This window comes from Apodemus sylvaticus, chromosome 5 (assembly GCF_947179515.1).
Source record: "Apodemus sylvaticus chromosome 5, mApoSyl1.1, whole genome shotgun sequence".
In the NCBI taxonomy this organism is placed as follows: Eukaryota; Metazoa; Chordata; class Mammalia; order Rodentia; family Muridae; genus Apodemus; species Apodemus sylvaticus.
In genome coordinates, this window is record NC_067476.1 from 54,140,845 (window position 1) to 54,285,023 (window position 144,179).

Sequence of the window (144,179 nt, forward strand, 5' to 3'; positions counted from 1 at the left end):
AAGATTTGAATGCATGAGGAGGTAGGGAGGCGAGTCTTGGAGGGGTTAAGGGAGGCCATTAGAATGTATTTTATGAAAAAATATTTTCAATAAAAAATTAAAAAAATGGTGACTGTATTTGCTTAAATGAATTTGTTACAACCTTCCACTGGAAAACACAGTACCTTTAAATTGCAATAAAATCAGGTATGGATGTACATGCCTGTTACCACAAGGCATGTAGTATTATCATACTGAGAGAGTGGGTATATTTGAACTAGTTCAAGAATGCACTGCATTTCCTGTCTGGTTCAGTTGTACTGCTATTATTAAAATGCCACCCCACATGCAGTCTAGAAAACTGGCCCAAGGTTTCCCTCGGTACTTACCTCATAATTTACTGTTTCCTAATAATTTCCTGCACCCTCTTTAAAATGCAAGTTCCAGAAAGGGAGAGATTTGGTTTGTGATAGTGGACAATTTTAAGAATGCTTACAACACTGATACCTAGAAGCACTTACCGAGAACCTTTTAGTAAAGAAAGAGGTCAGTAGAGGTAATAGGACATAACTGGGCAATAGTCTAGGGCCTGAAGGAAGTTTCTGAGTGAAAAGGAGATCCAATCTAGGAAAAGGAGGTCTGTGACAAGTTTTGAGAGTAGCACCCTGGCTGCTACTAGAGATGCTATGGTAAGATAGCAGGGATGGAAGGCAAGAGACAGGAGGCAACAGCAAACTGGGAGAGCGGTGAGAGCATGGGTCAGGGCTCCAACTGTAATGCCTTGAAGAGACTGCACTTTGGATTGGTTACGGAAAGCAATGCGCATTTGATAGGCTCAGTGCATGCAGGCTGTGAGAATGAAGGATCAGGGGTGACATATTGTTCGGCTTAAGCAGCTAGAAGAACTGCCACCAACTGATCAAAGACTGCAAGAAGGGCAAGTGGGGGAAGGTTAATTCAGTGGTGGACGTGGGTTAAGATCTTTTCTAGGGCAATGGTGGATCATGGTTAAAGTTTGGGTGGTGTCCCACATGGGACACATAAAATGAAGGTCACTTACTGAATGTCAATGGAACTTAAACAGAAAACAGAAGCAATGCCTATTGGTGGTTAAGGGGCCTTCCAAGGCAGTGGAGTGGACAGAAATGGAAAGAATCTCACGTTCTTCTCAGAAATTAAATGCCCTTAAGTGAAAAACAAAATGATCAGGTATTACTTTGTAAAAGACAGATTAAAAACAAGCAAATTATAAATATAATTTAAAGATAGAATTTATTCTCTGATGGTTTAGTCATGCAAACTGTACATAAAAGAAAATAGTACAGTTTGTGTAACATTGCAAATATAAGGACTCAAAATGCTAGGTACAGAAGTAGTGTGACATCCTGAAATTCAAAATGTAATTTTTTGTGTGTTTATACAACTAATAATGATTTTTATTTGCTGAGTACAGACTGATTTACAACGAGAGCTTTGTCAACCATGGTAAGTTCATTAACCGTTACATGACTTCTCACATCTATGTACTTCTACTTTACAGTTGCAAGAATCTGTTACCAAAGAACCGAAGCTTGCACAAATCGGAAGATGAAAGAAAAATGTTGAGAGGGTGCAGAAAGTGAGACACGGAGGCTTTGACCAACCTTATCATCTACAACAAAAAGCTTGCATGGGGAATTCACGTTTTGTGCCTTTGAGATCAACTCCTTAGCATAACTATGACAAAATTGTGATTAAAACTGATTAAATATGAGATCAGGTGAAAGTAATAGATACAAAGTAGAATCAGCAACCAAAATGCTCTCATTTTTAATAAGCCAAGTAATAAAATTCCTATTATCTTCATACTTAAAAGTCCTGAAATGTCATTTATATAATTTGCATGTTTCCCAGTCTGGAACTTAGGCAGGTGGGATGGGTGTTCCCCTGAACTCTCAAGGGCATTCCATACAGGCATTGGAAATGTCAGTCTCTTTAAGAGATGACACCGAGACCATAGCAATAATGTAGTATGGATGCAGAACAGACTACACAACTCATTATAAACACGTTACAGGTATTTACAGAATGGAATCCTGCTTGAACGCCAGAAGTTGCTACTGGGTAGGACTCGTAACTATTTTACAGTGTTTTCTTACACACATCTACTACTTTTTTTATTTTTATGTTTAACAATTTAGTCTATTTAAAATATTGTACTGTATTTTTAACATAACTGCAGAATAAAAATAGATAATGGCACATTAGAAAACTCAGTATTCCACAGATGACTGGATAATGAGCAAAGTGTAACTACAATCATCTCATCAGAACAAGCTACATCATGGAATGTTAAGTTATCCAAGCCTGAACAGTAATGGCATCTGAAACTGCAGTCATCTATTGCCAGCATCACACTGAAGGCATCGTTAAACATTCAAGCAATATTGCTGGCATAAACTAGTGGAAGATGCGCGCGCACACACACACACACATACACACATACTCATTCTCTCACTCACATTCCCACATTATAGTTACATTGTTCTAAAGATAGATACTGATTTTTTTCCACGAGAAACATTATCAAAATTGGCTACTAAAAGATGACAGTGCTTTCACAAGAATAAGTACAAGTTAGCTCGCAAGTACAAGTATGACAATGGGGGAAACAGTCTTAACATTTCTAAGTTATAATTTTAGGCTTTTCTGGCAACCACATCACACTTCATTATGCATAAGCTTCTTGCTTTGTTACCTGAAATCTGCAAAAAACCCAAAACAAAACAAAACAAAAAAATCACACACAACAAAATCCCAAACAAAACAAGTCCCAAATGACAAGAGCAAATTTAAAAAATTACTAGTCTGATAACCCTGTATCATACATTATATAATTTCATAGTTTTCAGCCTCAAGAACACAGGTTTAAAATACTGAATTTAAGACTTAAAAAATCAAGTCATTTTTGAAATGCTCAAGATTCCAAAATTTTTGTTTACTTAATCTTAAAAACATTGCAGGGCGATGAATGACCTTGATTAGTCTAAGAATGTGCACAAAGCACTGAATGTCTTACCATACTTTCACTCACTTAAAAAAAAGTGTTTCTAATATTCTTCCTTTTGCATAATGTGCAAAATAAAAGGCAAAAAGATTAAAAGGAACTGTCTTTCTCTTCCCTAGTGCCTTACAACTTTGTTCATATTATAAAGACAATAGGGATTCTGTAGAACTTTGGTATAAATGATAACAAGACTACCATCACAGCTCAGGGTGAAGGGGTGAGCAAAGAAATGGAAGTGGGAAGAGTAATTCAGTAACACCCCCATTTATTAAAATACCACTAAATCAAAGTGAAATAAACCACAATGAATTATGATACAATTTACACATTGAGCACAGGAAAATTAATAAATCTTAACAATATGTATAAAAAAAGCAAATTCAGTCTTCCAGAGACTAAAAACATATTCAGTCTGATCATCAACTGCTGCTATACCAACTCTAGAGACAAATTTAACTTCAAGTAAAAAAAAAAAAAATTTACAACCACAGATTTCGCATAAATGCAAACTGGTCTTTCCTTGATTTCCCTTTGAAGTCACTAATCAGTATCTAAAACTGTTGCACTGCAGGTCTTTAATCAACTTCCTGAGGGCTGTGCCTGGGAGGAAGGAGCCATGACAATCTGTGAAAGTGCAGGCTCGGTGCTCTGGTCTGCCATCTGGGTGAGGACTGAAGTGGCTACAGCCTCTGCTTTTGATGTCGAACTGACTCCATTGGATGTGCTGACGGAGCTGTGCTGGATCGCTTCTGTATGGGGACTGCTTGGCACGGAAAGGTCTTCTGAACTGTCATCTTTATCAGCAGCTAAGTGGTAAAAAGAAAAATACAAGTATTGACAAAAAAGCATTATTGAGGTTAATTCAAACACAAAGCTGAAAGGTGTTTTAAAGCACTGGTTACTCAGGTCAAGCTGTACAAATGAAATAAACTGAACAGTGGCTCCAGTCAGGAAGTAGCCAACTGTGTCTGAGACAAGCTAAATGAAGTCACAGCTGCGTATCATGGGATCATCAGGGTGTGCATACTTGTTAAAAATAGGGTCAAAGAAAATGAGGCAGAGCCAGATGTGGTGGTGTAAGCTTTTAATCCCAGCACTCAAGAGGTAGAAGCAGGCAGATCTCCAAGTTCAAGGTCAATCTGGGCTATATAATGAGACCCTGCTAAAAAAGAAATACACAAACAAACCAACAAAAAGGAGGCAGGATGAGATGGGAGTACACATCCACAATCGCAGGACTCTCCAGAGGCAAAGACAGAAAGACTGCAAATTTGAGGACAACCTGGGCTACACAGAGTTCTAGGCCAGTGTGAACTACAGAGCAAGGCCTGGTCTTGATACAAGGAAGTGAGGTAGGCCTTTGACTATAGCTGCTCACAGAGAGCTGCTCAACAATGTACTGAGCAACACACTTACCAAAGCTAGTCTATTTGCCTACCTGTCACTCTGATTAAAATATAAAAAACAATTTACAACTGCATGCATAAACAAAATGAATCTTATATACAAATTATATTTTCAATTATTCCCTCTGCATTTACCAGAACTGTATTTTTTTTCTGCCTGAATCTCCATGTACTGCAGTCATGGATGATTAAGACCCCAGAGTCTAATGATGCATACACATGAGAATAAGTAATATTCAAAGAGTAACAGTCACCAGCTGTCAGAGCTATTCAAATAAATACCCATACAAAGCTTTAGATACTGAAACTTGAAGAGACCTTCAGGAAAGAACATTCTAAATATTTATGGGAACAAATTTACAATATTTAGATCTGGACAACAAAATCTCTTATATCTTTTATTTCAGTAGCCTAGAATTTTATTTGGTAAAAAAATTTAATACTCAACAGAGATAAGTATTTGCTAAATCTGCAAGTTCTAGGTACCATGATAACATACACAATGTGGTCATTGAGAGAACACTGTCAATGATACTGGTTTTTTTCTTTTTTCTTTTTCACATGTAGTTACTCTTTGGGTATTTCTTTAATCTTATCCGTATGTTTTTAGATTTATCCACGTGGTATATAATCCCTAAGTGATATAGCTTAGTTTTGTTTGCTGCTACACAACATGAAATACCATTATACTAGATATTCTTATTTTTCTTCCTTCTTTTAGATTTTGAAACAGGGTCTTAATGTGTAGCACAGGATGGCCTTAAACTTATGGCCAATCATCTTGGCCATTATAGCCTCCTAGGTGTTGGGATTACAGGTGTGTAATGACATGTCCAACTTGAATGTTTTCTTTTCCATGTGACTTGTTTCACTTGGCATTAAAAATAAGTTTTACCTTAATGTTTAGAGAGGATGCAGGCTTTCTAATAATGTGAGGATGCAGACCAGTATATTTACTGATGGGCAGATACCTATTGATTACTCCATGATTTATTATGCAGAGGGTAGACAGTGTGTATCTTGTAGAGGGAAAAAACTTGGCAACTATCATGAATATAAATTAAATTCCTCATTTTGAGATTTTCTGAAATACAGTAGTTCTTACAGAATTTATACATCAGCTACAAATCCATGTATTTTTGAAAACCAGATTTTAAAATACATTAGTGAAACAAAATTCTATTTTTTTCCATAATGTGCGGTAAGTGTAAAAATGTTTCCCTGAATAAAATCTGACCTCAAACTACAATTTAAATAAAATCTCAGAAATTTAAAAAGAATGTAAGAATAAGAAAAAATATTTTAAGCAACAATGAATACTGTAACATCCTTATAATTCTATTCTTCTGCCAATATAACAATCATATTTGAAGAAAACACTGTCAGTGACATTTAAATGGAAAGAATACTGTTCTTTATTTTGCTACTATTCTTCAGCAAAACAACCAGCTAACCTTTGTCTGAATGTTAGGTTCTAGCTGGGCAGTGGTGGCGCACGCCTTTAATCCCAGCACTTGGGAGGCAGAGGCAGGCGGATTTTTGAGTTTGAGGCCAGCCTGGTCTACAGAGTGAGTTCCAGGACAATCAGGGCTACACAGAGAAACCCTGTCTGGTGGGGGAACAGAGGGGGAGAGGAAGGGGAAGAATGTTAAGTTCTCTAAAAACATCAGATAGGAAGGCTGATTGGTAGTATAAGACAAGATACAAATACACAGGAGAGAATGACTCAGAATGAATGAAGGAGTGCTTATCTAGACTCACAGAAGGCAGTACAAAGAATTATCAGTTATAAATTAGGTAATTATAATTCATGTACATAAAACTTTGTAATAAGTTATATCTGAACAAATGTCTAGTTCTTGTAGCTGAGGGGAGAAAATGACCAGAATAGTCAAAACACTAGAAAACACATGTTGCGCTCAAAAGAAGCACTTTTAGCTTAAAGCAGCTCTGATGTTTGAGAACTCAACCCCTCTCCCTCTCTGATATGTGAGTACACATAACAAGAAAAGATACCCTGTTTTCAGAAGGTGGAAGGAGAAAACCAAATGCATTTTCATAAGAGAAGTTTACTAAGAATTTATGAATGTAGGTTTTCAACCTATTCAACAACAGATGCATTAACATTCTGTATGCTTAAAATTATATAAAACAATCATTAATCATTGGTTTGCATATATTGCCTGTATAATATTCAAATAGTTGGGATTATCCAATCAGTAATAAAAAGATTTTAAAATTGTAGATTATTTTCAATTAGATACATTGTAAGAGTTAGTTTTTTTTCTAATTTTAACAAAATCATCATGTATTTCCTTTTAAGCCATCAGAATCCAATGAGGCTTTCTTGTTGAAGAAAATCATGTATGCATAATGTTGAACTCAGCAGCATCTACAGGAAATTAAGCTAAGTCAGATGGGAACCACAGTGGCCTACAGCAATCACTGTTAATACAAATCCCAAACATATTTCTATATGGGTCCAATTTTACTATACAGTGCGTTTCACTGTCCTGTCAAAATGACTAGATATCAAATATAAACTCAAAGCAGAAAAAAAATCAGTATTCTAAATATATATGGCAACTGAGAATAACTATGTCTACAGAATTTTTTAAATTAAAAAATACTGCTCATTTTGATGAAACTGCTTACAATAGACTACAAGTAAAGATGGTGGCCATTAAGTTTTATAGTAAGTACCTGAGGAATTGTTTGCATCCAACACAAAATGTTTCCTTCTTTTGAATTACTGACACTGGCAAATTAAAATGAAGTGGATACATATGGTTGAAACAATCCTCAGTTACAAATATCCCGAAATATCACTAAATCATAAAAACAAAAGAAAGGCCGTGGGTTATGTATTATGAATGTTGCCTAATGCATCCCCAGCTCTGTTATTTGTTATGAATTTGTGTGTGACGGACAAAATTGGCCATTTACTCAGGAGTAACAGCTGGTTTCAAAACTGTGCATCTTGTCAAGAAGGACATCAGAGAAATGCAAAAGCACAATTAACCTCTACAAAGCAGGAAATAGAAGACTCTCGTTTTAGGAGAGGAAAACATTTAGGAGGGAATTTATAAGCAAATCATTTCAATACAGTTCTGTTTTAGCATTTTTATGACTGTGACAATACTACATAAAAGCTTACAACCACACAAATACTCTCCAATGCCACACAAATACTGTTCAATGCTTACATTATCTATATATAAAAAAAGGATATACTATAAATGAATAGTATGGACAGTATATGGCTGGATGAAGATATTGATTAAAGAATTCTCAGCAGTACTAAATGGGGGCAGGAAAGGAAAAACTGGCTCTGTTAATCCAAAAAAGTGTTATCCTGTGAAGATAAATGATCACTGACAGTAAACAGTGTACTTAAAAATGTTTAGCTAACCAAGTTGTGAACCATAGTAATTCCCAGAAAAAAAAATGCTAGAAATAGGAAAACTTTTCTTCCTATCCCAGACTATACTAATCTTGCAGAAATTCTACTATTTGATCTTAAGTACTAGAACTGCAGCTTGCACGCTTTCTTACTGGTAGCTCTGCTCACTCTGGCAGTCTGTCACTGATGTAGCCTACAGCTGTAGGTAATGGAACATTACTCACTATGATAGCCAGACTTCTTCTGCATGGCAGTTACAGGGCAATCTTTATGAGCCAGAAGAAGCTGTTTCAGCTGTGCCACTTCATTTCTCAGCAGGGTGACTTCGCTCTGGAGAAGAAACAACTCATATGCTTTACCAGCATTAGATAGAAACATATTTTACTATTTAAAGAAAGCATGGCTTAAGGTATGAACACTGTTATCTCTGGCAGAACAATAAGGGACAGATGCTGTTCAAATAAATTTAATCAGCATACAGTGGTTTGTTTTAGCATTTATAGACTTTTTTAGTTAAGAAAACTGAAATCATATGCATGCCATACATCACTGGGTAGCCTAGGTCACTATTTGCCACGGAGAGCGTATGCCCTATGGCTTACTCACTGAAGGGCTTTATTGTACATGTGTTATATACTCATCAATGAATTTTCATTGATTCCATTCACTTTTGTTGTTTGTTTCTTTTTTTTTTTTTTTTTTGGTTTTTTTGGTTTTTGTGAGACAGGGTTTACTTTGTGTAGCCCTGGCTGTCCTGGAACTCATTCAGCTTCCATTCACCTTTTAAAAATGAAAAATTCACCTGGCAGTGGTGGCGCACGCCTTTAATCCTAGCACTTCGGAGGCATAGGCAGGCAGATTTCTAAGTTCAAGGCCAGCCTGGTCTACAGAGTGAGTTCCAGGACAGCCAGGGCTACACAGAGAAACCCTGTCTCAAAAAACAAGACAAACAAACAAACAAACAAACAAACAAAAAAAAAAAAAAGAAAAGAAAAATTCATCCTGGAAATGTAATTATGCAAGTTTATACTTTAGAAAAAAGAAATTACACTTACTCAAGAATCATGGATCCTTATACTTATTGTTGAGCACTATGCTAGGCACCAGAACCAATAAAAGTACATGTATTGTTAAGAGGATTTGTTGCCAATGATATACGTATCTAAATTTAAATGTAATATCAGTGGTACTCTGTTTTATTCCTTACAATAGAGTGTCTATTTTAGCCTTTGTTTAGGATGCATTAATTTACTAAATTCCACACAAAGTTTCAAACTGAATAAATCCATCATTACTTTGGTTTAGCCCCATATATAAAAGTAGAAATTAGTGATTACCAACACTCATGAGTTAAGAAATATATGGACTTAATAAATTAGTAACATTAAAAAAGTCACTATGAATATTTCTTTTCATTTAGATTTACATTAATTATAACTACCTAGGTTTCACCCATGAACCCCAAAGTATTAATAAATGAAAATATTTCATAAACTGGCATACATAAAATTGCAGGCACATAATCCACTAACATCTTGCTTTTGAGACAGGGTATCAGTGTGCCCTAAGGTTGCCTCTAAAGTATAGCACTGCTCCTGCTCTAGGCCCAAGTGCTGGGATTATAATTCAGTGTGCATCACCAAACCCAACCTCTACCCCACCTCTTAACCTGAAAGCTGAATGTGAAAGTCATTAGGCCTTCCTAAAAAACCAGAGAAACAAAGTCAAGCAATCTAAAAATCAAGTGTGTGCAAATAGTTTTTTACAGCCCAACTAGCAACACTGCATTAAAGCACAGAACAATTAAAGCACAATTTATGCTGCATATCCCTAAACAGTAAAAGGTTAAAGTATCCTTAGACTACTGTATTTCAAAATAGATGGTAGGGGCTGGAGAGATGGCTTTAATAGTTGAGAGCACTGGTCACTCTTTCAGAGGATGAGGATTCAATTCCCAGTACCCACACAGCAGCTCACAGCTGTCTGTAACTCCAAGCCCAAGGTGATCTAACATGCTCACATAGACAACAGATGCAGGCAAAGCGCCAACACACATAAAAAAATATAGATGGTTGTAGATTCCTCTCCAATAACCATGAATTCACTAGTACCAAGCTGAGTTTCCAGTACCTCTTGGTCTCCCTCTTGTTGAGTGGGCTCAACAAGAGTTCAATTAGAGAGCTGTTGGTTACTACCAAAGAATGCATGCCACTATTGCACGATCTGGGCTATTGTGTCATGTTGTGGTTCACAGGTATCACAGCTGGGTAAGATTGCTGGCTGACTCCCTCTTTTGGAAGCATGCATGGAAACTTCTTATGAAAGCTAGTCTTCAGGGAAGGGGCATAGGCAGTCCAAGCGGAGGAATCTCTGAGCACCCCCCCCATCTTTTTTGTTCTTAAGAATTATTATATAGAGAGTTAATATATATTAATATATATAATTAAGAATTATATATATACACACACACACAGTGTGTAGCTATCTTCAGACACATCAGAAAAGGGCATCAGATCCCATTACAGATGGCTGTGAGCCACTCTGTGGTTGATAGAAAGTGAACTCAGGACATCTGGAAGAGCAGTCAGTGCTCTTAACCACTCAGCCATCTCTCTAGCCCTACTTCTAAAGTACATGGTGTCTTAGCAATACAAACTTACCTTCTACCTCTGGGGGGTTTATCAAGAAAAACAACAAAAGAATGTATGTTTTTTGAGTCTCTTAGACAACAACTAAAAAGAGTATCTCATGTCTGGTACTGGAGGGTTTTTTTGTTAGGTGGTCTTTGGCTCTTGGAAGAAGCTTCGTCTGCCCAGATGAGAAAGGTTCATTAAAAGTGTATGTATATTCATACATATAATAAATATTATAATTTTTTAAATTATACTTTGAAAATAGTGGTATGATTCCTTGTGGCTTTTTCCATCCAGATGAGTTCACTAAAAGTATATATATATTCGTACATGGAATATTACAGTATTTTAAGTTAAATTTTTGAAATAGATAATAGTATGATTCTTTGTGGCTTTTTCAGGTATCTTTTTTATTTTACCCACCTCTCTTCTTGTATTGACCCGCCTCCCCTTTCCCACTTCCCCTACCAGACCACTTGCACACTGCTATTTTCCTTTCCCCTCTCCTCTCCACCCTTTCTTCTGTATCAACCTCTCTGCCTCTCCTTAAGGAGCCCTCCCTTTTCCATTTCCGTGATCAGATAGATCACCTGTACCCTACTAATCCCTTCTCTAATCCATAAAGTCTCACCAGCATGATTTTCTCCAAATGTGAGCTGAATAAGAATGACACCAATGAACATGCTAACCTGGACGGAGGAATCCCCAAGGCTGCAACCCTACACTAAGAACTACAGGCGACTGAGGCTAAGCTGGGAATGGGGGAGATGGTATTCCCCAGGGAAGAACATACCAGTTGGTTGTCTAGTGTCAAAGGGTCAGTCTTGAAACATACATACAATTAGTATTATACAGACTCAACAGGTTATATTTAGGAACATCTATGTACATACATATATACATGAAGTAGTAATTTTTTGAAACAAAAAAAGAGGTCATGAATTTAAAGGAGAGTGGAAAGGGTATATTCTGGATTTGGGGGGAGGAAAAGGGAGAGAGAAGTATAAATTATAATTTCAAAGAAAGTTTTAAAAGTTTTATTAATTAAGAATAATAAATATACATTTAAAAGCCTTTGTTGAAGTTGGGGCTTCAATACTCTTCCAGTAACATCACTTTGTTAGTAGGAATATCTGATATGTAAATAATAGTAATTGATATTCTATTATGTTTGGCAAAGAATAGTTTTCATGGTCCACATATAAATCAGTATATGCATAATGTTTCATTTCACTTAAAAGAGAAATAAATTTTACTCTAAGAAACTAAGTTTTTCAGTAAATTCATTTGTCAGGATAACTATAATATTTCTTACTAAATTGTAGTATGTATTTGAAATTTATGTTATTTAGTAAATCATAATTAATCTTTTTTTCCTATTACAAGTTAGATGACTAAAAGTAGGTTTGTAAGAGGCAGTTTGTAAAAGTTAGTAAAAGTAAGTTTGTAAAATCAATATGCAAAATGCAACAAAGGCTTTTAAGGATGTCTGTCTCACGTACTGAAACTTGTTATAAAATTTAGTTTGAGTAAGTGCTATACAGGATGGTAAAAAGAGTTTTCTAAGTATTTAAATACTTTTATTTACTCATATGTTCACAATACTAGCTACTTGGAAAGCTGAGACCAGAGGATCTTGAGTTTGAAGCAAGTTTGGGCAATTTAGCTCCCTATGCTAAAAGTCCAAAATATAAAAGGAGGCACTAGTGGTAGAGTACTAACGCCTCAACTCCAACTTCTAGTCCTGTTGTTAAACAAAAACTTGACCTATATTAATAAACTACAATTTATTGACATTAATTTCTAGTTAGCTGTTAGTTCAAAAGATATACCACTGCAGAATATTCTCAGTGTATCAAAAGCAAAATGATGAAAACAGGAAACAAAGAAAGAATGAAAGAGATAAAGGAAAGAAGAAAGAAAAAAAGGAGAAAAGGAAGGAAACAAACACATTTGGTGCCACCTGATCTTTGTATTGGAAATCTTACTAAAGACTTGAATGGAGAGCCTTAAAATCTTTATAATACATGAGGTCCCAAGAAACGCACTTGATGCACATCGGCAGGGCAGTATGAAATAATCTGTTATGCCACTGGCCGAACAGTACCTGTTCTGTGGATAATTAGAATCCTTCAGTTTCCAAAGCTGTCAATCTGGCACCTTTCATGAGTGCTAGTCACTTAAGATAAGAGAGAGAGGGGGGGGGGAGGAAAGAGACACAATAAAATTGTAATTCAAAGAAAGAAAGTAAAAATTGCCACTGGAACAACTTTGTGGTTAATATAAACCTAAAATGGCAAACACACACAACAAAGAAACAAAACATAGTGATTTTTAAAAAAAATTTGAACTTTATAAAGTTCAAGCAAGGTAATTATGGTATTTGTGTACCACACAACTATACAGTTACACATAAAATTTCTTCATTGTGCCAGGGTTGAAAGTTTGGTATTACTTCAGGTCAGAATTCACAAGGTTTAAGAAACCATGGCTTATTACAGAGTCCACATATGTGCCACATACATCATGTCCTAACGTATTTGCAGAATCATCTAGAGAGAAATGGAAAAACTATGTTGCTAGCCAGAGAGCAGTGGTGCACACCTTTAATTCCAGCATTCAGGAGGCAGAGGCAGGAGTTCCAGGACAGTCAGGGCTACACAGAGAAATCCTGACTTGAAAAATCTGCACACACAAAACCAAAACAAATAAAAACCTATGCTCCTAACTAATAAACAGACGTGAACTGCATTTATGCCCCATACCTGCAGCTGGCCATTTAGTGAACTCAAGTCTTCTGCTTTCTTCTCTAAGGACTGAACCCATACTTTCCTTTTTTGTCGGCATCTTGAAGCTGCTGCTCTATTTCGTTCTAGAAACTTCCTCCTTTTCTCATCAGGATCTTCATTAGCTGCCCTTCTTCGACGGCCACTTGTATTTTGGGTCTGTGGAGTTGTGTGAGCTGGAGAAGCCTATGACAATATGGAGAGAGTTTGTCCTGTGAGTGTGTAGTGAATAAATTAACAGGGGCAAGACACAGTATAAAAGGGAGGGTTGCTAACTTCATGCTATATGCCTTGATGACATCAGCACTCTGGAACAGAATTTACCCTATGGCTGAATCCCTTTTAAATAACTATGCGATAGTGAAATGCTCAATGCAATATACAGTGAATGTCTTCCTTAAATTAAGTGTACTTTTTAGTGTCTTGCTAAAGAAATTCTACTATACTCATAGATACATGCCTTTTTCAGCCATCATCAGACAAGCTTCCTTTTGTTGCAGATGCGGAAAAAAAAATACAGAAACCCACAGCTAGACAATAAAAGGAAAACAAATTGTGTATTTTGATAAACTAGTTTTACAAATGTTATTTTAACTGATTTTATATCATTAATTCTTTGAAAACTAGTCATTATAAGTTTATAACTTTTTTCAATTCTATTTTGAAGTAAAATTTATTAAATATGCCAATTGTATTTCTACAATATTTACTTTTCAGGTAAGGAGAGCCCCTGTAGGGGCCTTGGTTTTCATTAATGGACCAGTTTGGTTATCTTTATTCAGCCCAGGACATTAATCTTTAGTCACTAATCAGACTATCTAATAGAGCTGTCCAATGTTAGGTACCCTCTTAGTCTTACAAATCCCAAACTGTGCCATAGAATATGGCAGTGTGGGAGACAAAACAAAATAAAACCAAACAAAGCTCTTGAAAATGATACTGAGGAACGAGAACTTCTGATTACTAGCATGTGGTCTAAAGGATAAACTTGAAAATTATTCCTTATCAACACAAAGTATCAAATTAAGATGGCTAAATTTATACTCTATTAATAAGCTTATAGAATATAATGATATAAAGAAGTCACATAAGTTATACTGTGTTTTCTTTTTAAGGATGACCAAAGTATGGAATGATGAAAGCAACACACATACCGGAGTTTCTGTAGTGGAGGTGGCTGGCTGCTGCAAGGACTGTGGCCGAGACTCTTCTGACTGAGTCCTAACCAGTCCACTGCCATGGCCTTTTACAGCATCACCATTGGTAACTGGAGGGTGTTGCTGGGTCAAAGCAGCTTTTAACCTCTGAAATGTAAATGCCATTTTAAGAAATGGTTCCTATGTTATATGCAATTCTAACTCTCAAAATAGTCTTTGTTTAACCCAAAGACAATGTTTGTCAGAGAAGACATAAATACACTGGCTTTTACACTACTTTTATTTACTTTACTTCACTAGATTACAATAAATATCAACACGACAACCTGGAATTTTGGAAAGCTTCTTTGACACGCTATTTGGTAGAACTGTAGGACTTTATACTTTATTGTACTTATTTCTAAGAAGACCTAAAAAAAAGTGAAAATACAGTATCTGAACATAGCCAGCCTTGTTAAACTAGAAGATGTAATGTTAACTATTATGTATGTTTTGACCTGCCCTCTCCTACCCTAAGCCCCAACCCCTTATCCGGCTTTGCCCAGATTCTAAGATCCAAACTTGGGTCTTATTTAATCTCTACTTTCAGGTCTTAATGTTTACTTGGATGATAACTTCATGTTCCATCTTGAAACGTATTATTTATTTGTGTGAGAGTGTACACATCATGCACTCAGAGGACAACTTTTAGGAGCAGGTTCTCTCTTTCCACCATGGATTCCAGAGTTGAAAGCATTTATCAGATGAGCCATCATAGCAATTTGATGTTGCATTTTTTAGGCCACTATTAGAATCTGACATACTGAAAAACTTAAATTTAAATCTATGGCCTTCTTCTTTCCTACTAGAAAGACCACTCCCTTTATCCTTTAAGATTTACTTATTTTATGTGTGTGTGTTAGTTCCTGTATGTAGGTATGTATGATGTTGTGTGCCTAGTACTCACGAAGGACAGAAGAGGGCACTAGATCCCCTGGAATGGAGTCACAGGTGGCTGGCTGTGAGCTGCCATGTAACTGATGGAAACTAATCTAGGTCCTCTACAAGAGAAGCAAGGGTTCTTAACCACTAAGCCATCTCTCTAAACCTGGAAGATCTATCTGTTCTACTTTATTTTGCCAATAACTGAATTAGAGCTCATGAACTTTGATAGTATGACAAATCCAGTGTTAGAAAGATGTCTTAGATATTACTGACACATTCTTTATAAAGTTACAACTTGACCTGGGCTTGGTAGTACATGCCTTTGATCCTATCACTAGGGAGAGGCAGAGATAGTTAAATTTTTGAGTTCAAGGCTAGCCTATTCTATTTTTTACAAGGAATTCCAGGTCAGCCAGAGCTACACAATGAAACTCTTTTTCTCTCACTTTCTCCCTTCCTCCTTCCCTCCCCCTCTCTATCTCACACACAATACACACCATCACCATCAACAACAACAACAACAACAACAACAAATGAATGAAACTTGAATAAAGTTTATTCTAGAAGTAGTTGCATGCCATCATTTTATGGTATTTTATTACCAATCAGATAATAAATAAGCACTCTGAAGCAGGGGTTGTCATGTATATTTCTCTGTATTTTTTTTCAAAGCAACTAGTTCAATGATTAATAGAAACATGGTTAATGATGGGACTGCAGTGACCTCAGGAATTTGGAGCCATTTTTGCTGACACTGTTCTGAGTAAATGAAATCTAGATAAGCCCTAATTATCTGAATCAGAAATATTATCCATCCATCTGCCCATCCATCCAATCCAATCCATCAAAAATGAGTCCACATTACACATCCATTCTACCACTGAGCTCCACCTTAGCTTCTATACTTTTCTTAAGAAACTTAATGTATGTATCTGGAGAAAGAGTTATTTATACAAATGTAAATCTGTTTGTATGTAAGAGTCATGTAGTTGATCTAGTGCTTTACAAACCTGACAGATGTAGCAAACATAACTGTATGGGATGTTAAATGTTAGACATATCATTGACAACTATTATTCATGCTTTCTCTAAGGATCCAGGCATTGTTGCTCAAGAAAAGCTTTTCAAAGAGGTTCCTAAATAATTCACGAATTTCTTCCATTTATTCCAACTAACACAACTTATAAAATTCTACAAATATCCAAAATCTAGCAATTTCTGCATTATATATGGTGCATAATCCATAAAAAGTTACATAAAAAATGTCACCAGAATTCACCTGAGATCATTATATATGTATTTTAGTAGGCATTTCCTCTTTAATTGGATACCAGTTTAATTGGAACCAATCTTTTACAGATCAGATAACTAACCATCATTTGACTCAAGGTCATATAGCCTTGTTAATAAGTTAGCTTAATTATTAGGTCTTAACAGACTTAGGATACCATGTTATAATGGTATCCTACTTTATACCATATAACGGGGAGAGGGCCAGTGATGACATCTAGATTCACGGTTTGGACATCATTTATGTATAACAAACAGTTTAGGCCATGCCAGTGCTTCCAATGAGCTCCAAACACATTTGGAAAACAAAAATTTGTATAAACTAAACTCTCCCAATTCTTTGCCCCTATGCTAACTAAGTACATATATATTGTACTTATTCTCACTATAAAATACAGAGAACAGAAAAGATCACCTGAGACTATATAGTTTAATTATTCAAATAAAAACATTGGGGACTGAGAACGACAAGAATTAACACTGCCAACTGCTAAACCACATCACCCAGATCAAGTGTGTTTCTTTCTCTTTTCTGGCTGATTTTATGAATGACATAAAGCACAATGTTTACAAGGTTCTAGCATCTTCATTGGTCATGATTCATTGGTCATTATACAACAAAAACACAAATTGATATTTAACTCCCTCAAACTACAACCTTAATAAACAAATCAATCTTTTAATATCTTCATTTAGGAAATTAGTGATAATTTCCTTGTAGGAATTAAGCAAAAATTAAATATGCAAAACTAGCTGACCTACAAAGGTACTTCTTAAATGATTGTTTCCTTATTTCTTTTTTATTAAAAAATGTATGTTTATTTATTTTATGTGTATGCACGTGCATACCGTCGGAGCACAGGGGAAGATCACAACCACTTGTAGGAGTTGGTTCTCTCCTTTTAGTAAGTGGGTCCTTGGCATCAACCTCAAGTGGTCAGATTTGGTAGCAGGTGCCTTTATCCACTGAGCTACCTCATTAGCAGGTTTCCTTATTTCTTAAGAAAAAAGTCTGCAGGTTCTCAGCATAGGGGCAAAGAATTGGGAGAGTTTAGTTTATACAAATTTTTATTTTCCAAATGTGTTTGGAGCTCATCGGAAGCACTGGTATGAACTAACAGTCTGTTATACATAAATGATGTCCAAACCGTGAATCTAGATGTCATCTCTGGTCCCCCCTCCCCATTTTAAGCAAATTGAAATAACATTAATAACAAATACACAAAAATAAAACTAATAACAGACAGGATAATGCTAAATGGATAGATTAAAACAAATCAGATACCTAACCAAATTAGTAACTGACAGAATCAGGAACACTTAGGAAAATATTCAAGAACAGGAGGCAGAAAGATAAAAGCTGGGAAACAGCAGTGTAGGTAACATTACATAAACAGAACAGAGAAGACTCTGGGGAGATGGTCAATTTTCAGATTTATGCCTTACAACATCAGAATGAATATTAGACACCAAAACATAAGCAATAATACCTAATCTATGCTGGAGCTTAATTTCTGAGTATAAAATGTATAATGTATTCAGAGGTTGAGCTTAGTAGATTTTGTGTTGGCAAAACATTTTTAAGTCCTTAGGTACAAAACATCATAGAATTTAAGAGCATTTAAAGTTTTATAGTGAAGAGCTTAACTCAGAATTAATGAAATACAGTAACTACACAAAGGGGAGTCTGAAGTACATAAACATCACTCTCTTGAATAATCTTTAGTAGGGCAAGTTACTACCATCTAGAGCACTTACAGCAGCATCAGTATTCATTCATTATCCTCTCTTGACTGCCCTAGGGTATACAGCACTCATGCAGTGAGGAAGCACTAATGTTTGCTCCATGCTGTTACACTGATTACAACGGGTCTGACTTATAAAGTGTGCCATTGGGTATAGACTATAAGAAAGAGATTTAAGGGTTAATTAACATTGCTCTCAATTGCCAATTTTAAAAATTACACAAAAGTGCATGTAAGCTTTAAAAAAATAGATTAAGCAAGGTGATGAAAGTAGTCAGTAAACTTTCACATCAACTGATATAGGGATATCTAAAATTCACTCATATTCAATTATTTTGATATTTTTAAGGCCAAATACCTTTGCTAAAAGAATTAATGCAAATCTAAATATACCAAATTTGAATTGCTATACTTAAACGTATTTTCTTATAGACAGATTAAACCAATTAAAGAACGAATAGCTTATTGCACTGACCCACCTATCTTACACACTCATTAAGATGTGTTTCCTTTAAAAAAAGTTATTTATTATCTATGTTTATGGACATTTGATTTACAAATAGGGTTAGGCAGAGATACAGAAATCAATCACCATGTTAAAAGTGAAAAAACTTCCCGAAGATTGAAGTTTCTTCTCAAAAATCACTGAATGAGTTAGGATAGAGATAAAAGGAGAAATTCTGTTGACTGGCAATTCAGTATTTTAAACAAGAGCTTTGCAAAAATAAAGAGTTCTAGCCTAGTATTAAGTATTCTAAGTACATCTGTAATCAATTAAATTTCATATATTGCTTAGTCCATATTAAGATCAACGTTTCTCTCAAAAGAGAAGCTTAATATAAGTAAATAAAAAGTGAGTATCTAGAGAAATAACGGTTGAACACTTAAATAAGATTTAAAATGTCTATAATATCCAACATGTGCAATAAAACCAGGGAACAGTTTTAATTTTACGGTAAAGATATTCACTGTTTCAAAAAATAAAACATATTTCTAAGAAGCAAACAAATGTGTGTTTACAGTTAATTTTTCATGATATAAATTTGAATTGCTATACTTAAAGGTATTTTCTTAGAGACAGATTAAACCAATTAAAGAACGAATAGCTTATTGCACTGACCCACCCATCTTACACACTCATTCAGATGTGTTTCCTTAACAAAAAAAAGTTATTTATTATCTATGTTTATGCAGCACCTGAAAATAAATGTTATCACATCTGTCAGAACTCAGTAGGAACAAACTACTCCATCATAGTTCAAAGAAAAAGATAATGTGCTCTAGGCGCAATTTATGAACAAGTCGGATCCATATTTCATAAGTGCCACAGAAGCTCATCAGAGTGATAACCCTCCTTCTCCTGGGTGTTATCCTACCATCTGCTGCTGTATTACTTATCTTTATTTTGCAACTAATTAACAGCATAATCTTCTAAATTCAGCAAGTTAATTATCATTATTGTAGTCTTTGCAGTATCATCAGTCCTCATGAAGTCTTGTCTTCCTACCCCTAGAGAACACATGAAAATGAAGTCGGTAGGGAGAGGGTCTGTTTCTTTAGTGTGGGCTCATTAGGTGTTTGCTGATTAGCTTGGCATGCAGAGACAGGTCAGAAGAATTCTGCTGAACATGAGGTTCCATGCAGGGCCCAGCTAAGTTTATGTAGGTTTCTGAACATTTGCCAAGATGCCCTGTGTCAGCTTTTAGTAGAAACCCCCTGCAGGAAAACCACTGGCTACCCACTGTGTGCAAAGATATTTCTTGGTTTGTCACACAGTCTTAAAGAAGTCAGACTGGAGGAACTCACTTTACAAAACCTGGACAGAACTCCAAGGTGATCTTACTTTAAGGAGTGTTTCTTTTTTTCTTTTTTCTTTTCTTTTTAAATTATAAACATTCAGGAAAGTTACACTTATTAAAAGAGTAATATAAAAAAATAAGTATCTATGGTTTATGGAGTTAGTGACAAATCTCTTAAGCCTAAATTTCATGAAACCTAGTGTAATTTTGTAGAAATACACAGATTCTGAGAATTCTTCTACGATGTTAAAAAGTATTAGATAAACTTAGATATTTCTGAGTCTGTACTTATTTCTGGATCACATTTTTAGTTTTCTAGAAGACCAGAATTCAGTTTCCAGCACCTATACAATTGGCTTACAATCACAATGGTCTATTACTCCAGTTCCAGAGATTCTCATATCCTCTTCTGGACTCTGGGTACTGCACATTTGTGGCATATACACACGCAGGCAAAACACCTACATACATAACATATAAATCTTAAAAAAATATATTTAAATAGTTGAATGCCAGTATTTTTACCAAAACAACATAGCAAAATTCAACTATAGCAGTGAAAGGGAAAAAGAATTTATATGGGAGCTACAGATAGGTACAGAGTCAGAATTGTTTAAAACATTACATAGATCTAGGCATGTGAGCTAGCACTCATATATTTGAAAAGAACAGATGTGATGTTCTGCCTCTGAATGTAGGAGATTATTATTATTTTTTTTGACAATTAAGATGTTTCTGTATACTGGGTAAGGAACACAATGGCAAACTTCAGATGGAATGGCAGAACTGTGTATTTATTAAGTCTTTTCAACTCCCAGAATTTAATAAACTAGACACTGACATTTATGCTTCAAGAAAAATTTTTACGTTTATTTATTTACTTATTTATTGTGTTTATGTGTACATATGCATGTGTGGAGGTCAGAGCTGGCTCTATCTTTCTACTATGTAGGTAAGTCTCAGGAATCAAACTCGGGTTATCAGTTTTGATGGCAATCACTTCCGTATTGAGTTAACTCACTGGCCTCTCTGGTCCTTGAAAAGTTAAGTTTCAGAAGGGCTTGTTGGCACACATCTTTAATCCCAGCACTCTTGAGGCAGAGACAGGAGGATCTCTGAGTTCTAGGCCACCCTAGACAGCCAAGGCTAAATTCCAGGACAGCCAAGGCTAAACAGAGAACCCCTATCTTGAAAACACACACACACACACACACACACACACACACACACACCCCAAGCAAATTATACTTATTTGGTAACATTGAGAACCAGGCTATCCTTGGATTTCTTTTTTCTTTTCTTTTCTTTTCCTTCCTTCCTTCCCTTCCTTCCTTCCTTCCTTCCTTCCTTCCTTCCTTCCTTCCTTCCTTCCTTCCTTCCTTCCTTCCTTCCTTCCTTCCATCCATCCTCCCTCCCTCCCTCCCTCCCTCCCTCCCTCCCTCCCTCCCTCCCTCCCTCCCTCCCTCCCTCCCTTCCTTCCTTCCATGTTTGGCTACTGTGGGATTTCAGGTTAAAATGTTTAGACTTAAGATTAATTTAGTTGTATTATTTTATTAAGACATTAAGACTTTTTTTTTGTTGTTGTTGTTTTTGTTTTTTTCCGAGACAGGGTTTTCTCTGTGTAGCCCTGGCTGTCCTGGAACTCACTCTGTAGACCAGGCTGGCCTCGAACTCAGAAATCCTCCTGCCTCTGCCTCCCAAGTGCTGGGATTAAAGGTGTGCACCACCACCGTTTGGCAAGAAATATTCTTCTGTGTGCAAATTTGTATTACCATAGTGCTTAAAAAGAATTGGAGCAAATAACAATCTAACAATGGTTATCCATTATTTACTAAGATGTATTAATTGATACTAAGAAAAATTATCATTGAATCATTAGTAGACCACAGAGAGTCTATCACATACTGATTTAGATAAATGAGAAATTTTTTTCATGCTCCTTCCTCAAGAATGTTAAGACAGTTTATGGGATCTGAATTAAGAAAAAAAATCTAGGAATTAAAGCTGATTCTTTTACTTTACAGATAAGAAAACTGAATCTCAGAAAAATGCAAGTCATATTGGGCCTAGTAATACAAACCTAAGTTGAGGCAAGAGGATACCAAGTTCAAAGCCTATCTAGGCAACAGAGTGAGATCAAAGCCACCCAGGGCAACTTAATGAGACCCTTTCTCAAAACAAAACAAAACAAAACAAAACAAAACATAGAGGGGTTAAGATGCAGCTCAGGAGCCGGGCTGTGGTAACGCAGGCCTTTAATCCCAGCACTTGGGAGGCAGAGGCAGGCAGGTTTCTGAGTTCAAGGCCAGCCTGGCTTATAGAGTGAGTTCCAGGACAGCCAGGGCTATACAGAGAAAGCCTGTATCAAAAAACAAAACAAAAAACAAAAACAAACCAAGATGCAGGTTAGTAGCAGAGTACTTGCTACATGAGTACTATATGAGGGAAAAGACCCAAAGGATGGCAAATACAAAATGAGGATTAAAGTCTTATCTCCTGATTGATCATCTATAGCTCTTTTCTAAAAATACTTTATGATTTAATTATTTTTATTTTATGTATTCTGATGTTTTCTCTAAATTCATGTCTGTATAAAGGTGTCAGATCCTTTGGAGCTGGAATTATAAGACAGTTGTGAACTACCATGTGCGTGCTGGAACTCAATCTGGGTTATCTGTAAGCACAGCCAGTGCTCTTAACTAGTTAGCCATCTTTCCAGCTCCTTTAGCCTATCTTTTTAAACAATATAAATACTATAATGCTGAAAGCACAAAAGAAAAATAGGTTTTCCGTTTAATCACATGCAATGTTTTCTAACAGGCATGCTACTAGATAAGTTATGTGTAACTGCTCAACACTACTTTCAGAGCTCCTGCTTAATTTCAGCTATAGTATTTATTCAGAACCTCTACCAGGAGTTTAAGGCATAGTCCAAACCAGACAGATCATAAGCAACAGAAACTAGAATTTATTTCCAGCTTATACTTTATATTTAAAGTATCATTAGCCAGTCACTACACTAATGGAAGCTTTTTTTTTTCCAAAAATTTTGGTTCTTCTATAGTGCAATACAGCCCACAACTTTAAAAAATGGTGGCCTTAATAAAAGAGAGAGAGACTCAATAATGTTCAATAAAAAAAAATTTGCTTACCATTTTTGCTTCTGACTGGACTGGTTGAGGAGAGGAAGGGCCTGGAATTCCTGGAACACTAGGCACCATGGTGACTGGCCGAACAAGCTGTGAAAAGATATTTAAAATAACTTTTATTCAGTATTTACAAAATAAAAAGTACCTTTTTTATTCCACATGACTATAATTTGTACCTTTGGATTTAGAAAATTATAAATTTTAACCGTAGCTGATTATATGTTTGCACTGAATTCTGATTAACTATATAACCTGATTTATCTTTCGAAAGTTGTCAATTTCTTCACCTCCCATGTTTTAATCTTTCTCAAAGGATTATATTCTCCTTCCCAATCTACCTGCAAGGATCAAACCCAAAGTCTTGTACATATGAGTCAAGTTCTCTATTATAAAGCTCTATCACTACCCACTTTTGTTTTTTTGAGGCAGGATTTCATAAAGTTATTTTGGATGGCTTTGAACCCACTCTAAAAGTCCAGGTTAGCTTTTAGTCTCAGCCTTTTAAGTAGTTGGTCTAACAGGCATGTTCCAGTTGGCCTGGTTTTAACTGTTCCTTCTTATAAACCCATAATATTCAAAGTGACTGATACAAAAATGTGTACATTATCTTTTACATTCCAATTTTGCATTTAAAAGGGCTATCAAATCTGTGACAATAAAAATTAAAATAATTTCAACATAAACTGTAATTTATTAAAATAAGTACATGAATTTTCTAAAATATATATGTGCATTGATGTATTAAAGTACTGTGTAATAACACAGAAAGTGGTGTCCCCTGACAATATCTCAGATAATATTTAACAGGGTTTGCCACTTTCACTTTTCACTTTAGCAGTTGTTATGTGAACAGTGGTTAGTCTCTTTTTTCATTGCAAGATTCTTTTAATATAGGCACATTTAAAAGGATAACCATTTAATCTCAAATACAAAGCAAGAATATTTCCTGCTTTAAAAATATCTTCAAAAAAGAGAAAGTAAACCTTTACCTGTGTCTTCACTAAGACTTTAAGTAATGCAATCTGAGTAACAAGGTTCTCTTTAAAGTAGACAAAATATTTTGGAAATACCTCCATCAATGATAGTTTGGATATTTAAATTACTTAAAAATTCCAGCACTAATGTGGCAGAGGCAGATGGATCTCTGTGAGTTCAAGGCCAGCCTAATCCACAAAGTTCCAGACCAGCCAGTGATACATTAATGGGACCCTGTTTCAAAACTGGAAGGAAGAAAGGAAGGTAGCTGGAAGGCTTTAAATAAACCTAATACTTAATATGCTACTAATATTGCTGAGGAGCATATCCAAACCACAAATTTTAGAATGTCGTTATAAGTAGGCTTAAAAAAAATTCTCAAAAAGCAATACACTAAAGGATTATACCACATGAATCAACACTATTCATGTAATAACAGTAAAATTTTTACACTTGTTTACTTTGTATATATGTTCCCACATACATGTCATGGCACACATATGGAGGTCAGAGGACAAGTGTTGGCATTGGTTCTCTCCTTCCACCATGTGGGACATGGAGATTGGAACAAAGGTTGTCAAACTTGGTAGCTAGTGTCTTTATCCACTGAGACATCTCACCAGTCCCAGAAAAAATAAAAACCAAACTATACTCATTACATGAATGACTAAGACATAAATTATTTTTTATGGTAAATTATTAAGAAAGCTTTAAATTATATATGCACTATAAATAATTTAGGAAAAATGAAAATTGTATGCTTTGGACAACTTTGCTAGATATCTAAAGTTCTTTTCAGGATGAAAATGTGAAATGTTGACGACTTATTTGAAAGTATAGTCTCCTTTCTAGAATAAAACTATTTTGTGAAATATGATATAAAAAAAAAAAAGAAAATTTTCATCATTTTAAATACCATGCTATTAAATAATTTAATTTTTTCAAGTATGCGTACATGTGTTTATCTATGGGTGGGCATGTATACTGTGTGCAGGTGCCCATGGAGGCCCAAGTTGTCAGATCTTCTACAGCAGGAGCAATAGTCAGTTGTGAGCCATCCAAAATGGGTGCTGGGAACTGAACTCATGTCCTTTGCAAGAACAGTACAAGCCCTTAACCACACATTTCCAACAATATGTTTTTAAATGTTCAATCGATAACTCAATATAGACAGTTACCTTTTCTGTATTTTCCAAAATTTGTTTATTTAATGAGTTTCTCATAAACTTCCTTTGGATTTTCTTACAACAGTAGCCCAGGCTAGCCTCAAGTTTATTATTTAGCTGAGGCTAACTATGAACTTCAGATCTTATCTCTGCCTGTTGATTATTGGGATTACTGGCATGTGTCATCATGAATATTTAGACCTTAACAGGCTTGGGCCATCAAAGAAATTTATGTAACCATAAAGGACAAGTGTGTTTTTCTGAAGAGTTTTTATAACTATAAACACCATAGTTATTTAATAGCATTCCAATACAAGTATCTTAAGAAATTGGAAATATTTGAATTTCACAAATCTAGTCAAACTGAAGTGAGTTAAACCAAGAAATAGTACAAAAAGGATACAGAAAACAAGTGTGGGCAGGGAGGGTAGAGAAATGTTTTCTGTCCAATTATGTTTGCCTAAAATATTATAGTTGATTACAGGTATTGATGAATAAATATTACTCCCCATTAATAAGCATTTTGATAAATTCCATTTAGTAAGCCAATCAATCAGTTCAAGTATATTTTCTGGTTATTTTACCAAGACCAGTTTTGACACAAAGACTAACTTTCCAACTTACTGGGACTGCAGCTGGAACATGCACATTAGAACTTGTAATTGATGCAGGAATAGCAACGGGCATGGTTTGTCCATTAGGAAGATGTAATAGAAGAGGAAATGGGCCTGGTACAGGACTAAGAAAAACAAAACAAGGGAAAAATGTAAAGATCTATATCAACCACCTCTGCAAAATTACAGTCTTTTTCCTCCTATTACTTAAAAATAAGTTTTCTAACCTTCAAAAGGCAAATTCCAAAACTTAGATACTTTTAATTGCATCTTAAATGCATGATCTATGTATGAGTATTTAAAAAAAAGAGCCTGGGGAAAAATCATGAATTTCTAATTTGTGAAATGAGAAAATTTCTCATCAGAAAGGTCTTGGGAGTTACTTTTAAGAACTGAGACAAATGTCATCTTGAAATGGAGTAACTTGTTTTGTGTCAAAAACCATAAAAATAAGACCATCTTAAACTTATAGTCTATGCTCACTGTTTGTTTTAGCCAAGATTTAGATATTTATTGTCCAATGTGTCAGATATTATTTTAAAAATATTAAAAGTTTCCAAAACCCAAGATAGGTAGATCTCTCTCTCTCTCTCTCTCTCTCTCTCTCTCTCTCTCTCACTCACACACACACACTCACTCACTCACTCACTCACTCATACTCACACACATAATTTAATTCAAGTAATTAAATATCCTAGGGAAAACCATAGTAAAAATTACCCTAACAACTCACGTACAGTCAGTGACTGACTGGAATCACTTACACAATTGGCCTGTTAGAGGATGGTGCCTGGGTGATTACAGTACTTGAGGTTGGTGAAGGTACTGCTTGTTGAATAATGACACTTGAGTCAGAACTTGTGAGCAGCACATTGGGAACCTGTAATGATGCTGGACGAACGATAGCTGATGTGGGCTGTGCAGTTTGTGCCAATGGTACTTCCTATTTAATTTTAAGATAAAGGGTAGTATTTAAAAACGCAAGTTAATTCATGTACCTCAGTGAACAGAATGTAACACATTTATGAAAGTAACCACTAGATAATACTTAATGCCTCTACAAGTAAATTAATGTCTAAAGTTAACTGAAAATATCTAGGCAGTTGTAAAGTTCAAATACAATTCTTAAAATTAAAAAAAAAATCTGTGTTTTTGGTTCAATGTGTTTCTTTATTACTCTAACATAAACTAGGCTGGGCTACTTAGCAATGTTTCTGTGAGAATTTCAGTAAGAAATACAAATACAATTTACTTTCAGTAGTCAAAAAACAAAACCTGGAGGGGACTGTCATATCCTACTTGCTTATTGTATTGCAAAATTAAGAAACGGATCCAACAAGGTAGTGCTATGACTTAAACAATTTGGTGTTTAGAAATGTTTTAAGATGTGGTGGTGATGCACGCCTTTGATCCCAGGGAGGCAGAGGCAGGTGTATCTCTGAGTTTGAGGCCAGCCTGGTCTACAGAGCAAGTTCCAGGACAGCTAAAGCTAAACAGAGAAACCCTGTCTCAAAAAACAAAACAAACAAACAAAGGGAAATTTTTTAAGACGTTATAAAATAAGAACAACAACAACCAAAAAAAAACCCAACAAACAAACAAACAAATAAAAAACCCAAAAAAACCAGTCTGCTAATCTCAGGTAGTTTTTCAATTGGTAACATTAATTTTTTAGTATTAAAAGACCAAGTAATACTGATGCTGTAAGTTATACAAAATTAGTAGGTATAGCTGAGAGCTTTCCAAACTAAAGAGAAATATAATTTATGAATCAGCCAGGATGAGTCCTAAAATATTTCCTAGTTTTACAGATTATAAAAGAGATAAGGGCCTTACCCAGAACTCCTTGTGTTCTTTTGAACTGGTCTTTATATAGCTACTTACAGTTAGAGTTTTATTAAGATACTAGGAAGTAGAAATTGGTAACATTGTAACTACAGTCTTCAGCACATCTAAAAACTTCCAACTCAAGAACTAGTGAGCAGAGTGCATGAAACTGTCAGGGAAACTTCCTACCAAAGTGGACATTAAATGTTCAACAATAATATAGTAAGTCAGATGATTTAGCAGAGGGTAAGGTAGAGCTGGGCACTGTAATAGTGAAGGAAGAAAACCTTGCAAAAAGAAATCTGATCTGATATTGAAAGAATCAAGAGGAGAACAAGCTATGGAGAAAGAAGTAATGCTAGGCAGGAAAAACCCGAGAATATTTGATGACAAAGGAGAGCCTGAAATGAGGACGGACGGCTAGACAGTCAAAATCAATGAGGCTTTTCCTAAGAAATAAATAGAAATTGTCTACAAGAGCAAATTGCTAAGACTGTCAGCAGAGAGAAGAATGACTCCATAAATTTTTAAGTTCCACACTCAGAACTAAGGGAAGCAGATCAGAAATAGAAGCAGGTTAGAAAGAAATTTTAACCTGGTATGGTTGGCATGCAGTTACACAGTTTCAGCAACCCAGGGAAACTCACACAGTCAATTATTAATTATTAATATGAAACTAGCTTGGGAAATATACAGAAACTTTGTGTTTTACAAGAAAAATAAAAGAAAGAGAAACCCTCAGTAGTCTGGAGCACATGCTTGAGGCTCTTGATTCCATTCTCAGCACTGAAGTAGGAAAAGAGAGAAGCAGGGGTAGTAGTGGTACAGCTGAAAGATGATAGCTGAGACAATGACACAGAGGCTTGAGGACAAATGAGGACAGAATTAAGGGCTTAGTTTCAGGCATACTGAGATGTTCCCTAGACAAAGCAAAGGAGATGCCAACAGAGAAACTGTGTTTAGTAATCAGTATAGATAACGATGGCTGATAAAAATTTGGGAATTACCAATTTATAGTTTCTAAAATTACAAGTCTTGATGGAAATCTCTAAAAAGAAAATTAGAACAGAGGAGGTCTAGAATTGATTTTCTACAACTTAGTGAAACTATGTACTACCTAAAAGGAACTAATGGCTAAGGAATGTAGAAGCAGCACCCCTAGAAGATGATGAACTAGCCACATAGAAAGAAAACTGGAAAATATAAAGGGAAAGGAATGCTCTGCAGGGAAATAAGACTGTTCTCAGGATCCTTAAATACTATAATAAATGTGGAAATGACCATATGTTAAGAAGTAAGAGGATAATTAAATATATCAAGATAATAATGAAATATAACCATTAAAAATTGTGATTTTGGGAAATCTAAGGAAAGAGGATATGCGCTTAGCTTCCAAGAATTCTAAGGTTGGGGTTGAGACTATAGTTCAGTGGCAGGGTACCTGTTCAGAATTTCAATTCTCAGTATTAGGGGAAGGAGTAGTAAAGAATAAGGATATAAACAAAGTACTATTGTATGCCTATACTACCTACTTGTGATTCAAAATAAATGTTACTAGGAAAGAAGTTTTAAAAATGAGAAACTTTATAAAAGTTACAGTAAGACAGACTAATTTGTTATTGAAAGAATTAAAAAGATACATTTAGTGTAGTCTATATATAGTGTCTGTATAGCCAACAGGAGTATAAAGTCATGTCCCAAGCCTTCACATTCACTTGATACACATTCACTTTGTCCTGCAGTATAAATTCCACCCTATAAGCTTTACTCAGTGCCCTTTAAAGTATACCCTTTATAATTTTTTATACTGGTGGTTGGTTAATCAGTCAGTCAGTATGTCTGTCTGTCTGTCTCTCTCTGTGTGTATATGTGAGAGTATACATGTATGTGTACATGTGTGTGTGGGGATGCAGGCATGCACACATAGAGGCCAGAGGACAACCTTTGGGTGTGAGTTTTTGCCTTTCTATCTTGTTTGACACAAAGATTCCTTGCCACTGTGTAAGCTAGGTAGCAGGCTTATGAGTTTCTGGAGATTTCCCTACCTCCTGCTCCTCCTCCTCCTCTCATCTCCCTTAAGAGCATGAAGGGATTACAGGTACTAGTACTATAGATCTGGTTCTTATGTGGGTTCTGGGGAATCAAAACTCAAGTTGTCAGGCTTATGAAGCAACTGAACCACCCTCCCAGCCTGCATTTTTAATTGTGCCTTTTCTATGTTTAAATACCAGTATGCTGTAACTACCTACACGGTCAATATAGTACTATTAAGTAGTACAGGTTTAATCTGGGAAAAACATCTCATAACATACTAAGTATATAGTAGGTTATATTGTCTACACTTGTGTAGATACACTCTGCTTTGGAAAGAATGATGAGATTGCTTACTGAGACTTTTTAAAAAGTTGTATCCCTATCAGCGATAAATGACTATATTCTCATGGTAGAAATCTATTCATGTTATGTTTTTATAATATCATTTAAAAAGGAACACTGTCACTGTCTCTTTATGTGAAGACAGTGCTCCTATATAAATTTGTTCATTTTATGTGATTTTCAAGTGAAAAAATGATGATGTACACATCATAATGTAACTCAACAACAATAGCCTAGGAAACCTTAAAGTATTCATAGAGGTTTTTGTATATAAAACCTGTAATCTTCTATTGAATTATATAAAATTTAATACTTTAATGTTTCATACAGATTAAAAATAATCAAGTTTGGGAACAGTGAAATAGCACAGTAGATAAGGTGCTTACCACCAAGCCTGAAAACCTGAGCTCGATACCTTAGACCTACAGAGCGTAAGAAGAGAATCGGCACCTACAAGTTGTCCTCTGACCATCACAGGCCATGCACACCCACAAATATAAACAATAAATAAGGCATTAAATTAAGAAAAATTTCCTGAAAGGTTATCTTTCTTATAGTTCTAACCTTTTCATCACTGGTAGTAGACTCGGGGTGAGGTAAAGGGCTATCCTGGTGAGTTGTTTCTACGACAGAAGGTTCCTCAATTTTGCTTCTTATGATGGGTGTTGCAAGAGGAGACAAATCTAGAGGCATCTAATACAAACAATAAAGAAAACTTTGTAATTAAGTTTTAAAAAACAGCTAAGCAAAATTATTAAACTGAGAAACATCAAATTGTGAAAATCATTATTGTGTTCCTAATAGAAGTATTTTTTGTATAATTTCATGGTTAACAACATACTTTTTTAATGTCATCTTCGGAAGCCTTCTTGAATTCATTCTCAAATGGGCTTGCCAACTCATTAAACAAACCCACTTCTTCACAGTTTTTTAGGAATCTTGTTGGCGTTGGAGTCTGATCTGAAATAAATGTCAAGAAGTAAGCATACAAATATAAATGATCATGTTAAGATTCTAAAATGCTCCTAGCAAATTAACAAATCAGTGGCACTGGCTCAGTCAAATGTTATTTCTCTCTTTAAAGAAATGCTTTTCTTTAAAACAAAATTTGATCAAGCTGTATTTTACATCAAGATATTTTGCCAACTTCACCAATGTTCTTGTATGCTCTGTGTACAACTGAGTGAAATAAGCATATTTTGGACAAATAATTATTGTTATATAACAAAGTGATATGAATTTTTCAAAGTTCATCATTCAAATTCTGATTGTTAGATGTATATAATTTAGGGAAAACTAAAGAGAGCAAATACATATTTTAACTTTGCACATTCATTATCTGTTCATAAAGTATTACAAAGTCAAACTTAATATACATTTTTACATCAAAATGCTGAAAGGGGGAAAAGTGAAAGCAAAAGTTTCCCACCCCCTAAAAGAAGTGGTTTAGCCTAATTTAATAATGATGCAAACTCAACTTTCTTATAGCCTAAACTATTTCAATGATATCTGAATATATACTCAGTGACATGTACATTAGCATTATACTGAGTATTCATGTACTGGATGTAGAACAAATGAAGGACTGACACTAAACTTACAAGTCTTTCCAATTTAGTCTTCTTATTTTGAGGGATATTTGTTTACATTAGGGTTGGTAGCACATTAAATATTTATTCACATTTTATGCATTTTAGGGCAGCAATTTTAGAGGTTATATACAGAATCTAGTCTACTTAGTACAGCACTGGTTTAAGATAAAATCTGTTCAGCTGAGAGTCAGATATTTGTTAATTACTGAGTTTTTACAGTGGGTATTATAATTTAATCTTTGCCCCTCACATGTACTGCCTATAAGTATTTCACTCATCATACATGCTAGATATAAGGTAGGCTTGTCTTAGACAGTGAAAACAATATTAGAATTACTGCAGGGTCCACTTATGTTATAATCTTACCCATTATTTAATCTTTAACCTATACCCTAAGTTTTAGCCCTAAAAACTTCTAAAATAATATATTAATAAGGGTTTTGAGTATACATATCAGCTTAAGTCTATTTTAATTCAAATTAGTCAAATATTAAGTGTGAATACTGAATACTGTTCACAGCCAAAAGATTTGTTGAAGTTGATAAGGAATGAACACAACTTACATTAGAGAGAAAAACATCCAGAAAATGCACAAGTCCACATCACTTTTATTGATGATTATTACTAGTACCATCAGGTTTGAGAAAAGTCATCACAGGCATAACTGGTTAACATGCAGATTGCTTAAGGCTACTGATCATCATGCATTCATTCTATTTACAGTTATATTAAACTAATTCAATGTTAGTAAAAATGCTGTGACTGAACATGTTCTATTTTTATACTGAACTAAAAGTAATATCTAGGAACCAAATTAAAAAATTCTTGAGATCAAAGTTTACAGAGAATGTCTAAGACAGTAAGCATCAAGGAAACAAAGATCTTCAGACCCAGGAAAATACCTTCTAGGTAGTTTTTAATTTTCCTTAATTAGTGTTCTTTACTTTTTTATTGTGGTCCTCCTTATTATTTACACCTTTCAAGCAGTGCATACCTCACTTTGTTCCACGTCCCTTACTGACAGTACTGAAGACTGTCCAAAGTTCCCTATGTTAGGTTGCTTGTAATAAATCACCAACTTTTTGCTCCCTCTCGTTTATTAATTACAGAAATTACAATACTAAAAGCACAGGAGGAACCATCTGATACTGCCTTAGCACCTCTCCAAAGCACTGGACATGGTGTTTAGACTAAGTTATAATTTAAAAGTACTACTATTGTTCAGTATTCTATTTAAATTCTAGAACTATAGATAGGATAACATAATCTTCACTTTACAAAGGACTCTAGATTCTATATTTATGACATGCATTTTAGTTCTGACAGAGCTAAAATGTGTAAAATCTGACATAGAACCTATCACAATGTTTATTTAGGAAAGAAACAAATACACTAAAGTTATAGATAGTATATATTATTCAAGTACACAGATTATGTGTTCTATACAACATAAAAGAAAACAGCTAATATAGGACAGAGTGACGGTAAGCTAACACATGAATTGGGTTCCTCTTTTTACATATGAAAAACAATGATCTGCTCAGGGTGATACCATATGGTTATAGGGTATGTACATACGCACACATGCACACACAAATACACACACACTAGCTGAACTTAGGTTTTCTTTATGAAGAACATTTTGTTTTATTTTGCAGTGCTGGGGATTAAAACCTGAGCCTTGTGAACGCCAGGCAAGTATTAGACTACTGATCTACATCCCAGCTTTAGAGTATTTTATTCATAAAACATTTCACTTGAAACATTTTTAAACAAAATTACAATGACCAAGTTTAGGGAGTGCTTGATCATTTACTATCTTCAAAAAGTTTTGAAAACCAGGTATATGACAACTGAAAGAAAGTTTCTTATCAGTTAAAACATACTTTGTAGAAGGCATGAATGCTCCAAGGGATCTAACTAACTTCTATAAAACTGACTTCAAATGAGTATTTGAAAAGCACACAAAAAAGTGAAATGAATGATCAAAAGAACATATAGAAATGTAATTGGTAAATACATGTTGCCAACATTTACTGTAAGTGAAGCAATTGGACTATTACCAGACTATAGTATTTACAGAGAATACACAAAACTGTGCACATTCTGGGTGAAATATTATATAAGCCATTAATAAAAGCATATACTAACCAGCCACAATGACACTGTCATTACGTGCTGGACCAAATTTCAGTGTCATCTCATGTTTATGTTTATGGACAGCCAAATGATCCTCGTTGGTAAAACGCTGTGGCAAAAAGTTTTAAAATATAGTTAAGATTTTCAATTTGATCAAGGAAAACTGATAAAGGATATCAATTTCCACAACATGTAAAACCACCGTTAGCAGTGAAATATCAGTTTATACTATAAGATAATCAATCTACTGTTAGCACACAAAGACATAATAGTTTCCAAATAATCAGAGAAACCCACTATTAAAGAATAAGAAATGATAGTATATAACTCTTCTGAGAGACCTGAAAATAAAACCTACGGCAAAAAAATTAATAAAATAGACTACTCTTCTTTTATTATATCAATGAAATATGTACTTTGCAGTTCATGACTTTAAGAAAATACTGTATTTACTTAGATGTAAGGTTACTTACCACTTTTTAATTGATAATATTCTAAAAATGACTCCTGTACAAATTAAGAAATTAATATGAGGCCAGGCATGGTGGTGTACATACACCTTTAATCCCAGTACTAGGGAGGTAGATCTTTGTGAATTTGAAGCTAGCCTGATCTACATAGAGTGCTCCAGGTCTGCCAGGGCTATATAGTAAAACCCCGTCTCAATTATAAAGAAAGAGGAGGGGGGAATAAAAAATAACTCTGACTTTATATTACCGTAGTGAAGAATTTCTGTGTTATACTTCGGCAAAGAAACAGTGGTCACAATACAATAATTCAATTTATTTTAAATTGTTTTTTAAAAAGTGATTTTTAAAATCATTTAAAATCATAACTCATGTGAAAATGAATGTATATTCAAAGCTATTTATCATGCCTTTTTTCACCTTACACTGGTAAGTACCACATGTGACCAGTGACACTTATGATTGTGACAAACACATTCATGTTTAAATTCTTACTGAAAATCAACCTTAAGAAGAGCCCCTTATCAAGAACCACTGTTCCCAAAATAGGAAACCACTCATTTGTTTTGCCTATTTCCTGGTTTAAAAGTTAAATTAACCCTTACTCATTTCTACTACTTTACAAATAGGGGTGTGTTAACATTTTAGTATAACTGTTAAGAAGTCTGATACATAGTACCTACTAGCATTCTATGTCCAGCACAAGAATCCCAACTTCAATTTTGTTTTGTTTTGTTTTTCGAGACAGGGTTTCTCTGTGTAGCCCTGGCTGTCCTGGAACTCACTCTGTAGACCAGGCTGTCCTTGAACTCAGAAATCCGCCTGCCTCTGCCTCCCAAGTGCTGGGATTAAAGGTGTGCTCCACCACTGCCGGGCTCCCAACTTCAATTTTAAAAAAGATTTTATTTTTACTTATGTTCATGTGTGTGTCTGTGAATGCTTATAAAAAGAAGAAAACTGGAGCTCACAAAGTTGTGGGTCACCTGATGTGGGTGCTGGGAACCAAACTCCAGTCCTCTGGCAGAGCATAATCATTCTTCGCTACTGAACCCTCTCTTAATCTCTCCAGTTTCAAGTTAAAAGACCACCTATCAGTGTTCACTGTGCTCTAAATGTTCCTTATTGGGCCTCTATCACTATTATCTGATTAAGCCGAACACCTTCCAAGACCTCCAAATCTGTGGTAAGCATTACATAAAGATGAATGGAAGGGAAAAAAAATGAACTCCTTAAATTAACAATTGATTCTAAAATCTCTAAAAGGAAGAAGACAATCAAGCTTTACTTTACTTACAAACACCAAGACAAAGTTAATCCGTATTTTATGGGAATAACTAGCACTTCTCCAGAACCTGTCTGTATCTCCCCACTGAGGGAACTGTTCAGGGCTTCTGTCCCTTGGTTTACTCCTTCATTACCTAGTCACTCACCTGTAGACACTAAGAGTACAATCCAACTTTCCCACACTCAGGTTATCTTCCTATTACTTTATCCTTTCAAAAGTCCTCCCCAGATTTGGTGAAATTGGTGGTGGTTTGACAAGCACTCTTAGAAACAAAGCTCTCAAGTCAATGAATATACTGCAAAGCTTATTCACACTGCTGCTTTTTATCCTTGTATTAAAATTACATTCCACATTAAAGGGATCTTCATGTAAGATTCATTTTGGGTTCCAGAGAACCTCCCAATATAACTTTTCTATAGAAGGCAATCATTAAAGCATTTGATTATAAATTATCTTGCTATAAGTGACACTCTTAAAAATCTGTGAAGTTGTCAAAATTAAAAGGTAAAAGCTTGGGAAATTTCACCTAGAATTTTTATTCTACTAGTGCTCTCTTTTTGGATTAGTTTGGCTACAATGCTAAGGAGCAGTAAGAGCTGGAAGCATAGTCTACTGGTAAAGTGCTGTGTAGAAGGCCTTAGGTATGATGCTTAGCACCAGCAAAAATAACCAAAAACAACAAAAACCTAATCAACCAACCAAATATTTTATGATGTGAGAATGAAAATAAACTCTGTCTTCAGAGAAAAGGAGTGACTAGCTAAAAATATAAGGGTTATGTATTTATACAATATCCAAAGATCAAACTAACTATTAGTTACAAATATAGCAACTTTTTTTTTTTAATGTGAAGGACACAGGTGAATCTGACCTTGAGAAATTATCTGAGAAAATTTGAATTAACAAGAAACTTTGGCTTTTTACTCTGATACTCTTAAGTTTCTAAGTACAAAACCAGATTGATTTTTCACTCTCTATCTAGTTAAAATGAAAAATGTTATGATACATATATATACATGTATGCATATATGTACATATATGTACATATATGTATACATATATATGAATTATTTCCTAGATAAACTAAAAAATTTGTTTCAAGAATAAACTCTGTAGAATAATTATAATAATATCACTGGCAGTATGAACATATTTAATTAATACAATTCTTTTAGACAAAGTCCAATTTGAATGCACAATGCACAAAATTCATGCATTTCTGTAAACAAAAACAAGAGCCTGAGCATTTATCTCAATCAACAATGTTAAAAGAAAATGAAGAGAAGTTTTTTGGGCAGGACCTTAAGATAGAAAAGGGTAATGGGCAGATAAGAAGAAAAAAAACATGCAGAGTTCACGGTAAATTAGTGTAAATTTTAATAGGTAAGAAATCTGTTTCCAAGGTTTGGCCATATTTTGTCAGATTTTGTTAATACTGGGTTGGGGTAGAGTGTTACACACAGCACAGTACCTATGTGGGGGTCGGAGGACTACTCTGTGGTATTAGTTCTGTCTTTACACAGGGGCTCTGGGGATTGAACTCAGAATGCCAGCTTGTCTGACATATGCTTTTACATGCTAAGCCATCTCTTACAGAACTTCCTATGAACCAGCCACTTATGGTTTTACAGTTATTTTCAACATAAATTACTACTACTACTACTATTTAATTTGTTGAATGGGTAGAAGTAAGTTTTCATGTAATCAGGGTATCAGCTACTTTTGCTATTTTTTTCTTTAGTTGAAGAGGAACTCTGTTCAATAACAGAAACTATTAACTCACATATATCTCCAATAAGACTTGGGCTAAGTATATATTGTATTTAATTTCCCCTCTGAATCAGCTTATGATGCATGATAATTTACCACAAAGTCGTTTCAATTAAAGTGACACCAAAGGCAAAGATATAGCCAACAAGATGAACCTTTTACTATGTATCTAATTTTGTATCTTTTATTCAATTCAATACCACTACATTCTAAAAGCAAATGAAGTTAATAGGATCTGTGTAATATAAGTTACCTAGGCATTTACCAGAAGACCATAGTAAGAATCTTCAAGTAAACTCTTTGTGCTAATTTTTATAGGTCATTCTTAAGTGACACTATCAACAAAGTATATTTTAAAATGTGATAATCTACTGGAAATTTTAAATTTAAAAAGTAGAGCAAAATTTGGATCATTCCATAGAGATGAGAAAAAGTAATTTGCACTATCACCACCAAATTGGTGTTTCTAAAATCAATGATCAATTATTGCAGAGTATTGTGCATACCTTTAATCCCAGCACTCAAGAGGGCAAAGGCAGGAGATCTCTGAGTTTCAGACCAGCCTGATCTACATATTGAATTCCAGGACAGCCAGAGCTACATAGTGAGACCTATCTTAATATAAACAAACATACAAATAAACAAAAAATAAAAATAATTAGTACCTTTAACATCCTAAAAATACTATTTAATATAATGGGAGAATATGTCAATGCTATTTTCAGCAAGATTTAACTCATGAAGCTGACTTCACTGGGCTGTTTTGGGCAGTGATAGTATACAAATACTAAGTATCTCACAAAATCACTGGCTAAAAATGTAATACCCAAGACTGGAGTGTTTATAACAAAAATAGTCTATTATTAATGAGAGCTTAACTAGTAATGAAAGCAAAAACAGAGTTAGGTTTTATTTCATTTCTTTTTTTCTTTTAAGCATGTATTTGTGGAATTTAAAAAACACCCTACAGAGATCAGTTCTTTCCTTCTACTATGTGGGTTCTAGGGACTAAACTCAGGTCATCAGCCTTAGAGCAAGTTCCTTTATCAAAAAGCCATCTTTGTGGCCCAATGTATAACTATACATACATTTCATTCATTCATTCATTTGTTCATTCATTCATTCATTCATTTGAAATGATTATAACTATACATACACTTTATTTGACTATTAATTAATTAACTTAGAATGAGAATTCAACCCAGTGACACTTGTGACACTTTCAGCCCTTGTGTCTTAAAGACAAGGGTTTACAGTGGTCTTGAACTTGCAGTCTACATGCTTAGCCACTACAATCACTTATAGATATATATTGAGTTGGTAATAGTAGTTTGAGAAATGTAATCTAAGAAACTAATTAGAGATGCACATAAATAATTGTGTAAAATGATACTCATCATAATGCTTCTTATAATACTAAAATTAATTTCATATTAATAGAAAAAAGAGCAAATGACATGACAAGCTCTAGCAGAACACGCACAACTTAAAACCTTGCTTAGCCATGCACAGAGGCTCACATGTGAAACTAACAAATACTATAAATTTAATGCTAGGAAATTCTCTTAATGGTACACATTTCTTATGGTACACATACAAACATATATTCTAATTTTCAGTTATTGACTCTTTTTTTTCTACTTAAACTTAAATATAATGCTTTTTACTTAAAACAAAGCAGGACAAAAAATAGCATGTGTTTAACTGGGGTGATGGTCAGCCATGAAGAGCACTTACTGCTCTCTCGGGAGTTAGACTAGGTTCTCAACATCCACATGGTGGCTAAAAATCACCAATAAATCTAGTTCCAGGATATTTGATGGTTTCTAAGACTGTAGCACACACTGTTATACAGTCTCAAGCAAGCACACATATAATACACATACATAAATTAATAATCTTTTAAAAAAAACTTTTAAAAAATACCATCTGTTAGTACTGCAGGTATGGTGGTACACAACCTTTAATCCAAGCACTTGAGAGACAGAGGTAAGTGGATCTCTGTTGAAGCCAGACCAGTCTATAGAGTGAGTCCCAGGATATACATATAAAGATCCTGTCTAAAAACTGGGGCTGGGGGGTAGAGATAGCTTATAGGTTAAAAGTATTAATGATGGGGCTGAAGAGATGGTTCAGTTGTAAAGAAAACTTGGTATACTTGCAGAAAACCCAAGTTTGATTCTCATCACTCATGTGGCAGCTCACAACCATCTATAACTACAGTTCCTTCTTCTGACCGCCTTGGAGACCAGGCACACAAGTGGTTCACAGACATACATACAGACCAATAATACATATAAAATTGTAAAAAGTTAAAAACAATTTAAAAGTGCTTAATGCTCTTAGGGAAGACTGAGTTTGGTTCCTAGCATGTTGGATGGATTGGACTGGTTCTGACACCAGCTCCAGGAAACCCAGTGCAGGTTTTGGCTTCCATGGGCACTGCACTAACAACCCAACCCAATCTCCTGACACACATACATGTAATTAAAAGTAATACCTTAAATTAAAAAAAAAATGTATATTAAGAAGGGGTCACACACAAAATAGCAGCAACTATTCTATTTTAAGCAGAAAAAAAGCTAGGGCTTATTTGAGGCCAAGTTTCTAAGAATGACTTAGAGAATAATATGGCAAAGTTGGTTACTTTGCAAAGACTGCTTCTAGAAGCAATGCACTATCTGTACTTTGGTTTAGCGCTCTAATATCCCTAAAAAGTCCAAAGGATTCTTCCCAGGGTGTTAGCATTGGGAATGGAAGAGACGGAGTCATATGTGGGCCTGAAGAGGTCCTTCAGCCATTTGGGGTACGACCTTGAAGGGGACTGGGTGTCTCTTCATTCCCTGGATTGTCATGTGAGTAGTTAGTTTTGCCTTCTCTTAATATACTGTCTTGTTTTATACTTCCTTTGATATACAAGCTCTAAGAAACAGGGTTAACTGAACATGAAGTAAAAACGTCTAACATTATGAGTCACCAGTGAAAAGTATTTGCTGCCAAGCCTGACAACCATTCTATACTGGGGAAGAATAGTCCATATGCTAGAAGAAACTGACTCCTATAAACTATCTTCTGACCTCCACATGTGCACCATGACATGCAGGTACCCAACCACAGACATGCACATGAAATCAATAACTACCCAGATCTCTTCTTTATTTAACTTTGTACCAAATTAAAAAAAAAAAAGTAGATTTGGTTTATCAAAGAGTAAATCTAGTCAGTGGAAATTAAAATCATACTCTAAATTTTAGTTTCAAGGAATTTAAAATTCTACTGTTTACTCTCAACTTTCGAAAAATGTATGTAAACTATAGCTCTATATCAGATATAAAAGTCTATTTCTGTTGCATCCATCTTTCATTTTGACAATTATTATCTTCTAATTTTCTTGCTTCATACTGCTCTGTGAATAAACCAACATACCTACCTAATCATGTCCACAAAACTCTACAGTTAAGATTTTTTCCTATCTCTCTGAGCACCTCATTGATCATTTTACACTTCAGCCATAACAGAAATATGTAGTTTCTTTCCTATTTTTTTCATTTGTCCAGTTGTCAAATTTGATCTAATTGCCATGTTACCAGAAACACATTTCCTCACCAAGCTACTTTAAATGGTATCTGGGCAGGGGAAATAAAGATAGCTCAATAGATATAAAGGAATTTGCTATGAAATGAATTTCATCACCAGAAAGCACATATAGGTAGAAAGAGACACCAAGTTCTTATGTCCTAACTTCTACACATGTACATGACACATGTACCTCCTACAATAATGATAAATAAAAAGTAAAACAAGGGGCTAAAAAAAAAATCTCTCAGTGATTAACACTTGATACTTTCTTCCAGAGAATCCAGGTTCTGCTCCCAGCACCCTCATGGTGACTAGCCATCTGTCACTCCAGGTCCTGGGTCCCTTTGACACCCTCATCCTGTCTCTGCAAGCACTAGGTATGAACATGGCACAGACTTACATTCAGACAAAACATCCATACACATAACACAAAAATTAGATAAAAATAAAATCCAGTTTCACAGCACCCTTTGTTATGAATTTCACGCTAGGTAAGCCGTTCACCTCTGAGCTACATTCCCAACCCTCTGACAACTCAATTTTTAAAAACAGACAAAAGGGTTGATAAAAGACTTCACCTTCACAGAATAATTGAGGTATACAAACAAATGGCCGATAAACACATCTCAGAAAAGTAGTTATTTTTTCACTAGTCATCAAAGAAATGAGATAGTAAAATAAGACACCAGCCTATGAACAAAAAGATGAGTCAAAATTTTTTTATTTTTATTTTTATTTTTTTGGTTTTTCGAGACAGGGTTTCTCTGTGTAGCCCTGGCTGTCCTGGCACTCACTCTGTAGACCAGGCTGGCCTCAAACTCAGAAATCCGCCTGCCTCTGCCTCCCAAGTGCTGGAATTATAGGCATGCGCCACCACACCCGGCAAGATGAGTCAAATTTAAAAGGACAGAAACTCCGAAAGTTAACAAGAATATGGCATAAACATTTCATAAATTACTGAAGGAAACAAAAAGTGGCCCATCTATTTTACAAAGCAATCTGTAATTTCCTCAAATGATACAGAGGGATCCATCACCTGATTTCACCATTACATTCTGGGTAGTAATCCAACAGAAAACACAGTATTCATACACAAAGACTTATATGTAAATTTCACTCAATTATCTGTGATAACTAAGTTTGAACATAAACCATATGCTGGATCAACTGTGGAATAAATTTATCCAAATAAAAGAGACTTATTTAGCTCACTACTCTGGAGGTTGTGAGGTCTAAAGTTATGAGAGCCTAAACACTTCACAAAGGTTCTGGCTCCAAGTACATTAACATATTACTTTAGAGGTTAAGTTTTCAATACATAAATTTCTGGGGGGTCCAATCAAATCACAGCATCCCTGTTATATAGTCAGCATTTTCTTTATAAATTTCCCAGTACCTATTTCTGTAGTATTAGTTAATACTCACAGAAAGTAGATAAAGACAATCAGGAAATATTATATTGCACTATGAAAGAATCCAGAAAAATTTATATATTCTATGAATCAACTTATATACAGTCTGGACAGTACAAACAAGTTTACAGCAATGGAAGGCAGATCAGTAGTTGACAAAGGTGAGAGAACTTACAAGAGGGTACAAGGAAACTTTTGGAGTGATAAGTAATGTTCATTATCATGATTGTTTTAACAGTTCTTTAAGTATATGTCTATATGATAAAATATAACACTGCGTAAGATGATATACCTCAGCAGGTAAAGGTACTTACTTCTATGCCTAATGACCTGAGCTTGCTCCCCATAAAACCCATGAGGTATGAAAAAAGGGAATCAACTCCTGTAAGTTGTCCTGACCTCTACACAGCTGAAGTGGCACATGCACAAACAAACATACACAAACACACACATAATGCACATACATATGAACAAAATCAACTGTAAAACAACAATGAAAACTCCAAACCACCTAACTGTGACTTATGGTGCAGTTTACTATATGTTGATTATATTTTAATTTACAATACCAACTAAAAATAAATAAAACCCAACAAAGTACTTTAATGGCTCTGACTAATACTCTGTATTTAAGTATCTGTAAGTTTACTATACATTAAAAATCAAATTTTCAGGCTGGAGAGATGGCTAGGTGGCTAAGAGGACTCACTGGCGGCAAGTCCAGAGGTCCTGAGTTCATCCCAGCAACCACATGGAGGCTCACAACCATCTGGGATCTGATGCCCTCTTCTGGAATGTCAGCAACAGCATACTTATGTACAAATAAATAAATAAAAATAAATTCTTTTTTAGTGCTTGTAGTTAAAAGATTAGGATAGTGGTAATAGTATTAGATTAATAATTTAATGACTATTAAAAATTAAAATTAAAATATCTCCTGAAGATGCTTCCACACATGCTTTAAAGATGTTAGCCTTTAGAACATTAATAGATTAGTGATATGTCTGAGGTATTAACTAGTTTTATAACAGTTTAAATAACTAAAATAATTTATAAATACAGTAATACATTTTTCATTTCCAATTAGGTAGTTTAACATTAATTTTCAATGAATATAGATCAAATAATAAACCTTTAAATCCCCAGTTTTTGTCTATGATTTTGACCTTTATTATAAACCACTTCCATAATACCACACTTCCATAATACCACACTGTCTTTTCTAGAACTAAAATAGATTATTAGAGAAAGAATTTCTAAATGTTTTTGTTTTGTTTTTATCTTAACTCTAATCTTAAAAAAAATCACTGTAGTAAACCCTTAATGACAATATATTCTAGCAATGATTTAATGAAAAGAAACGTACAAGATTATTCTAAGTAATGGATATGTTACCTGGCCACACCCAGGGGCAGTGCATAGAAAGGGTTTGTCATCACTCATATTCCACAGGTCCTTGTTTTATCTGTAACAAAGCACAAACCAAGAATGAGGTGTTTTATGGTGTGTTTCTGAATGAAGAACAATTTCAAATATAAATACCAAGATCTGATTTTCACCAAACATACTTCTGCTGACATTTTTAACCCTGTCTTCTGTGGGAGCCCATGTAAGAAAGCTGTGAACTTTCTGTGAAAAATGGATGGGGCAGAGTGCAGAATATTCTTTCTACAAGGTGTCTTTCTAGAAAGAATTGCAGAAACTATGATGATTCAATGCACATGAAAGCATGTACATGGAGGGAATACCCTGAAGGCAACATCCACATTATCTCTGGAAAAGGCAAAGCCCCAGGAAGAATATTCTTGGCTCCTTCATGTGACCAAAGATGGTAAAACCTAACACCAGGTGTATTCCCTTGCTGTAGTTGTTTCTGACTAAGCTAACAGTCACCCCATGCTTTCTTGGTGTTTTATTATTTGTTTGTTTGTTTGTTTTTCAAGACAGGGTTTCTCTGTATAGCCCTGGCTGTACACTGTAGACCAGGCTGGCCTAGAACTCAGAAATCCACCTGCCTCTGCATCCCAGAGTGCTAGGATTACAGGCGTGTGCCACCACCACCTGGTACTTTTCTTGGTTTAATAATAAAAATGAGATGCTTTGTTTGCACCACTCTGGAGCGCAAATGCCTGGGGTCCTCCTGGCTCCCCATACAGATTTTTGGAATATCCTTTGATCTGCAGACTTAGCTTCATGGGCTACGGGGTGAGTCAACAATTTTCCACTTTACTATGAGAGTAGATACTTGTAGAGTATTGTAGAGATACAAATAGATACTTGTAATATGCAAAAATTCACTATAGAAAAGGGTTAGGACACTCCATCAGGCTCTTTTTTGTGCGACAGTGTGACAGTCATTCAAAAAAAACAAACTCCACACACCAGGCAGCCTTCCAAGGGTCAGACTACAGAGTTGTGAAGTCATAAAGCAAAATCTATTCTAAAATTCTTGCCGAGTTTTAGTCTTTTGGCTAAATATGTCTTGTCTGAATATCCTTCTAAAACACCAATTAATTATAAACTCATTACTTTTTCATGTGAGCAAAGCACTGTAGAAAACTCTCAAAAGGAAAATATGGGGGCTGGAGAGATGGCTCAGTGGTTAAGAGCACTCACTGACTGCTCTTCTGAAGGTCCTGAGTTCAAATCCCAGCAACCACATGGTGGCTCACAACCATCCATAATGAGATCTGACATCATCTTCTGGTGTCTGAAGGCAGATACAGTGTACTCATATACATAAAATAAATAAAATCTTAAAAAAAAACAAGAAATGACTAATTAAAAAAAAAGAAAAAGAAACATTAAAAAAAAAGGAAAATATGATGTAAAACTATATTCTGGCCTCTGGGTACCTCTTCTCCCAGCAGAGAAGCTAAGGTGTAAGGGTCTTTTCCAGTATCTCTTGCAGATAGATAACTTGCAGATGTTCAAGTACTTCAAATAAAAGTTTAACATTTGCATAGAGTCTGAGCCTACCTTTAGCCAATTAACTAGAAGACAGAGAAGACATAAATTAATAAAATTAGAGACGAAAGGGGATATCACAACAGGCAGCAAGGAGACTCAGAAAATCGTAAGGACATGATTAAAAAATCTCAGTCCAGCAATCTGGGGAAAAAAAAAAACCAAACAGACCCATTACCCCTAGTGAAATAAAAACAGTAATTAAAGTTAACAAGAACAACAACAAAAAGTCCAAGGCCAGATGGATTCAGCATAGAATTCTATCAGAACATCAAAGAATTAACACCAACACTCCTCAAATTATTCCACAATATAGAAACTAAAGAACATTTCCTAATTCTTTTTATGAGTCCACTATTACCCTGATACCAAAGCCACACAAACATCTCACAAAAAAAGAAAACTATACACCCTTATCCCTTATGAATATAGATGCAAAAATTCTCAATAAAATACTTGCAAATCAAATACAAGAACACATCAAAAAGAGTATCCATATGATCAAGTTAGCTCAATCCCAGAGATGCAGGGAGATGCATAGTTCAACATATGTAAACTGATAAACATAATCCACCACATAAACAGAATGAAAGACAAAAACCACATAATCATCTCATTATATGCAGAAAAGGCCTTTGAAAACTACAACATCCTCTCATAATAAAAGTCCTGGAGAGACTAGGAATACAAAAGGATATACCTCAAGATAATAAAAGGACCATTTCAAACAGGCCTGCAGCTATATCAATCTAAATGGATTAAAAGATAAAGCATATCTACTAAAACAATGAACAAGACAAGGATGTCCATCTTTCTATACCTATTCAATATAGTACTTAAGTCTTAGCTAGAGCAAATAATTGAAGGAGATCAAGGGAGATACAAATAGGGGAAAGGTCAAATTATCTTTATTTGCAGAACGTGTGTGTGTGTGTGTGTGTGTGTGTGTGTGTGTGTGTATGAATGTGCAGGACACATATATTTGCAGAATACCCTAAAACCTTCCACCAGGAAAATTTACAGCTGATAAATACATTCAGCAAAGGCAGCAGGATATAAAATTAAAATGCAAAATCAGTAGACTTCCTATATACAAATGACAGACTGAGAAAGAAATCAGGGAAACAGTACCTTGAAAAATAGCCTCAAAAACTAAAATATCTTGGGATAACTCTAACCAAGCAAACAAAAGACCTACATAATAAAAACTTAAAAGAAACTAAAGATAATTAGATAATGGAAAGATCTCCCATGTCATACATGGATTGGCAAAATATTGTAATAACCCTGGTAATAACTATCCTATCAAAAGCAATCTACAATTTCAATGCAATCACTATAGAAATGCCAACAGAATTCTTCAAAGAAACTGAAAAAAAAAAAAAGGGAACACAAAAGATCAAGGAGCTAAAAGGATCCTGGATTAATATAAAAAAGTGCTGGAGCTATCACAACCTCAGATTTCAAATTATATTCTACACCTGCACCTAGCAGGCTGAGACAGCAGAACTGACCATATTTTCAAGACTAGCCTGGGCTACCTAGTAAATCTGGGCCTCCCTAGACTATGAGTAAAAACTTGCTTCCATTAAACAAACAAACAAACAAACAAACAAACAGAAGAATGTTTTATTTAATAACAGCTGAGTTTTATTTTATTTTTCAAATTAGCAAGATATAACATCAGAGAGTCTGGAAGTTCAAAGAAGCAGCAGCAAAATGAGTGGCAAAAATTAAGACCTCAGCATACCATGTTTAAAGTATAAGAAAATTAAGAAAATATATCTTGTTTCAGTCAGGTGTGTTGGTGCACACATTTAATCCCAGCACTTGGGAGGCAGAGGCAGGTGAATCTCTAAGCAAGTTAAAGGACAGCCAAGACTACACAGAGAATCTGTTGGGGGCTTGGTGGAGGAGTAATACAGTGAGGTTAGAAAAGAAATAAAAAAGTGATGTTTACAAATCTAATGTCTGGCTCAACAAAATAAAATGGTTGAATTTTCATATTTGCTTCTTATATTCAAGCTGCTGTGACTCAAATTCAGGCAGCTTATGGAGAAACTCTTACTTGTATGTTCTTAAAGAATGAAAGCAAAACCATGATTCACCTTTTGAGTCTGGGTTACCTCACTTAGTATGATATTCTCTAGCTCCATCCATTTGCCTAAGAATTTCATGAATTCATTGTTTCTAATGGCTGAATAGTACTCCATTGTGTAGATATACCACATTTTTTGCATCCACTCTTCTGTTGAGGGATACCTGGGTTCTTTCCAGCATCTGGCAATTACAAATAGGGCTGCTATGAACATAGTAGAACATGTATCCTTATTACATGGTGGGGAGTCTTCTGGGTATATGCCCAGGAGTGGTATAGCAGGATCTTCTGGAAGTAAGGTGCCCAGTTTTCGGAGGAACCGCCAGACTGATTTCCAGAGTGGTTGTACCAATTTGCAACCCCACCAGCAGTGGAGGAGTGTTCCTCTTTCTCCACACCCTCTCCAACACCTGCTGTCTCCTGAATTTTTAATCTTAGCCATTCTGACTGGTGTAAGATGAAATCTTAGGGTTGTTTTGATTTGCATTTCCCTAATGACTAATGAAGTTGAGCATTTTTTAAGATGCTTCTCCGCCATCCGAAGTTCTTCAGGTGAGAATTCTTTGTTTAACTCTGTACCCCATTTTTTAATAGGGTTGTTTGGTTTTCTGGAGTCTAACTTCTTGAGTTCTTTATATATATTGGATATTAGCCCTCTATCTGATGTAGGATTGGTGAAGATCTTTTCCCAATTTGTTGGCCAGACTCAAAAGGTGAATCATGGTATGCACTCACTAATAAGTGGATATTAACCTAGAAAACTGGAATACCCAAAACATAATCCACACATCAAATGAGGTACAAGAAGAAAGGAGGAGTGGCCCCTGGTTCTGGAAAGACTCAGTGAAACAGTATTCAGCAAAACCAGAACGGGGAAGTGGGAAGGGGTGGGTGGGAGGACAGGGGAAGAGAAGGGGGCTTGCGGGACTTTCGGGGAGTGGGGGGGCTAGAAAAGGGGAAATCATTTGAAATGTAAATAAATTATATCGAATAAAAAAAAAAAAAAAAAAAGAATGAAAGCAAAAAAGAGCAAATAACAAGTTAGTATTAGTACAGCACTCTCAGAAAAGCAGTAGATATGTCAGATTTTTTAGACACACACTGTTAAGTAAGACAGTTGCCCTTGCCATGCAACAAGCACAGTTGAGCAGAGGAAACCCACAAGCCCACCTGCCGCCAAGTCACACTCAAGCCATTACATATACAAGTACGTGGTAGACCGATGAAAGACAAGCAGAACAGTTTGAGCATTATGAAGAGAGGTAGAATTAGTGGGTGAAGAGGAACAGTCTAATAACCTGAGTAGACTGCCCTGCTGCTAAGGGCCATCTGGGTCTGTCGCCAGGCATCAGGTGTCTATGTTCATGTTTGTGGCTCATATTACCACTAAAGACTATGGAGACATCCCTGGTTTGGGCACTGGCTGTGGCACTCCAGAGAGCTAGCCCCACCACTTGCCAGCTGCAGTATTCAGGAGGGAGGGCACTGCACCTTGACTGAGTAGTACAGTTTAAGCGGTTCTGGTAGCATGGGAGTGAGTGAGCTGGCCAGGAGGGTATGGTCTTGCCACTTGCCACCTGCATTAAATGAGCTAGCTGGGACAGTGCTGGGGAGTTCCCCCTGGTGGTGTGCATGCATTGGTGGTAGGGTAGCAGGAGAGGTGGTAGGCTGACCATTCAGACCCAGATTCAGGGTTCATCTACTCCAGGCATCTACCCCATTTATGAACTGCTAGAGCATGTGAAAGGGCCAGTGCTGCAGATCCAAACCTATAGCATCTCCATGACACAGGCCAACAACAGAGTATCTGAGAGGAGTTCCAGTGAAAATCAGTATTGATAGTATAGCAGAAGCCAGAGGCCTCGAACCAGATTGAGGACTCATTGCAATGAACATTTACAAGTAAAAATGTGTGGATAAAAGGGTGTGACATTGTGACACACCGCAGCTTCTAGAACAAATTTTTTTTTTACCTTTCATTTTGTTTGTTTTTCTTTGAGGGGCTATTGTAAGGGCAGAGAATAGATAAAAAGGAAGAGAGGGATTGGGGTGGCATGATGTGAAACTTCACAAAAAAAAAAAATCAATAAAAAGTAAAAAAAAAAAAAATAGTTTCCCTCACTGGAGATGATGTGGAAGTCCATGATCCATGCTCCTACTGACTGTAAAGGGCAAGGAAGCTACTTTTGCTGTGGTATTGATAAATGCAGACTCACAGTTGAGAGAAACATAGAAGGTCTATACCTTACCCTACCACCCTGTCCCCAAAAGTAACAACCTATGCAGAAAGCCATGGAAGAGAACTCTTAAAAAAATGTGATAAGTATGCTGAAGAGTAGCTCTCCACAGCTAGGGAAGGACTCAGTTTTAAGGAGCTAATCATCATGAGTTTGACCACGCTCTAGTGAGTATAAGGTAACACAAATTGGAGGGTTTTTTCTTTTTCTTTGGGGGGAAAGGGATCCACAAAATTGGGGACTGGACCTCGGAAGACTAGGAAATAAGTGTGACCTGGGTTCATGATGTATATAAATCTCAAATAATCAATAAAAATATTATGGAAAGAAAAATAATGTCTGTCCTTCAATATCTACTGTTCTAGGAAGTTATTTTTTTTTTGACCCAAGGTCTCATACAGACCAGGCCAGCCAGCTTTGAGCGCCTGATGCTGACAGCTTCATTTATTTACTTATTTTCTTAAGTGTATATATCTTTTTCTTTTTTTTCCTTTTTTCTTTTTGAAACAGAGTATCACAATGTAGACCACACTGGCCTGGAACTCATGTAATCTTCCTGTCACCCAACTGTCAGGATTAACAGCACGCCTGATCCTTATGTTTAATTTGATTCTTTTGAGAACTGGAACATAAATACTGCATTTACATCACCCCTCCCTTAACTGCCCTCTAACTCCTCCTGTTCCCCTGCCACTTCAAATAAATTTATTTATTTATTTATTTATTTATTTATTTATTTATTCATCCCCCCCCTCCTTCTCCCTCTTGCTCTGGCCCTGCTCACTCCACCCCTGCTCGCTCTGGTCCCCACTCGCTCCGGTCCCAATTTATTTTTAATGTGGTTAATCACACTAAATTATTCTCACTGATAAACCACGTAGAATGTTTGGAACAATCCCATCTTGGAGATATAAATAGCCTGATTTTATTGCTAATTTTTGTTTGGAATTTTATTACATTCATGTTTATCAGAAATACTATGTGCTATTTTATGGCAATTTTATAGTTAAAGTTGGGACATGATAATTCTTTTTTATTTTCTAAAAGAATCTGTATAAAGGCTGGTATTAGGGCTAGAGAGCTGGCTCAGTGGTTAAGAGCACTTGTTGTTCTCCCAGAGGACCCAGGTTCAATTCCTAGCACCCACAAACTCACAAGCATCTATAATTCCAGTCCAAGGGAGTCTGGTGCCCTCTTCTGGCTTCTGCAGGCACACCAGGCATGCATGTGATATGTATATATGTATATATATGTATATATAGGTGTGTGTGTATATATATATACACACACACACATATACACACCTATATATATACATATACATATATACAGGCAGTACATAAATAAATCTTTACATGAAAAAAAGTGTATTAATTCTTCCTTAAATATTTGAAAAAAATCTCACCAGTGAAGCTCTATGAGCCTGGGGTTTTCTCTGAGGAAAGGTTTTAAGTCATAAATCCAGTATCTTTAGATAGATACAAATTAAAACATTTATATTAATTTTATTTTCCAGGAATTTTTCCATTATGTTTTCAAATATATTGGCCTAACTATTAGCAACATTCTCTCACTTTTTTCCATGTCCATTATATCCATAGAGATCTCCTCTTTAAATTAGTAATAGTCTTAGGTTTTTTTTTCCTTTGTCTTTAATCAGTTTTCCTAAGAGGTTAATTTACTTCCTTACTTTAAAATTTTGGCTTTCCCATTTACTCCATTTTATCCCTGTTGTCTAACTACCTAATGCCATTGTTATAATAAGTCAAATACTTAAAAATAAATTTAATGAAAATCATAAACTATACACCTGAAAACGAAAAATTCAAACCCCAGACCAAAAATATATTTCCACAAGTAACCAAAGAAGGTCTACATAAATGTAAGCTATACCATATTCACACAATGTAAGAGCCAGTGACATGGTAGTTCTGCTCCAAGTAGTATCTTTCAGATCAAGGTCAGTCACAACCAAAAATGGGAGGAAAGGGAGATTTGATTTTAAGATTTATAAAGGGCAAAGACCCAAGAATAAGCAAGCTAATCCTGAATGACAATAATAAAGCTGTAGAGTTTATAAAAATAAGATATTATATCAAGATCCACTATAAAAAAGCAATAATTAAGATAGGGTCAATATCAAATAGTAAACATATAAAACAATAGCAAAGAATTGAGTCTAGAAATAGATAAAAACACTTGACTTGTACGAAGGCTTCACTCTTAACTACATTTCAGTAGAAAAAATGATCTTTTCCAAATTTGATTTTATAATTTTATATCAAAAGTATCTGACTTCACTAGTAGTTGGCTAATCTTCTAGATAATGCTTCCAAAAACATTCTCTACAGGGATATTAGTAAATATCCCAGTAGATATTTACTAATCTAAAGAAAATAGATTATAGTCAAATAAATTTAGGACATGTTGTATATGGGCTTCATTTTTCTACATTCTTTGAAAGTTTTTAAAGCTATGTTGAACCAAGAAAAAATCCAAAACCCACAAATCCTACCTTTCGCAATCTCGCATAACACAATCAAATCAATTCAAAGAGATAGTTAGAACAATAATGGTAGCAAGCTTCATGGGTTTTCTTTCTTTTAAAAAGGCTTATTTTTACTTCATAATTATAAGTCTTTTTCCTGCATGTATGCGTACTGCTTGTGTGTGATGCCTACAGATAGCAGAAGAGAGCACCAAAGCCCCTCGAGTTATATACAGTTGCGAGTGGCCATCTAGATGCTGGAAACAAAACCTGGATGATCCTGTATAAGAACAGCAAATACTCAACTGCTGAGTCATCTCTCTAGCACCAAAAGTTTCTTTAAAAAATTTTTAAATCTGAGAAGTTTACATACCATCAAAGGACTATTTATTTAAAAATCACAAAATTTAGGGAGAGAATTCAAAGCAAGCAAGCTAGAACTACATAGTGAGACCCTGTATCAAAACACTACCACAAGACTGGGAGAAAGATAATGGGACATTTACAGTGTTTAGATCAAACTGACAAAAACACATTGGATGAACAACAAAGTTGAAATAGCATAGTATGAAGTTTACATTTAAACAAAATTCTTCACATACATCTAACATATGCTTATAAAGATTTTATGATAATTCTAGATGCAGGTCTAGACAATACTAAAAATTGATGGAGCTCATGATTCAAGACAGTAATTTGGACATGAGTTAACTTAACCTAAAAATTGTGTCCTCAACACAAAAGCTAATTTCCTGAGACCAGGGCTTATAAGGTCATTCAACCGTTGAATTGACCCAGTGGAATTTGCGCTGTTAACTGAACCTGCCACAAGCATTAAAGCTGGGGAAAACAAAACAGAACAACAACAACAATCACACACACACACACATACACACACACACATACACACACACACACAGGCTCCGAGAGTTTCCACCTGAAAAGTACCCATCCTCCTCTCTACCTCCCACAGTCCCTCCTGCAATACTTGAGCCAGTGGCTTGGATGGACAAACTGATAGAACTTTGTAATTGGAAAAAAGGGTTTTTTCCCTCCAATTTCAGGAATTAGCACCTCTAATGCAGAATAGTCTGCCTGTATATATTGAAAGAAGGACTTTTTAAGCTTAAATGACTTACTAACAAACAATTTTGATCCTAATTAAAATACAACTATAAAATAATATATCTGGATCAAGATTACTTTCCTGCTTCAGAAGTTCCACTTAAAGATCCAAGTGAATCCCTTTAACAACTTGTAACATCTTTTAAAGCAGGGCACTGGTATGACCTAATGATCCTAGTACCTGGGAAGCTGAACCAAGAGGACTTGAGTATATAGCATTTTTTTTTAAAAAAAAAAGATTTATTTATTTTATGTTTATGAGTACACTGTAGCTCACCTCCAGACCGTAGCTGTCTTCAGACACACCAGAAGATGGCATCAAATCCCATTACAGATGGTTGTAAGCTACCATGTGGTTTCTGGAAATTGAACTCATGACCTCTAAAAGAATAGTCAGTGCTTTTAACTGCTGAGCCATCTCTCCAGCCAGCGTATATGGTATTTTTTAAGGGTTGCTTTTTGAACACTTCCTCACATCTTCTATCATCAAGAATTCGTTTTAGAAGACATTAAAATCATAAAATATGTATTTGGATGACCTTTTGTTTTGTTTTGTTTTTGGAGACAGGGTATTGCTATGTAGCACAGTCCTTGATCTTGCAGTGGTTCTATCTATTTAATGGGATTATAGACCTGTACCATTACACCAGTTATTTTAATGTTCTTAACTTGATAATTTAAAAACAAGTACCAACTGAAAACTAATTAAGAGGCTTCAGATTTAGGGAAAAAGGATTTGAATAGGAATCTAGTAAATACAATCTATGAAAAATAAGTTTCTTAACTTGAAATAATATGAAACATGGTGTATATGCACTTACCTAGCAGAATTTACATGCAACTTGAATTTCATTAAGTTAAACAATTTATCATGTCCTCTGTTTCATGGCAAAGACACTGAAAAACAAAAATGGTTTCATACTGTTACAAACAGCCTTGAAACACTTCTTGAAATGCATTATTTTTTTGCAAATGAAAGCACTCAACCAAATGAAATCAACATGACTTAATACAAAAATCAAGAATCTTTATAATGATAAAGTACTTTTGAAATATAAAAATTCACATAAATGAATTAATTAGACATATTAATCCATCTAGCTCCATCAAAGAGTTAAGAAAGGAAAAAGTATTTAATTTAGCCCTTAGGGCATGGTTAGCCAGCAGTCATTAAAACAGAAATTTTTTTCATACCTTTGAAGTCTGAAAAGAAAAGCCTAAAGGGAGGCTGAGGCAGGAGGATTGTAACTATCCCTGGGCTACACAGAAATACCTTGTTACATACACACAAAAAAAGAAATTCTCACTCTTTCTGTACTTCCAAAGTTCTACTTAGAAATCTTTTAATTAAAAGAGAAAAAAAAAAAGGAAAAGAAAAGAAAGTTGACCTGACATCACATTCTCAGCAGATTTCATAAAATTTATTTATTCTTGAAATAAATATAAATTCTCTATAAATTTTTCTCTTCGCTAACGTTACCACTTACTTATTTAATGTTAGCTTAAATATAAGCAAATCATATTGAAACTAGCAATGTTAAAGCACCTTTTAATAAAATCTACCAACTCTTCAGCCAGGCCAAGGTGGCACACACCTTTAATTCCAGCACTTGGGGAAACAGAGGTAAGTGGATCTCTGAGTTCTAGAACAGCCTGGTCTACAAAGCAAGTTTCAGGACAGTCAGGGCTACAAAAACAAACCCTGTCTCGGGGTAGTATAAGGAAGGGAAACTGCAGTCAGGATACAAAATAAGAAAGAATTTTTAAAACGTTTTAAAAATCTGTCAATTCTTTACATGTATGTAACACGTGCATGCAGATGTATGTGAATGTACAGACACTTTGCGTGTCTTATTTTTTTTTGAAATAGGTCCTGTCACTGACCTTGAAACTGAGCTCAGAACCATTTACTGGCTAGGCTGGCTGGCCATGAACTTTAGGGATCAACTCTTCTCTGTGCCCACCCAATTGATCCCCAGTGCTAGGGTTAGAAGTATGCTCCTACTTTTACTAAAGGTACTTTACTGACTGAGCCATCTCCCCATCCCAACTCTTCCTTTCCTGTCTTCTGTTAAAGACAGTAAACAGTATTCTCATGTCAAATAAATTAGTGGTGTAAAAGAAAGCCTATATTTTTCATAATTATTGTATTCAATGTCTTGCTCAAAAAAAAAAAAAAAAAAAAAGATAATTCCATGCAGAACGTTGAGTCCTGGAGCAAAGACTATCCAGCTTAAGAGATGGGAAGAACAAACTGTCTTCCTTTACCCCAGGTAAAACTAATAAAGTTCTATTTCTCTACTCAAATCCAACTGTACAATGGTGTCTATGAAGAGAGGAAGAACACTAGAATAATCCAAAGAACATCTCACCATGCCTCTGTCATTACCAACAGAATGTAAGCTCAGGTGAGGGCAAGACAGTTATCTCTGGGTTAGCTACCTAAGGCAATGCCTCACTCAGTAAAATACAAGAAACATGCAAATATTAGTTATATTCAGACAAATTGATAGCTCTAAAGATACTTCTTAAGAAACTGACCCTTGGTACCTCCAGTGCCACTGTTTTCCTCCAAATAAGTTCCTTACCTACATAGCTACTTTCCTAGCCAACTGACATGAATACTCATTTTCTTTTATTACTATTATGTAACACCTAGTAGAGGTTTCTATAAATACTTTAGTTCAAGCATCTACATACAGAAATGCTAACATTTCCACTAAGAGATTCTAAGTGTTATCTCTTTGATAATCTAAGTGAATATCAAACTTCTAAATCGAGGTTCATCATGTTTTCACAGCAAGGTAGAAAATATCTTTATATAACAAGCTGCCAAGGGAGCTTATAAATGGCTTGTGAAGTGCATGACTTGAAGTTCAAAATTATGAAGAATCCAAAATATAGTATTCTCAGTCCTAAGAAAATTGTAAATAGTTTCATTCTGATGCTTCGGTACTGGTGAAGACACAAATACCTGGTACTTATGGTGTAGGTCAGTGATTAACCATACCAAGTAGCAAAGAACTATGTTTAAGGTTTTTTTATGTTAACCAAATGTTACGTGAGAAAGACAGTAATCCCAACAGATCTTAAATCTAAGAATGAACAGACTATTTTCAGAGTTTAAGCTTTAACTTAATCATAGTATGGTTTGATAAAAGGGGATAGCTATAATATACTTTTGAGAGTAAAGTAAAAAATAAGTTCAATGATTTGCTCACCATAAGCACTCAAATGGAAGTCACTGCCTTTTTTCTTTAGAACAAAAGCAAGATGTAGTAGAGATGGTTTCAGTGATAGAGTGGTATTATTTCAGATTCCAATCAATCATTTTTGTTACAGAGATTCTAATTTTCCAGACCAGCAATAACTTAAAGAATACTTTATACAAATTTATAGCTACTAAAATATATAAAGCAATATAGTATCAAAAGAAAAGATTTTATAAGCACTTAGTAACTCTATATTAAGAACTCATTAAAATTTCCCATTGATATATTTCTAAGATATTCTATATGTGAAAACATGAAGTCTCACTTTAGTCCCATCTGACTGATGGAGAAATTGGTATAAAGCTAGCTATTGTGTGGTATAAAGCTAGCTATTGTGGTTTATGCAGGAAGAACATCTTGAGTTTAAAGTCAGCTTGGGCTACACAGTGAGTTCTAGGTCAACCTGGACAACAGTTTAAGACTTGTTTCAAAACAACATCCAAACAAAACCAGTCAAAAACTGTGGTTTAGGTTGGAGTAAGGTCTATAATCTTACCCCTTGCTCAATGGTTCAGTATACCATAGATTGAGAGCTAAAGTATATTAACCAACCCTGTCACTGAACTGTTGAAATTTATTCATTCATCAACAGAAAATGGTGATTAAAGCTAAAATACTCACAAATATACGCTAAAATTAAAGCACCTTACCAGACCTAAATAACAAACTTCTTTGAGAATAAAAAATTTGAAATTATCCTATATACATCATTCAAAAAGAGCAAAACAAATACTTAAGGTTCACATCTTAATTGGTTTTTCTGAAGATCACATGTTCCTTCTGAAAATACATACTAAACTGCACCTGTTGAACTTAGTAAGAGAATTTAAATTTATTCCCACTAGAGCAAATATGTATGGAGGGGCATGCAAGAATCACCTAGAATATCAACATTTAACATTCAGAGATAACTGCTATCATGAGTCCACAGCAACATATATTTCAATCTTGTCAATTTATGAAAATATATAACTTAAAATCATATATTTTATAGCTTTAAAATATAATTACATAAATTTTGCCATAGTATTTAATAGTAATGATGGTAAATATTAAATGACATTTTCTTTTCTTTATTTTTTGAGATAGTATCTCACTATCTGCTTCTGGCTAGCCTGAAACTCGATCTGTAGACCATGGTCTTGAACTTTGAACAATTCTCTCACTCTGCCTTCCAAATCCTAGAATTACAGGCAGGAGCCACAATGCCTATCTTACATATCATTTTCAACAGCTATATTGTATCGAATAATATAGGTATATTTATTTAAGATGTGAGTTCAAAATTCTCTTGAATATAGATGATTATGGTGCGTATGTGCATGTGCAAGTGCCTGTGAGTTCATCAGGATTAACCCCAGGGATGTGTACATACTAAGCAAGTGCTCTACAACTGAGTTACACTCATAGCCATAGACTTTACTTATTATATGGATTTCAGACCATGTGTTCCAAGTTTAGTAGTCTTCTTAAATCTATTTTTAAACAATTTATCTGATGGTGTTTCTATCCCCAAAGTTCTGGAGATGGTCCGGGAAGACTACCAAAGGAAGTGATGTATGACTGAGCCTTCTCAAAGGAAAATACAAGCTAGTTGGTTATGGTATTTCATACAGAGGAAGTAACATACTTAGTCAAAATAAAACAGAAGCCTGAGTGGGCAAAGCCAGGCAAGACAGTAATACTCATCTGTAACCCTAATGATCCTATAGTGAGACAGGAGGCAGAAAGAAAGAACCATTAGAAGCTCATGGGCTGACTAGCCTTGCATTCCCAGTCTGTGTTGTGAGAGGGCATGGAGGGGGCATGGAGGGGGGTGAACCTTTATTTCAAACAAAGTAAAAGGCAAGGACCAACAACTGAAGTTGTCCTCTGATTTTCACATGAGGTGGTGGCATATGTGTATTCATCTTATGAACAAATGTGCCCATGTATGCACACATACATCACACACAGCACTACAACAACTACAACTACAACTACAACTACAACTACAACTACAACTACAACTACAACTACTACTACTACTACTACTACTACTACTACTACACTGAGATCTAAGATCTTCTGATGGCTGATGTATGGGGATTTCAGATTAAGTGAAACAATATAAACCAGAATAATCAAATGCTTAAGGTCTGTGCACCATTACCACAAAAAGAGGTAATAGAGAGATAGCTCAGTGGTTAAGAGCATTAACTGCTTTTCTAGTTCAATCCCAGGACTCACATAGCAGCTTACAACTGCCTGGAACTCCAGAATCCAACACCCTCACAGACATACATGCAGGCAAAACATCATTACACATAAAGTAAAAATTTATTTAAAAAACATTGAAAGAAAGCCCAGATTTTATTCTCACCCACCCATCTTACCTTTCTTTATGTTTACAAACTATGGACCTAGGACAAACTAAGAAAGTATTTCACAATTTCAAATGGCTGGGGATGGAGGAGTTGTCAAAGAATATGCAACAGATATCACATGTGGTCCTCAGAAAGACTAAAATACTGTAAGTGTACCTTTAAAGAAAACATTTATTCATCCTTGTAAAAAGTTGAATATATACAAACACACACATTGTTGTTGTTTTCTTTGCTATAGAGATCCATTTAAATAGTCCCGATGGCCTAGAACTTGCTACATAAAACAGGCAGGCTTTGAACTCAAGAGATCTACTTGCCTGTGCCTCCTGAGTGCTGAGATTAAAGGCATGCACCCCAAGGAATGACTCACTTTTTTTCTTTGACCTGTTGTAGAGAGAATCTCTTATAAGCATCACTTGTCAATAAAAAAGCCAGTGGTCAATGAACTGAGGCAGGAAATAAGAGATAGGACAGTGGTAGAAAGGATGATGTAACTAGCACTGGTAGATGAACTTGGAGAGATGCTGAGAGAGACAAGGAAAGATGAGAAGGAATAAGTGGAATGGGTCTGAAGGAGATGTAACCAAGTGATAGACATAGAAATAGTTTAAATGGTTACATAAGAGCTAGTCAGGGAATGAGCCAAAGCTTATGGCCTAGAATTTAATAATTAGTCTCGGACTTGTTGCTCTTAGGAATTAAGTGGCTGGGAGGAAAAAAATAGATTTATGTTTTTTACAAATGGTGCCCAACCTTGGAGGCATGTAATTCAAACTTTTTCACATTCAGTTGGTTTTGTTTTGTTTTTTTGTTTTTGTTTTTTGGATTTGGTTTTTTCAAGACAGGGTTTTTCTGTATAGCCCTGGCTGTACTGGAACTCACTCTGTAGACCAGGCTGGCCTCGAACTCAGAAATCCGCCTGCCTCTGCCTCCCAAGTGCTGGGATTACAGGTGTGCACCACCACTGCCTGGCTTTCATATTCAGGTTTTTTTTTTTTTTTTTTGGTTTTTTGGATTTGGTTTTTTCGAGACAGGGTTTCTCTATATAGTCCTGGCTGTCCTGGAACTCACTCTCTGTAGACCAGGCTGGCCTCGAACTCAGAAATCCACCTGCCTCTGCCTCCCAGAGTGCTGGGATTACAGGCATACGTCACCACCACCCGGCTCATATTCAGTTTGTAAGAGTCACTATTACAGGGAACTTATATGAATGGTAGAAAAGACTGAAGTTACAAAGGGTCTCCTGTAGCTTTCCTATGATGCCTGATCCTCCTGCCTCCCAAATGCTGGGATTATAGGAATGTACCACAACACCTAGCTTAAATTTAAAAAGGAAAAAAACCTTTCATTTTCAAGTAAGTGTATTATCTGTGTGTGGGCATAGTAGATGACCTCAGAGGTCAGAGGCAGTTTAACCTCTTAAAGCTGTAGTTACAAGCAGTTGTGAGCCAGCTGAGATATGGCCCAAGGGATCAAACTCCAACTCTAGAAGAACAGCTAAGCCATCTCCAGAATACAATGATTTAGACATAGACCCTTGTCCTCAGAGAATAAATTTTATGGAAAGTACTTCTAAAAAGATCATTAATCTACACATCAAAAAGCTTAAACTACAAGTAAGTGTATATAAAAGTTATCAAATGTTATCTCCTTTTATCATACTTGCTTTAAAATGTTATAAATTTTAAAACATTAAAATTTAATTGGGGGGGTGCTTACAAGACAGAGTTTCTCTGTGTAGCCCTGGCTGCCATGACTGTTCTGTAGACCAAGCTGGCCTCAAACTCAGAAATATACTTGCCTCCCCCTCCCAAGTGCTGGGACTAAAGATGTGCACCATCACTGCCCAACTGGTTTACTTTTAAAATGAATGTATATTCAGTTTCTCCTTAATTTGGCGAGTCAAAACTAGAGAAACTGTACATTTTTGCAATTTCTCTGATTTGAACCTCAACAAACACATAGATCAACGTATGCATCTTCATATATCAGACAATGCCTATCATTAATTCACCATGTCTAGAGAGATTCTGCATACCAGACTGCCTTCATTACACTGTTACTTTTCTTTCAATTTTTTTTAGGAACTACATAAACAGTAAATGGCCTGCATACAAAAATCACAATACTTCATTTCTCTAATACCTTTGGTGGTTGGCATGGACATGTTCAAAAATGTATGAGTGAGAAACTATGCAACTTCAACTTGATGTTTCTATATTGGCTGGCAACAATCATAAAAATAAGCTTTAGTAATTCCAAAGCAAATAGGTTTACACAGCTATAGAAAAATCAACTTTTTGTCCAAGGGATTCTGCAACCCACAAAACATTTCTAGATGAACTTGTTACTACAATTAAATTTTTTAGGTGAATTAGGACTTTTATTTTTGAACTCTTTGTTAAAAATCTAATCAAGTTTAAGGACTTTTGGATTAAGAAAAATTAAAGAATTTAAGTCTTCAGTGTGTTTTCACATCCTATCTCCAAAAGGCCATTTCTAAATTTACTAACCCTCCAGATCTGGCCCCCATCCCCACTGAACATTATCAATAGGTTACTAGTGTTTAAGAACTGATGCACAGAAACAGCTATTATTTTCATTAGAGACCAACTATTATGATATGGAAAGAACAATTTTACATTCAAAGCTTTACTCTGAGCGATGGCACAGTTGGTGAAGTGTTTTCTGCACAAACGTTAAGAGATCCTCCTAACTTATGTAAAAAAAAAAAAAAAAAAAAGGCTAATACTGAAGAAGTGGAGACAAGCAGGAGAGACCCTGGGACTTGGTGGTTAGTCAGTCTAGCTGAATCAGTAAATACCAGGTATAGGGACCCAGTGCTCTGAGTTGGATATAGAGTTCCTGGACAGCCAGAGCTACACAGGATACATAGAGACAATCAATCAATCAATCAATCAGTCAATCAATCAATCTCTCCCTCTCTCCCCCTTTCTCTTTCTCTCTTTCTCTTCTCTCTCTCTCTCTCTCTCTCTCTCTCTCTCTCTCTCTCTCTCTCTCTGTCTCTCTCACACACACACATACACACACAAGCATGCACACACGTGGGGGGGGGGGGGAAGAAGCTCAAATTCCCTTACCTTTGTAGTTGGTGGGCCATGAGTTTTACTGTTAACAGTAATCCCTAAGCTCTTGCTAAGCAAGCAATACTTCCCAAGTTGCCATCTAGTATCTCTAGAGAAAAGGAGAAAGCAGAAAATAAACTTATCCTGTTTAATATACATTTATATTTAAATCTTACCTATTTCTTTTATATAAAATTAAAATTTCTCCCAAAATATCAAATGTTTCAAAAAGATTTTCACCATATAGCCCCCAAATTGCCACACATTACCACCTCTAGATATAAAACAATTTTAAGGATTGAAGAAAGGCAATCGAACTATGATGAAAGGAAAGTAAGATTTTTAGCAGCATATACCTGAAGGACAGATAAAAAATGAAATGTCAGAGTTGAATCTAAAGCATCAAAACGTTTAGAGTGAAAAATTAATATTTTTAATGTTGTTGCCACACAATATGGGCCCTAGTTTAAGTGTACCTCTTACATGGAAATAGCTTGATGTTTCTCACATGCATCTTAGAATAGGATTCACTGAGAAAATTCAATCTTGTATTGTTTAGATATTTAATCATTTCATATCAACACAAGTATCCCAGAACCATGATCATAATGGCCTCAGGGCCCTCTGCTGCTGCTATTATCGTAATTCCCTTCCTTTAAAGGTATATAACAAATGCTAAAGTTCTAGTCATCACAGTTGTCAATCTGGCAGCAAGGGAAAGATAAATCAATAATGGCTTCTCTTTAGGGACTTTTCAGAAACTCCAAAGGAAAATTCTACTCAAATTCTATGGGACAGAACAGAAATTCTATAGTCACAACAGGCCAAAAATGGCAGGGAGGCTGTCCAGCTGAAAGTAAACTCTTTCAGGCAATCCACAAAACTTATAAATGATTGCACAGGGGCTGGAGAGATGGCTTAGCAGTTAAGAGCACTGACTGCTCTTCCAGAGGACCTGAGTTCAATTCCCAGCAACCACACAGTGGCTCATAGCCATCTCTAATGGGATATGATGCCCTCTACTGGTGTGTCTAAAGACAGGTACAGTGTACTTACATGCATAAAATAAATAAATCTTTAAAATAAATAAATAAATGATTGTACAGATCTGTTAAATAAGTACTAGATAAGGTGAGATAAGAACTTGGCTGAAGGTTCAGTTATCAACTATGTTAGGAAAAGTTAGTGATTTCCAAAGCATGATGTTCAAAAGGAAATACATGTTCCTGTACCTGGTGAATTAATCCTCATTATAAAACCACATAATCTGGGAGACTTTACTATTACAGACTATTGGAAAAAAAGAACACTTTCCTTTAGGATCAGTGAAGTTTTCTTAATGTTTAATAACTTAAAAGTGAAAGACCAGAAAATAGAAATTGTCTTATTTCAAAGCTGGAAGAAATTAGTTTTAAATGAAAAACTGTTCTTTATGGAAAAGGGGACTTGAAGGGAATATTTAGCTACACAAATGCAAAATATGGCTATGAAAGGAACAGCAATCCATTGGACAGTTTTGTGGATGGTCTATACGAACCTAGTCTTCAAAAGTACAATTAATTTATCTTTGCTCTTACATTGCCATATTTTAGTCAGAGTTTCTATTCCTGCACAAACATCATGACCAAGAAGCAAGTTGGGTAAGAAAGGGCTTATTCAGCTTACACTTCCACATTGCTATTCATCACCAAAGGAAGTCAGGACAACTCAAGCAGGTCAGGAAGCAGGAGCTGATGCAGAGGCCATGGAGGGATGCTTCTTACTGGCTTGCTTCCCCTGGCTTGCTCAGCCTGCTCTCTTATAGAACTCAAGAGCACCAGCCCAGGGATGGCACCACCCACAGTTGGCCTTCCTCCCTTGATCACTGATTGAGTGATCTTACAGCTGGATCTCATGGAGGCATTTCCTCACCTGAAGCTCCTTTCTCTGTTAACTCGAGCTTGTGTCAAATTGACACACAAAACCAGCCAGTACATCATAATTGTCCCTTCTTCCTCTATCACCTGCAGATTGGCCTTATAAATTGGCTTTGTGTGATGGTATTGAAAATATGCTCATGTATTTCAGGCAGAGATAGATTCTTGGAAACCATTTCGTTTTTCAAAGAAATGTTTATTTTTTTACAAGCATGGCTTTAGGTCTGCCTATCAGCACAGATGTTTATATTCTTATTTCAGGAGTTGGTCACAAAAAATCTAGAACTAGCATCTTGAAACACAGCAAGGCAATTGTCACTTAAAGCAACAAGGTTAATTAAGTTAAGCAGTCATACTTGTCCTTCACAGGTTGACTTATCCATAATCATCTAGACTTTGATAAACATTAAAAATAACACCTTTTATTAAAGTTTGGAAGGCACAGATGTAGGGAATTTCTCCTTCACCGATATTACCCACTTTCTGTATATTTCTTACACTTGGACATAAGTAACCTATGAGAAGAAGCAGTATCTCCAACAAACCTACCAGGACTGCCAACAGTAAGCACTCCATGGAAAGTCAAACACTACCAGAACACATACCCCATCTGACAGGCATCGTTGTTAAAGAGGAACCAATCTTAATCACAAACTCAAGAGCCTTATATATCCAAGAGAAGTCCTGAGTGGTATGTAGGTATGAAGATACTATGTAAGCAGGTTTGGGGCAACTTTACAAAGTCACAACCTTAAAAGGCTTTGTGTTAATAAGTGGTATATGAAAACTCTCCAAAGGATACTTAGTCTTCAACTTGCCTTTTTCCCTGAGTCCTCATTTTCATGCTTTTCAAAGATAAATGCCCCCTAGATTTCTCTCTTATCCCAAATCTGCCTGTATTCAATAATGTTTGGAATTCAGATAGCTCTGTCGTTGATAATAGAAACAATATTTTTTTATTTAATAACTACTTTGTCCACTTTTGGAATACTATCTGAAAACTCAGGATCCTGAGAGAATTCCATGAGAATGAAGAAATTTGAAAATTGATGTTAGGTGTGATGGTAGGAATGGTTCCCACAGACTCCTGTGTTTGAATGTGTAATTCACAGGGAGTGGCACTGTTGGAAGGTGTGGCCTTGTTGCAGGAAGTGTGTTACTATGGGGTGGGCTTTGAGGTCTTAGAAGTTCAATGTAGGCTTAGTAGCTCAGCTCATTTCTGCTGCCTTCAGATCACGATGTATTGTAAACAAATAAACAAGACCAGAAATTAAATCCTTAAAGTTTAAGGAGTTAATTTGTAGTAGATGAAATGGTCCCTAAAAAAATGTCCATAATCCAATTCCTGAAACCTGTGAATAGGTTCTATTAAAAGAAAGGGGAACTGTGCAGGTATATAGAAAACAGAATGTCTTCAGGCATCCATCCAGGTGAGCCAATCTAGAGTACACTGAGCCATTTGGAGTAAGACATTTATCCAAAAAGAGAAGTCAGCAGGATTAGAAAGAAATAGAAGACCGGCCAGGCGGTGGTGGCGCACGCCTGTAATTCCAGCACTCTGGGAAGCAGAGTTCGAGGCCAGCCAGGTCTACAGAGTGAGTTCCAGGACAGCCAGGGCTATACAGAGAGACCCTGTCTCCAAAAAACCAAAAGGGAAAGAAAGAAGGAAGGAAGGAAGGAAGGAAGGAAGGAAGGAAGGAAGGAAGGAAGGAAGGAAGGAGAGAGAGAGAGGGGGGAAAGGAAAGGAAAGGAAAGGAAAGGAAAGAGAAAAGAAAAGAAAAGAAAAGAAAAGAAAAGAAAAGAAAAGAAAAGAAAAGAAAAGAAAAGAAAAGAAAAGACCTGGATCTTCCACTGCCAGAGATGGCCACAAGAAAAGCACTTCAGCTTCCCCATATGAAGAGCAGCCCTGGGCAGGTGGGAAGCAACAGAAGAGGGAGGGCAAAGCCAACAAGGTGAGTGATCTTTCAAGTGGATTCTTCCCCAGAGACTTCAAATTGCACATAACACTGCCAACACATTGATTTTGGTCTTAGGATTCCAAACATACAATAAAATCTGGTCATCTGTGACAACATGATTGAACTAGAAATTACTTTAAAACACTTCATAATCTATATACACATTAAAATATCATACAGAATTTTATTATTAAATATTTTTAATTTTTATGATTTAAAGTGGAGGACTCCCAGAGGACCAGATGAGGCAATCTAAACTTCCTGACCTACAAAAATAACTTTGAACTATCTTAAGATGTTAAGTATATGATAATTTATAAATTGGTAATGGAAAATCTTTATAATGAACAAAAATGTTAAGGTACCAGGAGGATGGACTTGTGTTCTCTTACAATGTCATTCAGGGGAAGCAGAACCATACAAACAGGCAGAGAGTTTTCAGTGTTACAATTTCCTTATGACTTCACAGTTATCACAAAGTACAAGATAATCTTAGAACCACCCTGGGAACAACAAAATGTTGCTAACAAATCTAAATCTACAAGTCTAAAAACCTACAGCTATAACCTAAAAACAATGTATTACCCATTCAATATTAAAAGTATCTTTAAATTACCTTATTAGGAAAATTTAAATACTATGATTTTACAACAATTTGGCAATGAACTTTATGAGTATCAAAAATATTTAAAATAATGTGGCTGAGTGATTGTGATGCACTCCTTTAATCCTAGCACTCAGGAGGCAGCAGCAGGTGGATCCTTGAGTTCAAGGCCAACCTGCTTTACAGAGCAAGTTCCAGGACAGCCAGAGCTTCACAGAGAAACTCTGCCTTAAAAACAAACAGACAAACAAAAGCAAAAAAACCCACACCCTCCCCAAAATATTAATAATAGTAATAATAATGTATAAAATACAGACTAGGGAGGGCATGAACTCAAAGCACTATTAAATTTATGTAAGTTTGTAAGTTACACTGCATTTTACTTTGACTTTAAATACACATTTTCCTAAAGTACTAAGTCATACTTTATTTTTATGGCTAGAAACTGAACAGTACACATATAATGCCAAACTTTACTATGAGAGTTAAACTGGTCTTGGATTTGATATTATCCTTGCGTATAATAGATATGGAATGCTTAGTACATATATAGAAAGAAACTAAACTCCTCAAAAGTCAGAAATGTATTCCCAACCTCCATGAGGGAAGCAGTAGTTTTAAATTTTTTCTCTACTCACAACATATAACAGATGGTTTCCAGGCATATTGTCATCAACCTATACTGAAGCTTTGATATCAAAATTGATGAGAAGCAAAAAACAACACAAGAAATCAGTATTAAATAGTGAAATCCGCCCAGCATCATAATTTTTTTTAAAGTAATACTGGATACAATGTCTTTAATTCCAGCAGTAAGAAGACACAGAAAGGTAGACCTCTAGGAGGGGAAAGTCAGCCTGACTTACATAGTCAATTCCAGGCTAACCAGACATACATAGTGAGACCCTATCTCAAATAAAAACAACAACAACAAAAACAAAACAAAACAAATTAGGTTTTTTTTAAGTTAAATTTTAAATTATTCCCAGACCACTGATCCCTGGGTTAAGTAGGCAAGTTCAGGTTTCACAAAACTCACAGACTAATAGTGACAAATACGAAAACCATATTAAGGTTTACTAAAAACTTGGTTTTAGATTTGGTAGTAGAATAATTATATAATATCATGTTTACAATATTATTTTTGTTCAAAACATGTGAGTAAAATATACTTACTCTCTTCCCCTAACTAAAATTTTAGTTTTTTTTTTTAAATAGAATTTTTTGGGGTCAGGTGACCCTAAAAAGGGGTGATGGCATACCCCTTTAACCTCCACACTTGGGAGACAAAAGAAAAGAGAATCTCTCTAGTGAGTTCTAAGCCAGCCAAGGTTGTTTTTTGTTTCAGGAGGTAAAACCTTGAATGACCTAAAGTGGCCCAGAACTTGCTATGTCACCAAGAATAACAAACTTTAGCTCTGCCTGCCTCTACTTTCCCACTGCTGAGATTACATATCTATACTACAATGTCTGGTTTATACATACACACACCACCCACAAACAAACACTAAAAAAAATAGAGAGGAAGGAAGGAAGGAAGGAAGGAAGGAAGGAAGGAAGGAAGAAGGGAGGAAGGGAGAAGGAAAGAAAAGCAAGTTAGAATTACTCAGGAGCTAGAGAAATGGCTGTCAGCGTAGTTACTTGCATACAGACATGATGACCTGAGTTTGATCCCTGGTACCCACATAAAAGCCAGGCCAAGAATAGAAATGTCAATTTGTAACCACAGTACTTTAGGGAGAGGAATACGGGGAGGATCTCTAGAGCTCATTGGACAGCTAGCCTCACTGAATGAATGAGCTCCAGGTTTAGTAAGAGACCCCATTTCAAAAACTAATGTGAAGGATAGGCTAAGTGGGCAAAGGTGTTTGCTGTGTAAGCTTGACAACCTTAGTCTGAACCTTGTAACCCATGCAAAGGTGAAGCGTGCAGAGAGAAGCACGCCCACAGATACACATCATGCACAAAAAAATATACTCACAATAACAATAATAAATAAAAACTTTAAAAAGTAAGATAGAACTAATCCAGGCAAACACTCAAAATTTTGCCAGGCTTCCACACATGTAAATGTACAACCATACATACACACATGCACATACCCTCATAGATGTGCAGGAACACCATACACATATCTTTCTCTCCTCAATGTATATTCAAATTCAAGAAAGTGTCAGCCCAATCCAACCGATATCCATATTTCACCATTAAAACATATCTGATATGAGCTAGAAAGATGGTTCAGCAGTTAAGAACACTATCTACTCTTCCAGAAGTTCTGAGTTCAATTCCCAGCAACCACATGGTAGCTCACAACCATCTCTCCTGGGATCTGATACCCTCCTCTGGCATGCAAGTATACATACATGTAGACAGAGCACTCATATACATAATATAAATTAATCTTTTATAACACATTCCTGACAAATGATAAAAAAAAACACTAGCAACTTTTAACATGTGACTAAAAATAACATGGTTGATAGTATAACCATGTTAACTAAAGAATATTAGAACTGTCCTATTTTAATTTCATCCTAAGAAATGAAAAGTCTCATAGGATGTTGTTGAGATTAGTAAAAACAATGGCATAAATTTTTATAATCTCAAGATATGTATATGCTGCACTACAACATGAAAAGGTAAGTCTGACGTAGAAGACGAGTGCATAAAGAACAAAATAATATTCTCTGAAATGGGTTTATGGAAATCCTAACATAGTAAGTTCAACTACAAATTATAAATTCCTAGGGAAAAATCCAAATTTGTTACCAAAACTACCAAATAAATGATGGTTGTACTGTCTTCAAGTCACATCATAAGCATGCCTGGAGGGACTATAGGAGATGAGAATTTCTGAGTAAACTTTCAGAGTAAACACCATCACATGCACTGAATAAGCAACAAGTCCCTGATGCAGCTGTGAGCACTGACATACATTAATCAAATGAGTACAAGGTTAAGTGTTGTTCTCCTTAAAGAAAACTGAGACCAGTGGTAGAGCACACCTTTGATTCCAGCACTCCGGAGGCAGAGGCAGGTGGATCTCCAAGTTTGAGGCCAGCCTGGCCTACAGAGTGAGTTTCAAGACAACTAGGGTAACTCAGAGAAACCCTGTTGGCAGGCAGGAGGAAACTGAGGCACAAAAACCAAATAATTTGACTAAGCATAACACAGCTCAAAATTTGGGTGCTAATAACTACCCTAAAACTACATTCATTGTGCCAGAAGAATATATGAAAGAAAATTTAGTAGTAATTCCTTTAAAAAGTAATTAGTAATTCCTTGAAATCTGTAATTCAGAAAAGTGGCCCATAAATTAAAACTCATAAATTCAATGAGCAAAGTGTACAAAATTTAAGCAGTGATATCATTAGGCTATTGTAAGAGAAACAAAAGGGTAAATGGCAGAAAATATAAAATAAATATTTGTCGCAGTACATAAGTCATTGTTCATAACTATAAAATTATATGGTCAGCTAAATTATGATTTTCAAACTACTAAATAATATGTTTTTTTCCATTAATAACTCACAGCCAAGTAATTACATCATATTGAGAATCAGAACCACCAAATTAACAAAATGATGGCAAAGGTGAAGCCACTCACCCTAAAACATCAGTGTGAACCTACCTCTTTTTTGGGAGAAAGCAAAAGTCCTGGCAACTCCACAAATATTTATATCCTCTGATAAGTAATTTCATTGAGTTTACTGAATCAACTCAAAGGAAGAAAATGGTAGCAAATACTACTAAGTTTATACAACAGAAAAATACAGGACTGCACATATAGTGAAACAGTCTCAAAACAGAACAAAAACAAACAAAAAACATGTTCCTTAATTCAACGTTAAAATCAGAAAGGGAAAAAAAAGGAGAGCAAGCTACACAAGCAGATCCTGTGTTCAAAATTAAATAAACTTATTAGCTAGACAGGGTGGCTGATGACTGTAATCCCAGGACTTGGGAGGCTGATGAAAGACATGGGTCTGAGGCCATGGGTTCCAGCAGCCTGGATTACAGAGTGACATCCTATCTCAAATAAATAACGAAAATTTAAATCAATTTTTTCCATTTAGGCATTTAATATCAAGAAATTTATTAAGTGGCTTAAGTGACTTGGTTAACTGTACATAATCATCAAACATCACAAAACTTATATAATAGAAAACTATAATGTTAAAAAGGTAAAATTAAATGAGTAAAGATAGAAAACTGCACTTGATCTTAGCCAAAAGGCCGAGAAGTGATAAAGACAGAAAACTGGAACAAAAGGTTCTAACTAAACATGTTAGAGAACATAAAGTGGTGCATGCCTTAACTAACTCACTGGAACTAAGGAGGCAGAGGCAAGCAGATCTCTGAGTCTGAGGCTATGTGGTCTACATAGTGAGTTCCAAAACAACCAGGGCTACACAGAGAAACCCTGTCTCAAACAAACAAAAACAACAAAGTAACAAAACAAAACAAACAAAAAAAGGTAAGAAAAAATAGCAAAAGGTATGGATGAATATAAGCATATACTACTAAAATTAACTCAAGTCCATTTACTAATTTGCCACGTACAATTATTCTGTTTCTCTAAGAACCTTCTCAAGGATCACAAGTCACTCACTACTATATTTCAAGTGTGTGGTGTTTTTTTTTTTTTTAAACTTCTTGGGAAATTAAATTTAAATTAAATTAAATTAATTTAGGGAAAGGTTGACAATTGCCAGTTAAGATATGGAGCCTAGTAAATATACCTACACCCTCAAGATACAGTCACATCCCTTTTGTCCCCCTACCCCAAAGGAGCAGGAAGAAGAGAAGAAATAGAAATAATAATTATATTTTAGAAGCATGGATATGGCTCAGTCAGCAAGGCATTTGCCAGGCAAACCTGACAACCTGAGTTCAATATCCATAACCCATGTAGGGTGGGAAAAAGAACTACCTCCATAAAGGTGTTCTGACCACCAAACCCAAGTTGTAGCATGTACACACCAATGCAAGCACATTATATACATATACCATAGCAAATAAAATGAATATTTAAATCCCTTTATGATTACCAAAAAGAACAAAGAAAGCATCATAGATTATCTTAAAATGAAAATTTACCAGTTTTAGGTTTATCAATAAAAAATTGAGAAAGCGGGCTGGAGAGATAGCTCAGCGGTTAAGAGCATTGACTGCTCTTCCAGAGGTCCTGAGTTCAATTCCCAGCAACCACATGGTGGCTCACAACCATCTGTAATGGGATCTGATGCACTCTTCTGGTGTGTGTCTGAAGACAGCTACAGTGTACTCATATAAATAATAATAAATAAATAATACTTAAAAAAATTGAGAAAGCATATACATCACATACACATATACTATACATTTCATATCTATATAATATGAAACACGTAATTACAATTACCAATGACCTCAAAGACTCATGAATTCTTCCATTTTCTATGAAATGATACCTTATTTTAACTTTGAGAAACATAACAAAGAAGGTGTTTTTCTGCAATCCCCACCCCGCCCCACAACAAAAACAGTTATAGTGACCACTATTTCATCAACATTAAGAGTTACATATACGGACAAATGAGATGGTCCAGTGGGTAAAGCACTTGTCACCGAACCTGATGACTAGGGTTCCATTCTCAGAACCCATGTGGTGGAAAGAGAACATTTACTCCTCAATGCTGTCCTTTAATCTCCATAAATATGCTATCATTCACACAGGCAAGAAAGCAGACAAGCAGATAGACACCCACAACTGTAAAAATAAAAACAAATTACATATAGAGATTTTGAGGATGTATACCTCAATAAAAAAGAGCACACCTTTAGTCCCAGTGCTTGGGAGGTAGAGGTAGGCAGAATCTCTGTGAGGTGGAGGCCAGCCTAGTCTACAAGCAAGTTCCAGGATAGCCAAACTAAAGAGAGAAACTGTATCTGGAAACAACAAAATAAAAAGAGCTTTCCTAGCATGGGCAGAAAAGCAAACAAAGGGCTAGAGATGGCTCTGCAGTTAAGAGTACCTTGTTCTTGCAGAGGAGCTGGGATGAATTCCCAGCACCAACATGGTGGTTCATAATAATCTGTAACTCTAGTTTTAGGGATTCAGGATTTAAGATGTCCTCTAAGGGCACTGCCCATAAATGGTGCACATACATATATGCAGGCAAAACACAAAAGTCAGTAAATCTTAAAAACAAACAAACAACATATTCTTTTCAGGCAAAATTTCAGTCTAAATAAAGAAATGCAAATATAAAATATTGATTATATAATGACAGGTGGTTTTGTAGGTTACAAGTTAATATAGGGAGTATTATATGTATTAGTTTTCACACAGACCAGTTGAATTATCCAATTATTTTCATTGACTTCTAATCAAGGAGGGTTCCAGTAAAAATTTTGCTTTAAATATGAAAGACGTACTTTTCTAAGGGCATTTCAATTAGAGTAACAAAAGAAAGTAATACCAGTTCACAGAAACACATATCATTTTGGAAGAGCCTAAGTAAAAAATGAGCGAAAACAGCACGTAAGCTAAAGCTAGATACCAGATCTAGCAATATAGTTAATTAGGAGAGTACAGATAAATAATTGAAATTCAAGTTTTCAAGATTTCTTAAAAATTAAAAAAAAACCCTAGATTTCTTGACTTAATGTTAGTCATGAAATATTTAGTAGATAGTATCATTTCAAAACAACATAGCTTTAAAATTTTAAATACCCATGAAAACATCTCTAACATCTCTCCAATTATTTACTAATGATTTTTAAGACCTAGAAGCTTAATCATTACTCAACTACCGATGGCCTTAAAGATCTATGTACTTCCTTTTCTTGGTTTATATAGCATGTTTTTAGCATACTCTACAAAATATTTCTGTATTTTTGAAAAAAAAATGATTGCAGGGATTCTTCAAATAGGTTTAGCCAACTTAAATACAAGACTCTTATTTCAGGAGGTCATCTAGAGTTAATTGTTTTAAAAGAAGCTTTTATAAAGTCTTACAACTTGGGTGCAAAGAGACCCAGGCCATTTGGAGCCTGAATAAGTAGTATTCCTGGAATGGTTATTACTTGACAATGGCCAAGGGTTAGGAATTCCTTCAAACAGGACAAAGTGAGCTCAGAATAGCCAGTGTTTAGTCAGATTTCAAATACAGCATTGCATGCATGTGGTGTGAGCATGTCCCTCTGTTTTAATCCCCAATAAACTGTGACTTCCACAAGGTAATCTAGGTATTAGTCAATGGGCCTGGGGTCTATCATGAGTAATCCCTTTTACTCCATTGTATTGGTGGTAGTTTTACTCGACCTCCTCAGTTCTAAGAGTCTCCATTAAATGAAGAGACAATGTTATATTCTACCTATGTGCATAAAAATAGTTCCCATCTCCTCCAAGGTCTGGCTCGATGAGCGAGCACCACGGGGAGACATAGACACACATCCCTCCCTACCTCTTCCTCGTCCCTGGGTAATAAAAGACACAGATTATTTCCCTACAAAAGCTCTGCAGAACACCCGTCGAAGTAAATGGGGGGGGGGGGGGTATAGCAGAATCAACCTGCACCCACACCTCAGCCCCGCCCCACCTGGAAAAGGGGGGGGGGGGGGTGGCGGGAGTGTGAGGGTGGCAGAAAGGACAGAAAAGGCCGAGACCACCAGCTCCCAGCTTCTCCATACCATCGGCTCCATCACGTTCCACCGAGGCCAGAGACCCCGGCCAGATTTTCAGTCAGGCTTCCCAATCCTTCACCGCACATCCCAAACCCTCTACCGCCCGAGTCCCCAGTGGGGAGCCCAGCGTGGGCCCTCTTGGCTGCCCGATCAAGGACTTGTGAGGCGGGGGTCTCCCCGTCAGATGGGCGGATCCGAAGGGCGCCCCGGGGACCTCTCAAGTGACCACACAAGAGGATAAGTCGGAGGGAGGGGTCTGAGAGGAGCCGTTATTCCTTTTCGCCCAGGCTTGGGAAAGCGCGCGAGGGAGGGGCCGGAGCCGCAGCGCGTTACCTAACGGTCCGGTCGGTCGGCCAGGCCAGAGGCGGCGGCGCGGCTGCAGCCGTCCGGAGGGTTGGGGTCCACAGCAGGGGCGCAAAAGGGGTGGGAGGCGGGGGGTGGGGACTACAGGCAGCGACGTCGCCATGTTAGCACCTTCTTCCTCTGTATCCCTACAACCTCCAAGCCTGTGGCCCTTTCACCATTACTCACCATTCCAGGTCACTAATTCATGGTCCTTTCAGCCACCCGCGAGCCCGGAGCCCAGCCGTGTTTACAAACTAGCCCCGGAGGAAAGGGCTGAATCGCACTTTAAAGGCCACGGGCTCCCACAGGCTTCCGTCCTCTCTCGCGAGATCCGACTGACAAGCCTTCTCCCCGCCCCACTCCCATCATCCCCGCCGCTTTCTTCTCGCGCCCCTCCCCTTCACGCACACGCCCCTTCCTGCTTTCCACAGAGGGAGCTCCTGCAGGTCAGATGATTCGGTCGAACATCAGAAAAAGGGCGGGTCTTCAGGAGGGCGGGGGCGGGGAGGGGGGAACCAAAGAACACTCGGACTCTAGTGATTGGGCGAAGAGAATGAAAGGCGGGAAGCAGTTCCAAAGAGGCGTGGCCACAGCACCCAAGGACCGTTGTTTCGGTAACCAGGGAACTGCAGAAAGCTGTGATTGGCAGCCATCGGGAGGCGGGCACGAGAGGCGGCACCGGATCTGGGGTGCGAGAGCGCAGGTGGCGGTGGAGCTAGCAGGAGGGCGTGGGCGGTGTGAGAGAAGAAAGGTGAGGTCGGGGGAACCTAAAGGAACCCTGCCCTGGCTCCGGGTATCTGTCTCCGTCATATTGGTTTCCGGCCTCGCTAGGGATATACGAAGGCAGACACGTTTCTAGACCACCCTCCGGGTACTCCGAAGCTAGAGCTGGGGAGCTTCGCTTAAGGTTTTGGAGAGTCAGGATTTGCCTGTGCAGTGCAGACTGAAGCAAAATAAGTCAGCCCCTCTGTAGAAAAAAGAAACCTTTTCTCAGAGAGGTCTTTGTTCGGATTTCACTAAGCCAGAACTGGAACTGATCTTCCCCCACGACCCTGCGTCAAGTACATAGTATATTACAGTGCATACGAGTCTGTTCAAAGGCAGTGATCAAAAGGAAACACACCGTCTTCCACCCTCCATGTCACCATATTTTAAAACAAAACAACGATCTTCTTCCTAGTGAAAAATTCTTGGAATTATGGGTTTTTTTTTTTTTTTATCAAATTTCCTTTTCTTAGTTACATATAAGAATACTAATTTCAGGGACTAGAGAGATGTCTCAGCAGTTAAGAGCACTGGACGCTCTTGCAGAGGACTTGGGTTTAATTCTCAGCACCCACAAGCAGACCAGACCGGTCTGTAACTCCACTTCCAGGGGACCTGACAAAACACCAATGCACATAAAAATAAATTAATTAAAAGTATTAATTTCAATAGGATCATTTAATTCTTTTAAAGCTTACGAAATCGGTATTAATGTTTTAAAGAGGACTAAAGGACGCCAATGAGAACCCAGAAGAGAAGTGGCATTCTTCCTACAATATTTCCCTTTTGCTTTGTAAATTGTAGTGCCAAAGAAATGCCTGTTAATGTAGGAAGTAGGTTTCAAAAAACCTAGGGGGTGGGGTGGGGCGGGGCAGAGGAAGGATCTGGAGAGATGGCTCAGTGGTTAGGAGCACTTGCTGCTCTTGCAGAAGACCCAGGTTTAGTTTTCTATCACCACAAGGCTGGTCACAAAGAGGGGGATCAGACAACCTCTACCAGGCTTCATTGGCATGTGGTGCACATGCGTTTATAGGCAAACACTCATACTCACAAAGTAATGTCCTTAAAACTGGAGGCAAGAAGAAGAGCGACGGATTAGTGTAATGAGAACCAGAGAGAGAGTTCTTTACAATCTATAGCTGGTTCAGGTACACTCCTAAACATACTTATTCCTAGTGAAGATTTTGGTGCTTATTTTAAGGATGTTGGTTGTCCAATAAATACGTACAAGTTGCAAAATGTGATTGAGGCGTCTGTGAAATCTTGCACTAATTTTTAAAAAGCAAGCTGTGTTTTAGTATCATGCATGATCCTGCAGGCTAATTATGATGCCTAGCATGAAAGTGAAATTGTAATGTCACTGGACCTTCTAATAGGTTCCTGGCCTGTATACATGTATGTGAGCCAACTCAATCTTCCTTCAAAACTTAGTTTAATTGCTTGAGAAATCTAAAAGACACCAGATTATTAACAGTGTTGGTCCTGAAGTTAGAATGAAAGTCCCATCCTGTAATATTAGTAACCCGGCAGTAATGTCAGCATATCTAAACACTAATTATATCAGCAAGGTGTCAGCTGCTCAGATTAGTGACTGAAAGGATGACAGACAAAAATATAGGACTGCCAGATCATAAATTACTAGGTCCAGAAGACTTTCACTAAAATGCTGCTTTCCTCCCTCCCTCGAACAATATCTAACGAGGGGGGGGATACCTCAAAACTAAAAATGTTAAAGCATTTCAAAAGAACTTTAAGTCTATTAGAATTGAGTTTTACATTGCTTTTCCACCGCTTTCATAGGTGTGCACTATCACCACCACTACCACCACCACCACCACCACCACCACCACCACCACTACCACCACCACTACCACCACCACCACTACCACCACCACTACCACCACCACCACTACCACCACCACCACCACCACCACCACCACCACCACCATCACTACCACCACCACCACCTGGGTGAAAATTGAAATTCTTGTCTCCAGACTGATTTATTTTCTTCTCTAGTGCCAGTAGCTTTGGCATTAAATTTTCTGCTATCAAGTAATTCATTTTCTACACCGGGTACTGTTAGATCTCAAACCCAGCTCTCCTATCCTGTGGGGCAGGGCTGCCCTTCCCGAGATAATCCAGCCAAAGCCTTTAGCAGGCAGGGACTGAGGGCCACTGAAAGAAACTAGCAGCTAGGGCCACTTTGATAAGTTAAATAGGCACCTCAGTTAGCTATTCCTTCTGCGTTTGAGACCTAATTTGTACTAAAGGAACATGTTATTCTAAGGAAAATATTTTCAGAATTCTTTGATATAAGCAAGGAATGTGATATTTTCTTTGTTTTGAACTTTCAGTATTAGCCAACTTTTTAAGACGCCTAAAGTGAGAAAAAAAAAAAAAAACAAAGGAGATGTAAGTGTAAAACTGATCCAGTGCAAACAGTGCTCTGCTTGGGTGTGTGGCAGGCCAGCGGTACACGAAGGTGCTTCCTTTACCTCTGAGCTGTAACTACCCTAGCTTTTCTTTTTCTTCTTCTTTTTCTTTTCTTTTTTTTTTTTTTTTTTTTTTTTTTTTTGGTTTTTCGAGACAGGGTTTCTCTGTGTAGTCCTGGTTGTCTTGGACCTCACTCTGTAGACCAGGCTGGCCTCGAACTCAGAAATCTGCCTGCCTCTGCCTCCCAAGTGCTGGGATTACAGGCGTGCGCCACCACACCCGGCTTACCCTAGCTTTTCTACAAACAGAAACCAGCTAGATGCGGATGCTTACTACCTCCAGCTCTGATCCCCTGCACCAGCAGCTCCCACTGTTTCCCGCCTAATGAAAAGTCATGCTTCCCTTTTTCCCTCTCGGATTCCCCTCTGTAGTAAAATTCTTGACCATCTTTGGTTACAAATGCAGGGAACTTCCTGTAGGGCCCTTATTTTCACGTTTTTCTGTTGTTGTTGTTGCATACATTATCCACCTCATCTCTAAGGAGAGTCAGTCTCCTTTAAGAACTTGGTATAAAGGCTAGAGGGAAATGGGCCTATGGGTAAAAGCCATGGCTGCTGTATCGTGAAGACCAGATCACAGCTTGTCAGGTGGATCAAAACGACCGTGGTAACTTCAGCTCCAAGGCCTCTGACACTCTTTTCTGGTCTTTGAGAGAGAGTCTGTACACACACACATACACACACACACACATACACGGGGGGGGGGCATGCACATGCGTGTGCACATACACGTAAATAAAAATAAAAGTATTAAAAGGAATTTGAAGTGAGATACTATCAGAGTCTGGAAACCTGTATTTCATTTTATTCCATGTGTTTTTTGTTTTTTTGGTTTTTTTGTTTGTTTGTTTTACATTTTCTTATTTGGTGCCTTAATATATAGGGCTGTCTGAAATGTCTGTGTCCTTTTGTGTAAATGCCTTAGGAACATTTTCTCTGATGAGGGTTGCAATATCAATTTATATTTGTCCCTACATGCAAAATATATTTATTAATCAACAGTGGCTTTTTAAAATGTATTTTATGTACAGTGGTATTTAACCTGAATATATGTCTGTGTGAGGGTGTCAGATCCCCTGGAACTGGAGTTGCAGACAGTTGTGAGCTGCCATGTGGGTGCTGAGAATGAGTAGCTAGTACTCTTAACTGCAGGGTATCTCTCCACCTCGCCCCCACATCTTTTAGTCTTGGATTTTAGAAATAGAGTTTCACTGTGTAGGCCTAGCTGTCCTGGACTCAATCTGTAGTCCAGGGTGGCCTCCAATTCACAGAGATCCAGCTCCCTCTGCCTCCTGATTCCTGGGATTAAAGGCATGTGCCACCACCAGGTGACAATGTTTCATTTTTTCTAAAAGAATTTTAAAATTTTATTTTATTTATATGACTACACAGTAGCTGTCTTTAGACACACCAGAAGGGGGCATCGGATCCCATTTCAGATGGTTGTGAACCACCATGCGGTTGCTGGGAATTGAACTCAAGACCTCTGGAAGAGCTAGCTGTCAGTGCTCTTACCGCTGAGCTATCTCTCCAGCCCGATGATTTTTTTTTTTAAGACAAAAAGGGAGCATATCTATTGAGCAAAAGTAATATCCTTAAGGTACAAGAGGAGGTTGTTTGGGGGAAACTCATATCTATCATAAAAGTGCTCTTTTTACTAAATGCTACAAGAATCAGCTACTAATGCTTTCAAACTTAACAGCTGTCATGGAATGTGCTATTTCAGCCTTGGGGTAGGGCTATTTTAATCCATTAGTCTGTTATTGCTCATTTAAAAGTCTGCTGAAAAGTGTATGGACACACATATGCATATATGGGAGGGGTATTTAACTGATGAGACACCTTTTGTCCATCTAGCTAAGCAAAACACAGAATATTCCAGTAGTTCCTGTGTCTCTCTTAATCAACTAACTTCAAACTCATGGAGAAAGCTTCCACATCCTCATGGTATCAACATCCATCCTACTAGAGTGGATTAGCTTGGACTTTGCCAGCTGGGTCAAGTGGAATGTGGGTGATGTGATGTGAAAGGTATGGAGGCATGTCCACTAGGCCAGTCTCTAAGGTGACACAAAGACAGCCCGGCCTCAGGCATCCCAGTCTCTTCCACATCACAGCAGGTGGCCTTTCTTGTCCTCTGAGGATGGCCAGAGGTTTCTGCACATTGCTGAAATGTTTATGTTTTAATTACCTCTTATCATCTGTCTTCACCGTGGAGGCTTCTATTCAGAATGTTATAAGTACCGAGTTGTCCAAGTGAAACCAAATCCTTGGTTCCTTAAAAGAATGGTAGCTACTGCTGGGTGACATTGTGGGGGAAATCAAAAGCCCATGCTTTGTCTTTAAATCACACCAGTTAGCTTGTGAGAGAAGAAAATGGACCTTCAGAGCTCTGTTTTTATCCTTGATAGCTAGTGTCTCCTCTTGTCTCCCATTCGACCTGATAGATGGAGAGATTGTCATAGTCTATCCCCTCAAGTTAGCAATAAAAGTAGATGGGACTATTTCTAGCATAGGAAATTTGGCTCTGATTTTGGGCAAAAATGTATACTTTTCTCTCCTGAATGACATAATGTATTTCCTTTGAGATACTTAGGTAGTTTGCCTCTGGGAAGTTTAAATACTGAAGAACAAGAACGAATTTTCCAGCAATTAAGAGACCTAGCCAACCTTATGTAGCTGTTTGAGAAAACAATTCCATTTCCTGTCCTTCATAGTTTCCCACAAGTCTGTCTCTTAACCTAAGGCCTACATAATACCAAAGCCATGGAGTCCTTATGCCAGAAACTGAGGGAGGCCTCTCTGTCCCTACTGTCCCACCTAGATTCTTAGACTAATACTGTCTTCATTCCAGGGGCCTTCTTACCTTGGACACAATCTGTAGAGTCAACTGTCAATCAAATACTCTAGCTCTCTACATGTAAAGCATCAGTGCTTCTCCAGAATGAACATTCTAGGCACTGCTCCTGGCTGAGGCTACGTTCCAATTGGACCATGCCACTGGTCCGAAGAACTGATAGGGTTGAGTGAGCTCAAAGCCTGTAAATCTCAGAAATGAGGATGGTCGGAGTGGGGCCAACCCCCTGCCTAACTCTGTCTGCCCTGAAACGTGGCACCCTACTGAGTACCATAGCAACAGTCAAATAGCATACAAACCTGGAGTAATGGAGTTCTTCATCATAATGAGGTATCTAGATAGGCCATGAGCAGTCTGCCAATGAGCTTCCCTTTTCGGCCATTCTTTCCCACAAAAGGTATTTATTCTTTGGTTCACCCTGAGTGAGGTGTATGCATTACATCCATTATGAAGTAAAGGTTTGGACAAGCAAGGATTGTCTCTTCCTCAAGGATTCCAGATAAGGAATCCTTCTCTCTTCCAACCTCTCTGCACTCTTGGCACCCACTCAGAAGCAAACCTGGTTCTGGCCCCATCCCAGGTGCCACCTTCTCCTTCCTGCCTAGCATGTCGGTGTCCTGAGGGGAGGCATATGGACCGGGAACCCCCTTTCCCAACTCCAGGTGCTTTACTTGTAAAGCATCAGTGCTTCTCAAGAATGTCCTGGCTGAGACGACAATTCCTAGAGAAATAACCAGCAGCTCCTGGGCACACAGCAGTCGTCCCAGACTCTGCTGTTACCTACCAGGAAAACATAGACTGAAGATCCCCATTATGGACTGTGCTCTGTCTCCCCTACTTGGTGTGCTGGTGGCTCCAGGTACTCCAGCAGCAAGGCAGACACGCAGCCCAGTAACTGCCTAATAAGACTCTTGTATGGAAGCATACTGCATAAGTTATGATTTTATGTTTTGTTTCATTTTGTTTTGTTTTGTTTTTTTTTTTTTTGAGACAAGGTCTCTGTAGTGGTTTGAATGAAAATGGCCTCCATGGGTTCCTAGGGAGTGGCATTATTGGCAGGTGTGGTCTTGTTGGAAGAAGTGTGTCTCCAAGGGATGGGCTATCAGGTTTCAGATGCTCAAGCCAGACCCAGTGCCATTCTCTTTCCCTACTGCCTGCCAATCCAGATGCAGAACTCTTAGCTACCCTTCCAGTGCATTTCTACCTGCATACCATCATGTTTCCTGCCATGATGACAATAGACTAGACTGTAAGCCAACCCCAATTAAATGTGTCCTTTATAAGTGTTGCTATGGTCATGGTGTCTCTTCACAGCCATAGGAGCCCTAACTAAGACACTCTCTCTATATAGCTCTGGTTGTTCTGGAACTCATTATCTATGCTAGACTAACCTCAGACCTAGAGATCTGCCTGCCTCTTCCTCCCAAGTGCTGGGATTAAAGGTGTACACTACAAGGGTCAATTTAAGTAAGATTCTTTTTTCCAATAAAATAACTTAAATAAAGTTTAAGTACTATGGTGCAAATAGAGATATGATAGCATGCAATGTAACAAACTCACTCGCTATTTTTATACAATTTCGGAAAGCTTGAGAGTAGCAGGTATTTTAGGTATCTCTTGAGAGATGGGGAAAATTTGCCAATTCTCTGCTAAATACAAGACTTGAGGGAATAATATTGAGTTGTCCAGAAGCCAAGAGACCCAGCCAATCTTATGTAGCTGTTTAAGGATGCAGTTCTCGGGACTGAAATGTGAAAAATGGAATCACTCCGGCTGGAGAGCACTAATGAACGCCACTGCTGAAAATGGGCTGTGGCCAAGGCCCACAGGTTCCCCTGGGAGTCTCTGCCAACATCGACAGAGTGCTGGCTCATGCTAGCAAGAACAACCAAGAGTCTTTGCTTCATGGGCCTCTCTTGATCTTAGGTCAACTGTTGTTTTCAGTATTGAAACTCCCTGGAGGGAAAAAGAGTCTAGGATACTTGATATCTCAGAGGAGATAGCATTTATTTATGACATTCAGGTGGAAAAAAATATCAATTCCTGCCAGGCGGCAGTTAGGAAGTATAAACAGATTAATAGTTGAAAGAATGTGACCTAGAGAGAAAGGGTTACAAAATTTATAAAACGGAGTTGAACAACATCTAAGAGACCCAGTCAACCGAGTGCACCTCTCTGTAGAGATCTAAGTGTAAATGAAATGGCTACAGAGTTGAAAGTGAAATATTAGAATATGTTCCTCATTGATATTAAATCAGTGGTTCTCTAAGTTTTTGGTTTGATGTCTTTGAACACCTAATAATATACAACATAAATAAAAGTTTTGAAGCCCCCTATGTTTCACTATGGATTCAAAGCTCACAGAGTCCTTCCTGCTTCTACTTGTGGGCCACCACACCTGGCACATTTTCATGTTTGGAAATTATTGTGTCATGCTTAATTAGAGGCAGCAGGATTCTTACATCTGCTTCTATGGTGTCAGTTGTGACATATTTTGAGGTATATAATGAAAGCGTGGTCTTACGGGGTAGGTGAAAAGGGACAGAGCTCGCGATCTTCTGCAAGGCCTTTGAGCCCAAGGTCATCAGACCAGACCACACTTTAGGCATCACTGGGCTGGGAATACATTCCAGTCAGGGAGAAAAGTATCTCCAGTGAGTGAATTGACAGCGTTGAAAACTCTGAAGTCTGAGTCATGGCATGAGAGAATTGCAGTACTGCGATATAGTGCTACTTGAAGTTGAACGTGTCAATGACATGGATTTTTAGTCGAATTTAGCACTACAAATTTTGGGGGTACTTTTCTGAGTATCTCTGTGGTGATTATATGCCTGCCTTTCAGTGTGTGTGTGTGTGTGTGTGTGTGTGTGTGTGTGTGTGTATGTAGGACAGAGGTTGGTGTCAGGTGTTTTTCTCTGTTACTCCACATCCAGGTCCTTGCCCAGATTCCTCTCCACGTTCTCACCCACTCAACATCTTTTGTTTCTTTCTTTAAAAAAAACAAGCAAAACAAGAAACATACCCCCACCCAAAAGTCCACACAAAAGTGGAAACCCAAATACACAATTTAAAAACCAATAAAATTTAAAAATGCCCAAAGATAGCAGTATGAGACAAATAGATAACCATCGAGTTAGCATTGGGGCCTGGATGGGCATGGGGCCTATCCTGAAGTGTGGTTAACATACCCAGTGTATTTATGATAGACCACGGCTGTAAGATGAATAAACCCTTTCCTCTTCTAGTTGCTTTTAGTCATAGTTTTTATCATAGCAATAGAAACCAAATTAGAAGGTCCTCGGGTAAACAGAAGCATTTCATCCACTAAACTATCTACATAGCCAGGAACTGCAAATTCATCATATCTAAGTCATCTCTTAAGGATCTAAGCTCTAAATTTCTTGGTCAGCTTGTAGCTCTTGAAGAATTGGTTCTTCAATGTTATTGAAGCTTTTGAGCTGTTATAGTTTCTCTCCCTCATTGTCTTTCTTTGTTCCTTGTTCAGTTTTAAAGGTCATTCAATTAAATGATGTATATGTTCATTTTCTGTCCACAGCTTCCTTGACTTTTAAAAATAGATTTATTGCCTGTAATCCCAGCACTCTGGGAGGCAGAGGCAGGAAGATTTCTGAGTTTGAGGCCAGCCTGGTCTACAGAGTGAGTTCCAGGACAGCCAGGGCTATACAGAGAAACCCTGTCTTGAAAAAACCAAATCCAAAAAACCAAAAAAAAAAAATTACTTTACTGTGCATTAGTGTTTTACCTGCACATATGTCTACATGAGAGTGTTGCATCCCCATGGAACTGGAGTTACAGTTTTGAGCTGCCATGTCAGTGCTAGGAATTGAACCCAGGTCCAGAAGAACAGTCAGTGCTTTTAACTGCTGACCTTTTGTTATTTCTTTTGCCAGTGATCACCTTCTCTGCTCTCCATAGCAGTTAGCATGATTCTCAACACTGTTGCAGTTCACAAAACTAGGGTAATTAGGCTTGTTACAAATTTGTTACCACCCTCTGTAGTTATCTACCTGGAGTAGGTTCTGCTGCTTAAAAAAATATGCCAGGGGTAATGGCACATACCTTTAATCTAAGCATTTGGGAGGCAGAGGCAAGCATATCTCTGTGAGTTCAAGGCCAGCCTGGTGTATCTAATAAGTTCCAGGCCTGCCAGTACTACACATTCTCTCTCTCTCTCTCTCTCTCTCTCTCTCTCTCTCTCTCTCTCTCTCTCTCTCTCTCTCTCTGTGTGTGTGTGTGTGTGCACCCAAGCACAGTACCCATAGAGACCAGAAGAGGGCAGGCGTTGGAGCTTCTGAAGGTGAGTTAAAAGCAGTTGTGAGCAGCCTCATGTGGGAACTGGGAATTGTACTTAGGCCTCCTCTGAAAGAGCATTAAGTCTTGCCCCCCTCACTGCCCCCAGAAAACAAGATGCTTTCAATATTTTGCAATAAAAAATTGCAAAATAACCTCTATCTAAATCCAAGGTTCTCAACCTTCCTAATGCTACAGCTGTTTAATACATGTTATGATGACCCCAACCATAAAATTATTTTCATTGTTCTTTCATAACAGTGATTTGCTACTGTTTTGAGTTGTAATATAAATATCTGATATTCAGGATATCTGATCTATGAGCCCTGTGAAGGGGTGGTTCAAAGGGGTCACAACTGACATTTAAGAACCACTGATCTAAAGTATGGAAAAGTATTCACTAGTTGGCATCCCAGTTATTATTGAATTAGCTCTGTAATAAAAATCTTAGAAATTTTAACTCTCCCACCCCTTTATGTATTAAAAAAAATATTTGACTAAAAGCTGTATTTTTTTTTTTTTTTTAGACAAAGTTGGAATCTCTGGAATTCCTAGAGATCTACCTGCCTGCCTCCCGGGTACTGAAATTAAGTGTCTGCCACAATGCTTAGCCCTTCGTACTCAGTTTTTGTGTATGTAAAATAATATGTTTTACACATTAAATCTCTTTCCACATTTTCTTTGGACAGATCACTACTGGCTTCTCATTCAAGTCATAATGAGCTAACTTTCACAGAGAATTTTGATAGACACTGAATGCTGTTTGGAAGTAGTCAAGAGAAGTCAGCTGAATAAATACAAGTGTGATGGTTTGTGTATGCTTGACCAGGGAATAGCACTATTAGGAGGCCTTGGAGTAGGTGTGTCACTGTGGGTGTGGGCTTAAGACCCTCACCCTAGCTGCCTGTAAGTCAGTCTTGTCTTAGAGGTCAGCAGATGAAGATGTAGAACTCTCAGCTCCTCATGCACCCTGCCTGCCTGGATGCTACCATGTTCCTGCCTTGATGGTAATGGACCTCTCAACCTATAAGCCAGCCCCAATTAAATGTTGTCCTTATAAGCTTTGCCTTGGTCCTGGTACCTGTTCACAGCAGTAAAACCTTAACTAAGACACCAAGGAAGATGCCATGAAATTAAATCCTACAATTATTGCAAATGAGATTCAATAAACACTCAAATGATGTGCTTTATTCTACTCTCTCTACTCCACCTTAACAATCCGATCCCTGTAGATAAATCTCAATTAGCCATGACAATGAAGACATCAAAATGCAAGTGAGTTTTCTTAGTGTCCTTATTTATAACAGTCACTGTGCCAGTTCTCCCAAGAGCTGAAAGTGAGCCAGTTGTTGGCTGGGCAGACATTCTGTACCAAGCCACTTCTCAGACCCCGTGCTCTAAATTTTATCCTCAGCTTTTAGGCACACTGCATCAGTCCCCTCTATACAGGACCAAGTCTGCTTGGAAGATTCTATCTCATATTTAAAAATTATACAAAAATCAAAATTTTTTATTTCCCCAAATCAATTTCTCTTTGGCTAACATAATCAGATTGAAAACCCAAGCATGGATTCTGAAACCAAGGGAGTTATGAACTCAGATCCAGGTACTGCCAAACAATGGCCAAATAATTTGGAAACAAGTTGATTTTTCTTAATTTTGCAGGCTTGTTCTGAGTATTGACAGTTTACAAGTGAAGCCTCTCTCCTCAGAAGTAGTACTCAGAAGATAGGGACTAGACACCCTTGCCTTTCCTGACTGTCCCTAGAGATCAAGGCAGGTCCCAACATTACTTTTAGAGATTCTTTTTAATAATTATTTTAAAAATAGAAAAAATTAATCTTATGTGTATAATTTTTTTGCTTGTGTGTGTACGTGCACCACATGTGTGCCTGGTGTCAGAAGAGAGCTCAAGTTCCCTGGATCTGGAGTTACTGATGCTTGTGAACCTCCATATTGGGGATGAAAATAGTACCCCAGTTCTCTGCAGCAGTAACAAGTGTTCTCGTCCACAAAGCCATCTCTCTGCTCCGTTGAAGATTCTTTATAATTATTGTGGTCATCATCCTAGACTAAGGCCTCTGTGTCTAACAATTTCCTTGGGAACTTGCACCATTCCATCCTGTAGGGAAGTTTCTTAAGCAGGAAGGTAAACAGCTCAAAACCCAGTGTGCTCCAGGTTCCTAGATTTGTGAGCTGTCATGGGTGCTGGGGTGGGCTTTGGTGATGAGGCTGCCTTTGAGACATTTCTGCTACTGTGACCCCTCACCTATATTCTTGTAAATAATCCCAATAAAACTCATTGGTTCAAGTTAGAGTTTGGTGGTATTCACTTGTTGGTTTGACTTGTTCTGTCATGAGTCCCCTATCTAGCATCTCCCCAGGGAATTTACCACACAACATCCTATTTATCACTAGATCTGCTATGGTAACCACTGGTACTGCTGACTTCTAGCCATTACATCTCTCTCTCTCTCTCTCTCTCTCTCTCTCTCTCTCTCTTCCCCATACTCCACCTTGGTCTCTTTTAACAATTCTAAAACACAGCTCCAAGTTTGGAATGGCTGTCTGCAATCACGATACAAACTCAAGTCTGCTAGTTTGTGCATGGGTGCCAGCCTGCCTCTTACCTGTAGGTCACACTATCTCCTGGTAACCTTTCTAGTGTCTGTGCTCTTCTGTTTAAGTCTTCAGTTGAGCTATTTACTGGGCAGTCCTCGTGTTATTAAAGGTTTAGCATAAGGTGGAGACAAGTAGTGTTTCCAAGTGATCTCTGGAAAATGATTCTGACCCCTTCCAAACATCTCACCCTTATGCTTATTTGTAACAGTAGGAAATTCACCTACTGTTTTAATTTTAATCAAATACATGTCTGGAGTTTATGGCTACACAACAAGTTTCCCATTGGTTCATCACCGAAATATTAAAAATAGCGTATTTTAAGGCAATGGTATAATTCAGCGGCAGTACCTCCTCACACACATTCCTGTTTGTGAAGAAACACAAAATCAAATGACAAGTCTGTACTGCATCAAGGAACATTCAGAATAAATGAGTTAACTGACACTCTATTGCTCCTAGGTGCTCTTGCCCATTGGGAGTTTTAAAATCAGCCTTGTATTCTCAACAGAATACTTCATGTTTGGTTGGTGTGAAAGTAACATCTCTATTAGCACCATTCAGAAATGAAGTTATTCATAAGTATTTCCCATCTGTATCTGCTTCTAAGCTCATAAACAGAAGGGAGGTGGCACTTGTTACAAAAGCAGTGCAGGGTTAAGGATGTAGCTTTGTGGCATCCTTGTCTAGAATGTGTATTCTCTCCAATACCACAGAGCCAAGAACGGTGCACAAACCTGTAAGCCCAGAGCTTGGGACCCCAGGCAGAAGCACTGGCTTACTTAGTAAGACTTTATCTTACAAAAACAGCAAAATGCTACACAATAACTATTTCTCAAGAGCCTGTCGCTGTAAATCAGTTTCTAGACCTGCTCAGTAAACTGAAGCCTGGGCACCCAGGGCACAGGGTTTTAATACTCAGCCTCCCCAGCAGAGCATCTCTTCTCCCAGAGCATCTCCGATGCTCACTCCCAGCATCAGTGTTTCACACTTTGATCACTAAACAGCACCAGGTCTTCCCAAGACTGGTTTTATTTTATTTAAAATGAACTTGGAAGAGATTAGTTCATCTAAGTTTTCCCTATGAATTTAAAAAAAAATGTAATGACTTTTCTGTGTATTTTGTTACATAGTACATGAACTTAATTGTAAGATATCCGTGTTTGCTATGTTAACCATTTAAGAAGCGTACAATTTCATGATTTCGTACATTTATAATCTTGTTCAAGCACCAGTGAACCATGCAAAATGAAACTCCACAACCAACAGTTAATCATGTTGATGGTCCCATGTTCCTTGAGTTCCCAGTAACTTCTGATTGGCTTAGTCTCTACAAACTTACCCATTTTATAAAAATAAAATCACACACTAGGGGTTTTTTGTTGTGTCTTTCACCTAGTGGTTTTTAGTGTTTACTAAGTATCAGTTCCTATGGTAATCCTGCCTCAGCCTCCCAAATGCCTGGGATGGCTGGTATTAGCTACAGTGCCGCCATCTTTCTTTTAGAGTTGAAAATTTTTTTTCAGAAATTTTGTGATAAACCAGATGAATAATTAAAGTAATCACAGTTCCTGTTCTTTTGAACCCTTAAAAAAAAAAAAATAAAAAGCACATACACAAGCTGCCTGGGAAACCTGTTTTTACAACTCAGATTGCTAAGTGCCAGTGGGGTCAGGCCTCTCTTTCTAGGCTAAGAAACAGGGACTGACATAAACAAGCATCTAGGTGCTGTGCTTGGGAAAGCTTCCCACTGTGCTCCCACAGTCTACTTCTCAGCTGTAATTAACTTATGCAGGGGCTTGAAAGTAAGCCAGCCTTCCTATTGTACTAATTCTCTTCATCTTCAAACAAAAATAACCCCTGAAACTTAAAAAAAAAAAAAAACCCAAAAAACAAACAAACCAAACCAAACCAAACCCCTTTGTCAGTGCTTTCCTAAGTATGTCTCACTCTAGTTTGCCCCTTCTCACCCTCCCACATTCCATTATCTTCTACCCCAAACCAGGAACTTAGATGTCGAGCTAAGGGTAGTTTATCTGCAGGGAGAGAACGGTTGGTCTTTCTATGGTAGCACCCACGATCTTCCTCTTAGCAGGAAGAGTCTGAGCAAGCAGCAGCATGCAGTACTGGGGACCAACCCTTGCCTGGCCATCATTCCTAAAACGTCCACTACAAATGGCAGTGGCAGTGTTCCCGTGGACTACGAGACGAAGCCAATTTACCTTACCTTACTCCAACTGCTGTTTAAAAGATTATGTTTTTATGTGTTCTAATTCATGGTTAACTTTTAAAAACACAAAACTATTTTGATGTGGTTTTCATTAATGTTCCAAAGAAGCTCAAAGGACTAAAATATTTCTCCTTTACATTAAGAAACAAAAGCCCCATAAATTATAATCTGTGCAACACTACATAAGAGAATTTCCATAAAAATCATATACAGCATCTTTTCAAAACCAGGGTGATTGCTGTACCTTCCTCTGACCTAGACAACCATCTACCTCAGTGCATCATCTGATCCACGATGATCCACATTTATGTAAGTACAAATCACAGCAAAAATTAAAGTTTTCATCTTTAATGAAATGACTTTGGAAATAACATATATTTCCATGACACCAGTACTACAGTCTTCGGAGTCACAGCAAGATACACAGAATTACATCCGTAATTACTATGAATGCCAACATTTCAGGCAGTAATTTCTGTTACATGGCAAACAAGATCAAGAACGCAACCATCAAACAAAAGAGACCCATAGCTTCAGACAAGGCGAACCCCAGGATAGCGTATGAGAACAGCTGCTGCTTCAGTGAAGGGTTCCTAAAAGACACAACACAGATGACTGTTACTTTGATGTCAACACATTCGGTAAATGGTAGAGATAACTAGTATGGGGATCTTTGCAAACACAAAGTTCTATGGGGGTGATATCTCCTACATCTTTGTATGCAAATACAAATGTTTAGTTTACACCCATCTTGAGGGGTGACACTGTGACCCTCTGGACTCTCCTGACTGGTTGGAGTTATAGGCGTGCGCCCTGGCCCCCCCCCGCTCTGTCCTCTTTTAAGTGACTAATGCACACACAGCTCACAATATAAAGAAAGACATTCAACAGACACTTCAAAGGGGCTACTATTTCATCACTTTCCTAGTCCCACTTATAGCTTCCCACTGTGCCTTCACCTTACTCTGGGACAGACGTGATTACCTGGCATAACCAATGATAAGACTGCCAAAGACTGTTCCAATACCAGCACCAGAACCAGCAACTCCTACTGTTGCAGCACCTGCACCAATGAATTTGGCAGCAGTATCAATGTCTCTGCTGATTACACTGGTCTGAAACTCCCTTCGGATCAGCTGACACATACCATTCTGGGCCCCATTAAGTACTGTAGAGCCCTGGGAAGAGGGAATAAGGCAAAGGTCAATTCAGCAATCACATCGATTCTAACTCCTATAGTGACAGAACAGTAACTTCTTTATACTGCAGCTTGGGATTAATAAATAATTGTATGGCACAATGAAAAAGAAAACCAAGAGCTTGATATAATTCTTATCTCATATAAGATAGTTAACAATTCCTATACCTCTTTGGATTGTTAAAAAGTATAAAACAGAATTGTGAATATGCTTTTCAACAGAGCAGGCTTTTTTGGATAACCATGGCTATTTTAATCTTAAATAGGGATAACTCAAAAATATAAATACAGCCTAAAATATTTATTTGCTAATTTAGGAGGTTGTGCTGGCCACCAAAGTCCCTCTCAGTGGCTCACCTTCTACATATTATTCAATAACACTGGAAAGAACCACCCTGGAGCCACCTATTAATGCATCCCTTCAACACTAAGACTTCCTGGGCAGTGGTTCCTAATCTGTTACTCACCTCTCCAGTCCTATTCTCTGGTCGAGATAACACTGATGCAGAAATTGGTCTATATGCAACTCTGGATCCAGCTCGGATCTATTAATGGAAGGAAAGAAAGAATTTCAGGTATTGAGAGTACAGATTAGTCTTGAGTGACCTCTTGTGTAACTATAAGTTCTAAAAGAGAAAGCAGAAGAACAGAGATTTATTGTCTGTGCAATTAGCTTGACTTTTGGTCATCCTGAATATACAAAGTCAACCTAAAATTTCATGCTAATGAGCCATGGAATGTTCTATCTAATCTATTTGTAAGCAAAAATCCTAAGGACAATTAGTTACAACGTGACTGAGTGCTGTGGAAGTTTCAGTAACTGTAGTGCTGTAATTCCAATAAGTTTATGTGGGGTCATAGGAGTGTCACTATGAATCTGAACATTTAAAATAGTCCAGCAGTTACTGAAGCTCCCGCTATTTCCAAAGGCTTCCTAAATGCCCACTTATTGTAAATTTACTATATAGAGTTAAGCAGTTCGATGTCAGCCTAACAACCGGTGCAATATTCTCACTAGAAGGACATCTGGCAGTCCAGCTTCTCTGCCCTTGAGTGTCCACAACACTAAGGTCACAGAAAATCCTTTCAGAACCGGGACCCGATTCTCTAGGACAAATCCTCTAGATTCAGACTTCTCTTAAAGCCTCCAAAAAGCAAGCTTCAGGGCTCCCCCAGCACCTTTCTCCGCCCACACAAGGAAGCAAAGTCCCTCCCTCTGCAGCGGCCGAGTTTGACCTACAGACACGCATGGGAAACGCTGAGGAGGCAACTAGGCCTCAGCGGCCCCTTCCTAACTTTCCAGCACCCCGACCTTCGCGTCGACCCCAACTCCACCGGGACTGGGCGGTGGGGGAGGGGCGAGCGCCACGAGCAAGGAGGCAGTGACCTACGCCCAGAAGGCCTGACAGCTAGGCCTCGGGGGACACATGGCCGGGAACTGTCTGCGGGCCCCAGGGTTGGGAGGGAGGAAGAGGACATCGGGGCAAGGGTGAAGGAGAGCCGGTCCCTCGGCGTGAACGCTGGGCCGAGGCCCGGGCTACGCACCAGAGCAGGGGTGCGGGCGAGCTTGGCGCAGGCGAACATCTTTCTCCCTGGCGGCGCGGCGTGGATATAGGTGACAGGCGACGTGGGCTCCTCTCCCGCTTCCTCTCTGCGGAGCGAAAAGAGGCTTAAGGTCAAGTGTCCCCCAGGGGCCTGTCCTTCCCACCCCGGCCCCGAGGGACCCCGCGCAGCCCGTCGGCGTGGCCGCGTGCCCGGGAAGTGCAAGCCAGGTGGATAGGGCCCGGAGACCCGCTCCGCCCCGGCCCCGCACCCTCCGTTTACCTCCGCTTACCTCCCGAGGCGGCGGCGGCGGCAGCGGCGGCAGAGGTCGAAGCAGTGGGGCTGGGCGCGCAAGCGCGGTGCGGCTCTTATCCGCGCCGCAGCACCCGGATGGAGAAGGCGGGGGAAGACGCTCAAGGTCACTTTGTAACAACTTTATTGGTAACCCGCAGAGGGAGACAGTGACAACGACAGGCCCTTGGTAACAGGCTGGCGGCCAGTGAAAAGAAAAGGAGCACACTGAAGACTACGCCCGGCTTTGTTAGTGTCACTAACGGTGAAGATCATTTTTAAGTTTTGTCGCTATTGCAGACTGAGTCTCGCTCCTTGCACGTGCCAGGCAGGGTTCTACCAGGGAGCTACAAGCCGACCCTGTTTTCACTTTTATTTTAGCAGGGTGAGTTGTTCAGGCAGGCTTTGAGCTCAGTATGTAAGTTAGGGGGAACTTTGATCGTCCAGTTTCAGCCTTCCAAGTAGCTAGCTAGGATTACAGGTCTTCATTACCAGGTCCAGCGGGATTATTTCTTTATAAGAATCTAAAAGAGGTAGGTTTCTTTTTTTCTCTTTTTAAAAAGACGAGAAATCTTTTCCTCAGACCTAACTAAAAGTCCTGGAATGAACAAATCGACAGCTCAAGAACTTTTCAACTCTGTAGAACAGGCTAGCCTTCAACTCACAGAAATCCTCCTGCCTCTGTCTTCCAAGTGCTGCGATTAAAGCCATGTGTCACTGTGCTCTGCTGCCTTCCACCATTATAATTGGAAGAATTAAGAGATAATGTATTATAATTTCGACTAAAAAGTGCTTGAATATTTTTCAAAATCTTTTCAGCACCCAGCTGAAAACCAGCTCTGGTAACTTTGAACAAACCAGATGGATGCAGAAATGTCTCAGATAAATGGCTGTTGTTCAACTTCTGGTCTTGTTATAGATTTTTAAAAAAAATATTTTTTGAGATAATATGGTCACATAGGTTTCCCTCTGTCTTAGGGTTTTATTGGTGTGGAGAGACACCACGACCATGGCAACTCTTATAAAGAAAAACATTTAATTGGGGCTGGCTTACAGTTTCAGAGGTTTGGTCCATTATCAGCATGGCAGGAAGCATGGCAGTGTTCAGGCAGACATGGTGCTGGAGACAGAGCTGAGAATAGCCGGAGGAAGAAGGCAGGCAGCAGGAAGAGAGAGTGAGCCACTATGCCTAGCTTAAGCTTCTGAGACTTCAAAGCCTGTACCCTCCCCCCCCCCCCCCAGTTACACGCTTCCTCCAACAAGGCACACCCATTCCAACAAGGGCACACCTCCTAATAGTGCCATTCCCTATGGACCCATGGGGGCCAATTTTTATTCAAACACTACCCCCTCCCATTTCCTCCCTCTAAACCCTCCCACACACTCAACTCCTTGTCTTTTCAAATCTGTGGCCTCTTTTTCTTTAGTTTTACATACAAACTTAGTTGTGTATATATAAGCTGTTTTTTAAATGTAAAAATATAACTTGCTCAGTCTGTATGTTTTAATCATGATATTTTCCATGGCTCTGTCTCCAGCCTTAGAAAAATCACCATTGTTTTTGTCTTGGTGAACTTAACTACTCTAGGTCCTTCATCTAAATCCTGCGTTGTTTGTCTCATTGTAACTAGCTGCTGTCTCATTTAATTCTTCACTACATTTATTTACTTACTGTGTGCATATATGAGGGCAGACATATGTGTATAGGTGCATATGCCACAGTGTTCGTGTCAAGGTCAGAGAACAGCGCTCTGTTCCCACCACGTGGATCCCAGGGATTGAACTCAGGTCTGCAGGTGGAGGACCAACCAAGCACCTTGACCCAGTGAGCTATCTCACAGCATACTCCTGCTTTTCTTTTTTGTTATTTGTTTATTTAATGTATATGAGTACACTGTACTGATTTCAGATACAACATGTGGTTGCTGGGAGTTGAACTCAGGACCTCTGGAAGAGCAGACAGCGCTCCTAACTGCTGAATCATCTCTCCAGCCCCATTTCTTGCTTATTTTTGAGACAGGGTGTGTGTGTGTGTGTGTGTGTGTGTGTGTGTGTGTAGACTTGGCTGTCCTAGTACTCACTTTGTACACTAGGTTGGCTTCAAATTCACAGAGATCCTCCTGCTGCTGCCTCCCAAGTGCTGGGATCAAAGGTTCTTGCTTCCACAGCTAGACAGCTGCTCTTAAGGTCAAGTTTTGGATTTTGAGATTGGATCTAGTTGGAACTTTGTATCCTCCTGCCTCAGTCTTGAGAGTCCCGAGTCACAGCACCTGGTTAAAGACTGATGTCTTCCACACAGCACATATTTTTTATTGCTCATTCAGGTTGAGGCATATATCAGAATGTTTTCCTTTATAAAGCTGGATAATATATGTATGTATGTATGTACGCATACACCACACTTGGCTTAATCATTCATTAGTGATGGACATTGGGTTGCTTCATTCTTTGGCTATTATGACTAATGCTACTATGATCACAGATGTAAGAATACATCTGAGTTCCCACCTTGAATTGTTTTGTATCTATAGCACAAAAATACTGGATCATATACTAATTATATTTTAAAACGATACACTGTCTTTCACTGTGACTACACCATAGATTTCTAAAGTGAATACAAGGTTTCCACCATGCACACTCACTCTCCCTTTCTCTCTACTCTCTTTTCTTTTCTCTTCTCTCCCTTTCTCTCTTCCATTTTCTATCTCTGACGTCCTCCTTCTCCTTCTCTTCTCCTCTTTCCCTCCCTTCCTTCCTTCCTTTCTTCCTGACAGGGTCTAATGTATCCCTGCCTGGCCTCTAACTTGCTCTGTGGCCAAGGGTTACTATGAACTGCTAGTTATTCACAAGGGAAATAGTAGGTTGGAGGAAACAAGAACAGAATCTAAACTTTGTTATTGTTGTTGACACAGGGTCCTTACATAGTTCTGACTATCTTGGGAACTCACTGTGGAGACCAGGCTGGTCTCACAGATGCTCATTTGCCTTTGCCTCTTTAGTGCTGAGATTAAAGTCATTGGTCACCATGCCCAGCTCCAGAAAATAGACTTTATGAATACTGCTCTGTAGATTTGAATTTGGCACCATGGAAAAAGTTAATGTTTTGAAAATCCCTAGAAACTGAAAATATGCGGAATGAATGAATTTAGTGATGCCTACAGGTAGTCCCAATTACACAGGATAAATGCAGAGCTTTGATGAAGGGATAAGAAGTCAGAGCCTTGTTCTCTCTGCTCCTTGCACACTGGCTTCTGTGTTTCTCAAACATGCTATGAACGCTGCACTCTAGAGAGTGCACTGTGGTGCTGTTGTTGTTGTTTCTTTTGTTTGGAATAAGTTTTCTTCTACAGCTGCTAGCTCTTCCTCCCATATTAGTCAGGTCTTTGGTCAATTGTTAGGTCGTAGGACTTCCTGAATCCCCTAGTTTGCCTGTTTTCTTTCTTTCTTTCTTTCTTTCTTTCTTTCTTTCTTTCTTTCTTTCTTTCTTTCTTTCTTTCTTTCTTTCTCTCTCTCTTTCCTTCATTCCTCCCCCCTCCTTTCTTTCTTTCTTTCTTTCTTTCTTTCTTTCTTTCTTTCTTTCTTTCTTTCTTTCTTTCTTTCTTCCTTCCTTCCTTCCTTCCTTCCTTCCTTCCTTCTTTCCTTTCTCTCTTTCTTTTTATTTTGGGAGAGGAGTGTTTCGAGACAGGGTTTCTTTTTGTAGCCCTGGCTGTTCTGAAACTCACTATGTAGATCAGGCTGGTCTTGCACTCAGAGATCTGCCTTCCTCTGCTTCCTGAGTGTTTTTACCACCAAAGCCTGGCTGTCTTTTTTCATCTTAAAATATGTTTATTTGTATTTATCTTATGTTTTAAAAAATACTTATTTTTATTTAATATGTATGAGTGTTTTGCATAGATATATATGTGTATATACCTAGTGACAAAGTAAGTCAGAAAAGTATATCAAATGCCTTGGAATTGGATGGTAATGTGACATCATGTGGGTACTGGGAATCAAATGTGGATCTTCTATGAGAACAGCAAATGCACTTAGCCACTGAGCTCCCTGCTTAGTTTTATTAATGTATCTATCTGTATGTCTGAATTTCTGCTGTGAGTGTGAAAGTATTCGTGGAGGCCATAGTAGGGTACTGGATTCCCTGGAGCTGGAGTCACAGGAGGTTCTAAGCCGCTTCACGTGAGTGCTGGCAAGAGCAGGCGGCTCTCCAGAGCTCTCATTCTTCTCTCCAGACCTCTCTCCATCTTCTATCTATTGCTTGGGTTTATTTTATTTTATTTTTTTATTATTTTTTTGCTTCTCACAGAATATTAGTCCCCAAGGACAGAGATTTTTGTTGTGTTTATTGCTGTATCCACACAGTTTTTAAAAAAAATGCTTGGCTTACTAATCCATTAATTAATTTGGGCAGTCAGCAAATTATTGAGCAATAAGGTTGAGGAATACATAAATTGTTTATCTTTTATTTCCATCTGTATTATTTGATGTGTTATAGTAAAAATGGATTGATTAAAAATGTAAAAATCAGTACGTTAGGAATATTTTAATAATTCGCAGTGATCAATAACATAATATTTTCTCTATTGTGTTTACATTAATAGAAACAAAGGTTAGCATGAGCAAATGAATACTAACTTTCAGGTTTGGGATACACTTTAAGCAGTAGCCCTACTCAATACCCTTTAGCTTATATTCAAACTCTTAGTAATGTATGTAGAAGTAAGCTATCCCTGTTTGAAAAGATCATGTGTCTGTATGCATGGCTTCTTTATGTTAACTAGAATTATTTTGTACACAGGGAGGTTTTACATAAATTTCAATGGGTTCGAACTGTTTTATTTATTTATTTTGAAGATCAACTGTTAGTGTAAGTCCCCATTCTCCTTAGAAAAATCAAGACCATTTTTTTTTAGAAGACTTGGATATTTAACATATACTTAAGGTATGAGAATCTTTATAACACGAATAAAATATCTGAGAGAGTCCTTTCTTCTTCTTTTTAGTTTAAAAATTATTTTCAAATAGTACGTGTGTGTGTGTGTGTGTGTGTGTGTGTGTGTGTGTGTGTTGTGAGGGGATGTCTGAGGAGCCTCCAAACATGAGGTCCCTCCCCTGGAGCTGCCTGATATGGGGGTATTAGGAGCTGAAATCTGATCCTCTGGAAGAACAGTACATATTCTTAACCACTGAGCCAGACCCAAAGGAGTTCTTTCTACCATGTTTTTTTCCTGTTCCAGTTCCTGGGAGATATTTATGGATGCATTACTAGCCCTCAGGTTATGTGATTATGAAGCTACTCTATCAATTAAGAAATTCTGGGGCTTCCATATTGTGCAAATGCTTTATGCTGATTAATGTTCATTTTTAATCTGCTCCTGGGTCCTTATGGCCTTATAAAGGAAGAACACGGTTGCTCAGCACTGACCATGCTTTCCTTGGCACCTTTCCCCCACTCCTAATTTTAAAAAGGTGTCCATTATATAGATAATGTCACACTTTACACTGCTCGTTTCAACATTCTAAGAATTTCTAATCTAAGGGCTCTGGTAATTAGATTAGTTTTCGATGGCACAGCTCCAAGTCAGGTAACTTAGCTTAAAGTAGTGATGGATATATAATTTTAAAGTGTATTTTTCAGAAGCAAAGCATTAAGGAAATACATTCTACAAAACAGGATCGGTAAGTGGAAACATTAAGATTTGCTCATATGTGAAATTAGGGCTTTACTGAAATTGCCTCCTTCATTGGAAATAGGCAAGACCGAGATTGTTAATTTTTGCTAACACTGGAGATGAACTGGTCAGGTGAACACATGATCAATAAATACAGCAAAGCCAAGTGTTTAAATAAATGAATGAATGAATGAATAAATAGATAGATGGATAGATAGATAGATAGATGATTTGATTTGAGAAGGTCTGGTTCTTCTGTGAGGTAAGAACATTCTGATTTGTAAAGTTGTGCATGGGAAAAGCACTCTGTCCTGTTTTTGATTACCTAGCAGGTCAGTCATTTTAAGAGAATGGCTGGTGTTCGTGTGTCTGTGTGCACGCTCATGGAGACCACATGTGCTTAACTCCAAATTCTATCAGTTTTTCTCAGCTAGTCTTCTGTCAGATTCTCTTTCTTGACCATTTAAGGGAGTCTTTCCAACTTCATTGACCAGAACTCATATTCACAAAGGAACACAAACACTGAGCATTTATCCTTAAAGAATCAGTGAAACTTCCAGTATACAGTGTTGTGCATCTATAGTCCCAGATACTGAGAGACAGAGACAGAAGCATTACCTGAGTTCATAATTTTGAAGCCAGCCTAGGCAACATAATGATACTCTGTCTCCAAAAGGCCAAACCAAACTTAACCAAAACAACTCTCTTTAAGGTGCCTGCAAAACCACCCCAATAACTACTCTTCAAGTAGTTAAAAAAAAATCATACAATGTTTATATTTCACACTCTTTTTTGTTGTTCTTGTTGTTTTTGAGACAGGGGTTCTCTCTGTAGCCCTGGCTGTTCTGGAACTCACTCTGTAGTCCAAGCTGGCCTCAAACTCAGAAATCTGCCTGCCTCTGCCTCCCAAGTGTTGGGATTAAAGGCGTGCACCACCACTGTCCGGCTATATTTTAGACTCTTACTTTAATGTTATTTAAATGTTTTTGAAAAATATTTATTTTATGTGTGTGAGTGTTTTTCCAGAAAGTATGTAAGAGTACTTCTTATTTGCCTGGTGCCTAAGGAGACCAGTAAAGAGCACCTGATCCCCTGGACCTGGAGTTATGAACTATTGTGAGCTACCGTGTGATAGTAGAAACGGAAGTCCCGTCCTCCACAAGAGCATCAAGAGCTCTAAGCTGGTGGTGTCTCTCTAATGCCTAAGTCAAGTGACCAAGTAAATTACTTAATTCTTTCCCATTTTATTCTCCAAGAGGCACGCCGTGATCCCCCCACCCCCATCTTCACCTCTTCTCTCACCATTGCCTACATCAAGGGGATAAGGACATCAGCTCTAGGTACATAAGGGGATTTATTACTATTACTTTTCATTTTCTGCTCTGTAGGTTCTTTAGCGTTTTTGGAGCCCCCCCTTTTTTCTTTAAAGAAATGATCTCAGGCTGGAGAGATGGCTCAGTGGTTAAGAGCACTGACTGGTCTTCCAGAGGTCCTGAGTTCAATTCCCAGCATCCACATGGTGGCTCACAACCATCTGTAATGAGGTCTGATGCCCTTTTCTGGTGTGTCTGAAGAGAGCAATGGTGAATACATAAAATTAAAATAAATAAATAAATAAAAAGCTTTAAAAAATAAAGACATGATCTCATATTGTCCAGGCTGGACTCACTGTATAGTCAGTGTTGACTCTGAATTCCCAATTCCCTTGCCTCCATGTGCCCTACACTGCGATTATAGAATGGATCACCATGGCTGGCATGGAGGGTCCTTTTGGTGGGTAGAAGGTAGCTTCAATTCTACCTCCTCCATGAGATGCTTATGCCCTAATCCTCAGAACCTGTGAATGTGCCACCTCCCATGGTCTAAGGGAGCTCACAGATGAGATTAAGGATATTGAAATGAGGAAATGATTTTGTATCAGGATGAACACAATGTAGTCCCAAGAGCCTTTAGAAGTGAAGAGGAGGAGGGTCAGGGGATGCCGTGTGGAAGCAGAGTCCCGCAGCACAAGACTGACTCCACTGATTGTTGGAGGTTAGTGTCCAGGGTCAGGAAAGGGTTCAGAATAGATTTGCCTGAAAAGCTTTAGAAGAAGTATAATGCTATGAACACACTGAGTTCAGTCTCTTGAGCCCCAGGGCAGACTTCTGAACTCCAGAACTATGAGATAGCAAATCCTGTTGTAAGTCACTAAGTCAGTGACAATTTGTCATAGCAACATTTTGAAACTGAAAAAGTTGTCAAGCTCTTGTCAGACTCCATTTACCCTAGTCATATGAAAGCTCAAGTCAACCGAGTGGGGCCGAGGCCTTGGCTTGGGATTCAGGCTCCTGAGTTAGTCGTTGTCATGTGAGACAGGCCGTTTGTTATGGGTCTCACGTTTGTACAACGCCATGGATGTGAGTAGCAGTAGCAGGCGAATGAGGACAGGATCCCAGGAGCAGGGGGACCAGGCTGACCCAGGACACTATAAGTTTTGTTTGTTCGCTTAAAAAAAAATGTTCTTTGAAACAGGGTTTCTCTATGTATCCCTTGCTGTTCTGGCACTCTGTCTGCAGATCAGGCTGGCCTTGAACACACAGAGATCTGCCTTTCTCTGCCTCCTAAAATGGTACTTCACCACCGCCTGACTTGGGCACTTAACCTTTAGAGAGATACTTTGTAACTGTGTCTGCTTTGCTTCCGTAAAACTCACTGGGAACTCCGAGTCTTCTGTTGTCTCATGTGGATACAGTCCAAACCTGTGCGGCCAAAATGCGGACTGAGAGTAAAACTCCAAATCCGCAGAGCTCCGGTGTGTGGGTGTGGTGCTGGCAGCAGGACAGAAGTTAAAATCAGACCAAGCTCCTTTACTGTCTCCCTTTGCCGTTGCCAGATTATCTAGACAAACAGCATTACCCCTGAGATTGTCTAATTCCTTCTAGAGATCTCTTGCCTCAGCGTTTTTATTTAATTTGGATCTTTAGCCTGCCAAAATACTGACTCTCAGCCTCATTGGCACATGCTTTGATATCTGACCAACTTCTTTTCTAAAAAAGTAAAATGATCTTTTAAAAATTATAAGTAACTCATGCCTGATGTTGGTTTTTGTTTGTTTGTTTGTTTTGTTAGATCGTTTTAGGCACCCGGTGAAAGCATTGTCAGCCCAGATGGGGAAATTTCATTAAATTTTATCTGTCTGTCTGTCTGTCTATACATTAATTCATATAATCACACAAAACTTACCTGCATTATAAGTTTTTAGGTAATTATTACTTATGACTTTAAAGACATTTTTATTATTCATCCTCCTCTCTTCTGTATTTATCTCCACCCATCATCTATATTTATCTCTCTGCTTCTCCCAGTGAGTCTCCGCTTTCCTGTTCAGCTCACTTGTAACCCACTATTCCCCTCTACTGCCCACTGCCCCAGTAACAGCCCTGTTTTACTTTCCCGGTTTCTGCAATTACTCCAAGATATGTACTTATATAGAGTTTGAGCTAGGAGCCTCAGATGAGAGAATACGTGACATTTGTCTTGAGATGCACGCATTTGAGATGTTGGTCAGGGTTATCCAAGAGACTCTCAAAACCTTATAGCTTTTGTCATTGTCTTTGGTTGTCCCCAGAGGTGGAAGATAAGTCCTTATTGTTGAAGACACCAGACATTTCAGACAAAGAGTCCAGAGACTCCTGAAGTAGAACTGAATGGAAAGTCTCCTTCTTGAGGAATACAGGTACCAGAAGGCGCCATGTAAGCTTCCAAAGAAGGGAGGCAGCCAACAGTCCTGCCCAGCCTTGACACCTGTGAACCATGGCAATGACCAGCGTGGTACAGCAATCCTAAGGCCACAGTCGTGACATCCGTGTCTTGGCAGTAATAACAGCTTTCTAGTTGGAATTAAGATCTGCACAACAAGAAGGGAATCATGCCTGAAACTTAGTCAGCTGTTCAGAGCTAGTAAAGTCATGGATCCTGGAGGAGAACCTACAACCACCACTTTACTAAGCCAGCATTAACTTCATTCGAAATATCTGTCCTTATTCCCACTAATAGGCGTAGTCCTCACACCTCATCATAAAAGTGCATCATTATCAGGCATAATAGAAAAGCCACTAAGGACCACATTGACAAGCTGTGTGTGGTGGCACATACCTTTAATCTCAGCACTTGGTAGGCAGAGACAAGAGGATGTCTGTGAGTTTGAGGCCAGCCTGGTCTACATAGCTCCAGAACAGCTAGGACTACACCAGCTAGGACTACACACACACACACACACACACACACACACACACACACACACACGTGGGGGTGGAGAAAGAGAGAGAGAGGGAGAGAGAGAAAGAAGGGAGGGAGAGAGAGATGGGGAGAGAGAGAAAGGAGAAAGAGGGGGAGAGAGTCTGAAACAGTAGGGTCATATGTTCAAGACTGTCTCAGATTAAGAGGGGCTGGGAAGAACTTCAGAGTTGGAGGACATAAATGACTTTGCCTCCAGAACACAGCATACCCATTGCACTTTTGAAATCACAGCAGCGCTGGTTACCCACACAGGACCTTCACAAGACTGGGGTTACCTGAATGCAAGAGAGACTTGTGGGGCCCCTCTCTTTCCTGAGGACCCGCTGGCAGTTAATGACTGTCCAGCAAAAGGTGATATAGCTACTGATTAGGTGTCCGTGCTCCAGGAAGTAACTCCTCTACCTATGGCCATGCAAGCAAAGCAAATTAAACTGGACACACACACACACACAGACACACACACACACACACACACCTCTCACACACAAAGGGGTGTGTGTGTGTGTGTCTGTGTGTGTGTGTTTCCTTGTCTTTTGCTATAGCCCTGGCTGGCCTACAACTCTAGCTCAGTCTGGCCTCCAACTTGTGATTCTTCTACTTCTGCCTATTGACCACTTATGAGTACTAACCACAGTTCCCTCTTAATGGTTTGTAATCGAAATTATAGTGAAGAGGGATTGTGTTCAATTTCCATCTATCTCCCAGCTGCACCAGCAGCAACACATAGTTTTGTGTGTTCTGTTTTCCTTTTCTTTCCCACTATCTTGTGTTATTTTGAAATAAGCTCCTAAAGTAATAATATTTAAAGTATAAACGTTTGAGTGTGATCTCCATAAGGACTCTTCTGAGAAATTACAATCTCAATGGCATTATTACATTTAGAATATTTAGCAATAATCCAGTAAAATCAATATGCAGCTGGTATTTATATCCCTTATGTCTCGTGGTATATATTTGAAACAAGTTTGTTGAACTTAAGGACCCGGCCAGGCATAGCAGTGCATGGCCATAGTCCCTGCACCCAGAGTCTGAGAGACTGGAGAGGTGCAAGTTCCAGGCCAGTCAGGATCGAAGGAGCCGGTGTTTCAAAAGTAAGCAAACAGGCTGGGAACAAGTTTACAGTCTACAGCCAGTCACTCACCATTTCTCCTAGTCTAGGTTCACCCTCCCTCTTTCAAATTTAGTAATTGAAGAAATGGTGGTCATATAGCTTCCCACCTTCTGAATCTTGACAATTTTATCTTCATGTTGCGGCTTCACACGTTCATCAGAACTCCATGCTTCCTGCAAATTGCCATACAGGCATGGTCAGATTGGATTTTTACTTCCTTAGAATAGTCTTTCCACGTGCACCATTTAAGAGACACATTGTATCTGCTCGCCTTTCTTCTGATGGGAAAATGGACCAGAGAGGTCGGCTTGAATTTATTCATTGTCTTTTGCCACCAGCTTGAATTTATTCATTGTCTTTTGCCACCAGCTTTCCACTTAGTGACTCTAGTGTCCATTGATGACATCATCCAGATGCTTCATTCTTTAGAACTGAAAAACAGTGCTCTTCTGTCATTTCCCTTTCATTTGTCAGCTGGAATTATTTTACAAAGATTTTTCCCCCCTCTGTCAACTATTTTCGTTGTGTTGTCTTACAGTTAGAACAGAGAAGACATGATGAATTGTTTACCTAACAGTGGCCCAAATGGAACATATGTGGTTTTAAGCGTTAAAGAATGTATGTATGGGGGCTGGAAAGATGGCTCAGTGGTTAAGAGCACTGACTGCTCTTCCAAAGGTCCTGAGTTCAAATCCTAGCAACCACATGGTGGCTCACAAACATCCATAATGAGATCTGACACCCTCTTCTGGAGTGTCTGAAGACAGCTACAGTGTACTTACATATAATAAATGAATAAATCTTAAAAAAGAATGTATGTATGTATGTATTTTATGTGCATGTTTGTGTGTCTGACTGTATGTGCACCATGTGTGTAGAAGACCATGGGAAGGTAGAAAAGGACATTGGATCCCCTGGAGTTACAGGGGTTGTGAATTGTTGTGGGAGCATTAGGAACCAACCTTGTGCCCTTTGAAAAAGTAGTGAGAATTCTTAACCACTGAGCCATCTCTCCAGCTCTGCTGCATACAATGTTATTTAAAATTTCAAGAAATGAGTCAGGAGTGATTATTCCCACAGGGCAACAGCAGGTGACAGATGTTGAAGTTGGGTTTGGGGTGATTTTCTGTTTTTAAAAGAAACCCAGGCAAGGTGCTGTGTAAGCGGCAGTCACGGACCCACTCTTGTATGAGCTCTTACGGTGTGGACACAAGTGCACACAAGTTCTTCATACAAGAAAAGTACTTATGCTCTAATTTCAGACTTTCAAAGAGATTTAGCTAATATAACCAATATACTTCAGAGACATCAGACATTAGACATATTGTTCATTGGATAATACTATAATATGTAACATACTTTATTTGCCAATGATTTGCAATAACTGAGTTTATTGCAAAGTTCTAGATAGATAATATTTTCTTCAGGGAAGACTTTACTACCTTTTATACTTTCATATTTCTTTTATAATGTAAAATTTCAGTTATTATATAAAGTAAACATTTTTTAAATGCTTATTAGGTATGGCATAGGATACTGAACTTAAGGCCTTGTTCATGCTAGGCAATTATTCAATTTCTAAACTTATACTCAATTCAAATAAAGTGCCTCCCTTCCCCTTACTTGGACTATTTTTCCATACTGGGTTTGAACCCAGAACCTTGGGTGTGCTGGTCAAGCTCTCTACCACTAAGATATATCCTCAGGCATGCATTTTACTTAAATTTTAAGTTGAGAATCTGAAATTTTTTATTTTATTTTATTTTGGCTTTTCAAGACAGGATTTCTCTGTGTAGCCCTGGCTGTCCTTGAACTCAATCTGTAGACCTCAAACTCTCCGAGATTTGGCTGCCTCTGCCTTCCAAGTGCTGGGATTAAAGGAGTGAGACACCACATTCAGTGTCAGAATTTGAAATTTTAAAACTTCAAAGTTTAAACAATGAAAAGTTACAAGAGGAGTGCATAGAACAAGTGTCTACCAATTTTTTCCTACTTTTGAGCCTTTGTGTATGTGTATGTGTTTGTGTCTGTGTATGTGTGTGTGTGTCTGTGTGTGTGTCTGTGTGTGTGTGTGTGTGTGCGCGTGCGCGCGCATGGTCATATGCAAGCATGTGTATGTAGAGTGTTAGGTAGATATCTGGGTCTTTTGTGATCATTTCCTTTCTCCTTCCGTTCTTTTTTTCTTTTTCTTTTTGAAGATTTATTTATTTTATGTATATGAGTACACTGCTGTTGTCTTCAGACCCATCAGTAGAGGGCATCGGATCTCATTACAAATGGTTGTGAGCCACCATGTGGTTGCTGGGAATTGAACTCAGGACCTTCAGTTGAGCTGTCAGTGCTCTTAACCACAGAGCCATTTCTCCAGCCCTCTTGATAATTTTCTAATTTTCTACCTTTTAATTAATTAATTAACTAATTAATTAATTAATTTTTTGAGACAGGGTCTTTCACTCTCCTTAACTCTGTTTTTAATTTTTACATCTTCTTCCTCCCCTCCCCTCCTTCCCCCTCCCTCCTCCTCCTCTCTCTCTCTCTCTCTCTCTCTCTCTCTCTCTCTCTCTCTCTGTCTGTCTGTCTCAGCCTGGGCCTTCAACCAGGGACCATGCAGGAGCTGGACCTAGGCCTCTTACACATTCGTAGCAAATGTGCAGCTTGCTCTTCATGTGGTTTCCCTAACAAGTGGGACAGAGGCGTCTCTGCCTCTGGTCCCTGCCGTTGGATCCCCTTCCCCTTACTTGGACTGTCCACCTGAGCCTCAGTGGGAGAGGATGCCCTGTTGGGACTAGACGCCCCAGGGTGGGGTGGTACCCAAGTGGGGCTCCTCTTCTCTGAGGGGAAGGGGAGGGAGCAGTGGGGTAAGAGATTTGTAAGGTGGGACTGGAGAGGAGGGAGGGGGCTGTGGTCAGGAAGTAAAGTGAATTAAAATAAAAATAAATAAATTAAAAAGGAAGATTCATATTTAAAATTTTTCTTTATTTTTATTTTTTACGTACATTGATTTACCTGCATGTATGTCTGTATGAGGGTGTTGGATCACCTAGAACAGGACTTACAGACAGTTGTGAACTGCCATGTGGGACTTGAACCTGGGTCCTATGGAGGAGCGGTCAGTGTTCTTAACTGCTGAGCCACTCCTCCAGCCCAGTCCTCTCATATTTTATTATTTTTTGAATCCATATAAAAGCAAACATTATACCCACTGATATTTCTGTATATGTTTCTTAAGAACCAGAAGATTATCTTATATAACTAGAGTACTGTATCAAATTCAGGAAATAATTTTTTTAAATTTATTGATATATTTTTTATTTACATTTCAAATGATTTCCCCTTTTCTAGACCCCCACCTCCCGAAAGTCCCATCAGCCCCCTTCCCTCCCCCCTGTTTTCCCACCCAACCCTTCCCACTTCCCTGTTCTGGTTTTGCCCTATACTGCTTCACTGAGTCTTTCCAGAACAAGGCGGGAAATAATTTATTGATGTGAAACTTTTGTCCACTCTACAATCCATATTTCAATTATTTCAACCAGACCATTTATGGGATTATCTACATTATTATTATTATTATTATTATATTTGCTTTTTTAGATTTCAAATGTTATCCCCTTCCCTTGTTTCCCCTCTGAAAACCCCCTAGCCCATTCCCCCTTCCCCTGCTCACCAACCCCCCACTTCCATTTTCCTGACCTGGCATTCCCCTACACTGGGGCATCGAGCCTTCCCCGGATCAATGGCCTCTTCTCTCATTGGGAGTTATCTACTTCTAATGCAGGGTCTTGTGCAAAATTATGTTCAGTTGCTGTATCTTTTTTATTCTATTATGATTTATAACATTTCTTCACCTTTTTATTATCTCTCATGCTATTCACCATTTTGAATGTCAGTCAACCTCATCTTTTTGCACTGTGGTAATCATATCAACTGTTCAGTTCTTAGTTGTGAAGAATAGAAGTTAACCTATGAATGATTAAAGTAAGAAAGGAGCTTATTGAAAAAGCTCCTTTTTAAAATTGCTTTTATTGAAAAAGTATCTAGGAGCTCCTATGATGACAGCATATAGGTAGATTTCAATTCATATATTTTATTTTCAATGTATGTTTAATATAATAATATTGTTCATAGTGTTAGTATTAATAAATAAAATACTAATGATAAGTTATATTTTTACACATATAATGTGCTGGGCTCTGTCCTATTCTATGAACTGTTTTATAGCATATATAATTTTATGAGGTAAATTTATTTCTAGGCACTCTTAACATAATTTTAAAAACGAGGCACCCATGGATTATGGGGGTTAAGGGGTTACCCAAGTTCGCATAAGACAGAACTTGAAAACCTTCTTTAACATATTTTCCAGAAAGTAAATTCTGTGTTAACTTGGAATATTATATTAAATATTGGTTCTATTTTTATTATATGACAGTGAGAGGTGTGTGCTGAAAACAGACACTTTTTAGCTTTTCCCTGTTTCTTAAAGCAGCACACAGACAGGAACCTGTGCTAGTAGCATTGGCTTGAAACTCCGCAGCGTGCACCTCAGAGAGCACCCACTTGGGGGCACCCACAATGCAGCTTTTCTGTCTGTTCTCTTGCCTAGAAGCTTCCAGCCCTGCAGAGCTGGAGTGAAGCCAGCCGACAAGCTCAGTCTGTTCTGGAAGACTCAGACAGCCAGATCTGATGTCGCCAAAAAACGGCTTCCTTTTCTCTTCAAGTCCAGGGAGAATCTCAGCTTGTTACCCACACATAAACCATTATGTGCTGCTTAAAACATTAATAATTAGTACGTTTGCTACAAGCCAAATGTGCTGCTATATATAGTGGTAAGATTTAAGACCAAAGACTAAAAATAATTTGCTGATAAAAAGATATATTTATGTAATATTTTTTTAAATTTATGCCATGCCAAAATTAAGAACACAATAATTTAACAGTAAGAAAGGTCAAGCCAAATCTACATATATTTTTTGAGGCAAGGTCTCATGTAGCCTCAAGCTAGCTATGTAATCTAGAATAAGAGAGTGCTATGCTCACACACACAGTGTATGTGGTACCAGGGATGGGACTTGCTCACGAAGACAGTAGAGAGAGAGAGTGGCGGAGGGGGCTAGGCAAGCACTGAGACTGAGCTGTAGCCTTGGCCCCTAAACTCAGTGATTTTAAAACCTGTTCCTGCCTTGTAATCTCTCACCTTACCGGCTCTCCAATAAGACTGTATTATTGTTGGTCCCCAGAGCAAAGGAGGCTTCTTAGAGCTATAGCTGCTGCTGTCATCTCCTGGTCAGTCATCTGCTGTTCACCAATAGTTGAAGTTCTGCTGGGATAAACTGATACCAAAGATGCTCCAGGCTCAGATGTCGTTGCTGTGACCACGCCTGAGGAAGGGGTTATTACTCTGGGGGCATGAGCGAGGAGGTGTGGAGAAGAATGAGATTTAAAGATGTGGATGGACCTTGTCCCAACTAGAGGCATTTGAAGGTAACTGGGTTTTGGTGCCATATAAATCTGCCTTTCATATGACCAATGGGAGTAGGGGAAGCCAAAATATAAGATCAGAGAGCAACTGATGAGGTGACATGACTCAAAAGACTCTATTGAAAGAGGACCGATTTGGACCAGTCATCTGATCATTTATGAGAATCTGATTTGGGAAGTAGAGTATGTGGTGGGTAATAGTAACTGATATGGAAAGATGACCACAGATGTGGCCACAGGCTAGAGATCAAGAGCAGAGCAGGTTATGAGGAAGCCATATTCTGAAGAAAGTAAGATGCTGATTAAGCCTGCCGTGAGAAGACCCAGGTAAGAAAGAGGGATCAGGTTCTAGGGGGAATGTCAACAAGACGGGAGAAGAGAGGAGCGGGGAGGGCTGGGCTGAGTCTCTGGTAGAGCACCTTGTAGAAGGGTCAGCTCTTATTCCTGAGCCTCTGCTTCTGTTTTTTCTCTGGTCCCTTGCTCACTGACTGCCCTGAGACTCCAGTTTTCACCCTAAGTCTTAGAAAGAAATGACTTGGAGAACCGGCAGCGAATATCTTTGCTCTTATAAGCAAATTTGCTAAAAGAACCATATAAGGACCATTGACATGTCATCAACTGGTCATAATTCACCGGTGGTTGTCCTGCGCCTTCAACAGTAGATCTGTGAGGATGTGAGGATAGGGCCAGCAGGTTGGGCTCAGTGGGTAGACACTTGCTGTAAACCTGGCAACCTGAGTTCAACCCCCAGAATCCATGAAAAGATAGATCTAAGAACTGACTCCACAAAGTTGTCCTCTGACCTCCAGTACTTCTGCAAGGTTTCTGCTACAGTTCCTGCCTCCAAGTTCTTTCCATGAACTTTTGCTCTGGATTCCCTCAGTAATGGACTTCAAGATGTCAGGTGAAAGCAGCCCTCTCCTCCTCATAGTGGTTTTGGTCATGGTGTTTTATATAAACAGTAAAACCTTAGCTAAGACAAAAGATAGGGCAGTCAACTGAAGCTTTATGAGACAAACGTCCAGGGGATTGCCCTAACCAGTGGCTAAGGGATTTGAACCAAATGACAAACTTCAAATTACAGTGTTGATTAAGGTGGGCAGAAGATATGCAGAGGCCTGCCCTCCGTATGCAGCAGGGCCACTTGCTATGAAAGAATGTGGTGGAGAGATGGGAGAGAAAGATAAGCTGAAGTTTGAGCACTGTGGAGAGAGGAAGAACTAGAGACAGGAGGCTGAAGACGAACAGTCTGCTGTGAGGAGCCTGCCCTGCCATCTGAAGCCATGGAGAAGTCTCAGCCAGTGCTGCCACTGAGGGCCATATCTGGGGTCTGTGTGGCTCTCTGTGGCCCACATTACCACCAGAGGCCATGCAGATGTCCCTGGTTTAGGTTGCCACCTAGAGCCTTGTTGATGTCCAAAGGTTATGCAAAGCTGCCCCTGGCCTGCACTGGCTGTGGCATTCTGGGGAGGTGGCCCCACCCCTTGCTGGCTGCAGTACTCAGGAGGCCCTGCACCTCACCTGGGCAAGCACTGGAGAGCTGGCCCTGGTGGCGTGGGGGCAGGTGAGCTGGCCCTGCTGGTGTGGGTGCAGGAGAGCTGATGGTTGACTAAGCCAGGTCCAGATCCAGGGCTTTGAGTCGGCCCACCCCAACATCTATCCCATCTATGAACTGCTGGAAGGCACAAAGGTGCCAGTTCTGCAGAACCAAAGCTGCCAGATCTCCATGACTCAGAGCAACAACAGGATGTCTGAGAGGAGTCCCTGTGAGGATCCAGTACTGATCATGTAGCAAACGCCTGAGTCCCTGAACCAGACCAACGACCTACTGCAGTGACCGTTTACAAGCAGAGATGTGTAGCAAAAGAGTACACTGTGAGACACACTGTGAGACACACTGTGAGACTCACTGTGAGACACACTGTGAGACACACTGTGAGACACACTGTGAGACACACTGTGAGACACACTGCGATGCACTTCAGCTTCCACTATAAGGGAGTTTTTATTTATTTTTTTTAAGAGTTTTTTTTTTTTTCTTGGATTTGGTTTTTTTTCGAGACAGGGTTTCTTTGTATAGTCCTGGCTGTCCTGGAACTCACTCTGTAGACCAGGTTGGCCTCGAACTCAGAAATCCACCTGCTTTTGCCTCCCAGAGTGCTGGGATTACAGGCGTGCACCACCACTGCCCGGCTTTTATTTATTTTTTAAAATTTTCTTTTGTGGGGGAAGTTGCAAGCACGGAGGGTGGATATAAAGGGATGGGGAGATTAGTGGGATTGGGGTACATGATGTGAAATTCAGGAAGAATCAGTAAAAAGGGTTTTTTTTTTTTTTTAAAGACGCTTGTTAAGGTGAACTGAGAATCCTGCTGTATGCTTCTCTGAGCAGCAGCTATGTTGGTGATGCCCAGTGAGTTTGGTTTAGGTCAAAGCAGGATCCCATACAGCATGTGGTGGAATCATGTATTCTGAGAAAGTAGCTTGGCCAAGACTAGATGGATTAGCAGAGTCTGAGTGAAACATCCCTACCTTCAAGGCAGCATGGACTACTGAAAAGGTGGGAACTGTTATCAAAAGGCCACAGTGACTAAATTGATAAGGCAGATGTCAACATTTCACCATGACAAAGCCAATGAGTCCACAGAGAGGCCGTGTCTAAAGCACCGCCATGCTTGGGCAGGCTACCCGCTGGGCTGGGTGGGAGTGGCAGCCTGCCTCTGTGAAGTGGCTGCTTCTGTACTGCACAGGGAGGATCAGGCAGCGGGACAGTGTCTTGCTGTTGGTTTCGAGGGAAAGTGCCATGGTGTCACTAACCAATTCTATTTTTTAAACTATTTTAAATAAACATAATTGGGGTGTAGAGGGGCTGGAGAGATGGCTCTGTTGATGAAGAGCTTGATGTGTAGGTATGAGGACCTGGGTTTGATTTAGAACACACCAAAAAAAAAACCAAAACAAAACAAAAAAAACTAGGCACTGGCTTGTGCCTGGTGCCTGCGGACGTTAGACTGGACTGCTTGGGGAGCTCAGGCCGATAGGAGACAGCCTCAAGAAACAAGGTAGATAGCTCCCGATGAATGACATTGAGGTGTCTTCTGGTCTCTACATGCGCACACATGCATGTGCAGTCACACACATACGATCATACATGTGTACATAGAAGCAGCAGCAGCAACAACAACAACAACAACAACAACAACATCACCACAAAGATAGTAGGCACAAATCTGAAAACATGCACCTTCCCATCATCGGAGGTAAGAAGCAGGCTCTGGCAAGTCTATTCTGATTAGGGCGTCTGTTATGAAGGCTGACCTCGGAAATAGTGTTGTAGTCATGGCTACCAGAGTTTCCTGTTGTTCTATGTACTGTGTCCATCTCTGCGATGCAATGCAAAGATCCTTTTGTAATGAAGGACCTGTCAGCTCAGCTGTTCAGAGCCGTATGGGTTGACAGCTATCACTTGTTGGCCCCATCAGTGTTTAGCAAAGAAGAACAGCTTAGTCCTAGGTCATACCTTCCCCCCCCCCCCCCCCGGCCCCGAGCACATCACCTACATAACCCTAACCTTAGCCCTACTATTGGTGAACCACTCTGGCCCCAACTGTTCTCATTTGGATTCTGCCTCTGCTCAATCCTGTTTGTATCCCTTTCCTTCCACAGATGAGTATGTCTCAAGGTTGCTACGTAATAAAGACCACTCCAAAGGCCCCTGCTTACACTCTGGGGCTCAGTTAATCCTCTGTGCACCCCTTAGCTCCTATGCCAAAGCCCCCGTTCTGGGGATCTTTCTTACATCCCAGTCATGTCTAAGAGTCTGGTCTTGTGTTGACTTTGCTCTGACGATGATGTCAGAGGCTAAACGCTTTTCTTGTCTTTATAAAAACACTTTATTTTATGTACTTGTATGTGTGGGTGCCCTTGGAGGCTAGAAGGGGCTTTAGTTCCTTTGGAGCTAGAATGATAAGCAGTTGTGAGCCATGTAACGTGGGCACTGGGAATCAAACCCCAGTCCTCTGCAAGAGCTGCCGAGACATCTCTTCAGTCATAACATTAGTTTGAAAAATTTCTCAAACCTTAGTGGTTTAGAGCAGTAAGCAGTTCATATACAGCTGCATCAGAATTATCTGGTGGGCTCGATATATTATAAATAGCTGGGTCTTTCCCAGAGTTTCTGGTTTATTAAGTTAGGGTAGAGCCTGAAAAGTCACATTTCTACCAATTTCCCTGATGCTGCTGGTACTGCTGTTCCAGGGAACCACTGACACGAAGAATGATTTCCATATTTATTAATGCTACTTGAAAACACGGAAGTTGTCTGTTTTTGCCAGGCAGCCTAAGTAGATGCAACATCCTTGGAAAGGAACCTAACCACAGTTGTGAACTCATTGCACACTGATTTTCTGGCAGGGTTACATTCAAGCCCATCTGTTAGGCTGGCAGCATGCCCACAGAGGATGTGCCCTGCCAACTGCAGCAGGGCATAGGTGCTAACCAAGCACAGCTTTCCTCACACAGCGAGTGCCATTTCTTGGGCCAGGCAATCCTGCTGTTCACACACAGCTTTCTCAGGCCGCATGCCTCCTTACATCTGTAGGTGCTTGAGGACATGATTAAAGAATAAATAATCAACAAATGGTTGATTATATTTCTCTCTTGATCAGCCTCAGTGTTGTAATTCGGCCTGTGGAGAAGTACTCTCTCTTCAGCGAGCTGGAAACCATTCTGAAGAATTGCACACATGTAATTCTTGAGAGCTAGAGGTTTGGGCAGTGGCGTTGCTCCTTTGAAGATGCTGTTAGCTCTTTGTTTTGGCTTTTTATTTTTTTAAATTTAAGTTTTGTTCTAGATTTCTCTCCCCTGTAGCTTTATAATCTGTATGTGAAAACCTTCTCTAGTTTAGCCTTCTAGGTAAAATTAGTTCATATGTTTTGAATAGATTTAATTTTTTAGGTCGACTCTAGGTTCTCTGTACCAAGAGAAGGTACAGAGTTTGCTCATTCATGCCCCAATCCCCATGATGCTGTCAGTATTCCCCAGCACTGTGGCACATTTATCACACTTGATGGTCCTACATCAACAAATCACTATCCAAAGCCCATAGTTTGCATTCTATACCTTGGCTGTCATCATCCTGTGAGCTGAAACAAATGTACAGCAACATGTGTTCACCATGACTGTGTCATGCAGAATAGTTTTACCGAACCTAAAACTCTGTGCTAGTGGGGTCTAGAGAAATGGCTCAGTGGTTAAGAACACTGACTGCTCTTCCAGAGGTCCTGTGTTCAATTCCCAGCAACCACATGGAGGCTCACAACCATCTGTAATGAGATCTGATACCTTCTGGTGTGTCTGAAGATACACAACAGTTTATTCATATAAATAAATCTTTAAAAAACGAACAAACAAAAACCTCTCTGCTTGGTCTATCCATTGAGGTCTTTCTAATCCCCTGCAACCAGGAGCCCTCTGTCTCCGGGAGCCCACTGTCTCCATGACTGTGCCCTTTCCATGATGCTGAGTGACTGAATTCTAGTTGTTTGACTGAGTGCCACACATCTCATTTCTTCCATGTCTTTTCATGGCTTGATAGCTCATTTTTTTAATGATAAATAATATTCTGTCATTTGGTTATTTGGATGTAACTGGGTGTGTTAGAGCTTATCTATTCATCTCTTATTTTAAAGTATAAGGTTTTTTATTTTTTATTAAACTAATAAAATTTATTTTAAAATATACAACTCAGTATTGGCATTTTTAAGTCACTAAAATAATTTATAATAGTTAAATGCCTTTTAAATATATATGATATCTTCTGAAGCTAAAAGTAATATTCACTCAACCAGTTTTTAAAGTCTATTTGGAACATTAACGATGATAGAAATATAAAACAATCTCTTATGAAATCATCTATGAAAGGAAATTGTGAAAAGTTCCTGATTAGACAGAAACTGTTCCATCTCCAAGGGAGAATACTCAGTGTAACTGTGGCTTCATAGAATGAATTAGGTAGTGTTCCTTCTGTTTCTATTTTGTGGAATAGTTTGAAGAGTATTGGTATTAGGTCTTCTTTGAAGGTCTGATAGAATTCTGCACTAAAACCATCTGGTCCTGAGCTTTTTTTGGTTGGGAGACTTATAATGACTGCTTCTAGGGGTTATGGGACTGTTTAGATGGTTTAATCTGATCTTGGTTTAACTTTGGTATTTGGTATCTGTCTAGAAAATTGCCCATTTCAGCCAGATTTTATGGTTTTGTTGACTCTATGCTTTTGTAGTAGGATCTGATGTTTTTGTTTTTGTTTTGTTTTGTTTTTTTTTTACTTTCCTCACTTTCTGTTGTTATATCTCCCTTTTCTGATTTTGCTGATTTGGGTACTGTCTCTGTACTCTCTGGTTAGTCTGGCTAAGAGTTTATCTATCTTGTTGACTTTCTCAAAGAACCATCTCCTGGATTTGTTGATTATTTATATAGTTCTTTTTGTTTCTACTTGGTTGATCTCAGCCCTGAGTTTGATTATTTTCTGTCGTCTACTCCTCTTGGGTGTATTTGCTTCTTTTTGTTCTAGAGCTTTCAGGTATGCTGTCAAGCTGCTAGTGTATGCTCTCTCCAGTTTCTTTTTGGAGGCACTCAGAGCTGAGTTTTCCTCTTAGCACTGCTTTCATTGTGTCTCATAAGTTTGGGTAGATTGTGCCTTCATTTTCATTATTCATTCATTTTATGGATATGGGCACACTGTAGCTGTCTTCAGACACACCAGAAGAGGGCATCGGAACCCATTACAGATGGTTGTGAGCCACCGTGTCTTTGCTGAGACTTGAACTTAGGACCTCTGGAAGAGCAGTCAGTGCTCTTAACCGCTGAGCCATCTCCCAACCCCTTCATTACGTTCTAAAAATCTTTACTTTCTTTATTTCTGCCTTGACCAAATTATTATAGAGTGTTGTTCAGCTTTCATGTGTGTGTGGGCTTTCTGTTGTTTTTGTTGCTATTGAAGATCACCCTTAGTCCGTGGTGATCTGATAGGATGCATAGGATTATTTCAATCTTCTTGTATCTGTTGAAGCCTGTTTTGTGACCAATTATATGGTCAGTTTTGGAGAAAGTACCATGAGGTACTGTAAAGGTATATTCTTTTGTTTTAGGATGAAATGTTTTGTAGATATTTGTTAAATCCATTTGATCCATAACTTCTGTTAGTTTCAATGTATCTCTGTTTGTGTTCCCATGATCTGTCTATTGATGAGAGTGGGGTGCTAAGGTCTCCCACTATTATTGTGTGAGGTGCAATGTGTGCTTTTGAGCTTTAGTAGAGTTTCTTTTATGAAAATGGGTACCCTTGCATTTGGAGCATAGATGTTCAGAATTGAGAGTTCTTCTTGGTAGATTTTTCCTTTGATGAGTATGAAGTGTCCTTCCTTACCTTCTTTGATAACTTTTGGTTGAAAGTCAATTTTATTGGATATTAGAATGGCTCCTCCAGCTTGTTTCTTGGGACCACTTTCTTGGAAAATTGTTTTTCAGCCCTTTACTCTGAGGTAGTGTCTGTCTTTGACCCTGAGGTACATTTCCTGTACGCAGCAAAATCCTGGGTCCTGTTTACTTGTCCAGCCTGTTATTCTATGTCTTTTTTATTGGGGAATTGAGTCCAATAATGTTAAGAGATATAAGAAATAGTGATTGTTGCTTCATGTTATTTTTGATGTTATTTTTATGTTTGTGTAGCTATCTTCTTTTGGGTTTGTTGAAAGAAGATTAATTTCTTACTTTTTCTAGGGTGTAGTTTCCCTCGTGTTGGTGTTTTCCATCTATTATCATTTGTAGGGCTGGATTTGTAGAAAGGTATTGTGTAAATTTGTTTTTGTTATGGAATATCTTGGTTTCTTCATCTATGGTAATTGAGAGTTTTGCCAGGTACAGTAGTCTTGGTTGGTATTTGTGTTCTTTTAGGGTCTGTTTGACATCTGCCCAGGATTTTCTAGCTTTTATAGTCTCTGGTGAGAAGTCTAGTGTAATTCTGATAGCTCTGCCTTTATATGTTACTTGACATTTTCCCCTTACTGCTTTTAATATTCTTTCTCTGTTTTGTGCATTTGGTGTTTTGACTAGTATGTGGCAGGAGGAATTTCTTTTCTGGTCCAATCTATTTGGATTTCTGTAGGCTTCTGGTATGTTTATGGTCAACTCTTTCTTTAGGTTAGGGAAGTTTTCTTCTATAATTTTGTTGAAGATTTTACTGGCCCTTTAAGTTGGGAATCTTCACTCTCTTCTATACTTATTATCTTTAGGATTGGTCTTCTCATTGTATCCTGGATTTTCTGGATGTTTTGGGTTAGGAGCTTTTTGTATTTTGCATTTTCTTTGACTGTTGAGTCTACATTTTCTATGGTATCTTCTGCACCTGAGATTCTCTCTTCTATCTCTTGTATTCTGTTGCTGATTCTTGCTTGCATCTATGACTTCTGATCTTCCACCTAGGTTTTCTGTCTCCAGGGTTGTCTCCCTTTGTGATTTCTTAGTTGTTTCTACTTCTGTTTTTAGATCCTGGATGGCCTTGCTCAGTTCCTTCTCTTGTTTGTTTGTGTTTTCCTGAAATTCTTTAAGAGATTTTTTGTGTTTCCTCTTTAAGGGCTTCAAGCTGTTTACCTGTGCTTTCCTGTATTTCTTTAAGGAAGTTATTTATGTCCTTCTTAAAGTCCTCTATCATCATCATGAGATGTGATTTTTAAATCCAGAGTCTTGCTTTTCTGGTATGTTGGGGTGTCCAGTGTGGTGAGAGAACTGGGTTCTGATGATGCCAAGTAGCCTTGGTTTCTGTTGCTTATGTTCTTGCCCTTGCCTCTTGACATCTGGTTATCTTATCTCTGGTGTTAGCTGTTCTTGCTGTCTCTAACTGTGGCTTATCCCTCCTGCAAACCTGTGTGTCAGAACTACTGGGAGACCAGTTCTCTCCACAAAGATCCTGTTGGGCCAGGAATCTGAGCAGAGATGGTGGTCTTACCTATGCCCACAGGCTTGTCAGCACTCCTGGGAGACCCGCTCTCTCCCAGTGGTATTTGCGTAAGGAGCACTGTGGCACAGGATCAGCTCTGGGCACAGATGGAAACCAGAAGCCTTTCCCAGTGCTTTTCCCAGAGAGTGTCTGATCAGTTTCCAGTCATTCAAGACTTCTTCAACTTTTGAAATAAACCTTTCCCACTCCAGGGTTGTGGTGAAGTCTGTGATCTCAAACACTTTGGACTTGAGCTCACTCTATTTATTCATTTCTTAAAGCCTTGTTTGTTCCCAAGACTTAGCAATAACAAATGCAGGTGCTAAACATATATACACAGTGGTTCATGTGAACATAATTTTCCAACTACTTTGGGTAAATACCAAGGACCAGGATTGCTGGGTTATTCAGTTCTTCAAAACTGTCTCACGGGCTGGAGAGATGGTTCATTCAAAATCATCTATAATGAGATCTGATGCCCTCTTCTGGTGTGTCTGAAGACAGATATAGCATATTCATATACATAAAACAAATAATTTTTTTAAAAAAAGATTTATTTATTTATTATGTATACATCGTTCTGCCTGTATGTATGCCTCCAGGCCAGAAGATGGCCCCAGATTTCATTATGATGGTTGTGAGCCACTATGTGGTTGCTGGGAATTGAACCCAGGACCACTGGAAGAGCAGACAGTACTCTTAACCTCTGAGCCATCTCTCCAGTCCAAACAAATAAATCTTGAAAAACAACAAAGGAAAAACAAACTCTTTTTCTAAATGACTGTTGTTTTTCACAACCCTGCCAGTAGTGGGTAAAAATTGTGTTGCCCATACCCCTAACTTGTCATTTTCAGTGGTCTGAATTTGGGCTAGCTATGCAGTGGTTACCTCTAACTTGCATTGTACTGAGAACGTATGATATGTAACATGGAATATCACTGGACACACTCATGCTCATTGTCACAGAATGTGTGATACCCATGCCTCATACGTTCTACACTGGAACCTAGAAGTCTGAGTTTGCTCTTAAACTATGACTCATAAAGTTAGGACGCAGGGTCAGATTCCTGCTACAGAATTCCCATTATATTATAAATCAAGTACATTGATTCTAAATCAAAGTATACACATTGTTTTATCTATCTCATCATCAAAATTGGCAAATGATATCTTTGATCTATTTTGACATCAAAGCTTTCATTTTTAGGTTTAAAAATTCTTTGTGCCTTTTAGGGTTTTTCTTGAGACTCTCTCACTACGAAGCCTAGGCTGGTCTGGAACTCATTATGGAAAACAAACTGGCCTCTAACTCACAGCAACGCACAAGCTTCTGCCTCCCAAGTGCTGGGATTAAAGGTTTGCAGCAAAGAGAACCACTGTCCAAGGCAACATCCTGCCTGCTCTCTCCATGCTGCAGCAAGATTCATTGCTTAGTCTCCATGTTGAAGCCTCTAGAGTATACAGAATTGGATGGTGCTGGCTTAATGCTGTACTCTCCCCCCCCCCACCCCCAACACACACACATTCTAAAGTGCAAGATTAAGATTGCTCAGGCTCCCTTGGCTACCATTATAGTCAGACCCATGCCCAAAACAAAAGTTTCCAACTCTAAGGTAGGCCAATTAAATCAAAATGTCTTGTTGTACAACAGGCCTGAGTGCTTTGTAAAGCCCTCGATGGTGAGGGTTGATAGTAGAGGCATGGGACATAATATCAGAGGACAACTTTCAGAAGTCTGGTCTTCCACTGTGTTTTATGGAAATACGGATTTTATTTTACAAAACACATTTTTTATTACTATGTAATTATGCTTCAAAAGCTTTTATGTATGAGATGATTATAAAATAGGAACACAGAAAACAAAAATGTTTTCTCAAGTTATAATACAGAATCATTATCAAACTTTTGTGTTTAAAAGAAAGGCAATTGTTCATGAAGGAATTTTTAATAATTTATTCCTGTTTTTTTATAATTTGTTATGAAGAAAAAGTGTACCTTTTACAAATGGGATAAAAATCTCAAGGCACTACCAGCACTATTAAACTGCTTTGTTTCCTACAATTTGTACATGCTAATAACATAGTTCTAACCTTAAGAAAAAAAAAACGTTTTCACCAAAGATGCCTGGCCCTTTGCTCCGATTAAAATAAACAAACAGGAAGTAAATCATACAATAAACACACCCACTATTTTAGAGAAAGAAACCATTGAATTTTAAGACTTGAAAAGAAACAATTTTTAAAGAAGTAAACTGGTAGTTCTGGAACTGCATAGCTAAATGAGGGTCAGCAGAACAGAAAAGCAAGGGGACAGAGCACTTTCCCAGCCGTGGGAGGACTCGTGCGGGTTAGGTGGGATTACATAATCTACACACCAAATGAGGTACAAGAAGAAAGGAAGAGTGGCCCCTTGTTCTGGAAAGACTCAATGAAGCAGTATTCAGCAAAACCAGAATGGGGAAGTGGGAAGGGGTGGGTGGGAGGACAGGGGGAGAGAAGGGGGCTTATGGGACTTTTTGGGAGTGGTGGGGCTAGGAAAGGGGAAATCATTTGAAATGTAAATAAAAAATATACCGAATAAAAAAAATTAAAAAAAAAGAAAAAAAAAAGAAAAAAAAAAAAAGAAGGGGACCAGAGGTCTACAGCTCTATACACTCCAAGTCCTAGAAAGGATGCACTTGCTGTAATTCCTACATAAAGATATATTCATATATATGTATATATATGTATATATATATGTATATGAAACTTAAAGTAACTTTATTAAGTATTCTCACTTGGCTGCACAAGAAAAATCATACTTAAAAATGGATTTAGAAAAGATACAAAGAGAAATCAGCCAAGATTCTTTATTAACCTCTGAATTCCTTAGAAATGACTAGAAGTCTCCTTTCAGATTTCCATGGATATCTCAAATGACCATCTCTCCAACTTCCATGTATGAATACTTTTTGTGAAGGGCAAGGTTTGTAGTTAATTTAAGAAAAAAGTAAGTAATTAAATTGGTATTAGTAAAAATGATTTATCTTGATTTTTTTCATCCCTTTTAATTTCAAGTTTGGATTTGTGACTCTACTAAAACGGGATTTGGGAGATCAGCCTGTGGACTCTAGCATCTATTATGATATCTGTTTCATAAAATATGATCAGGAAGGAGAACGCATGGTTTTGAAGTGGGCAAAGAGCTCGAGAAACAACCTACTGAAAAGTCAGGAATTACCCATTTGGGAGTGCTGAGCTCCAGGTTCTCTGTTCATGGGCTTGCCACTCGGGGTAGCATGCAGTTCATAGACTGTTTCCATTCCACTGCAAGTTAGGAAAGCATTCCCTTGGAATAGTTATTCATCTTAGTTGGCAGTCTGCATCTGTGGAGTCTGCATAGATGATTCAAATGTGGATGAAAACTCAGTAGGAGCAAAATTCGCTTCTACTAAACATGTACTCACTTTTTCTCCTTATTTCACCAGACAATATGGTATAACAACTATTTATGTAGCACTCATACTGTGTTAGGTACTTTAATTCATCTGCAGATATAATTTCAATACATATAGGAAAGGAAGATTCTTGTCCCTGCTGGTGGTGCTGGGCATGACTTCTGTTTTGTAGAATGGGCCTTGGAGCCAAGTGTGTACTGATTGGTCCTTCCCAGGACAGTTGTGCCATGATCATGCCAGTGGGCGTGTCTTCCCAGGCTGGTAATTACTGAAGCTCACAGAGTTCTCAGCTGGGTAAGACTGTTGACAATTTTGCTCCTCTGGTAACATGCATAGACCCTTTAGCACTACTAAAGCTAACTAGAGGGACGGAGATCCTAGGTTGGTACCAGCTTGATTTCTTCTTGCTCTGTGTCTCAAGCTTGTGATATTTCCACCAGCTAGCTAGCTGTCTTATATCAGGGCCACCTCTTCAGGGATGGTGCTGTCCTCAGTGGGCTGGGCCCTCCCACACCAGCTGTCAATCAATCTCTCACAGATACTTCCACAGGCCAAGTGAGGCTCTTCTTCAGTTGAAGTTCCCTCTTCTCAGGTGAGTCTAGGTTGCTTCAAGTTGAGAATAAAAACTCACCAGCATATTATGTATCAAAAAGGGTTGAAATTATAAACACAAAGCAGCAGCCAAAGTATAAACAGTAGAAAAATAGATGTTATACTTCACTGAAACAAACAAAACAAAACTTGTGTTCTAAAAACACAAGTTCTTCCACAGAACAATTAAAAAGCTCTTCTTGTTATGATTTTATTTGTGTCCCTCTAATATATGCAGTGAAGTCCTCTGTGCTCGTGACCATGACATTATTTGGGCATAAGGATTTCTGCAGATCTAATCAAGTCAAAATAATTATTAGATTAGATTAAATTAGGGTGGGCCATAATTTAATATGGCTGGAGTTGGAGCTACATGTGGTTGTGAGTACGTGACATGGGTGCTGGGAACCGAACACAGGTCGTCTGGGTGGGCACCGCAGGCTCCTAACTGCTGAGCTATTCTCTAAACCCCAGAAAATGAGTCTTTAAAAAAACATTTGTTTTATTTTATGTGTATGGGTTTTTGCCTGCATGTATGTCTGTAAACCACACGTAGGCCTGGTGTCTATGGAGATCAGGTTCTCTGGAATTGGAGTCACAGATGATTGTTAGCTGCCATGTGGATGTTGGGAAGTGAACCTGGGTTCTCTAGAAAAGCAACAAGTGCTCTCGACCTCTAAGTTATCTCTCCAGTCCCAGAAAAAAAAAATTGAAATTAGATAGCAGTGACTATCGCACAACCTTGTGAAGATTTGAGAAACCCCCAGAGGGTAGACTTTAAAGAGGTGGACTGAGTGACAGGTGCATTATAGCCCAATAATGCTACGGAAAAAGAAGGGCTATTTTTCGTGGATGTTTCTCTTTTTAGTTCTGCTGAATTCACTCTTCGGAACTCATCACAACTTAGGTCTTATATTTGATGTGCCTGCCTGGACGTTTCTTTCCAACTTCTCTGCCTGGGAAAACTTTACAGATCTTCAAAACTCAGCTTTCATGCCTTCCCTTTTGTGAGGTCTCTGCCTTCCTTCCGAGAAAAATACTAAGTTGCTTCTTTATTTAGCTCTTGAGTCTACCGCTGCATGCTTCTCACTGCGGACATTTTGTGCTTTCAGTTTCCCTTTGGACTGTGCCCTGCTCCTGCCCAGCGCAAGGATTGACTTTACTAACTCTGCATTTATCCCTAGCACCCGGCACACAAGTACTTAGTAGGTATTTGCTAAACAGAATCAAACAAAATTTGAAAGCATATGGAACAAAACTCAGGAGTAAGTAGCAAGGGATTACCTACGATTGTGGTTGGAGCAGGATTTCTTGATTGGACTTCTGAGAATGGAGCAACAATATGGCCGTTCAGATACCATGTTTATAAAATTCCCAAGCCCGTTCCTCTAGCTCAACTCTCCAAAGCCAGCTAGCTACTGGCTAGCTAGCTTTCATTCCTCTGTTCTCTCCATCATCTCTCCCCGTTTATACTAAGTCAACAGATATATACTTGTTTCTTCTGTTTAAGATATAACTTTCCATATTGAAATACTTTTAGGTTGATTAAAAAGTCTGAAGATTCAAAAATTCTATGTCCTTCAGCCAGATCTGATTCAGCCAAAAAATTAATATTTAGAGAATATGACTCTCTGACCTAGCTGGCTCAGTTCACTTGTCCCATTGAGTGTATTTGGAACGGCACCTGTCCTGTCCTGCATGAAGACTTGATAAGATGACATCTGAACCAAGAGCAGAAACACGAGCTGGGACAAACTGGAAGCCAGGCAGAGGGCGGGGGCTCCAGAGAGAACATTCTAAGCAAAATTTAAACCGTCAAGCAGAGCAGAATACCACAGTCATTGTAAGAAATAACCTAAATACTCCTCGTAAAATCTTTATAATCAGGACCACATTTAAACATGCTGAAGAAATCTGCTCTGACCTTTTCTGTCTTGTCAAATTCATCTGAAAACCCTTGACATTCTGACATTCTTCCTTGTACTTCGGCAATTTTGGAAGTTATGTTGATAAAATTGACTTTAAAAAGCACAATAAATGAGAAGCTAAGGAAGAAAAAATGATTTTTTTTTATTGAGGTGAATTAATACAAGTAAATTTTAAAGTATATGAGCCTCTGAGGAAAATGATTAAGAGTGGTATTAAAAGAAATTAATTTATCAGAGGGACTCTGGCCTTGGTCATTGCCAAAAAGCAATCATATAAATGTCATCATAAAGTTGGGCGAAATCATTCAATTATGTAACCTTTCTGTATTGTGTAATATCCAAGTTGAATAGACCTTTAGACAAAGGCTTGTATAATAAGGAGCTGGCCAGGCTCACATAAATATGGGCATCCACAGGTTGACCCATGAGCCGGATGTTTCTATTGCCCAGATGCAAATTATTCAGTTAGGAAACGGATTAAGGTTCTTGACTGGGATATATAAATACATTATCTGATGTGGGGATATAGGTGAACTATAAATCCCAGCTTGAGAATTTATCTTTCTTGCTTCTTCCTCTTTCTTCTGTCTCTCCTCTTTTTCCTCTTTCCATTCTTCCTCCCTTTTTTGTTCTCTCTTTGATGTCTGTTAATGGCCTAGCCTATTCCACTTGCCCAAACTTGATGGATCGCATCCTTTATGCCTTTTGCCAGTGTGCCTTGAAGAGTGTGGGTAAGTCTTCTTTAAGGCCAGCTCGAGACATTCTTCTGCGATACTTCAAATTAAACCAACTAGCACTGCATCTCCTTGTACTGTAAATGATCTTTCGCTGATATGGAAGACAAGCAAACAGACGGTGGAGGAGGAAGCGCTTACTATACTGGCTCCAACAATCTTTTAATTTGTTTTCTTTATTTTCAGCGGCTTTGCTGGATATATATTTTATTTACTATATAGAAAGCATGAGTGAGGATTTTTCATTCCATTAACTTATGCTAGGTAGCTAGTTACACATTGAGGGGCTTGAAGGTCACTGAGGACAGACACCTTCCTTCATAATGTTCATTGCTGGCTTGACTAAATCTAGAATTGCCTGAGAGATGGGGATCTGGGTATTCTTATGGAAGATTGTCTTGATTGCCTTAAAGGAGGTGGGAAAACTGGGCCACTGTGGCTGGCACCGCCCTCTGACCTGGGTTGTTGGATGAAAGAAGGAAGCTGGTCGAGAAGCAGCTGTGTTCACTGCTCTTTGTTCCTGGTTGTGGACGCAATGTGACCAGCTGCTTCAAGTTCCTGTTGCCCTGGCTCTACAGCTATGATAAGCTGTGTCCTTGAGCTGGAGTAAACCTGTTCTTACCTAAGTTGCTATCATCAGCACAGCAACAGAAAAAATAACTGTCTCTGTTAGGGTTTCTATTGTGACAAAACACCATGACTCCCTCCAAAAAAACCAAAAAACCAAGTTGGGAAGCAAGGGGTTTACTTGGCTTACATTTTCATATTGGATGTCGGGACAGGAACTCAAGCAGGAACCTGGAGGCCGGTGCTGATGCAGAGGCCAGGGAGGAGAGCTGCTTACTGGCTTGTTCTCTCTACCTTGCTCAGCCTGCTTTCTTATAGAATCCAAGACCACCAGCCCAGGAATGGCACCACCCACAGTGGGCTGGGCCCTCCCCCATTGGTCACTGATTAAGAAAATGTCTTACAGCTGGATCTTACAGAAGCATTTTTTTTCTCAATTGAGTTTCCCTCCTTTCCAGTGACTCTAGCTTGTGGCAAGTGGACACAAGACTAGCCATCTCAATAAATAAAGCAAGCAGCTTGTAAAATCAGGAACTGAAGCTGTGGATTCTGAATACTGGTAAAATGAATCAACCTCAAGTCCTGTTTTTGATCCTGGTTGCAGATATGATGCTTTGGATTTTTTTCTGGAAGGAACAGTGACATTTTATTGTCTCCTGTAAGTGGGAGAGATGTCTTCCCCAGAGGCTTTAGAAATGCTATAAAGCCTACCAAAAATCTAGGTGGTCACAATGGTCCTTTTGGCCATAGCCACTCTTAGGTCTTTACAGAGCTTAATTTTACTCTAATAAATCCTACCTGTCTTCTATAACACACCGTGTGTGTTTATTCTGAATTCTTTTGAAGAGATCAGACCAATCAGGGAACTGAGGGCTAGAGATGAGTTTAATGTAGCCATCAGCATAGTTATTTTTAAAATATTTTTATAACCCATAAATGACATTCCTATCAATGAGTAGTCTCATTTCTCCATAATTTTCCCAGTCTTAGGCAGTTACAGTTCTATTTTCTGTCTCTGTATAGATTTTCCTATCCTTAATATTGAATATAATGGAATCGTATACAATTCAGTCTTTATTTTATTTTGAAACAGGTCTAACTATGTAGTTATGTCTGTCCTAGAACTTGCTACCTAGTCTAGGCTGGCTTTGAACTCACAGAGATTTGCCCTCCTCTGTGTCTTGAGTGCTGGGATTTAAGACATCTGCTCCCTTATGCCCAGCCTACACGCAGCCTTTCGTGACTTGGTTTATTTTTCTTAGCATAATGTTTTCAAAATTCTTGTACTTTGTGCCATATATCAGTACTGAATTTTTGTTGTGAGTTAATATTTTATATCAGGAAGGACAAGTTTAATTGGCTAGAGCATACTGTTGTGAACATTCATGTATAACATTTGTGTATACATATTTTAAATTGCTTGGAGAAAGATCTTGTACTGGAATGTCTGGATCACATACAACAAGCCAATGTTTACATTTGAGGAACCGCCCAACTTTCCAAAGTGACTACACCACTTTACATTTTCACCAATAACATATGTTTCTCCAACAAATGCTTTTACAAAGAAAAACGGTGCTGTGAGTCTGGCTGTTTTAGTCTGCATTGTCTTTCCCGTTCTCTCTCTCTCTCTCATTCCCCTCTTTCTTTTCTCTCCTCTTTCTTCTCTCTCTAATCCCCTCTTCTCCTTCTTCTCTCTCTTTCTTTAGCCAGGGCCTTCCAGTATAGTGCAGGCTAGCCTTGAGCTTACAGTTCTCCTGACTTAGCCTCCCCCAACTGGGTTCTTAGTGTGTCCCTCTGTGCCTGACTTCTTGTTGTGCTTTCGGTTTGCTTGTCTTTGGATTACGCCATTAAATGTTACTAAACATCTTATCAGGGCTTACTGGCCATTTTTTATGACTTCTCTAGGAAGGTGTATATTCAAATATTTGTTCTTTTTAAAATATGGTTTGATTTTTTAAAAATGAGTGCCTGCTTCAGGTTTTTAAGAAACTGAGCTTTCTGTTATTTTATGGAGTTGTAGGAATTGTTTATTTACTCAAATCCACACCCTTTTTTCTCTCTCTCATTAGACTACAAGCAAACAGTTAAAAATAGATAAAAAGATGAAGTAAATAAAACCAAACAAAACCAGAATAGGGTGAAACAAACAAACATAGGAAAAAGAGCTGGGAGTGGGGACACAAGAAACACTCAGAGATGCAGAGTCATGAACGCTCGCACACAGAGAAATCCCACAAAATCACAGTGCTGGAAACTATAACATATATGCAAAAGACCTATAAGGGGGAAAAAAGTAACATCCAGACAGAGCATTACGGAACAAGGAACCTCTGAAAATGCAGTTCAGTTTGTTTGTGCTGGACATCTACTGTTGGACATGAGGTCTGTCCTTTAGAGAGGTTTGTTTACCCAGTGAGACTCTTGTTAGTTAGACTTCATTGTAGTTAGTCACAGTGACCACAGCAGCTCTTATAAAGGAAACCATTTAACTGGGGCTGGCTGGCAGTTTCAGAGGTTCAGTCCATCATCATCATGGTGGGAAGCCTGGCAGCGTGCAGGCAGGCATGGGGCTGGAGGGCGAGCTGAGAGTTCTACATCCATGTCCTCACACAGAAGGAAGAGAAAGAGACACTGGGCCTGGCTTGGGCTTCTGAAACCTCAACCCACCTCCCCCCCAGTGACACACTTCCCCCAAAAAAGCCACACACACTCCAGCAAGGCCACACCTCCAATAGCACCATTCTTTATAGGCCTATGGAGCGGGGGGGGGGGGGGCAACTTTCATTCAAACCACCACAACTTTGTTGGAGAAAGCTAATTTTTTTTATTTGTGAGGGGTTATCAATTAAGGATAGCTTCTAGGTTAGGTATGGGGACTTGTGTTCATTTCCCCTCTCAGTGCTAGGAGGAGTCCATCTGTCTTGGACCGGTGCAGGCCCTGTACATACTGTTACAATCTTTGTAAGTACACAAGAGTGTCAGTTGAGCTGTCTTTGAAACATCTTGTTTTCTTAGTGTCCCCCACCTGCTCTGTCTAGTACACTCTTTCTGCCTTCTCTTCTGCAGGGCTCCCTGAGACTCTGCAGGGCTCTGAGGACCCGCAGGCTCTCCGCACATTGTCCTGTGGTGGACTCTGTTTTTGTTTCCATCTACTGCAGGAAGGAAGCTTCTCTGATGATGGCTGAGGGAGACACTGGTCTGACTTCTGGGCCAGCTTGGTTGGCAGGGTTCCTGGCAGAGAGCAGCACAGTTTTAAAAATTGAGACTTTTCTCTCTTCCTTTGTACTGGGAGAAATAAAATCACCCGACTTTCATTATTAACATTGAAAAACACAGGGTCAGTGAGGTAACTGAGTTGGTAAAGTGCTTAAACAACAGGAAGTTGGTCTCTGGAGTGTACGTGGTGGAAGGAGAGAACCCACTTCTCCAAGTTGTCTTCTCATCTCTACACACGCACTGTGGTATGCGCACACTCCCTGCCTGCAAATAAACAAATGTTTAAAAAGATGTCACTTTGTTATCCATCTGTGTGAACACCCCCTTTTCCTCCTTTACTGACTTGCATGGTTTTGTCTGCCGTTTTGCATGTGTCTGAGCAGATTTCTTTTTTTTTTTTTATTTACACTTTAAAGTCCTAGTTACAGTCTTTCTAAAATATCTTCTTTGATTTTCCTCTAATCTTTCCTTCTGAGACTTTAATTAGACACTGGAACATCTCTTGCATGATACTGAAAAATAGTCTGAAGTGAGACTTAAATATGAAAGGCAATTAAAAAATTTAGGAGGCTATTTTTATGATGCAAGGATAAGGGGAGGATTTCTTGAGCAAAACGGAATGAAGCACAAACGTAAGGGAAAATGTGGGGCAAGTGGAACTGGTGAGGTCGGACAGGTGAGGGGACTCCAGCCATTCTCATTATTGAGAACGGTAGGTGTTTGAATCTACGTCCAACCAGGTTTCTGTCCTGGAGCACATGACCATGACACCCTACAAAAAGGACCATGACAACCAGTCACATAGCATAGAGTTTAGAGTTTTCCATGCTAATGAGGTATCTAGATAGGCTCCAAATGTCTAACCAGTGAGCTTCCCTTCCCTGGCATCCGTTCCCTGCAAAGGGTATTTAATCTCTGGTTTACACTGAGTAAGGCATATGCATCTTTTCCCACCATTAATAAACAGTTTGGACAAGCAAGGACTGTCTTCTTCATCAAGGACAGCCTGGGGCAGGGCTTCATCATACAGAGCCATGCCCAAGTCTCCCTCTGAACTCCTGGCACTCACCCTGAGCGGAGCCAGATTCCCTCTTCTCTTCTCTGCCCAGGGCTCATTTCAGGTGCCGCCCCCAACCACTTCTCACCTATTTGTGGTTCCCAGCAGTGTCTGGGTGCCCAGGAACTTGAGAACCACAGCGTCCATCTGTCCATCCCAGAAATGAGTTTGTGTCCTCTGGAAGGGCAAGAAGTGCTCTTAACTTCTGAGTGTTCTCTGCTGCCTCCATTCCTCGTCCTCGTCCTCCTTATCCTCCTCCTCCTCCTCCTCGTCCTCCTCCTCCTCCTCCTCCTCCTCCTCCTCCTCCTCCTCTGTGTGTGGGTTACTTTGTATCTGGCCTGTACAAACTTATGAAGTTGGCTCTTGAAGACTACTTATTTATTCTCCCAATATTGGTACTAATTTGTTTCTAGTTACGACAGTGTAGACATCCTACACATTTCCTGTTACAGATCAGGACATAGAAATTATTCAAGTGTCCTTAGTTTGTTTAATGAAAAATTCTATGTGGATCCCACAGTGGTGCTTCTTTGTAGAACTGCAAGGAACCAATGTATTATTCTGAGGACTGTCTAGGGAAAACAGCATTTTTCTTGCTATCCCAAATACCTTGGGGGTACCAAAACCTCACTAGAAGGAGGTTTTTTTAGAAGGTAGTTTTCATAGAAGTATTTCAGCTGAGAAATGAGAGTGGGTTTTTAGCATCAGAGCATTAGAATATCACTTCTGTGGGGCGGGGCTGGAGAGATGACTTAGTGGGTAAAGATGCTACCAAGTGGGGGGGGGCTTGATTTCCATCCTTAAGACCAACATGGTAGCATGAGAGAGCGGATTCCTAGCCTCCATATGTGTGTATATATACATATGTATGCACACGCAGAGAGAAAATCAGTAAGAAATGTATTAAAATATTAAAAACCCCACCATTTTGCAACCTCAACTAAATACACAGACACAAGAAACAATTATCAAAAACTGTCTAGCATTTTTTTAAAAAAGAGATCCTTTGATGAAATTGCATTGGCTCTTGATATAATTTGCCAATGCGCTTTATATTGAACCTGTTGAAGTATTTAAACTCGAGTACTTGTTTGTGGACAATACAGAGGACAGAGAAACATAGAGCACCACACAACCCAGATTCAACCAGTAAAAATTCCAGCCTTAGGGATGCTACAAGACAAACAGACAAACAAACAAACAACCCCCAACGAAACTGGCTTCATCAACAACAGTGAGAGCATTTCCAAGACCTGAAAGTATTGGGAGGTAGGGAGTTATTGTGGCTATTGATACTTATTATCGATAATTATTGGGTATTTTATTTTTAATGAGATTATTAAAACACTTAGAAAACAAGTGGGAAATTTGAAAAATGGAGAATTTTATGATACCTGGTATTAGTCTCTCTCTCTCTCTCTCTCTCTCTCTCTCTCTCTCTCTCACTCTCTCATTTTCTTTTTTCCCCCCAGGGGGAATATGCTTTAAAAAAGCCTTTTTACTGACTGTGAATTTCACATCATGCCTCAGGCGTCAGTGTAGGTCACTCAGATCACATTCCCATGTCATTGTCCTGTCCCCCCACCCCTGCCCCTTGGCAGTACATCTCTCAGATATCCACATGGTTCCCGGCGGCAACCCAGATCATGCACACCTGCTTGGCCTTTGGTGGTAACTCAGACCAGAGACTTCGACACAGATCCCAGTGCAGTAGAGCCACTGAATCCAGACGTGGTCCTTTGGGCAGCCAGGGCTAGGACATCAGGTGGCCTTACCTTCAGAGATTTTTACTGAAATATTTACCTAGAAAATAAATCTCTCTCTCTCTAAATAACCCAGTGTGAAAAGATTCCAGGTGATGGAGTAGATGAAGCAGCGCTGACTGTGACCTGAGTGACAGGTGTGCTAGAGGTAGAGGACGAGTAGAAGACAGCATTGCTCTCTGAAAGCAACAGGGCAGCTGCACATATGAACTCACAGTGGTTTACGACAGCATGCACAAAACTTGTGCACATCCAGGCCAGATCAGTCCCAGCATGGAGACGGGATGTGGACGTGAAATCCCACTAGTTGACCAGGCATAGGCAACTGATAGCGGCTGAAGGTGAGAGTCCACTTTCTTCAAGGCTGTTTTCACTGGAAGGTCGGCCATGCCCTGAAGCCCACACATTGACTGTATGGGCAGCACAAATTAGAACTGAAGTGTGAGAAAAAGAATGAGAAGACAAAGTTGGGTGGGTATGGAAAGGGGTGGGCCTGGGGGGAGGTGGTGGACCTGTGAATATTGTCATAACTAACTACAAAATTTTTGAAGAACTAATAACAAGAAAAAAATCTTAAAAATCTGTGAATAGGTGTTTTGTCAAAGAAATTCTAATAACTATGAAAGATACTAAAAGGTGCTTGTTTTTAACTACTAATCATACTATTGTGTGTTTTTTATGTTTTTATTTTAAATTTTAGAATGTCAAAATTTAACAGACAGAGAAGTGAAGGCCAAATCCAGAAGAAAGGTTCTCTTTGTTCTGGGAGGGGAAAGAATCTGAATTCCAAGTTTTCTTAAACTGACAATGAGTGAACTGTGTTTTATCGTAACAGATTTATTTTATCTGAATAATCCCTATAAAGGTGAGATTGTTTAAGCTTACATGTGAGTATATCATCCTATACACTGAGCAACAGACACACCTCCCCCTCAGCCTACCTCCATTCTGCAGGTCATGAGCGTCTGTCCTCTCTCTGCTCTTCCATTAGAGCGGAGATCTGTCTGTGCTGACACGGTCCACTTCCCAGTCCTCACTGCAAGACTAATGGCGCAGACATGATTGAATTGCTACCAACGGAAGGTGGCAGGGCGGCAGAGAGGTAAGCAAGTTGCCTTTTGTGAATATCTGGTTGTGGTTTGTTTCCTCCTGGAAGCTGGGATAGCAAAACCAAAGAGACTCTGGAAGCCACATGAGGAAGAAGCAGTTGTGTCCCCAGAGTCTGCCTATCTGCAGCTGTCGTAACCCAAGAGAGAAATGAACACTTTTCTCTTAAGCTGAATTGTTGAGTCTGATGGCAGCATCTTTTCATCTCTCTCTCCCAGCCCCTCTCTTTAACAAAATTGACCAACACCAGCATTGCTTGCAGTGATTATTATTTTCTAACAAAGTAACAGATTAACCATCCATATAACATAACTGTACTTTCACTCCTTAGGAGTCATAGAAGGTAGGACATGTATATAGGAAAGTAAGAAGATACAACAAGTAACAAGTACATATAGCTGTTAAGATTTTATAAAGAAGGGCTGGAGAGATGGCTCAGCAGTTTAGAGTGCTAACTGTTCTTCCAGAGGTCCTGAGTTCAATTCCCAGCAAACCACATGGTGGCTCACAACCATCGGTAATGGGATTCGATGCCCTCTCCTGGTGTGTCTGAAGACAGCTACAATGTACATAAATAAAAAGAAAAAGATTTTCTAAAGGTTTTATGTTTAGCACATGTGGGTCTATCTTTAGGTCTAAAGTCTCATGGATAGATGAAGGAATCTCAGCTCAAAGTTGTACTTGGGTTAGCTCAGTCCTTAAGTTAGTACAGAGTTTCCTGGCTTGCTTCCCGGTCCATCTTTCATCTTCTCCCACTGGCTCCCTTGCTGTAAGAGTTTAGATCAGTTGGTGGTTGTCTGCTGTTTGACTTTTGCCCACAGTAATTTATTGAACATGAGGACAACATGCCTCAGCTCCTGGGAATGCATAAATCAGCTGCTCTGATCGTTCACGTACACACATATTGGAGGAATAAACTTCTTAGGGCTTGGTAGAAGTCTTGAGGCACAGGGATGTCAGACTATAAATTCTAACACAGCAACTCAAAGGTACAAGAACCCCCCTCCCCCGGACTCTCAGAATTCATTCCCCATAAAGCAAGGCCTCTCCAACTTTCCCTTTAGAGGTCTTGGTCACAAAGAACAGTAAACAGACCCACAGGGAGGGGGGTCTTGGCTATAAACACCAAATCTCTTTGTTTATGAACAAAATATTTTTAAAAGTTATATTGTACTTTGAAAGCAAGGCTGTAGCTTGCTTTTAAAATGTATGCTGAATTTTGACTCCTATTCCACAGCGTGGCTATGTCTATCTCACTCTAGAAAGGTCTTTTAAATCACCATTTACTTTTTTTGCTTTAATTTAAAAAGATTTTGTGTATATGCTGTGTTGTATATGTGCGAGGTGTGTGTATTGTGTGTGTGTGTGCATGCACGGCTATGCCTGTGTGAGGTTTAGAGTGTGTGTATGTATGTGTGTGTATGTGTGCATGCACCACCACGTCTATGTGAGGTGTAGATATTGTGTGTGAGTGTGCGCTTGTGCATCAATCACCACATCTGGCTTTTTTCTCAGGTGCCGAGGATCTTAAGCTCCAGTCCTCAAGCTTGCAAAGCAGTTGGTTTACAGATTCAGTCTCTCTCCAGCCTTCCCTTCCCTGCCATTTACATTTCTTAACTGATGATCTGTCTCCATTCAAAATCCTGGTGGAAAACTGATGCCTGCCTTGTCCCCTACCTGGGCACACCTTTTATCATTTCTCCAATACCACAAGTCTCCTATTATATAGTCATGAGTAAAATATTTTTCACAGTACTACCCAATGACCTTCATTCTAAAGTACGATTTCTTTACTCACCTGAGAATCCGATTGAGATTGCGCAGAATTCAAGGATTTTGTAGGCACTGTTTAAAACTGGGACTAACAATAAACTCATGAGAGTGTAAAGTGCTCCCCCTCTCTTTCTCTCAGTGGGTGGGGCAGAAGTATGAAGGTTATTTTTACTTTGAGAAGGTAGAATATGGGCAATAGAATATACTCTAATGGGTTTTAAGAATATTGCTTATATAACACTTACTCTAGATGAAGAAACTAGAGAGATCATAGATTTTTCTTCAAACTACATATTACAAATATGGGCAAATTTCAGTATTTATCCCCAGTTGCTAGACTTGACTTGTCTACATTCCCGATTACATAGTAGCCATACACTGCTTCCTAAATCATCAAGGCATTATTGAGGAGCCAGTGAGTTAAGAGTGCTTCCTCCTCTTGCAGAGAACCAGAGTTCTCTTCCAAGCTTTTACACCAAGCAGCTCACCATCACCTTCAGCTCCAGGGAACCTGATGCCTTCTCTTAGCCTCTGTGGGAACTTGCATTCACATTCACATACACATAGAGACACATACATTTAATCAAAAATTAAATAAGTCGTGTAAAATTTCTTGAGCACTTGTAGTTTCTTAACTGTCCAAGGTGATCACTATAAAACCTATAAAAACAGACATTTTAATAGGTGACTCTAGAACCTTTCACATTTGAAATGCTATTGTCAATCAATGTCATTTCAACCAGTGTTCAACAATACCTAATAAACATTCTGTGTGTCATGAGTAAAAGTTTTAAAGTAGAAATAGCATAGTATACTATGACATAATTCAAAATCCTGCAGAAGAGATTGGCAAACCTTGTCAGGAAGGATCTGATAGTAACTAATTTACGTTTTGTAGGACATATAGTGTCTGCTGAAACAATTCAACATTATGAAAGTACCACAATGTAAAAGCAGCCATAAACAGCAAGCAAAGGAATGGACTTGACAATCCACCAATAAAACTTTATTTATAAAAACAGACAGGGAGCTGAATTTGACCTGCAGACTGTAGTTGGCTGGTCTCTGACCAAGAGACCTATATTTTATAGGCTTTAAGTGGTGTGTGTATATAAAGTCACCCAGGATGCTTGCTTTAAAAATGCTGATAATCTTTTGTTTGGTTTCTTTTATTTTTCTTTTAAATAGCCCTACATATTTTAATAAATCGACTGTAAATCTAAGCGACAGGATACTTGTAGAGATATGTGTGTGGCCTGGCAAGACATCAGGTAGTATGATTCATCTCGGTTCCTGCATCTGTAAAATGGCATGTACTGTCCTTATTTAATTACTAGTTCTGGACTGGCTCCCTCACGAATCGTGGTAGGATGTAGTAAAGACACAAAGGACACGGTGTTTATTTAGAGATGGCTTTGCCCTATGTATTGGCCTCTTTATTTTATTTCTCAAGGGTGCCAAGTTTCTATCATGGCCTCTTGGGTGGCCTCTTGAGTTGTCTCTTCGTCTTTGTCTGAATCATAAAGAACGGTGCTTTCTCCGGTCCTACGGGTGTGGAAGGAAAGCTCTACCACTATGCCGAGTGCCATCTAGCTAGCACTTAAAACGCGATTGAATTGAGATGTGTCTACACACTTTAATTGCCTCATATTGAAGACTGCCAGGCCTCCAGCAACCCGAGAAAGGAGATAAAACGAAGAGAAAACTAACAGAGCAGCCAAGGAGAGATGATAAAAGGTAAGGATAATGGGTGACTGGATCACGGCAGGCAACATCTTTAGCTACCATGAAAAGTATTAAGTCGGTGTGTTTGTTGAATTCGTTTTGCTGGTGGTCACTTTGTGTTCATTCCGAACATCCAGCAGTTCGCTAAGTAAACACACATGACTGATGAAAGAAGAAAGGGAACCATTTTTTTACAGGGGCCATTAAACTTTAACTACCATCTGGCAGGGACTGATTAGGGAAGATCAAAATTAAGGCACTCAACACAAATGCTGTGTGAATACCCCAGGGAATTAACATGGATAAAGACAGTGAACTTGTGGTTAAATAAAGAGACAGACATAAGAGGGAAGTGGTGAATACATCCTTTATGGCTTTGGATCTCATGGTCACATTCATTGCCAAAGGAACTCAAAGGAGGGGTTGGGGATAACAAGGAGGCCATGAGAAAATCCGAAACACCTGGAAATAATCAGATGCTCTGCACCAATCATAAAAAAAGAAAGTTAGAGAACGACACAGGATCACATCGTGTGGGCTTCCTCCCTGCCCAGGAAGGGGATGTTTATAGGAGAGGTGTGTTGAAATTGGCAAGTAGTTAATATTCAGATCAGCCTACTATTTAAAAGTAGGAAATGATTGTGTATACTGCTGGGAAAACATTTGGGACTCTCTCCTCGTGAACACTAAAGACTCTATAATCTCTGGGAATCACTATTTGCTCACTAATTAAACAGACACCCAGCAGGCATTTGGGGGAGAAGATGAAGAAGGGAAGTTGAACCTCACTGTTCAGGGACCGAGCCTCTGTGTTCCATCAGTTGGCAACACAGTGCTTACCCCTGCGGCAACTTCACCCTGTAAAAACACACAGGAAAGTCCTTGGAGAAAGTCCCCCCTTTCTTCTGTTTAATTGTAGCTTATTTTTGTAGATAGATGGACTCAGAGGCCACCTGGGTGGGGAACTGTGGAGGGGAACTGTGCTCAGAAGGAAGGGCTGAGCTGTTGCAGGGGGGTTGGTGGGTGGGTGGGGTGGTGATGGTGATGGAGGGGGAGCCTAGCCAGCTTCCAGTTCTAAGTAAGAATTTTTATTTAAGGAAAGCACAGGATCCTGATCCTGATCAGTGAGATGAACAACTGAATTAAAGCTGGTATAACCCAGGTCCTAACACAGAACTATCCGGAAAGAGTCCACCTGTTATCTCTGTTTTCTTCTTATCTAAGAATTTACTCTGTACAAAGTGCAAAGTGTATTTCTATTCATTCCACAATTTAATTTAATCTTTAACACAATCCTTGGAAGTATGCACAGAGGAGAAAGTTGAGACTCAAGGTGCAGCGATTTCAGTGACTTGCCCGAGGGTAAAATCATTTAGTTAGTAATTACTGATGGCAGGATTTGAACTTTGGTCTTTCTCCTTATATGGCTGTCAATCTCATGTTCCTCCACTCACAACAGAATGAAATCCTTCCTGTAGTCCTACTGGGTGCATTGTTTTAGCTTCACTCCCTGGCATCCCTATAGCTGGCCTCCTTTAACCTTTTTCCTTTTGAATGAGACTGGATTGGACTTGTTTTAGAGAGAGAGCATTAAAACTGACAGAGACAGCCCAGGAAAGTACTGTAGCAAGCCAGCTCAGCCCTGCAGCAGAGATAGAGGGTCACCTGCACAGCCAGGGAGAGACAGCCAAGCAAGAACGACAGGTCTTCACCAAGGCCCCCCGGCCCAGGCCAGCGTAAGGGCCTCTGCAGATGAAAGTCAGCGAGAAATAAAACAAGGGGGAAAAATGACGAGCTTTGGAGAATGTGTGGTAACAGCATGTAAGAACATGAACTTTGTTGCTTAATTTTAGGGTATTTTAGGGGAAAAAACTTATTTTAATGAAATTTCAAATAATAGCACAATTCATACATATACATATACATATACACATACACACATATACATACACACACATATATATATGCACATACACATATATATCATACACATACACATATATACATCATATACATATACATCATATATATAAACATCATATACATATACATCATATACATACACATACATATACATCTTCAATGTGTTAAAATAAAAAGGCAGTGCTAAAAAATAAGATAATTCAAAGGATGCTGGGAACCTCGTCATTAACGCGCTCCTCCTGCCTCTGTACTTCTGGAATCTCTAAACATCTGGCGATTTTACCATCAGGAAACGGTGCAGTGTCCATCTGTTAAATCAGGCTTTGGCTTGATTCACCTGGGAGGACCAACCAGATGTGGCGTCCTGTGCATTATTAACGATCCGAGGCTTACCTTTGTACATGCCCTATGAGGCGCAGTATGAGGTACAACCCATAAATCATTAAAAAGTGAACAAGTCATATTTTACTTCATTTTACACATAATAAGGAATGTTTTTTTCTCTTTTTCATTTTTAGTGAGGACATAAATCATTAGAAACAACTTAAATTTCTTACATTAGAAAACTTAACTGTTTTTTCCCTTCTTTTTGGCAGAAGAAGCTTTGCAGATATCACCTGAACACACGGGAGAGCTCTCTTAACTCGCTCACTGGTGTGGGGAGCTGTGGGCTAGTGTTGTTTTTCTACCCATTTATAAATTGCTTCATACAAAATTTCAGTTCGCAGTCTTTCTTATTCCATCATAATCAACAAGTGTGTTTATAAGTTACAATGAAATACTTTCTGTGGCCCGAGACAACTTGCTGTAATGACCAATATCCTAGGCTCTGTCCAGTCTGATGGTGACCTTTGGCCGAGTTGCTTAGCCTCTTCAAATCTCATTTCCTTCTCAGTAAGATGGGGGTGGCGGTAACGAAAGAACTTACTTCACAGGGTTGCGTTTAGAACCACATGTCATCAGACATAAAACTGTCACGTACTCAGCATCTCAGCGAAGTTAGTTAGGGTATCCTAAGGCGTTCTGAGCAGGCTGCTTATAAAAGCTGGGCGGAACTTGAGCGAGAGGTACAGAGCTTGTCCCCGTAGCCCCCACCTCACACACACAGCCTTTCTCATCCCTAGCTCTCCCACTGGAATGGTGCATAGGTCATAGCCGGTGGCCACACCTCATCTTCACCCAAGTCCAGAGTTGGCCCCAGGGGTCTCTCTGGGTGCTCTACCATCCAAGGCTTTGGACAGACATAAAGTAACAAACACCTTGTCCTACAAAGTCCGCTGTACTTCATGCCCTCGCCGCAGTCTTCCGGCTTCTGGCAGCTATTGTTCCTTTCTTCTGTCCATGGCTTTTGCTTTCTCCAGATGTCATGGCTGAATCACATAGCAAGTAGTTGTAAAGACTGGGTTCTCTTAACTAGAAACATGTGCTAAAGGCTGAGTGTCTTCTCCTGGGTTGATAGCTCTTTTTTTTTTTTTTTTTTTTTTTAAACTGCGATATCTGTTGTTTTGATACATCACCGTTTACTATCTATTACTACAGTAGGGTGTCGTGGTTGCTTCCACGTTTTGGCCTTTGCAAATCATCAATGAGCAGGTTTTGTTTGGATGCAAATTTCCCTTCCTTTCTTTCTTTCTTTCTTTCTTTCTTTCTTTCTTTCTTTCTTTCTTTCTTTCTTTCTTTCTTTCTTTCTTTCTTTCTTTCTTTCTTTCTTTCTTTCTCTCTCTCTCTCTCTCTCTTTCTTTCTTTCTTTCTTTCTTTCTTTTTATTCATTTATTATATGTAAGTACACTGTAGCTGTCTTCAAACACTCCAGAAGAGGGAGTCAGATCTTGCTACGGAGGTTGTGAGCCACCATGTGGTTGTCGGGATTTGAACTCAGGACCTTCGGAAGAACAGTCTTACCCGGGAGCCATCTCTCCAGCCCCTACCCCCTTTTAAAGGCTGGGCCTTACTCTCTGTCCTGGAAGTGTAGCCTTGAACTTTTAGCAGAACTTTTGCTTCAGCATCCCAAGCTGGGATTGTAGGTGCAAGCTCCCATGCCAGTCTGCATATAAACTTTTTTTTTTTTTTTTTTTTTTTTTTTTTTTTGGTTTTTCAAGACAGGGTCTCTCTGTGTAGTCCTGCCTGTCCTGGAACTCACTCTGTAGACCAGGCTGGCCTCGAACTCAGAAATCCACCTGCCTCTGCCTCCCAAGTGCTGGAATCACAGGTGTATGCCACCAAGCCCGGCTCTTGCATGTACACTTTTAACTCATTTGAATAAATATCATGGAGTATGCTTGCCGGCTTGCATGATGTATTTAATTTTGTAAAGACACTGACAAACTACTGCCTCTCAAAGTGGCTGGCTGTAGAGTTTCATCAGCAATGGATTAGAGCTGTGTTCAGTTCTAATCCTAAGCCACAAACTTAAAACTGTTCTAAAAATGTCTATTAAATATTTTAAAGACAGCTGTTTCTTGATAAATGTTTTCTTTCATGATCTGGATCATGGGCATGGCCCAAGTTTCTAGGTCTCTGAAAGTGGTGGCAAGAATTATACTCCAAGCAAGATTATTATGCTTGTAAATACACTCGAAGTGTTAGTTTACCGAAGTACGGGGTTTGCTCAGTGGTGAGTTGCTGAGAAATTCCCACATGAAGGGTCTTGGCGCTAGATGCTGAGATGCCGGGTCAAGACAGGAAGGGAGCATCAGACAGCTTCAGTACTGGAGATCTGTGATGAAGGTTTACTTTAACTTTGCAGGAAAAAAAGGAAGAACTTAAAAATTCTCAAAGACATTGTACATAGCTATGGGATAGATATTGGCTTTTTCCCCTTTCCTGCAGGTCCTTTAGTCTAGATACCACACAGTGAGAACAATGGGCACCTCCTTAAGGGCCAATATGAAAACCGCGGAGCTGTCCTCCTGTCCTGGCTTTAGATGTCATGCTCTCTGCATACGTCCTATAATTTGTGAGTCCTGTCCTCACCTGCTGGAGACACTAATAGACAGTTGTGATTGTTCTCGCTTTCCGCATCGGGATTAAGAGTATCTCAGATAATGTAGGGGGTTTCCATTCAGTCCCTTCCTTCTGGGCTCCTTCTCCTGCTTCCAAGCCCCACCCCTACTTCTTGCTCCTTCTTGGCTGTCCTTCGTATAGAGAGAGCTCCATCACTGGCATCCATTTTTTTTCTTTCTCCAATCCCTTCAGGAGTGTCTACAGCTTTGAAACCCCAGCTCCTTCTGTCTGACATGGTAAGAGAGGAAGAAAGACAGACTAGAGTCTTATCCCCTTTCAGGGCTTCAGCCGAGGAAATACATTCATTGCTAGTAGTGCTGTTCTATTGTCCTATGTCATTTTCCAAGAAAGACCGAGCCAAGCTGTGGTCATTTTCTACAATGCTATATTTTATTTGCACTTGATTTTAGAGGGAATTCTGTGGCTGACCTGAGACATACTGATTTATGAGTCAACATCAGGAACACGACTGTTTATTAAAAAGGGATGCTGGGGTATAGAACTAATGCCTACCTAATCAACTGTTCTCCAACAATATTTTATCCAGATATTTCTAGATGCAGCCACTTTATGCTCTTTTTCCCAGCCTGAGTTGTATTCTAGCAATCACGAACTCACAACTTTTATATAAAGGGTTCAGCAATCGATACTGTGTTTGAGTATCTGCCAGGTAATGATCTGCCCTTTGCATGCCGGAAAGAGATGCAGAGAGACCCTGAAGGCTGGAGACTGTAGTCAGGGCCATGGGCTGCGGGCTCCTTAGTCTCTGTCTTCTATACTTGGGTCACGGGTTCTTTAGGGACACTTTCCAGGTGTCCCTCAGGTGATGGCTGCTACAATATTCTCAAGTCTAGGTTCTACTTTCCCCCTGAAAGCAAGCTAAGTTCATGTTTATTCATATAGCTACACACTGCGTGAGGACTCAGGGAGCGGGACCACTCAGACGACTGTTTATTTCTCTACTGTAAAGGACAAACAAACATTTGCTGATAAGGGCATGCCAGTTTCACATATTTTATTCACAAATATTTCAATACTTGTGAATAAAAATACTCATTGAACTTAACCCGTAATATTAGTCTATGCTTTTGTGAGGAGGAGCTCAAAAGGTGCTGTTCTCCAATGGCAAGTATTGATTTATGACACATTCTGAATTAGCAAACAATTTATTAAAATTTAGAAACTGTTTAAATAGAATAAGAGTTCATATTTGAAATTTTTTATGTATACTATGTATAAATATTTTTAAAGAGAAAGGAGAAAAATATACCTTTTTTTTTGACCTCTCAGGGTTGACAGGCTGATGTTAAACTCCTGGGCATAATGGATCCTTTAGCTTCAACCCCTCTAGCTGGGACCACAGCCGCAGGCCATCATGGCCACCTCTATAGTATACTTTGATTTTTAGGCTTTTTGATTGATTTTCACTTATTTAATAGACTATTCATTTACTTATAACACCAGCCTCTGTTCCTAAATGCAAAATAAATGCAAAGAAGAAGACATTTATTTGAATGAGGCAATTTTCATGTCTCAGCGAGTTTTTAAAAGGAGATATTGATTATTATAATGGAGATTTCTGGGAGCCTGAGGAAGTGCTACTGCATGGAAAATGATAATAATGTAATTTATCCACACCTACTGTGTGCCATGGTGTGCCATTCATGATGTGAGATTTATCCACACCTATTGTGTGCCGTGATGTTGTGTGCCGTGATGTGTCATTCATGATGTGGGGTTGTGGGGTGCTTCATGTTCCTTCAGTTTGTTGTATAATCCTCAGTATTGCTCCTTGAGGATGACAAGTTTCTCCAGAGATACCTGTGTTCATTTACAGCATCTGTCTCTCAAATTGCTAGCTTTGAACCCAGAGTCTAATTTGTGTTGGACAAGAGCTCTACCTTTGGGCTATATCCCAGCCGTGCCTTTATCGTCCTCTTGAAGTCAGCTGAGACCTCCTGTATTAGCATGGCTGCTTGTAAAAGCCTCCATCCATTTCCTATCCCAGAATCTGTCTACTTAGCACATAGCTGGTAAAGAGAGGACTTCATGGGCATGTTTAGAACTGTTCAAAGCCTTCTCACTGTGTAACAAGAAACCCAGATTTTTGGTTTTAGATAAGGTCTTACTATAGTCTAGCGCAGTCTTGAAGTAATCATCCAGTGTCAGTGTCCTGTGGGCTAGGATTACAGGTAGGTACCACCATGCCTGACTAGGAATCCCAGAGGGAAACACCCTGTAAGGTCTTATGTGACCTGGTCCAAACTACCCTCCAATATGCTAGCAGCTACATTGTTTCCTTCTGTTCTGCCCCAGTGACACCGACCTTTTAAGGTCCCAGGAACACCAAGGAATCCATGAGTATTGTTTCTTTTGCTTAGAAGCACTAGTCATTACCAGTCATCAACAGACTGCTTAAATACCATTCCAAAGGAGTCCTTTCTACTTAACTTTCATATACACATACATGCACATGCACATGCAAGCGCGCACACTAAGTGTATACTTGCAATTGACTTGTCCCTTCATGGATAACAACACAAGGGTAATGTGTTGTTTCTCATGCCCAGAGGTGCTCCTATATATATTGTGAAATGAATTAATGACTTTATGAATAATAGGAGATCCAAATCCACTAAGAATTTGATAGCTCAAAGCCCAGGTTTCATTTGAACTCAGGAGGACATAACAGGTTAGAGAGTTTGGCTATGCGGACAGATGCTGTTGGGTGATTCAGGATTAACTTTCAGGCCTCATCCTGGAACTTAAACACCAAATACAGAGGAAGAGGGTCACTGTCATATGCCTTCTGTAGGATGATTGCATGTTTTCTGCAACTAGTTATTTCGGAGTA

General features: G+C 38.7%; 2 protein-coding genes across 3 annotated transcripts; both read right to left on the reverse strand.

Annotated features, from left to right (window-relative positions):
* Positions 1 to 1,232: 1,232 nt before the first annotated feature.
* On the reverse strand, positions 1,233 to 74,997 carry Atf2 (activating transcription factor 2). The gene is given in 15 exon segments (XM_052182720.1): positions 1,233 to 3,624; positions 3,626 to 3,831; positions 8,059 to 8,164; positions 13,233 to 13,439; positions 14,408 to 14,557; positions 23,321 to 23,407; positions 26,083 to 26,197; positions 26,837 to 27,015; positions 30,840 to 30,968; positions 31,117 to 31,235; positions 34,019 to 34,115; positions 43,915 to 43,984; positions 54,256 to 54,331; positions 62,174 to 62,267; positions 74,842 to 74,997. Coding segments are annotated over 12 exon segments (1,467 nt in total). The 5' UTR covers positions 43,963 to 43,984; positions 54,256 to 54,331; positions 62,174 to 62,267; positions 74,842 to 74,997; the 3' UTR covers positions 1,233 to 3,600.
* A 15,267-nt stretch (positions 74,998 to 90,264) lies between these two features.
* Positions 90,265 to 93,081, reverse strand: Atp5mc3 (ATP synthase membrane subunit c locus 3). 2 transcript variants are annotated; one of them, XM_052182722.1, is made up of 5 exons: positions 92,965 to 93,081; positions 92,676 to 92,781; positions 91,598 to 91,675; positions 90,917 to 91,110; positions 90,265 to 90,525 (listed from the first exon to the last, which is right to left on the reverse strand). In XM_052182722.1, exons 2-5 carry the CDS (start codon positions 92,712 to 92,714, stop codon positions 90,411 to 90,413), a joined length of 426 nt encoding a protein of 141 aa, XP_052038682.1. In that variant the 5' UTR covers positions 92,715 to 92,781; positions 92,965 to 93,081; the 3' UTR covers positions 90,265 to 90,410. The 2 variants fall into 2 exon arrangements, with proteins under 2 accessions (XP_052038682.1, XP_052038683.1); XM_052182723.1 differs by having other exon boundaries at positions 92,955 to 93,047.
* Positions 93,082 to 144,179: the final 51,098 nt, after the last annotated feature.

Excerpts from the sequence above, each read along its gene's own strand:
- Atp5mc3 (XM_052182722.1), bottom strand. The coding sequence starts at position 92,714 with ATGTTCGCCTGCGCCAAGCTCGCCCGCACCCCTGCTCTG. Across the intron at positions 91,676-92,675 it reads TCGCCCGCACCCCTGCTCTG|ATCCGAGCTGGATCCAGAGT; the intron begins GTGCGTAGCCCG and ends TTCCATTAATAG. Across the intron at positions 91,111-91,597 it reads CAGAGAATAGGACTGGAGAG|GGCTCTACAGTACTTAATGG; the intron begins GTGAGTAACAGA and ends CCCTCTTCCCAG.